The following is a 144,179-nucleotide window of genomic DNA, read 5'->3' as shown; positions in this document are numbered from 1 at the left end:
AAGTGGAAACAGATGCATTTACAACTCCCTGTGGACCCACAGTATGGGTGGGTGCCAGGAAGCCACCGGCGGTACATAAAAATATCCCATTGCATTGCCCATCACAGCTGATGTTACGTCAGCTGTAATGCAGGTGGGCAAAAAATTAATTGGATTACACTGTAGGCGAGGGCCCACAAAAATTGGTGTACCAACAGTACTAATGTACCTGAGAAAAATTGCCCATGCCCAACCAAGAGGGCAGGTGAAACCCATTAATCGCTTTGGTTTATGTGGCTTAATTGGTAACTAGGCCTGGAGGCAGCCCAGTTAAAATAAAAATTGGTTGAGGTGAAAGTTTCAACGCTTTAATGAGCATTGAAACGTATACAAATTGTTTAGAAAAATTATATGACTGAGCCTTGTGGGCCTAAGAAAAATTGCCCGTTCGGCGTGATTACGTCAGGTTTCAGGAGGAGGAGCAGGAGGAGGAGGATGAATATTATACACAGATTGATGAAGCAAAAAGGTCCCCGTTTTGGATGGTGATAGAGAACGATGCTTCCATCCGCGGGTGCAGCCTACGTATTGTTTATGTATCGCTGCTGTCTGCTGGTGGAGAAGAGAAGTCTGGAGAAATCCAGGCTTTGTTCATCTTGATGAGTGTAAGCCTGTCGGCACTGTTGGTTGACAGGTGGGTACGCTTATCCGTGATGATTCCCCCAGCCACACTAAACACACTCTCTGCCAAGACGCTAGCCGCAGGACAAGCAAGCACCTCCAGGGCATACAGCGCGAGTTCAGGCCACGTGTCCAGCTTCAACACCCAGTTGTTGTAGGGGGCAGAGGCGTCACCGAGGACGGTCGTGCGATCGGCTACGTACTCCCTCACCATCCTTTTACAGTGCTCCCGCCAACTCAGCTTTGACTGGGGACCGGTGACACAGTCTTGCTGGGGAGCCATAAAGCTGTCAAAGGCCTTAGAGAGTGTTCCCCTGCCTGCGCTGTACATGCTGCCTGTTCTCTGCGCCTCCCCTGCTACCTGGGCCGCGGAACTGTGCCTTCGGCCACTAGCGCTGTCGGATGGGAAGTTTACCATCAGTTTGTCCACCAGCGCCTTGTGGTATAGCATCATTCTCGAACCCCTTTCCTCTTCGGGAATGAGAGTGGAAAGGCTCTCCTTATACTGTGGGTCGAGCAGTGTGTACACCCAGTAATCCGTAGTGGCCAGAATGCGTGTAACGCGAGGGTCACGAGAAAGGCATCCTAACATGAAGTCAGCCATGTGTGCCAGGGTACCTGTACACAACACATGGCTGTCCTCACTAGGAAGATCACTTTCAGGCTTCTCCTCCTCCTCTGGCCATACACGCTGAAAGGATGACAGGCAAGCTGCATCTGTACCCTCAGCAGTGGGCCAAGCTGTCTCTTCCCCCTCCTCCTCATGCTCCTCCCCCTCCTCCTCCTCCTCCTCCTCTGGCCATACACGCTGAAAGGATGACAGGCAAGCAGCATCTGTCCCCTCAGCAGTGGGCCAAGCTGTCTCTTCCCCCTCCTCCTCAAGCTCCTCCCCCTCCTCCTCAACGCGCTGAGATATAGACATGAGGTTGCTCTGACTATCCAGCGACATACTGTCTTCCCCCGCCTCCGTTTCTGATTCCAAAGCGTCTGCCTTTATGCTTTGCAGGGAACTTCTCAAGAGGCATAGCAGAGGAATGGTGACGCTAATGATTGCAGCATCCCCGCTCACCATCTGAGTAGACTCCTCAAAGTTTCCAAGGACCTGGCAGATGGCTGCCAACCAGGCCCATTCTTCTGTAAATAATTGAGGAGGCTGACTCCCACTGCACCGCCCATGTTGGAGTTGGTATTCCACTATAGCTCTACGCTGCTCATAGAGTCTGGCCAACATGTGGAGCGTAGAGTTCCACTGTGTGGGCACGTCGCACAGCAGTCGGTGCACTGGCAGATTAAACCGATGTTGCAGTGTCCGCAGGGTGGCAGCATGCGTGTGGGATTTGCGGAAATGTGCGCAGAGCTGGCGCACCTTTCCGAGCAGGTATGACAAGTGGGGGTAGCTTTTCAGAAAGCGCTGAACCACCAAATTAAAGACATGGGCCAGGCATGGCACGTGCGTGAGGCTGCCGAGCTGCAGAGCCGCCACCAGGTTACGGCCGTTGTCACACACGACCATGCCCGGTTGGAGGCTCAGCGGCGCAAGCCAGCGGTCGGTCTGCTCTATCAGACCCTGCAGCAGTTCGTGGGCCGTGTGGCTCTTCTCTCCTAAGCTGAGTAGTTTCAGCACGGCCTGCTGACGCTTGCCCACCGCTGTGCTGCCACGCCGCGTGACACCGACTGCTGGCGACGTGCTGCTGCTGCTGACACATCTTGATTGCGAGACAGAGGTTGCGTAGGAGGAGGAGGAGGGTGGTTTAGTGGAGAAAGCATACACCCCCGCAGATACCACCACCGAGCTGGGGCCCGCAATTCTGGGGGTGGGTAGGACGTGAGCGGTCCCAGGCTCTGACTCTGTCCCAGCCTCCACTAAATTCACCCAATGTGCCGTCAGGGAGATATAGTGGCCCTGCCCGCCTGTGCTTGTCCACGTGTCTGTTGTTAAGTGGACCTTGGCAGTAACCGCGTTGGTGAGTGAGCGTACATTGTTGCGGGAGACGTGGTCATGCAGGCCTGGGACGGCACATCGGGAAAAGTAGTGCCGACTGGGAACCGAGGAGCGCGGGGCCGCCGCCGCCATCATGCTTTTGAAAGCCTCCGTTTCCACAAGCCTATACGGCAGCATCTCTAGGCTGATCAATTTTGCAATGTGCACGTTTAACGCTTGAGCGTGCGGGTGCGTGGCGTTGTACTTGCGCTTGCGCTCAAACAGTGGCGCTAGCGACGTCTGGACGCTACGCTGAGAGACATTGCTGGATGGGGCCGAGGACAGCGGAGGTGAGGGTGTGGGTGCAGGCCAGGATACGGTACTGCTTGTGTCCTCAGAGGGGGGTTGGATCTCAGTGGCAGGTTGGGGCACAGGGGGAGAGGCAGTGGTGCAAACCGGAGGCGGTGAACGGGCATCGTCCCACCTTGTGGGGTGCTTGACCATCATATGCCTGCGCATGCTGGTGGTGGTGCCTCCCCAGCTGATCTTGGCGCGACAAAGGTTGCACACTACTGTTCATCGGCCGTCAGGCGTCTCTGTGAAAAACTGCCACACCGTAGAGCACATTGACCTCTGCAGGGTGGTATGGCGCGAGGGGGCGCTTTGGGAACCAGTTGGTGGATTATTCGGTCTGGCCCTGCCTCTACCCCTGGACACCGCACTGGCTCGGCCTGTGCCCACACCCTAACTTGGGCCTCCGCGTCCTCGCCCGCATCCACGTCCTATAGGCCTACCCCTCAGCATGGTGTATTAGCAGTAGTGCAGAAACAGAATGCTGTAATTAAATGTGCCGCTTATTGGCCTGTGGTTGGAGGCTGACTTCGTTTACGGAACGCCAGGAAATAATTTGGCGCACGCCTGCTGTAACACTTAGCTGGCTGCGTATTTATTTGTAGAACTACTACACCCAGCACACACGGACCCAGAACACTGAGCACAGTGACAGGCAGGCCAAATAGATTTTTTGCCCAATATTTTTTTGAAAATGACCACTGCGTATATTCAGTCAATAATATATGTCTTCTGTCCCTGCCTAAGCGCTTCTGGCCCTGGAGTATTACTGCAGGGCGCAATGCTCTGCACGGCCGATATACCAAAAAAAAAAAAATGTGCAACACTGCAAAAAGCAGCCTCCACACTACTGCACACGGTTAGATGTGGCCCTAAGAAGGACCGTTGGGGTTCTTGAAGCCTACAATCACTCCTAACACTCTCCCTGCCTAACCACCACTTCTGTCCCTGTAGTATTACTGCAGGGCGCAATGCTCTGCACGGCCGATATACCAAAAAAAAAAAAAGTGCAACACTGCAAAAAGCAGCCTCCACAGTACTGCACATGGTTAGATGTGGCCCTAAGAAGGACCGTTGGGGTTCTTGAAGCCTACACTAACTCCTAACAGTCTCCCTATAGCAGCTCCGGCACCAACAGCACTGTCCCTGAGCTATGTCACAACGCATCTGAGGCGAGCCGCGGGAGGGGCCGATTTTTATACTCGGGTGACACCTGATCTCGCCAGCCACTCACTGCAGGGGGGTGGTATAGGGCTTGAACGTCGCAGGGGGAAGTTGTAATGCCTTCCCTGTCTTTCTATTGGCCAGAAAAGCGCGCTAACGTCTCAGAGATGAAAGTGAAAGTAACCCGAACATCGCGTGGTACTCGTCACGAGTAACGAGCATCTCGAACACGCTAATACTCGAACGAGTATCAAGCTCGGACGAGTACGTTTGCTCATCTCTAATCTAGAGGTTTTAACTCCTCCAAACACACCGAGACAGCTGCGCCTGCTGACCAGCACACAGTCAAGCCCCCTAAAGGCCATCTTGTGTACTGCACTTATACACCCTGTACAGACAGTACTGTGCAAAAATTTTAGGCAGGTGTGGAAAAAAATGCTGCAAAGCAAGATTTTTTTCGATAATAAAAGTTATCTGGTTGGCTCCAAATGTATTGTGCAGCAGGACAATAAATCCAATCCATATCATTAAGAACTATTTACAGTGTAAAGAAGAACAAAGAGTCCTGGAAGTGATGGTATGGTCCCCACAGAGCTCTGATCTCACATCATCCAGTCTTTCTGGGATTACATGAAGAGAGAGAAGGATTGGAGTGAGCTGACATCCAAACATCTGTTGTTAGTTCTCTGCTATGTCTGAAATAACCTCCCGCCGAGCTCCTTCAAAAACTGTGTGCAAGTTTACCAAGAAGAACTGAGGCTGCTGTTAAGCTGAGGGGCCTTCATCAAGTATTGATGTGGTTACATTTCTCTTTTGTTCAGTCACTTTGCATTTTACTTGACAAAAATAACCATGGTATTAATACTTCTATTTGTGAAAGCATTCTCAGGCCGGACTAAGATGGCCGCAATTTGCTGCCTGACGCACATGAGGTGGCATGTAGCAAGTACAAAATGATATTGTATACTTGTGGTGCGCCGCCAATTGCCATGCAATATCTTGGCGTGGCTGTGCGTATAATACGTGCCAAGATAGAACATGCGGCTATTGTTCTTGTGTACGTATATCCTGCAATTCATGTGAGTGGAAATATAGCAGCCTATGAGAGATTGGTACAGCGTATTATACATGCAAAACCCGCGCACATAATATGCTGTGACCACACACTTGTGTGAGCCCAGCCTCACTATGCAGTATTATTGCTACACCCGTCAAAGACCAGTCTTACATGACCGTATTTGAATTGCGGATCCCACGATCGCCAACCACACGAGTGATCCACAGTGATGCACAGGCATTGAAAGGCGTGTAGTTTAGAAGTTTCCTTCACATCTGCGGGTATGAATTGTGTATTCTGCAATTGATGTCTATGGATGTGTGCGACTCACAGCTCATATGCTGGTAAAAAAAAAAACAGGTAAAAAAACAGAATTCCGTCTGAAGAAGAAGAGAGAAAGAATTTTCCCGGGATGGCATAATGCTAATTTCTAATGTCGTTCACTGCTTGCGAGTTTTTACGTTATGGACGATTCGCTGTCCATGCGCATATATCTGCGTGGAAAACCACGCGCATGCACGACCATGCACAATTCCTTTCTGTGATCACTCACAGCTCTTCCGCTGCGGATACCCGCCAGTTGAATCCGACTGTACAAATGATGCCAACTTCCCTTTTGGACTTGCTGGACTATAAATAATACACAGTGTGATTTATAAACATGTCAGTAAATGGGCAAAACATCAAAAAGACAATTAAACCTGCAGAGTTTGCAGCAAGCTCTCAAGTGGCGAGAAAAAGACCAATCTATTCTCACTCAGTGCTGAGAGGTATCCTCGCCGAGCGCTGGAATTAGACCGGTGCTTAAATATACAGAATAAAATCTTACAAGAAGGAACGACTCCGATAACTTGCCTAAATTAATGGAGGCTTTAAATGTAATTACTAAGTTCCTGAACTTAATCCTTCTGTTGAAATGCAACCTGTTTATACATAGCCGGCAAGGTCTGGGGAGAAGCTGCTCAATACGTCGGCGTAACTCAGACGAACTCCGTGACAAAGTTAATTGAAACAACAAAACTTTATTAGAACGATTGGCGTATCTGAGAACCCATGAGAACTTCAGCTGTTATTCTCTGCTATCAGAATTAAGGTAATCATTATACAAATAAGACGTTACAGTTTAATCCAGTTTCTTAATGAGGAGCCAATAAGAACAAATACCTGTACTGTAATTCATATCAGCCAATGGACAGTAAGAAAATTAGGAAACATTTTGCAATATTTTTTTATTTTTAGTATGTAAATATATCAAGTTGTCTCTTACACGCATGTGTCATCACCAGGGAGGCATTGGCTGTTATGAGGACATACAATATAGTTAAGAGACGGCTGAAGAAATGCAGTGCCAGTAGGTTATGTTCTATGCACGGATGTAACAAAGTTTAGCTTGACTGCGATCACTTTTTGCAACAAGTTATCTTATGTCACTGAAATACTATTGTTATCTTAGCACAACAAAAGCCATTGGAAGGGTAAATAAACTGTAGGTCAGAAAGTTATCTTGACATTTTACAAGTCACGTTCAATTTTGCTACATGTGTATAAGAAAATCAGTACATTACCAGCATATTGTAGATATTGGTCTCTAGTAGAGATGAGCGAGCGTACTCGTTAAGGCAAATTACTCGAGCGAGTATCGCCATTTTCGAGTACATGCCTGCTCGTCCAAAAAGATTCGGGGGCCGTCGGGGGTGAGCGGTGAGTTGCGAGAGTGAGCAGGGAGGAGCGGGGGGAGAGAGAGATCTCCACCCCCATTCGCCCCCGCTCTCCCCCGCCCTCTCCTGCCACCCCCCGAATCTTTTTGGGCAAGCAGGCATGTACTCGAAAATGGCGATACTCGCTCGAGTAATTTGCCTTAACTAGTTCGCTCGCTCATCTCTAGTCACTAGTCATACAGATATTCCCTCTGGAAAAATAGATTTAATCTATTTAATAACACTCTACGTTACATTCTTTTTCATGATCTATACGAGTGCTGCAATAATGGCTCAGTTTTGGAGATTTGTCCTTTTGTATTGCATACAGAATATGCTGCATGAATAAGGGCAGGTTCCGATAGTGAGTTGTAGGTGTGACATTGAACTGCACTACAATCACTTCCGACAACCGTGGCAAAAAGTTATGTTAATATGTGTGTGCTTATAGAATCAAAGTGTTATTTCCAGCCCTCCCATTGACATTAACAGAGCAAGCATGCAAGCTGCCTCTCTATTCAATATCAGTCACACAGAAGTGTAATTAAAGGTTAAAAAATAGCACTCCTTAACCCTTTCCAATCCACTGTCTGACGTCTGAAGACATTCTGATTGAAGGTTGTACAGCTTCGATGTCGGAAGACATCCGGCAGGGTATTCTTACTATATATTACTGGCCGCTCTGTTGTCGCGCGCCTCTCCAGCATGTCACATACCGCAGTACTGGCTCTAGCCAGCAGACTCCGCCATTGTATAATGACAGAAAAAGAAAGCCCCCTAGTAAACCCTGAATCCAAAATTAGATTGCAAAGGGATTATTCAGTCGAGCATATATTGGCCACCATTTTCATGCTCTTCCGATATACACTACCATCTGATGCATTGGATTCCAATGCAATAGATCACACAGGCATATTCGTGCAGCGTAAAAACGCCCGGCCGGCCAATATAGCACTGGGTGCTTATACGCCGAGCAGCAAAGATAGTCCTGAAACTATCTTTCTGCCCGAAATACATCAGCCGTTGCATAGACTCCTATGGGAGCCAATGACTCCTAAGGGAGCTTAGCTCCGCCCCATCCTGCCCCCTCTCATTGCAAACAGATAGAGGAGAGGAGAGAGGAGGTGAGCCAGCAAGAGGGAGGGATGGGGGAAATGGCTTAGCAGAGCTAAACTGTCTACTCTCGCCCAACAGCATTGTGGCCTCGGCGTATATGCATTTGATTTGCGTGCCCATTCTCGCAATTTTACAGCGCCGGGAGGCGCACGTAAAAACGCCTACGGCTGTGTGAAAGAGCCCTAATACAGAGTAGATAAGCACTGCAAGGTAGCAGAGAAAAGAAAGAATAAGGGCTTATTCACACAGCGCATTTTTCATCAGTATTTTGTGAGAAAAAAACAGGAGCAGATCTAAAATATGGAAGAAATGCAAATCTTTCCATATTACTTTTTCTCTGTACGTCCCACTTCTAGTTTGGGCTCACAAAATACTGATGAAAAGTACGCCCGTGAAAAGGAGCCCTGAGGGTGTATTCACATGTAGTTGATTTTCCGCAGCAGAAAAATCTTCTGTCGTGCTTATTTTTCTGATGACATTCACTGTGTGGCATCAATAATCTGTTATTTTGAAAAACATTTATGATTGCGGCAATACCAAATATGTTTTGAACTTTTTTTTACTTTTGAGACGTTTTTACATTTTTTTATCATAAATACAGGAAAAGTGTTTTTTTTTTACTTTAAATATCATTTATTTTTTATAATAATAAAAAAATCACCTATCTTCACTTTTTTCAGTCTCCATAGGGGGCTTGAACTTGTGATTATTTGATCGCTTATACTATATACTGCAATACTTCAGTATTGCAGTATATGGTATTTCTCCAGGTATTCTAGTAAGACAGATCACAGGCATGTCTTAAAAGGAAGAAATGCATATTAGAGCTGGGAACCTTCAAAAGGACAGCACACCTCATTGAGGGGCAGCAAATGGGGCCCTTAAACGCTAATCATCTGTGATCGCCTTGAATGGTGATCATAGCTGTTTCAGTCAGGGGGTCAGCTGTAAAACACAGCTAACACTGGCTGTGTATGAAGTGGGTTCATCTCCCACTCCAAAAAACCCTGCGCATAAGCGCTAAAGGGTTAATTTTTTGGTAAGATGTCTCTATAAAACATGAAACTTCAACCGCCAAAGAAAGAACACATTCGTAGAAGTATAAGTAAAGAACAAAGTACAGAAAACTCGCAAGGTAAACAGTCTATTGTGCAAAGTACACTGCGGAATGAGTGAGGAGAAGATGAAATATTCTGCATGCTTCTGTTATTTTCTTTTCATTCTGTGGAAACATTGAGGTGATTAAATGGCTTCTCCTCTCGCTTCAAGACACAGACGACTCAGGGCACTTCAATATGCTTATTATAACTTTTGCAAATAAAACCTTAATCTCCTTTTCTTTCCAGAGAGGAGATTGTTTATTTGAAAGTGATCCACATATCCGGTATTTACAGATATATCTACGGACGAGGCTTCATGTTCTTACAGCAGGACAGCGACAAGGACAATACGAATGAGGATGACAGAAAAGAACAGTGTTCTACAGGGGTATAACCAAGGGCATAAAGGTTTCTGGGGAACCCATGAGAAAGGGAGTGCCAGCTGTAATTGCACCCCCTTTCCTTTTAACCGAGGGAACCTACATAAAGCCCCCCCCCCCCCCCCTTTAATTACAACAATGCCAGCAAAGAATTGGAGAGTGGAGGCATGTATGGTGGATGATGCTGCCTTTCCCTATGACCAGTGATTGGAAGGCAATGGGAAGAGATGATTTTAAGTACCGGCTGTGAACATATGGGATAACAGTGGCCCCAGCCTAATTTTCCTATGGGCCCTCTCTGCTCCATGGCCATCACTGGGTATTCTAAGTTAACATGGGGTAAATCTAGGAAGAGGGCAGCAATGATTTGGCCTTGGGTCCTTTCCATCTTCTGGACTGCCCAACATCTTGTGTTCCATAATTTTCAGCTCCTCTGCTCCTTGCACATTCTATTTATCACATCTTATCATTAGTGTCCTTCCTGATGCAGTGGTACTAGCTCCACGATTCTGGCCCTAGATCCCTTTCCTACTGTGCAAGATGCTTTTATATTGCTGTGGGAAAGTCACCCCTACAAAGCGACATAATAGTGCATCGCAGTGATGGTACTATGAAAACAAAGATCTGGTACCATGTTAGCCAGTAGAGCACAATGTGATTGTTCTCAGCAAGAGAAACCACGTAATCTTGTAGATATGATACCTTTTAATGGCTAACAAAAATACATGATGTAATAATAGCGAGCTTCCGAACCAACGCAGGGTTCTTCTTCAGGCTTATGGATTGGATCTGAAGAGGCATGGATATTTATACACACTTATAACATACATAGTTATGACAAGGTACAGATATGGATGTGATTGGTTCGCACTTAAAAGGAATTCTGCAACAGCAAACAAACTTTTTTTGTCTAGGCACTGATAGCGGAGTGAAAGTTTTATGGTCCCTAAATTACTGTTGGAGGGGGGGAGGTCAGCAGGCTTGAATTGCTACAAGAGGTACACAGACATTTTAGCTAAACTGGAGTAACCAATGCCAATCAGCTGCTGCAAAGGCAAATAAAGTTTTGGGATGTATTAAAAGAGGTATAGGGGCGAAGGATGAGAACATTATCCTTCCATTATATAAGGCACTTGTCAGGCCTCATATGGAATACTGTGTACAGTTCTGGTCACCGGTGCTCAGGAAAGATGTCACAGTACTGAAGGGGGTTCAAAGAAGAGCAACTAAACTAATACATGGAATGAGAGGACTGGAATACCCAGAGAGGCTATCCAAACTGGGATTATTTACTCTAGCAAAAAGACGGCTAAGGGGTGACCAAATAACAATGTATAAATACATGAGGGGACAATACAAGGATCTCTCCCATGATCTGTTTATACCCAGGACTGCGACGGTAACAAGAGGGCATCCGCTATGATTAGAGGAAAGCAGGTTTCACCACCAACATAGAAAGGGGCTCTTTACTGTTAGAACAGCTAGACTGTGGAACTCTCTGCCTGAGGACGTAGTGATGGCAAAATCCTTAGAGGAGTTTAAAGGGGACTTAATGTCTTTCTGGAGAGGAAGGATATTATAAGCTATAAATCTAAGATTATTTGTTAATCCGGGTATACAGGCAGGTAGGAACTATTAGGGGTTGATCCAGGGAACAGTCTGATTGCCATTAGGGAGTTGGGAAGGAATTTTTTCCCCAAAAGGGCTAATTGGCTTCTGCTCTTGGGGCTTTTTGCCTTGCTCTGGATCAACAAAACAGGAGGCCAGCAGGCTAGACTAGATGGACATTGTCTTCATTCAGCCTTACGAACTATGTTACTATGAAAAGATAGGTCTCATCCTATCTTTTGCCAGAATACGCCTGTCATTCCCATAGATTCCTAGGGGAGCCTATAAGAACCATTAGAACATGGAAGGAGGAGGGAGTTTAGCAGTGGTTTGCGTTGCTAAAGAACCTCCCCCTTCCCTTGCCGGCAGCTCCCATAAGCTGAGGAGGGTGGGGTGGGAGACTAGTTCTGGTTGCGTTTCCATACTATGGATGCCAATTAGATTATTTCTGTTTACTGTCAGAAAGCTGAGATGGCAAGAAGATGAAATCCATTGTTTTAAAAAGTTGTAGAACTTTCTAGTATATTATGAATAAAGGGATTTTCCAGGACTTTAAAATTGCTGGTTAGATTGTTTGGCATCCGACTCTCATCAGAACCATTAACCGGGCCAGACAAAGGGTGCCTACAGCATGGAGGAGTAGCGGCCTGAAAAAGGGCACTACATAACGCTATTTAGCTGTGGGGATCGGTAATGTAATAATCGTCCCTAAGGGTTTACTCTGAGTCATTTTGCACAAGGGATGCAGGTAACCTAGCAACCAGTTAGTCGTTTTTATTCAGCTGCACAGGATGGGAAAAAAAAATGCCCAGAGATTCTGATGATGCAGGTAGCCTAGCAACCAAATGCGTTGTGGTTGGCTACAGACAGACTGGTCAGGTGACAGAGGCGATGAATAGCCGGACACAAGGAGCGCAGAAGGGAGAAGCCAGTGAGTAGCCAGTGAGAAGCCAGAGAAAAGCCAGTGAGAAACAAGAGAGGGGAGAAACAAAAGAGAAGCAGGAGAGAAAGCAAAGAAACAATCGGAGAAACAGTGAGAAATAGAAGGAGAGTCCGCTGTGACAGTGAGTAGAGGAGAGATAAGAGAGAGAGCTGGGATCAGGAGAGGAAGATAAAGCAATAAAGAGATGTAAATATGAAGAAAGATCGAGAAAAAAAAAAAATCAGAGTACGCTCCCCGTATGTAAACATGTTAGACACAAGTATCATCATTGTTGCAAATTGTATATTATTTGTTACTCACTGTGTGTATTGAAGAGAATCATCTTATCTCCCTGTCCAATTTAATAATAACACAATGTTTACTAAGAGTAACTATCTGGCTTTGTGTGTTTTTCAGCATCTCACTAATCAATACTACAAATCATGCGCAAAGGCACTGTCATCACAAACTAAAAAAGGAAACAAATCATAATTACCCAGTCTAAGCCCACCATAGAGCAATCAATTATGATATTCCCCACCACCATCACCACCAAAATTACCCCAATTTCAGACATGCAAGGGAGAAAACCTCGTGGTGTGCAATGTGTAGCGACAATTGTTTTAGACTACATCCATTTAACACTAAGCTGCACTCCTTTTATTCTTAATAGTGCTTGTTAGTGACCCCTTCACAGTAAAAATATATTTCTTAATAATAGACAGATATCAGCTGCACAGTATTAGGGTAGCTTCACATGAGTGTGTGCGTACATAGGTGCGCACCCCTGTACGTGCAAAAACACACATGTAGGAAGGTCCATGCATTGCCTTTAATGGAGCCCCGGCTGCTGCCGATAGCTGCAATGAAGGCAATGGTCTGCTGGCACCCCTGAAGTAATCTTCCCTGAAAATAATCCCTTTTAGTGTAAAAAATATACATATATTTACCTGTCCGCCGCTGCTGTGTTCCCTGCGGGGTTGAAGAACACATCTGCTACATGAGGCATATGTTTTCTTCATCCCCACCGGAAATAAAGAATTCCCTAGCACAGCTGTCACAGGACAGCTGCCCTAGAGGATCCAGCTGCCGAAACCCCTTAATTGTTTTTCAGGAAAGGGCTTTAAATGTTCCCTGAAAAACAAGCCAAACTGGTGTAAAAAATAAAAATAAATCATACTCACCTTTCTTCAGCTGCCGGGGCTCAGCCGCGTCCTCTCTGCACTGTCCCCGGCTCTGCATTGAAGTTCTTTCAGCAGGGGGTGAATTAAAATCACTGCCTCCTGAAAGAGCTGCTTCTGATTGGCTGAGGTGCTCAGCCAATCACAGGCAGCTCTCGGCCATTCAATTCTCTGGGTATTAGAGTCTGCCCATTACATTTATTAATTTATTTACCCAACAGTGAACTCTCTAAAGCTCTAATATGTCCTTCTTGAGTTCCAGTGCCCAAAACTGACCACAATATTCCATGTGTAGTCTGACCAGTGACTTGTAAAGAGGAAGAACAATGTTCTTGTCATGTGCCCCCAGACCTCTTTTGATGCACCCCATGATCCTACTTGCCTTGGCAGCAGCTGCCTGACACTGGTTGCTCCAGTTAAGTTTACAGTTAACTAAAATCCCCAAGTCCTTTTTCCTGTCAGTGTTCCCCAGTGGATTCCCATTTAGTGTGTAATGGTGACATGTATTACCCTGCCCATGTGCAGAACCGCACATTTATCAGTGTTAAACCTCATATGCCATTTTTCTGCCCAAAACATTATCCAGATCCATCTGCAGATCTATATGGACCTGTGTACAAATCAATATGTAATTGTATATTGTCCTTTATTGTGTTAATTACTTGATATAATTTTCTATCATCTACAAATGTTGATATAAGTAAGATCCTTTTACCGCGTTATTAATAAAAAAAAACAAAAAAAAAAACAGGCCCAATACTGCCCCCTGTGGTACCGCACTAGTAACTTCTCCAATATTACCTCCAGTAGTGCCACACTAGAAATGGTGACCCCTCTAGTACTGCCCCCTATGGTACCCAATTAGTAACGGTGACCCAATCAGAATATATACCATTAATAACCCCCCTCTGTTTTCTATCACTGACCAGTTACTTACCCACATTCTCACCCAGACCAAGCATTTTCATGTTATATGCCAAGCTTTTTTGTGGCACAGTAGCAAACACTTTGGAAAAGTCCAGATATGCAAGATCCAATTACTCAGTGGTCCAGTCTAGATCTTTCCTCCTCATAGAAGCTGATCAAGTTGGTTTGACAGGAGCAACCCCTCATTAACCCGTGCTGATATGGAGGTATACAGCCATTTTTCTTGAGGTCCTCCAGAATAGCATCTCTTAGAAACCCTTCAAACATTTTGAATAAGACTTACCGGTCTGTAGTTTTTAGATTCACGTTTTGACCCCTTTCTGAATATTGGCACCATATTTGCTAAGCACCTATTTGGTGGAACAGACCCAGTCACTATAGAGTCTTTAAATATACGAAACAAGGGTCTGTCTATCACATTACTGAATTCCCTTAAGTCCTCTCTCACACGGGCTACAAAATCTTACTACAAAATCATTGCTGCCAAAACGCATGTATGTGAAGCTCATGGTTTCCAACGGGTTCTTTCAGGGTACAAAACTTCTCATGTGAAAGAATCCATTGTAACTAAGCCATGGGCTTCACATACATGCGATTTGTAGCGATGATTTTGTAGCGAGATTTTGTAGCTGTCAGGACTGGCGGCTTGCAGGTCCTCTGTTCCCTCACCGCCGGTGCTGTCACCCAGGCGGCTGCCATGCGACGCAGGGGAGCCCCGGTCCTAGTTACCTCCCCTGGTCGCCGGGTTGCTAAGCACGCGGCGTGTGCTGTCCCGCGCTGCGTCCTCGGCACCATGGCAACCTGCCACGCTTCTCCATCGCTGCCTCTTGCAGGGATGGGGGCAGGTTCCCCAGCATGGCTGGGTGTTCTCAGTTGCTGTCAGACTCGCTACCCCCAGCCCTAATATCTACTGTGCGCTTAAGGCCTCCTTCACACAGGCGACACAACATTGCTGCGAGAAAATCACAGCAATATTGTATCAGTGGTCCATGGGGGGCTTGAAGTATAAGTCCTACCCCGAAAATAAGCCCTAGCTGCAGAAAAAAAATGTCAAAAAATAATACATCACCTAGAAGCACTGTCCGGCTCTGCTGCATCTTCTTCCTAGTCCCCGGCACTGGTCTTCAGCATCTCTTCTGACCGGGAATTGAAAAATCCCCACCTCCAGGAAGCACTGCCTCTGATTGGCTGAGTGCTATGATGCTCAGCCAATCAGAGCCAGCGCTTGATGAACCAATCACAGCCTTAGCCTATCAGAAGCAGCGCTTCCTGGAGGTGGGGATTTACTAATTCCTGGCCAGAAGAGATGCTGAAGACAATTGTCAGGGACTAGGCAGAAGACTGGACAGTGCTTCTAGGTGATGTATGTGTTTTTAAAAAATTTTTCCTGCAGCTTGGGCTTAGTTTAGGGCTTTGACAGTAGGATTTCCTGAGTTTTCATGCGATGCGATGCAACAGAGAGGAAGGCTCCATAGGAAAACATGGGCTACAAAACCTCGCAAGTTGCGTGCATATCGCAAAATCTGCAAAGTTTTTGACTTGCAATGTAGCATGTTACAAAACATAGCAAATGTGAAGGAACCCATAGGAAAGTATGGGCTTTACATACATGCGATTTGTAGCATTGTTGCATCGCGAGAAGATCGCATCACTTGTTTGAACGAGGCCTAAGGCATGTTTCACACGGGCTACAAATGCTTTCCTATTGGTTCTCCCACACAAGCGATGTTTTGTAGCCTGCTACATTGCGAGGATACAAAATCGTGGCATACTCTATAGAGCCGCGATTTGCAAATTTTTTTTTTAGTAGTCCATGTTTCCCTATGGAGCCTCCTTGTTTATCGGATTGCATAGCATGAACTTGCGATTTTCTTGTGATGCAATTTTTTTAAACATTTGAAAGTCCTATTAACTTGTCCTATTAACAAAATCGCACTATTTTATCATGCAAGGAAATTGTGGGTATCAGCGACGCAATGCCACATTTTTCCCAAAAGAAAAGCATCATTGACAGTACAAAACTGTGTGTACGTATTAGCGATATTGCAGCGATTTTGTAGCAGCAATATTGCTGTTGCCCGTGTGAAAGTAGCCTTAAGGTCTCCTTCACAAGGGCGAGTTTGAAGCATTGCTACAGTGCTACAAATCACAATTCAGGATCAGTACAGGATAAGTAATGTATATACACAGTGACTCCAGCAGCAGAATAGTGAGTGCAGCTCTGGGGTATAATACAGGATGTAACACAGGATCAGTACAGGATAAGTAATGTATGTACACAGTGACTCCACCAGCAGAATAGTGAGTACAGCTCCGGAGTATAATACAGAATGTAACTCAGGATTAGTACAGGATAAGTAATGTATGTACACAGTGATTCCACCAGCAGAATAGTGAGTGCAGCTCTGGAGTATAATACAGGATGTAACTCGGGATCAGTATAGGATAAGTAATGTATATACACAGTGCCTCCACCAGCAGAATAGTGAGTGCAGCTCTGGAGTATATTACAGGATATAACTCAGGATCAGTGCAGGATAAGTAATGTATGTACACAGTGACTCCACCAGCAGACTAGTGAGTGCAGCTCTGGAATATAAAACAGAATGTAACTCAGGATTAGTACAGGATAAGTAATGTATGTACACAGTGACTCCACCAGCAGAATAGTGAGTGCAGCTCTGGAGTATAATACAGGATGTAACTCGGGATCAGTATAGGATAAGTAATGTATATACACAGTGTCTCCACCAGCAGAATAGTGAGTGCAGCTCTGGAGTATAATACAGGATGTAACACAGGATCAGTACAGGATAAGTAATGTATGTACACAGTGACTCCACCAGCAGAATAGTGAGTGCAGCTCTGGAGTATAATACAGGATGTAACTCGGGATCAGTATAGGATAAGTAATGTATATACACAGTGTCTCCACCAGCAGAATAGTGAGTGCAGCTCTGGAGTATAATACAGGATATAACTCAGGATCAGTGCAGGATAAGTAATGTATGTACAGAGTGACCCCACCAGCAGAATAGTGAGTGCAGCTCTGGGGTATAATACAGGATGTAACTCAGGATCAGTGCAGGATAAGTAATGTATGTACACAGTGACTCCACCAGCAGAATAGTGAGTGCATCTCTGGAGTAAGGTGTGGTTTGTTGGAGCTCCTCAGAGAACCAGGGTGTGGCTGCAGTCCCAGCTGGAAGCCTGTTTTGGATCCCAGGATCAGTGCACTCATCTGGGCTTCTTGTTCTATGGAGTCACGCAATTCCCCCCCCCGGCTTCGGTCGGAGGGGGGGAATGCTGAGAAGGCAGCGACAACACCATCAGCGGCGCTGGCGGCATACGTGGTTTCAGCAGCAACAACCAGGAAAGCCGGAGCAGCTAGTAAAGCTGCGAAGAGAGAGGGTCCGGGTCGCAGGCGCAGTGACATGGCCCAGCAGGTTGGTGCAGCTGCATCTGACAGTGCCGGAAGCGAAATGATGACCCGCAGTCAAACTCGCAGCCAAACGCTCAGCAAAGGAGGTAAGCCGCAGTGGAGTGATCGCAGGAAAGGGGAGTCGGTGGTAGAGCTGGCCTCCCGTCTGGCCACCAGCATGGCGGACTATGAGCGTGCGGGGAGAGAAATCCTCCTGCAGAAGGAGAAGCTGCGGTCGGCCAGGTCGCTAAAGGACCAGACCGCTGCTAAAGGCAAGAAAGATGTAATAAGCAAGACTATACAGGACTGTAAAGATTGCATACAGAGCTGCAAGGAAGAGAGGGACAGGATTCTAGAGCAAAGTGGTCCCTTTAGGGAAAAGTTACTTAACGGTGATAGATTTTCCAAAATGGCGTCAGGACACAGTGGTCACAAGAAGGCTGATCACTCCAGCGATGGAGACAGCGGTGGTGACTGTACTGACGAGGATGCCTTTGAGGATAGCCTGAGGGAGCAGCCTGTCTGCTCAGGAGAGCAGACCAAGAGTGGCACTACAACCACCAGCAGCCTCCGGCCGGAGCAGGTTGCGCTGCCTCTAACCTCCGGGGATTCAGATCCAGAGGAAGATAAAAGCGATGGGGGCGCTTTAATAATGCAGCAGATAAGGCTGTTGGAATCCCCCCCCCCAATATGAGCGGCCTTCAGTTTGGTGATGATTTACCAGAAGAGGATGTGAAAATCAAGACAAAAAAAGGGGAAAAAAAGAATTTGGTGCAGGAGAAATTTGTGTATGTGACGGGGGGCGCTGGTTTGGCTGCAAAGTCAGATCAGGGCACCCCCACCCTGAGAACCCCGGTTTCTGACTCTGCAGGGGGTTTTGAACATGGGAACAGGGATAAAGGAGTTAAACTGGCCAGGTCCTCTGTCCCTGTTTCAGTTAGTGCAGTGACAGAAACAGCCAGCAGGGCGGCCAGCACAGGACAAGGCAAGGTGGCAAAGGATTATGGCAGTGGTAGAACTGCCAGCGCCAGTAAGGCCAGTGATGCGGAGGGTGCTGCGGGGTCGGGATCAGGGATCCCCTGTGCGACAGGTCGGTCTGCAGGGGTCCCTCAGTCTAGGTCCCAGTCTAGGTCCCAGGCACCCAGTGATGTGGAGGCTGCTGGCAAAAGTAAAGAAAAAGGCAAAAATAAAAAAACTAAAAGCGCCGGAATGCAGAGTGCTGACCATGGGGGGGTCATTACGGTGGTTGCAGCTACGCAAGATGGGGCAGCAGTGCCACCCCCAAGGTCTACCAAGGCAAAAACAAACCCTGCTTCTAACCCCAAGTCTGGTCCAGAGGGTCTTGGTATGAAAGGTCTTGGTATGAAAGGGGTGGATGTGTCTGGTGCGGCCAGCGTGTCTGATGCTCCGACGCACTCGGAGGCACGGGCTGCAGCTAGTGTTCTCAGCACAGGGGCACCCACTGTAAATATAGGCACAGGTTCTGGGGATAGTCAGGGCACATCACAGGTTCCAGTCGCCCCTCCAGCGGCGACAACAGCTGGTAGGAGTTATGCCAGTGTCGCTGCTGGAGGGGAGGGGTCCTCCTTGTCTCCAGGCTCTAGAGAGGGCGTATTGCAACAGCGCCTCCTGGGGGCTCTACGGAAGGGGGAGAGTTCAATCACAGTTGGAGGAAGAGAGGTGAACCTGTCTCTTTGGACAGAGAGACACGGCTTAGGGGCCTTCCGAGAGCAAAGGGGGGAGACCGTATGGTCCCTACCAACACCCGGGCAGGACGCAGGTCGTAGGAATGTGGTCCGTCTTCGCTGGAGAGGCAATGATACATGCCCCCTGAGGGCGAGGGTAGTGGAGCTTCTACTGAAGATGGGCTTCAGGGCGGTTGACATCTTTGCCCTGATCCATCCCTTCGGCACGTCTGAGTTTGACATCAGTTTCGTTCGCCCAGAGGGTCTAGAACTCTTCTGGGGGAATTACGAGCTGATGAAAAACGAGCCCGGCTGGCGAGACTTTGCCATCCAGGTGGTGTCTCGCCAGAACGAAGTCAAGAAGGTGACCGTTTTGACTCGTAACGAGTCACTTTCTTGTTTTGATATTATGACGTGGCTCGGTCGATATGGAGAGGTGACGGACATGCCCAGAAAGAACAGGGATGAGCACGGCATCTGGTCCGGGGCCTGGACTGTTATGGTCAAGCTGAAGCGTTCAGGTAACTCAGTGGCACACATACCATCTGCAGCCTTCCTCGGCAGGGATCGTATCCTGGCCTTTTACCAGGGGCAGCCGAAGCTCTGCCACAGGTGCGGCGACCCCTCACACTTGAGCGCCGCTTGTAAGACCTTGAAGTGCGCTCTGTGTGGGGGTCTGGGTCATCTAGCCGCCTCCTGTGTGGAGATTAGGTGTAACCTGTGTGGTGATCTCGGTCACCCATTCAGTCGCTGTCCACGCTCCTTTGCCAATGCGGTCTCAGCCCCTACGGATGGGGGCCATGGTGCGGCCTCCGGGGGTGAGGGGACTAGCAGAGGTGGAGGAGCTAAGGAGCCAGGGAAGAACCAGCAAAAGACGCCTTCTGAGCAGAGGCGTCAGGACAAACGCAGACGGAGCAGGGAGCTGACAGGAGCACCCACAGCAGGTGGGTCAATGGTGGCCCCTGTTCCTGAAGCAAATTTTGCGGCTGAGGCCTTGAGGGACAGTGAAGTGGATGAAGAGGACAGGAGGATCCAGAGGGAGGACGGAAAGACCAACTCTTCAGATTCCTCCCACTATGAGAGTGTGGATGAGGAAGGAAAGAGGTGGCTAGAGAAACGGCGTAAGCTAGGTGCCACTAGGAGAAAGCGAAGGGGGGATTCAAGATCTTCTCCCACCCCGGGCCAAGTACTGGAAGGAGAAGCCTGCTCGCCTCCAGTTGGACTCTCCAATAGGTACCGGGCCCTTCAAGACATCTCTTCCTCCTCTGAGGGGGAAGCAAAGGGCAAGGTGCCTGGGGCAAAGAAAGGGTCAACGGGGGGCGCTGAGTCTCCTCCTCGTGGAGGCTTAGTTCCTTCCGGGGAGGGGGCTACTCTGGAGCCTGGAGACAAGGACGATGGGGTCGGGGGATCACCTGCTATGGACACATCTGTGTCCAAAAAAAGAAGCAAGGGGCTTTCCTCCGACCCCGAAGAAGCGGGTGTGAGGAAGAAAGCCATCTAATTTAATCACTCATGATGGCGGCACCCACTCCGCTGACTCTGGCATCAATTAACGTTGCCAGCATTAAGTCTGATACGGCTAGATTTGCGACCTTTGATTTTCTCGGCCGCGTTGAAGCCGACATTTTATTTTTGCAGGAGACCAGGCTGTCTGATTTGGCAGCCATACATAAGGCAAAAAGGGAGTGGAGGTCAGGCCCTTCCTACTGGTCTCTTGCGGCCGAGCCGTATAGCGGAGTGGCGGTCCTTTTTACCGCAGCGGTCGAATGCCGACGAGTTATTGAATTAGAAATGGGAAGGTGCCTGATCTTAGATGTCCTCATGAAGGGACAAGAATTGAGACTTGTAAACATCTATGGTCCCTAGTCAAAAAAGGACAGGAAGAGTCTCTTTATGAGGATCAAGCCCTACCTTTTTACCAGCCGCCAAGTTGTCTTTGGAGGTGACTTTGATACAGTCACAAGAGCCCGCGATAGGGGAGGCTCTGGAGACAGGCGGTTGAATTTTGATGGCGTCGCACTTAATAGTGTAGCTAGCGAGGCTCGCCTGGTGGATGTCCACATCCGGCACACCCCAGGCCACGAGGGGTTCACCTATTATAGAGGTCACAGCAGGTCTAGAATAGACAGGTTTTATTTGAAGGAGGAAGCCATCTCTTCACCAGTGTCCGTTGTTGAGGTGGAATTCTCCGACCACTGTCTGATTTTGTTTTCTCTGAATGTTGCAGAGACCCCCCGGATGGGTAGAGGTTTGTGGAGACTGAATTCATCACTCCTGGAGGAAGCAGAGATAAGACAGTCCTTTGAGGATTTCCTGCAGAGCCAGGTACCATTACTGGATCTCTGTAGCAGTAAGTCAGAGTGGTGGGAGATGTTCAAGAGGAGGGCGGCGAGGTTCTTCCGTGAGCTCTCCAACCTCAGATGCCTGGACAGGTACCGCCTGTACAATGGCCTGAGGAGGAAACTCGAACATCTCGTTTCGACTGGAGGTAGCCGCGAGGAGATCTCCAGAGTGAAATCTTTACTCAAGACGTGCCAGTATGACAGACACGCATCCTTGGTTTTTGAGAGGGATTTCGGGAAGTACCGCTCGCCCGACCCTTACAGAAACTGTAGGATGTCAGTGAATAGTAAAGTGGTCACTGGACTGACTGACAGTACGGGGTCCCTGAATCGATCCAGATCAGGGATTCTGGAGGTCGTCAGATCCTACTACTCGCAACTCTTGGGAAAGAGGGATCTAGATTCGGAAGTGATGTCGGCTTTCCTGGCTGAAGCTGTCCCTGGGCCAGGGGTAGACACCTCTCTTGGCGTTTTGACAGAAGAGATCAGAGAAGAGGAAGTTAGACTGGCGATTGATGGGCTCCGGCCCAAAAAGTCGCCAGGTCCGGATGGATTAACATCTGAGTATTATAAGACCTTCAAGGACCTCTTGAGTCCCCTCTTGACGGAGGTATTAAATGAGTGTCTTTCCTCGGGCACTCTGCCAAAGTCAATGAGGAGGTCGGCCTTGATCATTCTGTCAAAAGGTAAAGACTCGAGCCGTATTGAGAACTGGCGTCCCATAGCGCTTCTCAATACGGACAGGAAGGTTCTGGCAAAAGTGCTGTTTAATCGGCTGGTCAAGTTTGCACCCCGGCTCCTCTCGGGGGCGCAGCATTGCTCTGTTCCAGGCCGTAGCACCTTTAGCGCTGTTCTCGGTGTCCGGGAGGCAGTGGAGCAGGGTAGGGCTGGTCACTGGGAGGGGTACCTGCTGTCCTTGGATCAGGCCAAAGCGTTTGATTGGGTTAATCACGAGTACCTCTGGTCCGTCCTTCTGAGATACGGCCTGCCAGTGGGGTTTGTTGATTGGCTGCGAACATTGTATGCAGGGGCTGAGACTTTCCCGCTGGTGAACGGTTGGCCCGGCCGCCCTTTTGAGGTGGGGTCCGGCGTCCGTCAGGGCTGTCCTCTAAGTCCCCTGTTGTATGCGTTTGCGATAGATCCCTTCCTTAGGAGGGTTGATTGTGGACCTATAGCAGGGGTCGGGATGGACCGGGCGGTGCCGGAGGCTACCCTGAGGGCAGTGGCATACGCCGATGATGTCACGCTCTTCGTGTCCTCGAGAGAGGAGGCGGAGTTTGTGGTGTCGGAGGTGGACCGCTACTCGGAAGCTTCCGGGTCTATGGTCAACTGGGATAAGTGTGAAAGTCTCTGGTTAGGAAGGGGGGATCCTACGTTTGATCTCCCGGACACCCTTCCGGTGCCCCAAACTTCAGCAAAAGTACTTGCCATCAAATTCGGCCAGGGGGATTACCCCATGCAAAATTGGGTGGACAGGCTGGATGGTGCAACTCACAAGGTAAATCAGTGGAAGGGTTGGTCTTTGACCCTTCGGGAAAGAATTAGCCTGATCAAAACATACCTGCTCCCGTTATTCATCTACCTGGGCAGCGTATGCATTTTGCCAGAGCCTCTCTGGACCCGGGTCTACAACCTGTTCTTCCTAATGTTGTGGGGGAATAGGTTGAACCTGATCAGGAGAGATGTTACATACCGCACGAGGAGACTAGGGGGGTTGTCTATGGTCAACCCCGTGGTGTTTCTTGTAAACACTTTTTTTAAGATCAACATAGGCAACCTCTGGCAAGAGAGGGCTCCTCCGTGGGTCTACTCCTGCAGGGGATGGTTTCGGCCCTTCTTCCAGGAATGGGAGACAGGAGGGCGAGTGAAGGACCTTCGCACGCAGCACGGACATCTCCCGGCTTACGCTACCTTGGTTCTGAAGGTGATACGCCGGTGGGGTCTGGGGATGTGGGAGATCAGGACTCTGACGAGGAGGCTCCTCGACGAAAGAGTCCTGTTGACCCATTTCCAGAAGCCCCAGGCGCTCAAGGACTGCCCAAGTCGGGACCTGGAGGGAGGGTTACGTTTACTGAATTCAACCCGGGTCCCCTTGAAGTTTTGGGACTTGGCTTGGCGCTGCTTTCACGGGAGACTGTATGTAAGGGGTAACTTGAAGAGCAGGCCTCTGATTGACAGGGGTTGCCCCCGTCAGGAGTGCAGCGACGTGCTGGAAAGCATGGAGCATTTCCTGCTTCAGTGCCCCTTTAATACAGAGGTATACCAACAGGTAGGGGTCTCCATAGGCTGGCCTCAGCTGGCACACCTCTCCTATGCGGAGTGGGCTTATGGAGCGTTCAGAGGCCTTGGTGGCAGGGACCGCTGCACTTTATTTCTAGTTAGCCTAGTGGTCAAGTTCCACATCTGGAGTGCACGGTGTTTAATCTCGACGGAGCTGAAAGTCCTCCCCGTGGATACGGTATGTAGGAACATCCTGGGTGACCTGGTGAAGGTGCGTTCTTTGGAGTATGAGAGGCTGGGCACATCTAAAGCTTCTCTCCTATGGAGAGGGCTTGTATTTCGTTAGGGACAGTTTGTTTTTCTTAATTTTCTAGGGGCAGAGTAGGGAGAGAGGAGGGACAGGATAGGGAGAGAGGAGGGATAGGGCAGGGACAGTTTTCCATGAAGGGTCAGACTGAGGGGCAGACTAAGGATAGTCTAGGGCAAATTAGGGAAAGAATAGGGAGAAAATGCAAGGGACAGTACATTAAGATATCTGTGCCCGGCTTATCACCTCCAATCCCGCTGGCGGGCTGTGAGTGCACCATAAAGCTTTTGGTTTTGATTTGGGCAAAATGGAGTGAAGTAGGGCTGCAGGTGAGCCGACCTTAGGCTTTCGGGTTATGTTAATATATATCGTGTATGTCATGTATATTGGTTATTGTATGTTTTATATGTATATATTCACGTTCTGGGTGGTAGTTAGGTTGGGTGGGGAGTTGGGGGGGAGTGGTTTCACGCCTTGAGCCGTAGCCTGGCACGTCCCGAACATTGAACTCTGGGCACGGACTGGTGGAGCGGGCATGGCCCCCAGGCTGCGGCAGGCAGAGTGTTGTACAGTTTATATATATTAAAAAAAAACAAAAACCCTGGTGTGGCTTGGCACGTCCTGAACTTTAGAACTCTGGGCACGGACTGATGGAGCAGGCATGGCCCCTGAGCTGCACTGGGGACCCAAAAAAAAAAAAAAAAACATTTTTGAAAAACTATTTCTTTAGTTATTTTTGTATGCCGGTTGGCTTGGTCTTTATTTTCATATTTGGTAATTATTGGTATATATATATATGTTATGTTTACGTTATTGCCTAATTTTGTTTATGATGGGGTTTCAGTGCGGTACGGCTGGACCTGTAGTTTTAGTTTTAGTTTTATCTTCTGGATAGCTGGATGCTCTTCTTTTAGGTATATTGTGTTTTGTGTTGAGTGTGTGTGCGAGTGTGCGGCAGGGGGGAGGGGAGTCCAGACATGGGGTTTCTTTTGTTTGTGGACCATGGACTCTGGGTGAAGGGCCTTATCTCTGTATATGGTTGTATTATTATTATTTACTATTGTTACAGTTTGCTTTTATTGTTATGTTTCATACTTTTATAATAAAAGATCTACAGGATGTAACTCAGGATCAGTGCAGGATAAGTAATGTATGTACACAGTGACTCCACCAGCAGACTAGTGAGTGCAGCTCTGGAATATAAAACAGAATGTAACTCAGGATTAGTACAGGACAAGTAATGTATGTACACAGTGACTCCACCAGCAGAATAGTGAGTGCAGCTCTGGAGTATAATACAGGATGTAACTCAGGATCAGTACAGGATAAGTAATGTATGTACACAGTGACTCCACCAGCAGACTAGTGAGTTAAGCTCTGGAGTATAATACAGGATGTAACTCGGGATCAGTATAGGATAAGTAATAGAGATGAGCGAACGTACTCGTCCGAGCTTGATACTCATTCGAGTATTAGCGTGTTCGAGATGCTCGTTACTAGAGGCGAGCACCACGCGATGTTCAAGTTACTTTCACTTTCATCTCTGAGACGTTAGCGCGCTGTTCTGGCCAATAGAAAGACAGGGAAGGCATTACAACTTCCCCCTGCGACGTTCAAGCCCTATACCACCCCCCTGCAGTCAGTGGCTGGCGAGATCAGGTGTCACCCGAGTATATAAATCGGCCCCTCCCGCGGCTCGCCACAGATGCATTCTGACAGAGATCAGGGAAAGTGCTGCTGATGCCGGAGCTGCTATAGGGAGAGTGTTAGGATTGATTTTAGGCTTCAAGAACCCCAACGGTCCTTCTTAGGGCCACATCTGACCGTGTGCAGTACTGTTGAGGCTGCTTTTTGCAGTGTTGCACATTTTTTTTTTTTTGTATATCGGCCGTGCAGAGCATTGCATCCAGAGCATTGCATCCTGCAGTAATTTTACATAGTCCAGGGCCAGTAGTGGTGGTGAGGCAGGGACAGTGAAAGACATATACAGTCTATATAGGCAGTGGGCTTTTCCAAAAAAATCTGGGAAAAAAAATCTATTTGGGCTGCCTGTGACCGTCCTGACTGTACTGTGTCTCTGCTGGGGGTAGTTGCCCTAATTCATACGCAGCCAGCTAAGTGTTACAGCAGGCTTGCACAAAATTCTTTCCTGGCTCTGCGTTGCCTCTTACATCACCGCTGTCATCCTGTCCAGAGTGAAACAGTCTGCAGTAATTTTACATAGTCCAGGGCCAGTAGTGGTGGTGAGGCAGGGACAGTGAAAGTCATATACAGTCTATATAGGCAGTGGGCTTTTCCAAAAAAATTTTGGAAAAAAAATCTATTTGGGCTGCCTGTGACCGTCCTGACTGTACTGCGCCTCTGCTGGGGGTAGTTGTCCTAATTCATACGCAGCCAGCTAAGTGTTACAGCAGGCTTGCGCACAATTCTTTCCTGCCTCTGCTGTGCATTCCGTAAGCGAAGTCAGCCTCCAACCACAGGCCAATAAGCGGCACATTTAATTACAGCGTTCTGTTTCTGCACTACTGGTAATACAGCATGCTGAGGGGTAGGGGTAGGCATAGAGGACGTGGACGCGGGTGAGGACGCGGAGGCCCAAGTCAGGGTGTGGGCACAGGCCGAGCTCCTGATCCAGGTGTATCGCAACCGACTGCTGCGGGATTAGGAGAGAGGCACGTTTCTGGCGTCCCCACATTCATCTCACAATTAATGGGTCCACGCGGTAGACCTTTATTAGAAAATGAGCAGTGTGAGCAGGTCCTGTCGTGGATGGCAGAAAGTGCATCCAGCAATCTATCGACCACCCAGAGTTCTGCGCCGTCCACTGCTGCAACTCTGAATCCTCTGGCTGTTGCTCCTCCTTCCTCCCAGCCTCCTCACTCCATTACAATGACACATTCTGAGGAGCAGGCAGACTCCCAGGAACTGTTCTCGGGCCCCTGCCCAGAATGGGCAGCAAGGGTTCCGAATCCTCTCCCACTGGAGGAGTTTGTCGTGACCGATGCCCAACCTTTGGAAAGTTCCCGGGGTCCGGGGGATGAGGCTGGGGACTTCCGGCAACTGTCTCAAGAGCTTTCAGTGGGTGAGGAGGACGATGACAACGAGACACAGTTCTCTATCACTCAGGTAGTAGTAATTGGAGTAAGTCCGAGGGAGGAGCGCAAAGAGGATTCGGAGGAAGAGCAGCAGGACAATGAGGTGACTGACCCCACCTGGTTTGCTACGCCTACTGAGGACAGGTCTTCAGAGGGGGAGGCAAGTGCAGCAGCAGGGCAGGTTGGAAGAGGCAGTGCGGTGGCCAGGGGTAGAGGCAGGGCCAGACCGAATAATCCACCAACTGTTTCCCAAAGCGCCCCCTCGCGCCATGCCACCCTGCAGAGGATTGAGGTGCTCAAAGGTCTGGCAGTTTTTCACTGAGAGTGCAGACGACCGACGAACAGTGGTGTGCAACCTTTGTCGCGCCAAGATCAGCCGGGGAGCCACCACCACCAGCATGCGCAGACATATGATGGCCAAGCACCCCACAAGGTGGGACGAAGGCCGTTCACCGCCTCCGGTTTGCACCGCTGCCTCTCCCCCTGTGCCCCAACCTGCCACTGAGATCCAACCCCCTTCTCAGGACACAGGCACTACCGTCTCCTGGCCTGCACCCACACCCTCACCTCCGCTGTCCTCGGCCCCATCCACCAATGTCTCTCAGCGCACCTTCCAGCCGTCGCTAGCGCAAGTGTTGGAGCGCAAGCGCAAGTACGCCGCCACGCACCCGCACGCTCAAGCGTTAAACGTGCACATAGCCAAATTTATCAGCCTGGAGATGCTGCTGTATAGGGTTGTGGAAACGGAGGCTTTCAAAGGTATGATGGCGGCGGCGGCCCCGCGCTACTCAGTTCTCAGTTGCCACTACTTTTCCCGATGTGCCGTCCCAGCCCTGCACGACCACGTCTCCCGCAACATTGTACGCGCCCTCACCAACGCGGTTACTGCCAAGGTCCACTTAACAATGGACACGTGGACAAGCACAGGCGGGCAGGGCCACTATATCTCCCTGACGGCACATTGGGTGAATTTAGTGGAGGCTGGGACCAAGTCAGAGCCTGGGACCGCTCACGTCCTACCCACCCCCAGAATTGCGGGCCCCAGCTCGGTGGTGGTATCTGCGGTGGTGTATGCTTCCTCCACTAAACCACCCTCCTCCTCCTCCTCCTACGCAACCTCTGTCTCGCAATCAAGATGTGTCAGCAGCAGCACGTCGCCAGCAGTCGGTGTCGCGCGGCACGGCAGCACAGCTGAAACTACTCAGCTTAGGAGAGAAGAGGCACACGGCCCACGAACTGCTGCAGGCTCTGACAGAGCAGACCGACCGCTGGCTTGCGCCGCTGAACCTCCAACCGGGCATGGTCGTGTGTGACAACGGCCGTAACCTGGTGGCGGCTCTGCAGCTCGGCAGCCTCACGCACGTGCCATGCCTGGCCCATGTCTTTAATTTGGTGGTTCAGCGCTTTCTGAAAAGCTACCCACGCTTGTCAGACCTGCTCGGAAAGGTGCGCCGGCTCTGCGCACATTTCCGCAAGTCCCACACGGACGCTGCCACCCTGCGCACCCTGCAACATCGGTTCCATCTGCCAGTGCACCGACTGCTGTGCGATGTGCCCACACGGGGGAACTCTACGCTCCACATGTTGGACAGGCTCTATGAGCAGCGTAGAGCTATAGTGGAATACCAACTCCAACATGGGCGGCGCAGTGGGAGTCAGCCTCCTCAATTCTTTACAGAAGAGTGGGCCTGGTTGGCAGACATCTGCCAGGTCCTTGGAAACTTTGAGGAGTCTCCCCAGATGGTGAGCGGCGATGCTGCAATCATTAGCATCACCATTCCTCTGCTCTGCCTCTTGAGAAGTTCCCTGCAAAGCATTAAGGCAGACGCTTTGCGCTCGGAAACAGAGGCGGGGGAAGACAGTATGTCGCTGGATAGTCAGAGCACCCTCCTGTCTATATCTCAGCGCGTTGAGGAGGAGGTGGAGGAGCATAAGGAGGATGAGGAGGAGGGGGAAGAGACAGCTTGGCCAACTGCTGAGGGTACCCATGCTGCTTGCCTGTCATCCTTTCAGCGCGTATAGCCTGAGGAGGAGGAGGAGGAGGAGGATCCTGAAAGTGATCTTCTTAGTGAGGACAGCCATGTGTTGCGTACAGGTACCCTGGCACACATGGCTGACTTCATGTTAGGATGCCTTTCTCGTGACCCTCGCGTTACACGCATTCTGGCCACTACGGATTACTGGGTGTACACACTGCTTGACCCACGGTATAAGGAGAACCTTTCCACTCTCATACCCGAAGAGGAAAGGGTTTCGAGAGTGATGCTATACCACAGGACCCTGGCGGACAAACTGATGGTAAAATTCCCATCCGACAGAGCTAGTGGCAGAAGGCGCAGTTCCGAGGGCCAGGTTGCAGGGGAGGCGCGGAGATCAGGCAGCATGTACAGCACAGGCAGGGGAACACTCTCCAAGGCCTTTGCCAGCTTTATGGCTCCCCAGCAAGACTGTGTCACCACTCCCCAGTCAAGGCTGAGTCGGCGGGAGCACTGTAAAAGGATGGTGAGGGAGTACGTAGCCGACGTAGCCGATCGCACGACCGTCCTCCGTGACGCCTCTGCCCCCTACAACTACTGGGTGTTGAAGCTGGCCTGAACTCGCGCTGTATGCCCTGGAGGTGCTTGCTTGTCCTGCGGCTAGCGTCTTGTCAGAGAGGGTGTTTAGTGCGGCTGGGGGAATCATCACAGATAAGCGTACCCGCCTGTCAACCGACAGTGCTGACAGGCTTACACTCATCAAGATGAACAAAGCCTGGATTTCCCCAGACTTCTCTTCTCCACCAGCGGACAGCAGCGATACCTAAACAATACGTAGGCTGTACCCGCGGATGGAAGCATTGTTCTCTATCACCATCAAAAACGTGGACCTTTTAGCTTCATCAATCTGTGTATTATATTCATCCTCCTCCTCCTGCTCCTCCTCCTGAAACCTCACGTAATGACGCCGAACGGGCAATTTTTCTTAGGCCCACAAGTCTCAGTCATATAATTTTTGTAAACAATTTTTATATGTTTCAATGCTCATTAAAGCATTGAAACTTGCACCTGAACCAATTTTTATTTTAACTGGGCTGCCTCCAGGCCTAGTTACAAATTAAGCCACATTAACCAAAGCGATTAATGGGTTTCACCTGCCCTCTTGGTTTTGGCATGGGCAATTTTTCAGATGTACATTAGTACTGTTGGTACACCAATTTTTTGGGGCCCTCGCCTACAGTGTAATCCAATAAATTTTTTGCCCACCTGCATTAAAGCTGACGTTACATCAGCTGTGCTGGGCACTGCAATGGGATATATTTATGTACCGCCGGTGGCTTCCTGGCACCCACCCATGCTGTCGGTCCACACGGAGTTGTAACTGCATGTGTCCACTTCTAAAGAACCCCAGTCTGACTGGGGCATGCAGTGTGGGCCGAAGCCCACCTGCATTAAACATGACATTACCTCAGCTGTGCTGGGCACTGCAATGGGATATGTTTATGTACCGTCGGTGGGTTCCAGGGAGCCACCCATGCTGTCGGTCCACACGGAGTTGTAACTGCATGTGTCCACTTCTAAAGAACCCCAGTCTGACTGGGGCATGCAGTGTGGGCCGAAGCCCACCTGCATTAAACATGACATTACCTCAGCTGTGCTGGGCAATGCAATGGGATTTATTTATGTACTGCCGGTGGCTTCCTGGGACCCTCCCATGCTGTCGGTCCACACGGACTTCACAATAGGGAGTTGTACCTGCCTGTGTCTACTTATAAAGAACCCCAGTCTGACTGGGGCATGCAGTGTGGGCCGAAGCCCACCTGCATTTAATCTGACGTTAGCTCTGTTGTCCAGGGCACTGCAATGGGATACAGTTATGTACAGCCGGTGGGTTCCAGGGAGCCACCCATGCAGTGGGTGCACACGGAATTCCCATTGCGGAGTTGTACCTGCCTGTGACTATTTATAAAAAAACGCGGTCTGACTGGGGCATGCAGACACCTTGACAGAATGAATAGTGTGTGGCACATAGGTTCCCCATAGCTATGCCCACATGTGCAGCTCCTGATGGCGGTGGCACAGGATTATATTTCTCATTGCTTCTGTACAGCATTGTGGGCTATTGCCCCACCCCTTTTAAAGAGGGTCGCTTCCTAGCCATGCCAACCCTCTGCAGTGTGTGCCTGCGGTTCCTCCTCATGGCAGACGCACTTATAAATAGACATGAGGGTGGTGTGGCATGAGAGCAACTGAAGGCTGCGCAGGGACACTTTGGTGTGCACTGTGGACACTGGGTCGTGCGGGGGGGGGGTGTTGGGCAGCATGTAACCCAGGAGAAGTGGCAGCGGAGTGTCATGCAGGCAGTGATTGTGCTTTGTTGGAGGTAGTGTGGTGCTTAGCTAAGGTATGCATTGCTAATGAGGGCTTTTCAGAAGTAAAAATTGTTGGGAGGGGGGGCACTCTTGCCGCTATTGTGGCTTAATAGTGGGACCTGGGAACTTGAGATGCAGCCCAACATGTAGCCCCTCACCTGCCCTATCCGTTGCTGTGTCGTTCCCATCACTTTCTTGAATTGCCCAGATTTTCACACATGGAAACCTTAGCGAGCATCGGCGATATACAAAAATGCTCGGGTCGCCCATTGACTTCAATGGGGTTCGTTACTCGAAACGAACCCTCGAGCATCGCGAAAATTTTGTCCCGAGTAACGAGCACCCGAGCATTTTGGAGCTCGCTCATCTCTAATAAGTAATGTATGTACACAGTGTCTCCAGCAGCAGAATAGTGAGTGCAGCTCTGGAGTATAATACAGGATGTAACTCGGGATCAGTACAGGATAAGTAATGTGTGTACACAGTGACTCCATCAGCAGAATAGTGAGTGCAGCTCTGCAGTATAATACAGGATATAAATCAGGATCAGTGCAGGATAAGTAATGTATGTACAGAGTGACCCCACCAGCAGAATAGTGAGTGCAGCTCTGGGGTATAATACAGGATCAGTGCAGGATAAGTAATGTATGTACACAGTGCCTCCACCAGCAGAATACTGGAGGATAATACAGGATGAGTTATGATTAATATCATGTATTTAGAAACAGTTAAATAGTTACAGATAAACACAATAAAACAATCACAGATAAAACAAATAATTGTTCTGAAATATATTTTCTACCTAAACGCTTTTCAGATTCAGAAAACAGAAAAAAGAAAAACAGGATTTTTAATAAACACAGTTTTGGCTCTTTTGGTTTTCCAGTTCAAATATAAATCTAAGAAATAATTAAAGAAATAACAGAATGTAAGAAGACGTGACTTCTCCTCGGTAGGACTAATAGATGTAAACCACGAGCAAGGCTCTTCTGGGCATTTTAAGAGATTTGGAAACTTTTTTTCGCTTCAATCGCAAAGCTTTCATCTTGTATAAAGTTGGGAATTTCAAGTGACTTGTTGTCCTTCTCTACATTTACTTTTCATAACTGAAAATCCAGGGATAGTCTTGCCGTATATTACTGCAGCAGTCGTTTGCTTCAAAACAAGATTCCGCAGATTTTTTGTTTATGAACAGAGAATATTTAAGGTTTTTTTTCTGTTATCTTTCTTTTTATCCAATTCGTGTAATTTCTCTAGGTTGATAAAGTTCAGTTCTCTGTTCTGGGCATGCGACCTTGAGATGACCTTTAAAATAAGAGAAATCTAAATGTTGTGTTTCACACACACCATCAATTATTGCATGACAACTTTATTTAAACTCTGTTTATTTAAAGGGATTTTGTCATTTGAACACTATCAGTGCTCTTGGCATCAGTGCTCATAACCTGGGCGCAATGATGCTGGGTGTTTAGGGATGTAACGTTACGGCCTCTGTTTGGCCTCTGCATCTCAGGGCTCCCAGAAAGGTGAGTATATGCTCATTTTTTTTATTTTAGGCAGGGCCCAGCTGGAAACAGGATTTTGTTCTACTGAAAAAAACCCTTTAAGGTAGATCTGTGCAACGTCTACTTACAGGATTTCTTGCACAATATGTTAAACATGACAACAGGATGTAACTACCAGTAAGTATTCACGGCTGTGCAATGACTGCCTGGGATTAAGTCTGAACACCATGTCTATAATTAAAATTCTACAATGAGACCCAAATTAGAATACATTGTACAGTTTTAGGCATCACTGCACAAAAAATATAGTAGAGCTGATGATCTGTTTACTGTAGTCTATTGATTTCTTTCCATCCCTATGGCAAGGCTGCAAGGCGGCCTGAGACTTTGCGCCGCCTGACAACTGGCATGTAGCGACAATTGACCCGGCCACAGAGCAGTATGGCGAGGGGAGCTTTCAGCAGTACACAGCTACAGAGACGTGAGCTGCCAGCGGCATCAGCGGAGGCACTGACTGGCTGCACTACAGCACACAGCGGCGGCCACACTGACAGTGCAGGAACGCCAACGGGACAATGCACAGTGCCGGGGTGAGTGACAGCTGTCGGCCGGCCTTCACTATGGCACTACAGCACAGCAGCAGGCAGACTAACAGCGCAGGAGCACTGAGGTGAGCTGCCTCCAAACAGTGCTGTTCTGGACCCTGCTATGCTTGCTCATCTGCGCTGCTGCCACTGGTAATGCTGTCACTTTCCCCGTTCTTCCTGCGGCCACTGCACAAGGAGACTGCTGTCAGTTATGCAGCGGGGGCGGTCTCACTTCCAGCACCATGTGTGTGGGTCCCGGGAGGATCAGCCAAGAGGTTCAGCTCCAGAGAGCACGTCTGCACCAGTCAATCATTATTCTTGTGGAGACAAGATACAACAGTACCGACAGCATTATCTGTGCTGACATCATTTGCAGAGAGGCAGAGTCATGAAGGTAATGCTTTCTATGTCTACATCATTTACAGTGAGAGACAAGGAGACAGTACTATCTGTACCTACATCATTTACAGGGAGAGACAAGGAGGCAGTACTATCTGTACCTACATCATTTACAGAGAGAGACAAAGAGGCAGTACTACCTGTGCTCACATCATTTACAGGGAAATACAAGGAGGCAGTGCTATCTGTACCTACATCATTTACAGGGAGAGACAAGGAGGCAGTTCTATCTGTACCTAAATCAATTACAGGGAGAGATAGGGAGGCAGTACTATCTGTGCCTACGTCATTTACAGAGAAGGAGACAGGGTGGAAGTGCTAGATGTACCTACATTATTTGCAGTGAGCGACAAGGAGGCAGTACTACTTGTAGCCATATTATTTATAGAGAGATCCAGGGAGGCAGTACTATCTGTAACTACAACATATACAGGGAGAGACAAAGAGGCAGTACTATCTGAAGCTGTCATAGCTTGTCGTTTGCGACAGCGTTGTGTCATGGTGGTATCGACGCAGGCCAAGACCTGTTGCCCTGTCATGCAGGACAAGAGTTAATGCACTATGTGCAGACACTGCTGGGTGCTGTCTTTCTTTGCTGCATGGATGCATGCTGAATTTGTCATGCCTGTGAGAAGGTTGGAGGTGGGGTTCTCTAATTGCTCTGCCTGTCCTCAGGTGTGGAGTAACTTTATATTCTCACCCCTCCCTTTGCTCAATGCTGCGTATACAGCTCCATACAAGAGTAGTGGGGATTGGAGTTCCTCTGTGCTGGGTGTACTGCTACGTCCAGATAAGTTGCTGTGGTTTACTTTTCAGTCGTTTTTCTGTTTTCATTTGTTTTGCATTGCTGTTCTGTTCGTCTTCCCAGGGGCCTCTATAGGGATAATCAGGGCCCAGAAAGAAGACTGTGGGCCCGCCTCTATTCGAGGCAATTACTCCGCTTCTAGGCAGAGACCATTCATCCCCACTGCTACGTTAGGACCTGGCTTCCTTCTCCCTGAAATGGTGCTACTGTTCAGCATAGAGTGGTGTGCGCAGTTCTACAGTGCATGGTATTATCAACTGCAGTGGTTGTGAACGTCACCCTGTGTCCGCACGGATGTGATAGTACCTACATCATTTACAAGAGAGACCAGAAGGCATCATTATCTGCACCTACATAATTTACAAGGAGAGACAGAGGCAATGCTATATTCCCACATAATATAGAGACAGAATTATCTGCTGACATCATTTACAGAGGGAGAGACAGGGAGGTAATGCTCTCTGTACATCATTTACGGGTAGAGACAAGAAGGCAGTACTATCTGTAACTACATCATTTACAGAGAGAGACAGGGAAGACGTGCTAGCTGTACTTCATTATTTACAGCGAGAGAGGAGAAGGCAGTACTGCCTGTACCTATATCATTTATATGAAGACATAGGGAGACAGCACTATCTGTACCTACATCATTTACAGTGAGAGACATGGAGGCAGTACTATCTGCTCTTACATCATTAACAGTGAGAGACGGGGAGGGAATAGTAACTGTATCTAAAGCATTGACAGAGAGATCCAAAGCGGCAGTACTATCTATGCCTACATTATTTACAATTAGAGATGAGCGAGCACCAAAATGCTCGGGTGCTCGTTGCTTGAGTCGAACTTTTCGTAATGCTCGAGAGCTCGTTTCGAGTAAAGAACCCCATGGAAGTCAATGGGGGACTCGAGCATTTTTTTATGGGACCGATGCTCCGCATAGGTGATGACTTGTGAAACAGCAGAAACCTCATAAAGTCATGGAAACACCACAGAAACGGATAGGGAAGGGCAGGGGCAGCATGCATGGCTGCATCTGAGGCTACCAGGTCCCACTATTAAGCCAAAATGGGGGCGAGAGTCTGGCGGTCACCCCCCTAACAATTTACTTGTGACAAACCCTCATTAGCAAGGCACATGCCCTGGCACATCTTAGCCAAACACCACACTACCAGCAACCCAGGACAATCACTGCGGGTGACACTGCTGCGTCTTCTCCTCGGTTACATGCTGGCATTGCAGTCCACAGCGCACACAAAAGTTTCCCTGTGCAGCGTTCAGCTGCCCTCATGCCACAAGCTTGCTTCATAGCCACACCACCCTCATGTCTATTTATAAGTGCATACTGGATGAGGAGGCACACACTGCAGAGGGTTGGCAGGGCCAGGCAGACCCTCTTTGAAAGTGTGGGCGATAGCCCACAATGCTGTTAAGAATTAATGATAAATTGATGTACGATCATCATTCCAATCCCGTGCCACCTCCGTCACAAAATTGTCAGGAGCCGCAAACGTGGGCATAAAGGGGACTGAGGTGCCAGCACTTCTACACATCTCCACAATGCAGCAATACTCTGTGTGGGAGGCAGGTGAGTGGGCCCAGGGTCAGGCTTGGTCCCAGCCTCCACCTTGTGTGACCCAAGGTGCCGCAAGTTACATAGCAATGGGAAATCCATGTGTCCCCACACAATTCATTCTGTATAGGTGTCAGATAGCTCAACTCCGCAATGGGAAGTCTTTGAGTACTTTGGGCTCACCTATGCTGTCGGTGCACAAAGATGGTATTACACTAGAAGAAATCAGAGGGCCCAAACATGGCAGAGTTTCACCCCGCCAAGGACCTCGGCCCACATTTCTGTCCTAGTCAGTCAGTGTATTTGTGCCAGACAGGTAAAACACCGCAATAGGAAGTCTTTGTGCACCCACAGCATAGGCGAGCCCCTGGAACCCAAGGAAAGTATAACACATAAAGAAATCAGTGTGCTCAAATATGGCAGTTTCCCCCTGCCAAGGACCTTGGCCTTGGCTCAGACCCTCATTAATTATGGGCATAAAGTGGACTTGGATGCTAATGCAGCTGTGAATATCTCATTAATGCATTAACGCTCCTTTTGTTTGGCCTAAACCAGTGTCTCAGATAACTGTGGTAACACAAGGGAAAATACATGTTGCCCAGCGCTGATCCTCAGACCCCAAGCAGGAGGATGAGGTTGCATAATAAGGCCGAGAAACCATGACCGAGGTAGGACCCGCAATACTCTGTGTGGGAAGTACGTGAGCCGGCCCTGGGTCAGGCTCAGTCCCAGCCTCCACCTTGTGTGACCCAAGGTGCTGTGAGTTAAATAGCTATGGGAAATCCATGGGTCCCCACACACTTCATTCTGTGTAGGTGTCAGATGGCTCAACACCGCAATGGGAAGTCTTTGAGTTCATTGGGCTCGCCTATGCAGTGGGTGCACTAAGATAGTATTACACAGGAAGAAATCAAAGTGCCCAAACATGGCAGAGTTTCACCCGCCAAGGATATGAGCCATGGCCCACATTTCCACCCAAGTCAGGCAGTGTATTTTTGCCAGATAGGTAAAATATCGCAATGGGGAGTCTTTGTGTACCCACAGCATAGGCGAGCCTCTGGAACCCAAGAAAAGTATTACACATAAATAAATCAGAGCGCCCAAACATGTCAGAATTTCACGCCACCAAGAACCTCTGCCTACATTTCTACCCTAGTCAGTCAGTGTATTTGTGCCAGACAGGTAAAACACCACAATGGGAAGTCTTTGTGTACCCACAGCCTGTGATAACCCAAGGAACTCAAACATGGTATTACACATGAGAAAATCAGAGTGCCCAAACATGGCAGAGTTTCACCCCACCAAAGACCTCGGCCCACATTTTTTACCCTAGTCAGTCAGTGTATTTGTGCCAGACAGGTAAAACACCGTGATGGGAAGTCTTTGTGCACCCACAGCATAGGCGAGCACCTGGAACCCAAGGAAAGTATTAAACATAAAGAAATCAGAGCGCCCAAACATGGCAGTTTCACCCTGCCAAGGACCTTGGCCTCAGCTCACACCCTCATTAATCGTGGGCATAAAGCGGACTCAGATGCTAGTGCAGCTGTGAAAGTCTCATTAATGCAGTAACGCTCCTTTTGTTTGGCCCAAACCAGTGTCTCAGATAACTGTGGTAACATGAGAGAAAAGGAGGATGAGGTGGCATAATAAGGCCGAGAAACCATGACCGAGGTATGACCCGCAATAGTCTGTGTGGGAAGTACGTGAGCCGGCCCTGGGTCAGGCTCAGTCCCAGCCTCTGCCTTGCGTGACCCAAGGTGCTGTGCGTTAAATAGTTATGGGAAATCCATGGGTCCCCACACACTTCATTCTGTGTAGGTGTCAAATAGCTCAACACCGCAATGGGATGTCTTTGAGTTCCTTGGGCTCGCCTATGCTGTGGGTGCACAAAGATGGTATCACACAGGAAGAAATCAAAGTGCCCAAACATGGCAGAGTTTCACCCCGCCAAGGACTTCGGCCTTGGCCCACATTTCTGCTCAAGTCAGTCAGTGTATTTTTGCCAGATAGGTAAAACACCACAATGGGAAGTCTTTGTGCACCCAGAGCATAGGCAGACCCCAGTAACATTTCTGTAGCAAGAGTATAGGCGGACCCCAGTAACATTTCTATAGCAAGAGTATAGGCGGACCCCAGTAACATTTATGTAGCAGAAGTATAGGCGAACCCCTCAAACCATTCAGTAAAAACTGCAGAGGCGGACCCCTGTAACATGTCTGTAGCAAGAGTATAGGCGGACCCCAGTAACATTTCTATAGCAAGAGTATAGGCGGACCCCAGTAACATTTCTATAGCAAGAGTATAGGCAGACTCCAGTAACATTTTTGTAGCAAGAGTATAGGCGGACCCCAGTAACATTTCTGTAGCAAGAGTATAGGCGGATCCCATTAACATTTCTGTAGCAAAAGTATAAGCAGACCCCTGTAACATTTCTGTAGCAAGAGTATAGGTGGACCTCAGTAACATTTCTGTAGCAAGAGTATAGGGAAACCCCAGTAACATTTCTGTAGCAAAAGTATAGGGAAACCCCAGTAACATTTCTGTAGCAAGAGAATAGGCGGACCTCAGTAACATTTCTGTAGCAAAAGTATAGGCGAACCCCCTCAAACCATTTAGTAGAAACTGCATACGCAGACCCCAGTAACATTTCTGTAGCAAGAGTGTAGGCGAACCCCTGAAACATTGGTAAACCAAGAGTATAGGCAAACACCTGAAAAGATTTGGTTACCAAGAGTGTAGGCGAAGGCCGGAAAAATTAGTTAGATAACAGTATAGGCGAGGGCCAGAAAAATTGGTGAACCAAGAGTACAAGTGCACCCCTGAGAAATTGCTCAACCGCAAGGGCAGGTGAAACCCATAAACATTTTTTAAGGATACAGCTCGCTGTTGCATAATTTGTAACAGAGCCTCGCACTGCTCTGTTTGTAATAAAGGTCTACCACGCGGACCCGTAAATTGTGATATGAAGCTGGGGAGGCCAGAAACTTGCCTCTCTCCTAATCCCGCAGCAGCCGGCTGTGATTCACCACATCCAGGAACTTAGCCTGTGCCCACACCCTCACTTGGACGCCCGTGTCAGCGTCCTCAACCCTTACCCCTACTCTTCATCATGGCGGATTAAGAATAGAGCAGGGCCCAAATAAATTACCCCACTGTACAGCACTGACAACTGTGGCTTAATTCACCGCACACAGAGACTTGTAGATAACGAAGGCTCTATGCTGTGACTTGAAAAAATTAACCCGCTGTCTTGAGCTGATACCTAGGGGTAATTTACCGCTCACAGAGACTTGAAGATAAGAGAGGCTGTATGGAGTGGGAGAGGACTCTAAAGCCAGTGGATAGTGCTGGTAACTGCGGCTATCTCAACCCCACCCAGGGAAGGGTATTGTGAGACGCTCTGCACAGCGGCAGAGCTGAAATACTTTGCAGTGGCCCAGGAAATATTACAGTACTGTTTATCGGCGAGACCTCTGTCTAAAGCACTGCAGACACAGAACGGTATAACTGAAGTAGTTTGCAGTAGGCTAGGACATGTTAGAGTGCAGTTTCATGGTGAGAGCTGGTTGTACGGCACTGCAGGCTGAGAATGCAATTACTGAAAGGCAGGGAACAGGCCTAGATGCGTTATACAAAAATTGATGCACTACTGCTCCCAGCCAGCCACAACTATAATGCACACGGTCAGATGCAGCCCCAAGAAGGACCGTTGGGGTTCTTGTACGGAGGATCAGGACTGTATAACTTTCCCTATAGAAGCGTCTCTGTCCCTAAACTCTCCAGACTGAGAATGCTATAGTTGAAATAGCCTGCACAGCTCGAGATGCTTAAAAAAATGGTGCACTACTGCTCCCAGCAGACACAACAGTAATGCACACTATGCAGAGTAGCCCAAGAAGGACCATTGGCATTCTTGATGACAGGATCCTACTCTAACACTGTCCCTATATCAGCAGCAGCACTATCCCTAACCTCTGCCAGCATGCATCTGAGACGGGCGGGACCATTTTAAGTACTCGGGGTTCACCTGATCGGCCCAGCCACTCACTACTGTGGGGAGGGGGGGGGGGGGGCTGGCACATCACAGCAGGAAGTGGTAATGCCTTCCCCGCATGTCTATTGGCTAGAAAATGGCTCTAAACATGCGGGGAAGGAAATGCAATTGACTCGAGCACCGCGTGGTGTTCGACTCGAGTAACGAGCATCTCGAGTATCTAATACTTGAAAGAGCATCAAGCTCGGACAAGTGTGCTCGCTCATCTCTATTTACAATACCTGGAGAGACAGTGAACCAGTACTATCTTTGTCTACACCATTTTGTCTGTATCAATTTACACATTTTGTAGATAAACTAATACAGCAAGTAAGTTGACCACTACATGCCCCTAAGAGAAAAATCCAAAAGTTTCTGCTGTGTTCTCTATTATCTAAGAATGAAGACTCATAGTCTGAGATATAGTTTAGGATACGACAGATATCCCATAACTGAATATTATTCTGGTTTATTTTCACTAATCAGGAACACTGAAGAAATAAACACTTTCTTCTCCTTTCTTTAAAGGAGAATTTCCATGAGCAAAGTTTAAAGCATTTGTAAGAAGCATCAAAATCTATTCTCCAATGGATTCTGATACAAACACTGAGCAGCGGGGAGATGTAACCTCTCGGAGAAAGCACTTTGAAGGTCCATCTGGCATCCTGAGCTTCTGCGTCACCAACATCCAACGTTTTCTTCAATACTAAAGCGAAACATTGTTGTCATAGAATAATTTAATGTCAAATGCAGAGGACAGAATCACACACAGGATAACAGTAAATAGTCTGAAAAACTCAACATAAGCTTAGTTACAAGCATCTAATGACTGAAAAAGGAAAGAAAATTTCTCTTTGAAGTTAAAATAAATCCACAATAATCAAAAATCTATTAAATATAAAGTTTTATCATTTATTTTTTTATTATTATTATCTAGGAAAAGAGAATAACAACCAGCATGTCTGCCATTAGTGCTCCAGTAAAGGTCGTCCTTCAGTATGTCTTCATTTAATGGTAAATCTCATGTATCTAATTATAAAACAATGTATCCCCTACCCCAATTGATACATAAGTTGTGAAACAGTCTGCTCGGGAGTTTCAGCAGCTTGCTGTCGTCTGTGATGCATCTGTAGGCTGAGAGGTTATGGCAGCTTGGGCAGCAGTCATGCACTTTGCTACAAGGGTCTTTCGGCCAAGTGCAGGGTTCCTTTTTGCTGGCATGACTAGACTGAAAGGGTTTTCATTTATGAGAACTCAAATTCAGTTTAGGTACAGTGTGTTGGTGAGTAAAGAAAAATAGCTACAGTACATAATATCATCAAAAAGATTCAAAGAACCTGGAGAAATTCATACACAAGGCTGATGGTCAATATTTGATGCTCGAGACCTACGGGTCCTCAGTTTGCACTGCATTAAAAACAGGCATGATTCTGTAATGAAGAACAGATAACAGAAATTAATTTTACATATATAAAGATGACATCAACGGTTTTAAAAAATTAGCAAATAGTTTAACATAAAAACTTGATTTGTACAAGAGATTATTTTCTGATGGCATATTCCCTTTACCATGAGGCTGTCCGTGTCTATAATTTGACAAAAACCAATGGAAGTCAAAGAGTCATGATACTAAGGCACCCAACAGGGCACCACAACTTCTACAGTTTCATACGGTTCTGATCGCATCAGGTCACAGGTCACAACATGATCCCATTTACAAACATTATAAGTGGCTTTGCAATGGAACGCTAAATGTTGCTGCCAGTGTTCTTTAAATTACATCATCTGGATGTCACTAAGTAGCAAATGCATTAAATCACAGGTTAATCCCTGTAAGAGGGTTTTCCCATGAATGGGAATTAGCTCCTATTACGCACCTAAATTTGCCGCTGTAAATTTCGCCCCAAAATCTGCAAGTCTCATTGTGAATTTAGATGTGGAATTGTTGGCAGAAGTAAGTAATTTTCAATTTGCATCAACATATGCATGGAGCCATGTGGAGTTTGGCACAGAGTTTACTGAGGCTTGTAGTGCATCCTGTGGCTTAATTCCGACCAAGTTTAAGGCAACACATTCCAAATTGCAGACAGGTTGCAGGTAAATCACAGTCGCACATGACTTACCTTGAAGTAAGCCCTAGCCTTTTTACTGACCTCACTAATGGGCATTAAAACTGCATATACATCTTTTTAAGTTGGAGGCTTGGCTCACTACTGACAGCTAGTGTTAGTCGTCTTGATCAGCAGGGCAATAAAATTATCCCAATTTTTGCAAAATTGTATTAGGTAAGTACAAACTAATTTTTGGCAATAATCGCTGGAAAATAAAATTTCCCATAATAGCTGCTTTAGAGGTCAGTGTGCAGCCAATCAGCAGCCCAGGCGCTTATTTGATGTCACCAAATGTGTCCTCCATTTTGCATGTGGACAGCAGTTTCATTGGATGCCTGTATAACATGACCTAGCCATATATAACATAGGCACAGTGTAACCAGCGACTATTTTACAGCTGAGCACAGGACAGAGGCTGCAACAAGTTTTTATGCCTATATAACATGTGGTCTGTTATATAGGGACAGATATAGAGGATATATTACGGCTGGGTATAAAAGCTTGTATACCAGCAGAGAACATAAATGGGATTCAATTGGAGGGAGCAGAGAAAAAAGCTGCATCCCATTTATATGCCTATATGAAATGTGGTCTGTACATTGGGAGGAGGGATATTTCTACTGTTGTCAACATATAGCAGCAAAGTATGACAAACTATGCTTTGGCGTGGGGAATACTGCAGTTCTCTGTTTGTAGCCTCAGACGTCCTTCAAGGTCACCAGCACGGCCGCTACAATCTTTTTGAAGGCCTAAGGGTCCTTTTTGTAACAAGCAATTTACTGTATTAGTGACTAGGAATGACTGAACAATCGGTATTTTAACCAAACGATTACTGAACGAGCCAATGATGATTTTTATGCCTGCATAAAATGAATGATGAAAAAAAATTTTTTTTTAATTATCATTCGTCATTTGATTGTTCGCTGCGTTTAAACTGTATGATTATCATTCATTTTTGCTTATTTGAACAATTTTTTGAACGATTAGAGTTATGCATAAAAAGATCTTTATGCAGCTAGCAGTGATTTTATGCAAACTACAGTTAGCTGAAAAGTTACATAAGACTACATTAAAAAGTAAACAAAAAAGAATTAAGCAAAAATAAAATAAAAAAGAAACATAAAGAAAGCAAGCAGTGGAGGGCGTGTCGATGGTGGTGCCGCTGCTGTCCTACTCAGGTGTCGCTCAAGTGTCTTACAGTTGCTGCTTCTTCCAAAACAAAAAATTTCTAAAGCACAAGAAACTGCTCTAGCTTTTCCTTGGAGAAGGTCTGTGCTTGGCTGTTCTGTTTACCTGTCAGAACTTGTCCTTGTAAAATGTATGACCACTTATGAAAGCTGGTATCTTCCTTGGCACAATTTTGATCTAGGGCACCCTTTGTTGGCCTTCTTTTGTTTTCAGTGACAACAGTGTGCTACGATTCACACCTACACCATTTTACACTATTTTGACCAATTTTATGGAGGAACACAGTGTTCCCCCAGATGTGTGGATGTATTCCTATGCACTTTTTTAGTCTTTGGCTGCATTGGGGACCTTCTGGAGGGAAAATTAGTGAATTCGATTTTTACTCCCATTTACTTTAATGGGAATTGGAATCAGCCATCACAATTCACACCGATTTTTGTGTAAGAGGCCTGATGCAGAAATTTACCAATTGTTCCACTAAGCGTTCATCACTACTGATATCCAGGCACTTTCTCTAACTGTCAGGAGAAAAGAAATCTCTGATCCTGTCAGTTTAACCCCTTATATGCCCCAATCAATAGTCACTGCAGCATGTAAGCAGATTGGCATGTTTGTCTCATGGGACCTGGGGTTCTATTGGTTCTCTGGAGCTTTCCTGATCAGGTGTGGGGGATTGTCCTGGCTGTGTGTGTCTCCAGTCAGCCAATCACTCCAGGTCAGTACACATTAGAGCTGTCTTCTCAGGTGTTGCTGTCTTCAGCTTTTTCTGTTCTCATTCTCTCTCTCTGTCTGTGGTTTGAGCAGATTCTATGTGTGGTGGCTGCAAGAAAAGTTTGTGTTTTGTTTGGTTATGTCAATGGACTCCTGGTTAGTGTAGGGACTAGCGGTATTACCGGGAGCTGTGGCGTAACATAGTGACATAGTATACTAGACAATGTCCATCTAGTTCAGCCTGTTTATCCTACAATGTTGTTGATCCAGAGGAAGGCAAAAAAAAAAAAAAAAACAAGAGGCAGGAGCCAATTAGCCCATTTGGGGGGAAATTCCTTCCTGACTCCCTAATGGCAATCAGACTAATCCCTGGATCAACCCCTAATAGTTCCTACCTGTCTGCGTTAGGTATGAGATATTTTGTGAGGGGTTCATTTTATTCCCCTGCATCTTATGTGGCAATTCCTTTTCGTTCGTGAATACGCTTGAAAAGAAACTATTTAAAAGGTTTGCCTTTTCTCCATCATCTTCAATGATTTCTCCTGCGTTATTTGTTAAAGGGCCAGTGATCTCAGTGCAAATCCTTTTGCTGTTAATATAGTTAAAAAATAGTTTCGGGTTGTTTTTGCTCTCTTTGGCGATCAGTCTTTCAGCCTTCTCCTTAGCAGTTTTGATCTTATCTTTGCATATTTCGTTTTTTTCCCTGTACGATTTTAGCGCTTCTTTGCTACCTTCTTGCTTTAGTAGTTTGAATGCTTTCTTTCTTTCGTTTATTGCCCCCCTTGCAGTCTTGGCGAGCCACATTGGTTTCCTTTTACTTGATGTTCTTTTATTTTTAAAGGGAATAAACTGCTCACATGAGGGGATTAGGATCCTTTTGAACTTTTCCCATTTGTCGTTTGTACTGATATTTTTGAGGACGTTGTCCCAATTCATGTTACTGATAGTAGTTCTAAGCTGATCAAATTTTGCTTTACTAAAGTTTAGTTTATTTGTCGCTTCCTGAAAAGGATTTTTATTGAATGACAGCTGGAAGTTGATTATATTGTGGTCACTGTTCCCCAAGTGCCCCTCAACCTGTACCCCCGTTATTCGGTCAGTTTTGTTAGTTAGTACTAAGTCCAGAGTGGCCCTTCACAGATATAGATAAAACAATAAATTTTATTAGGTAAGTATTAAAATTCGTGGGCTCACATATAACACTCACAAACATAGGACTAACATAAAAGTATAAAAATAGAGAACCGACCCTGGTAGGTTGGTCGTGAGAAATAGCTGATCCCCTATTCACCTCAGGGAAGCTACATCGATAGAGTGTTTTCACTTTGAGATATTCTCAGAACGTTTTAATTATCCCCTTAGTGACCAAGCCTGTTTACGCCTTAATGACCAGGCCAAATTTTGCAAATCTGACACGTGTCAATTTAACATGGAAAAACACCAGAAAGGTTTTGCATATCCAAGCGATTCTGACATTGTTTTTTCGCCACATGTTGTGCTTCATTTAGGCGGAAAAAATAGACCGATAGAAATTGTGTTTATTTATTAAAAGCGCCAAAATTGGGAAAATTTTGAAAAAATCGTCATTTTTTCACATTTCCAACTGCAATATCTTAAATATGTGCAAACATAATATAGAAATTTTTGCTAAGATTTATATTTCCACCCGTTTACTTTATTTTGGGCGCACATTGGAAAAACTTTCGTTTTTTTTTAAACTATTTAGGATACGTACAAATTTAACATTACTTTTCAGCATTTTGAGGAACACTTTGTTTTCCTATACCAAGCCAAGATTGGAAAGGCTCATGAGTGTCAGAATAATAGATACCCCCCCAAATGACCTCATTTTAAAAACTACACCCCTTAATGTATTCACTGAGGGGTGTCATGAGTATTTTGACCCCACAGTTTTTTTTCAGGAATTAATTCAATTTAGAGGAGAAAAAGTAAAATTTCATATTTTTGCAAATCTGTCATTTTAAAGACATATTTTTTTCCTATAGTTTACATGAAAATCAGGATTTACACCCCAAAATGGATACCCCTATTTCTCCCGTGTTCAGAAATATACCCATTGTGGCCCTATTGTTATATCTGAGTCCACAACGGGGCCCAAAATGAAAGGAGTAGTCAGTGTCTTTCAAAACAGAAATTTTGCTTGAAGTCCTTTTAGGCCCCATAGCACACATGTAGAGTTCTTGAGCGCCCAAAACCATAGAAAACCCCCACAAATGACCCCGTTTTGAAAACTAGACCCCTTAAGGAATTTATCTAGGGGTGTACTGCATATTTTGACCCCACAGTTTTTGAATGAATTCAAACCAAGCAAAAGGAAAAAATTGTGATTTTCGTTTTTTCGGCAATTCTGTCATTTTAAAAACAGCTTTTTTTGTACAGCACACATATGAAGGAAGACTTGCACCCAAAAATGGATACCCCTGTTTGTCCCGTGTTCAGAGACATACCCATTGTGGCCCTAATCTTATGTCTGGATACACAACGGAGCCCAAAATGAAAGGAGCGACCGGTGGCTTTCGGAACACAAATTTTGCTTGAAGTCCTTTTAGGCCCCATTGCCCACTTGTAGAGTTCTTGAGCGCCAAAACCATAGAGAACCCCCACAAATGACCCCATTTTGAAAACTAGACTCCTTAACGAATTTATCTAGGGGTGTACTGCGCATTTTGACCCCACAGTTTTTGAATAAATTCAAGCAAAGCAAAAGGAAAAAATTTGGATTTTTGTTTTTTTGGCAATTCTGTCATTTTAAAAAAAGCTTTTTTTGTACAGCACACATATGAAGGAAGACTTACACCCCAAAATGGATACCCCTGTTTGTGCTGTTTTCAGAAATATACCCATTGTGGCCCTAATCTTATGTCCGCATGCACAACGGGGCCCAAAATAAAAGAAGTAATTGGTGGCTTTCAGAACATAGATTTTGCTTGAAGTCCTTTTAGGCCCCATTGCCCACTTGTAGAGTTCTTGAGCGCCCAAAGCCATATAGAACCCCCACAAATGACCCCATTTTGAAAACTAGACCCCTTAACGAATTTATCTAGGGATGTACTGCATATTTTGACCCCACAGTTTTTGAATAAATTTAAGCAAAGCAAAAGGAAAAAAATAGGATTTTCATTTTTTGGGCTATTGTGTCAATTTAAAAACAGTTTTTTTTGTACAGCACACATATAAATGAAGGCTTTCACCCCAAAATGGATACCCCTGTTTGTCCCGTGTTCAGAAACATACCCATTGTGGCCCTAATAGACTTACAGGACCCATGGCTAGGCCTACAATGAAAGGAATACCCGTTGGATTTCAGGGTACCACTGAATAAATTTCAGGCCCCATTGCCCACTTATAGAGCCATTGAGCGGCCAAAACTATAAAGAACCCCCTCAAATGACCCCATTTTGAAAACTAGACCCCTTAACAAATTCATCTAGGGGTGTACGGCATATTTTGACCCCACAGTATTTGAATGAATCTAAGCAAAGCAGAAGGAAAAAGTTACGATTTTCAATTTTTTTGGCAATTTTTTCAATTTAAAAACAGTTTTTTTGTACAGTGCACATAGGAATGAAGACGTTCACCCCAAAATGGATACCCCCGTTTGTCCCGAGTTCAGAAACATACCCATTGTGGCCCTAATCTACTTACAGGACGCATGGCAAGGCCTATAAAGGACGGAACACCTGTTGGATTTTAGGGCACAACTGAATAAATTCCAGGCCCCATTGCTTATTTGTACAGAATAAAGATTGACTCCTTAAAAATTCCCCCCCTTCCCCTCCGCGCCCTTTTTGGCGTTCGCAAATCTTAGATAAAAGTAAAAATGTGAACTGTGTAGTATTTCCGAAGACAGGGGTAATTACGGAGGCTGGTTGGAATGGGCCCATGGGGCAATAAAACCGGGTATCCCCCCCCCCTCCTCTCATGCTTTTTGGGGGTATTTCATGACCTCAGTGGCGGGTATGGGGTGTAAAAAGTGGCGTTCCGTGAGTCTCCGTAAGCTTGATGAGGTGCGGCGGTCTCACACAGAAGGCGCTCAACAAGGTGCTCCTGGAACTGCAGGAAAGCGAGCGTTCCCGGGGCTTCTTGTAAAATACGTATCACAGGTAGCGGTCTGAATAACGCCGGGCTCACGCGGGTGCAGGCGGAATCCGCTTGCGGAGGCCCACAGCGGATCCCATCTGTGAGCCCGGCTGTGACCCTGCGTACGGCTGCGTAATGTACTGCGCATAACTGCGTACTCACACAGGCGGTCATGCACAGTACACCTTTGTTTGTATTTCCCGCACCATCGCTTAGCGATGACGCGGGTACCCGCAGCCCGTATACAATGTAGTTGCGTATGGACTGCGGGTATATCCGCGACCACGGAGCACAATGGGCTCTATGTTGCCGATATCCGCAGTAAAATAGAACCTGCTGCGTTCTCTTTTCTGCGAGTGGATTACGCAATTCTGACCCGCTAATGTGAGCGGAATTGTGTAATCCAATGCGATTGATCTGCGTATTACCACGGATCAGACGCATGCGGAATCCGTCATTCCTATCCGGTCATGTGAGACCGGCCTAAGGTAGATCGCTACCTTTTTATCACGTGACCGGGGACCGCTCAACGAGGCCACCCGTCACTGCTCCAGGCTCTCTGTGACCGTTGGTCGCTGGGAGCAAGGAGATTTTAAATTTCCTGGGCTCCCTGACTCCTGCGCATGTGTCCGGCTTTTTGCCGGCAATCGCATGTGCAGAATCCTGGAAGGTCCACGGAGGAAGATCGCGTCGGGATTCAAATATGTAGGCCTCCGGTAAAAAGATTCATCTCCTCTCACCGATCGCATCAGTGAGGGGAGATGAAACTTCAAATTTTTTTTTTTACTTTTACGTGATCGCCATTATTGGATAATGGCGAACACGTGACCAGGAACCGCTCACCGCGGACCCCCATTAAATCTCCATGCTCTTGGCTACGTTTTGTAGCCAGGAGCAGGGAGAATTTAAATTATCCTGGCAATCCACAGCTTTTGCGCATGCGCCCGCCATTTTGGCGACGGGCGCGTGTGCAGAAGCTGTGGTAAGGTCCGCGGATAAATCTGGGGGCCTTAGGTACGTACTTTCATCCTCCCTCACGGATATGATCCATGAGGGGAGATGAAACGTACGCTTTTTAAACTTTTAAAAACTTTTTTTTACTTTTTTTTTTTTTTAACTTTTTTACACTTTTTTCTCACTTTACATGATCACTGTCATCCATTGGATGACAGTGATCATGTCCCCGGTATAATCTCTCTGCTCCTAGCTACACATGGCAGCCAGAAGCAGAGGGATTTTAAATTTCCCGGGGCTCGAGCCCGTCTGTTCACGCGCCCGATGTCAATCATCGGGCGCGCATGCGCAGACGGGGATTCGGGTCCCGGGACATCGGGACACCGCTGAGGACTGGGGGTGAGTATTTTCACCTCCCCTCATGGATCCGATCCATGAGGGGAGGTGAAACTGACTTTTTTAAAACTTTTTTTTAACTTTTTCGCGATCGCCGCTAACCATTGATAACGGCGATCGCGGGTACCGGGGACCGCTCACCGCAGTCCCCGCTGACATCTCCTGCCTCCCGGCTACCTACAGGAGCCGGGAGCCAGGAGATTTTAAATCTCCCGCGCCGCCGGGCCTTCTGCGCATGCGGCTGACGTAATGCCGCCTGGCGCGCATGCGCAGAAGACCGGCTTCGGGCCCCGGAGCGGCAGGAGAGCGGGGAGCAGCGTGCCAGACCTCGGTGAGTAATTTCAGCTGCTCCGATGGATCCGATCCATCAGAGCAGCTGAATCTTTAACTTTTATGTCCTTTTATTTACTTTTTTTGCGATCGGCGCTATCCATTGCATAGCGCCGATCGCAATGCCGGGGGGGGGCTCCGAACAGCCCGGGATGACAGCTCCATGCTGTCAGCTACCTGCGGACACCGACAGCATGGAGCTGTCACGTCCACAGCCCGAGGGGCACTATTCTCTGCAGGAAGCATGTTTTTACGTCCTCAGAGAATAGAGCCCACTTCGGGAGGACGTAAAAACACTATGGGCTGGTCGTTAAGGGGTTAATAAAGTACGAAACTTTGAGGTACCACTGTTGAAATAGAAGATGAAAAATCTTGAATGGTTATTGAACCCTGATCTGGTCCAATCTTATCAAAATATTCACCCGATCCTTATTCTGGGATAGTGGGTGCTGATATTTAAGTGTTAGTGTGGTACAGTGGATTGTGTAAAAGTGCTCAACGCGTTTCTCTGTCCTGGTCGGGGACAGTTCTTCAGGAGCGGAGGTGATAGTCACCACAAACAGGTGTATTGTAGTCGTACTTATAGTCACCAGTCACCAGGGTTCGTGACTAGAAGAGTAGTCGATAGTCCCTAATTATTTTACGGTGGGGCCCAAATGACGGGTAGTGCCACCTTCAATTCAGCTCCTCCTAATCTCTGACTACCACTTAGATAGTGGGTTTGTTTCACCAAGTGGTGTCATAGCCGCTATTATTTAGCTCCTATTCATGCACATCCTTCCGGCGTACTTGGTTAGCAATTGAGCAGTAAGGTACTGGACTTCAAAAATTATATGGGTCGACGCGGTTGTTCCCCAAGTAGAGGGTAGGGGGGACCGACCCCCAGTAGTCAGCTATAGTATTGGGGTACTGCACTGTTACAGATCTCCCCGTGAAATAAAAATTGGTTCAGGTGAAAGTTTCAACGCTTTAATGAGCATTGAAACGTATAAAAATTGTTTAGAAAAATTATATGACTGAGCCTTGTGGGCCTAAGAAAAATTGCCTGTTCGGCGTGATTATGTGAGGTTTCAGGAGGAGGAGCAGGAGGAGGAGGAATATTCTACACAGATTGATGAAGCAAAAAGGTCCCCGTTTTTGATGGGGATAGAGAACGATGCTTCCATCCACGGGTGCAGCCTACGTATTGCTTAGGTATCGCTGCTGTCCGCTGGTGGAGAAGAGAAGTCTGGGGAAATCCAGGCTTTGTTCATCTTGATGAGTGTAAGCCTGTCGGCACTGTCGGTTGACAGGCGGGTACGCTTATCTGTGATGATTCCCCCAGCCGCACTAAACACCCTCTCTGACAAGACGCTAGCCGCAGGACAAGCAAGCACCTCCAGGGCATACAGCGCGAGTTCAGGCCACGTGTCCAGCTTCGACACCCAGTAGTTGTAGGGGACAGAGGCGTCACGGAGGACGGTCGTGCGATCGGCTACGTACTCCCTCACCATCCTTTTACAGTGCTCCCGCCGACTCAGCCTTGACTGGGGAGCGGTGACACAGTCTTGCTGGGGAGCCATAAAGCTGTCAAAGGCCTTAGAGAGTGTTGCCCTGCCTGTGCTGTACATGCTGCCTGATCTCCGCGCCTCCCCTGCTACCTGGCCCTCGGAACTGCGCCTTCGACCAATAGCGCTGTCGGATGGGAATTTTACCATCAGTTTGTCCACCAGGGTCCTGTGGTATAGCATCACTCTCGAACCCCTTTCCTCTTTGGGTATGAGAGTGGAAAGGTTCTCCTTACACCGTGGGTCAAGCAGTGTGTACACCCAGTAATCCGTAGTGGCCAGAATGCGTGTAACGCGAGGGTCACGAGAAAGGCATCCTAACATGAAGTCAGCCATGTGTGCCAGGGTACCTGTACGCAACACATGGCTGTCCTCACTAGGAAGACCACTTTCAGAATCCTCCTCCTCCTCCTCCTCCTCCTCAGGCCATACACGCTGAAAGGATGACAGGCAAGCAGCATGTGTTCCCTCAGCAGTCGGCCAAGCTGTCTCTTCCCCCTCCTCCTCATCTTCTTCCTCCTCCTCCTCCTCACCACGCTGAGATATAGACAGGAGGGTGCTCTGACTATCCAGCGACATACTGTCTTCCCCCGGCTCTGTTTCCGAGCGCAAAGCGTCTGCCTTTATGCTTTGCAGGGAACTTCTCAAGAGGCATAGCAGAGGAATGGTGACGCTAATGATTGCAGCATCGCCGCTCACCACCTGGGTAGACTCCTCAAACTTTCCAAGGACCTGGCAGATGTCTGCCAACCAGGCCCACTCTTCTGTAAAGAATTGAGGAGGCTGACTCCTACTGCGCCGCCCATGTTGGAGTTGGTATTCCACTATAGCTCTACGCTGCTCATAGAGCCTGGCCAACATGTGGAGCGTAGAGTTCCACCGTGTGGGCACGTCGCACAGCAGTCGGTGCACTGGAAGATTAAATCGATGTTGTAGGGTGCGCAGGGTGGCAGCGTCCGTGTGGGACTTGCGGAAATGTGCGCTGAGCCGGCGCACCTTTCCGAGCAGGTCTGACAAGCGTGGGTAGCTTTTCAGAAATCGCTGAACCATCAAATTAAAGACGTGGGCCAGGCATGGCACGTGCGTGAGGCTGCCGAGCTGCTGAGCCGCCACCAGGTTACGGCTGTTGTCACACACGACCATGCCCGGTGGGAGGCTCAGCGGCGCAAGCCAGCGGTCGGTCTGCTCTGTCAGACCCTGCAGCAATACGTGGGCCGTGTGCCTCTTATCTCCTAAGCTGAGTAGTTTCAACACGGCCTGCTGACGCTTGCCCACCGCTGTGCTGCCACGCCGCGCGACACCGACTGCTGGCGACGTGCTGCTGCTGACACATCTTGATTGCGAGACAGAGGTTGCGTTGGAGGAGGAGGAGGAGGAGGAGGGTGCTTTAGTAGAGGAAGCATACACCGCCGCAGATATCAGCACCGAGCTGGGGCCCGCAACTCTGGGGGTGGGTAGGACGTGAGCGGTCCCAGGCTCTGACTCGGTCCCAGCCTCCACTAAATCCACCCAATGTGCCGTCGGGGAGATATAGTGGCCCTGCCCGCCTGTGCTTGTCCACGTGTCCATTGTTAAGTGGACCTTGGCAGTAACCGCGTTGGTGAGGGCGCGTACAATGTTGCGGGAGACGTGGTCGTGCAGGGCTGGGACGGCACATCGGGAAAAGTAGTGGCGACTGGGAACTGAGTAGCGCGGGGCCGCCGCCGCCATCATACTTTTGAAGGACTCCGTTTCCACAACCCTATACGGCAGCATCTCCAGGCTGATAAATTTGGCTATGTGCACGTTTAACGCTTGAGCGTGCGGGTGCGTGGCGGCGTACTTGCGCTTGCGCTCAAACGCTTGCGCTAGCGACGGCTGGACGGTGCGCTGATAGACATTGCTGGATGGGGCCGAGGACAGCGGAGGTGAGGGTGTGGGTGCAGGCCAGGAGACGGTAGTGCCTGTGTCCTGAGAAGGGGGTTGGATCTCAGTGGCAGGTTGGGGCACAGGGGGAGAGGCAGCGGTGCAAACCGGAGGTGGTGAACGGCCTTCGTCCCACCTTGTGGGGTGCTTGGCCATCATATGTCTGCGCATGCTGGTGGTGGTGGCTCCCCGGCTGATCTTGGCGCGACAAAGGTTGCACACCACTGTTCGTCGGTCGTCTGCACTCTCAGTGAAACACTGCCAGACCTTTGAGCACCTCGGCCTCTGCAGGGTGGCATGGCGCGAGCGGGCGCTTTGGGAAACAGTTGGTGGATTATTCAGTCTGGCCCTGCCTCTACCCCTGGATACCGCACTGCCTCTTGCAACCTGCCCTGCTGCTGCCCTTGCCTCCCCCTCTGAAGACCTGTCCTCAGTAGGCGTAGCAAACCAGGTGCGGTCAGTCACCTCATTGTCCTGCTGCTCTTCCTCCGAATCCTCTGTGCGCTCCTCCCTCGGACTTACTGCCCTTACTACTACCTCACTGATAGACAACTGTGTCTCAACGTCATCGTCCTCCTCACCCACTGAAAGGTCTTGAGACAGTTGCCGGAAGTCCCCAGCCTCATCCCCCGGGAACTTTCCAATGGTTGGGCATCAGTCACGATAAACTCCTCTGGTGGGAGAGGAACCACTGCTGCCCAATCTGAGCAGGGGCCCGAGAACAGTTCCTGGGAGTCTGCCTGCTCCTCAGAATGTCTCATTGTAATGGAGTGAGGAGGCTGGGAGGAAGGAGGAGCAGCAGCCAGAGGATTCAGAGTTGCAGCAGTGGAAGGCGCAGAACTGTGGGTGGACGATAGATTGCTGGAAGCACTTTCTGCCATCCACGACAGGACCTGCTCACACTGCTCATTTTCTCATAAAGGTCTACCGCGTGGACCCATTAATTGTGCGATGAATGTGGGGACGCCAGAAACGTGCCTCTCTCCTAATCCCGCAGCAGTCGGCTGTGATACACCTGGATCAGGAGCTCGGCCTGTGCCCACACCCTGACTTGGGCCTCCGCGTCCTCGGCCGCGTCCACGTCCTCTAGGCCTACCCCTACCCCTCAGCATGCTGTATTACCAGTAATGCAGAAACAGAACGCTGTAATTAAATGTGCCGCTTATTGGCCTGTGGTTGGAGGCTGACTTCGCTTACGGAACGCCAGGAAATAATTTTGCGCATAACATATTCAATCAATAATCAATATGTCTTCTGTCCCTGCCTAAGCACTTCTGGCCCTGGAGTATGTCACAGAACTGCAGAGTGTTGCACTGTGCACTGCAATACAGCGGTGATTTCACAGCCCAGACAGAGCCAGGAAATATTTTTGCGCAAGCCTGCTGTAACACTTAGCTGGCTGCGTATGAATTTGGAGAACTACTACACCCAGCACAGACCCAGAACACTGAGGACAGTCACAGGCAGCCCAAATAGATTTTTTTTCCCCAAATTTTTTTGCAAAGGCCCACTGCCTATATTCAATCAATAATCAATATGTCTTCTGTCCCTGCCTAAAGCACTTCTGGCCCTGGAGTATGTCACAGAACTGCAGAGTGTTGCACTGTGCACTGCCATACACCGGTGATTTCACAGCCCAGACAGAGCCAGGAAATAATTTTGCGCAAGCCTGCTGTAACACTTAGCTGGCTGCGTATGAATTTGGAGAACTACTACACCCAGCACAGACCCAGAACACTGAGGACACTCACAGGCAGCCCAAATAGATTTTTTTCGCAAAATTTTTTTGCAAAGGCCCACTGCCTATATTCAATCAATATGTCTTCTGTCCCTGCCTAAGCGCTTCTGGCCCTGGAGTATTACTGCAGGGTGCAATGCTCTGCACGGCCGATATACCAAAAAAAAAAAAAAAAGTGCAACACTGCAAAAAGCAGCCTCCACAGTACTGCATACGGTTAGATGTGGCCCTAAGAAGGACCGTTGGGGTTCTTGAAGCCTAAAATACTCCTAACACTCTCCCTATAGCAGTTCCAACAAGATAGCACTTTCCCTCCTCTATGTCAGAATGCATCTGTGGCGAGCCGCGGGAGGGGCCGATTTTTATACTCGGGTGACACCTGATCTCGCCAGCCACTCACTGCAGGGGGGTGGTATATAGCTGGAACGTCGCAGGGGGAAGTTGTAATGCCTTCCCTGTCTTTCAATTGGCCAGAAAAGCGCGCTAAGGTCTCAGAGATGAAAGTGAAAGTAACCCGAACATCGCGTGGTACTCGTTACGAGTAACGAGCATCTCGAACACGCTAATACTCGAACGAGTATCAAGCTCGGAGGAGTACGTTCGCTCATCTCTAGTAATTATCTTTAATTGTTCTCAAGAATTTATCACCCCTATGAGAATTGCAGGTCTCATTTTCCCATGTTATATCCAGATAATTAAAGTCTCCCATGATAATTACTTTGTTGCGCTTTGACACCTCCTCTATCTGCCTTAATAGTAAGGTTTCAGTTTCTTCTTTTGCTTTTGGTGGCCTATAGAAAACCCCTCTCAGGATTTTGTTGTTTTTTTTCTCCCTGTATTTCTACCCACAGAAATTTCACATGTTCATCTCCTGCACCTATATCTTCCTGTAGCCTCGGCAATAAGTACGATTTAACATACATACATATCCCTCCCCCTTTCTGGTTTCCACGGTCTCTTCTGAAGAAGTTGTAACCCTATAAATTCACCGCCCAATCGCACTTATCATCAAGCCATGTTTCCGTTATTCCGACTATATCATAGTTTTCATCGGTCATTCTCGCTTCAAGTTCACCCACTTTACCGATCAGACTTCTTGCATTCGTGGTCATACACTTTATACAGTTTTTTTTGTTCTTTAAAGTCATTTTGTTACTAATGGTACTATTGGCTGATCTGACAGTTCTAACTGTACTAACCCCTCCTCCAGCTCGACCCCCATTCCCATTGCTTAGACCCAGGTCGCTAGCTACGCTGACTATCCTTTTATTTCTCTTTTTGCCCTCCCCCCAGTCCCTAGTTTAAACACTCCTCCAGCCTTCTAGCCATCTTCTCACCCAGCACAGCTGCACCCTCCCCATTGAGATGCAGCCACCCCTATTGTAGAGCCTGAAGCCAACAGCAAAGTCGGCCCAGTTCTCCAGGAACCCAAATCCCTTCTTCTTACACCAACTCCGGAGCCACTTGTTTACCTCCCTAAGATCTTGCTGCCTTTCTAGTGTGACTTGTGGTGCAGGTAGTATTTCCGAGAAAACTACCCTGGAGGTCCTTGCCCTAAGCTTGGACTCTAAGTCCCAGAAATCATTTTTGAGGGCCCTTTATTGACCTCTAATTTGTTCATTGGTGCCAACGTACACCATGACCGCTGGATCCTCACCAGCCCCTCCCAGTAATCTGTCAATCCGATCCGCAATGTGTCGAACTCGCTCCAGGAAGACAACACACCGTTCAACAATCCCGGTCTTTATGGCAGATTGCCCTATCTGTCCCACTTATAATTGAGTCCCCCACCACTATGACCTGTGTAGCCTGCCCTGCGCTCCCCGTCCCCATCTCACTGGAGCAGTCATCTCCCTGGTGTTCAGAGGGAGTGTCGTGCTGCAGTGGTGCTGGCTCGGTAATTGCATCCCAATCATCTGCCAACTTTGCAAACTTGCTGGGTTCTGCCAGTGCAGGACTAGCCCCCCTGGTTCTCTTCCCTCTACCCCTCCTTCTATCTGTCACCCAGCTTACTGCCTGCTCCCCTGCTATTCCGTACTAGCATCCGCCCCCACCTCTACCCCAGCGAGTGCCTGCTCAGTGAGCATCAAACTCCTCTCCATGATGTCAATGGCTCTCAGTGTTGCCAGTTGCCCATTTAGATCCAGGATTTGGGCTTCTAAATGTGCGACATGCACGCATCTTGTGCAACAGTATGCACCCTCGATCGGCTGATCAAGGACCGCATACATTGCACAAGTAGCACACTGGATGACATTGCCAGGCATGGAGCTCATACTAATGGGGATCTATAATTAAATTACAGAAGTAGTGAACATAGACTTGCTCACACTCCGCTCACACTCTGCCGCCTATGCGCAACCGCTCACATGCTGCCACCTATGCACAACCGCTCACATGCTGCCGCCTATGCACAACCGCTCACACGCTGCCGCCTATGCGCAACTGCTCACACCCTTTTTTTTTTTAAACTAACGCTCGCACTCTCACTCAATCCCCTAATCCTGCAGCATTTACACCTTGCACACAGACACTTATACACTCACACTCTAATACCCCCTCCCTTATCAGCTGTGTTGGCAGCTCCTCCACAGCTCCTGTAGTCTCACCGGCAGGACCTCTCTCCTGACGGTCGCGCTCTCTGTCCTACTGCCGCTCCGGGACCGGCTCCTCTGCTTCTGCCCACTAATCAGCTGCTTCCTTGGACTCCTGGCGGCGCCGGCTCCTGCGCCGCTTCGGTGTCCCTTGCTCCCAGCTTGCTCACCCACTCCTGCTTCTGGCGCCCGTTATCTGGCATCTGACGTCACTTCCGGATGCTGCAAACCTCCTCAAATGAGAATATGCTGGAGGTGGCCCGCTAGCCTCCATATTTTGGCCAAAAAGTAAACAAATACCTAGCATTTATAGCATTAACATCTGCTACTAGTGTTTGTATATTGGCTGCTGTATGGTGTGATTTTGGCTTTGTGTGTTTTTTTATCCTGTCCAGTTGCCCCTGTCAGTGGTGGCATGTGTATACGTCCTGGGTGCATGTGTTCCTAGGGGCAGCAAGGGCCCAGATCTGAAGACCGCTGGGCTGCCCCCCTATTGGAGCAATGTTCCCACTAAGGTAGGTCATTGGTCATCTTCTTTTGTAGAAGATAGGGAGAGGTTTAATTGTTGGTTGTCTCACCTAGTGTTACCTATCATGGTAATGTTTGTGTGGGCCTGGTGTTTACTAGCCCACATTAACATAACATACTTCCCCTCTTTAAAAACTATTGGGTATTATGTTAGTGATACGTCTGTGTTACGGGTGGTCTGGCGTGTCTGTTTGTCCCACGACTGTTGCATTTTTTTCTGGTGTTTGTTCAGAATGTGGTGTCTTTGCATGTATTTGTTGGAGTGTATTCCCCTATCTTCCCTGAAGAGGGTTTGGACACCTGCTGTCCCTCCCCTCCTTGCATTCTGGGGTGCATGCATTGAGTAGTGTGTGGTATGGTGACCGCACAGGTGTATTCACCCGCAGGTTTCCCCTTATCCCTTTGCAGGTGCAGCTTCCAAACATCGGATGTTCTTGTGCGTGGTGCAAGCTGGTGATGCTGGCCATGGTGTTTCTTGAATACAAGGTGGGTGCTGGCTGGCGCTCCTTCCCTTTGTTATGTGAGTGTCGTGGCTCCATACTGCTTTGGTTGTATTGGTGGCAGGCATGACTTTTGAGTGGTATTCATATGTTATGTTATGCACTATGTTGTCTTTTTGTTGTGCTGACTTTCTCCTGAGTATGACACTATCTGTATTAGTATTCTCTTCTCCTGCTGACTGCCTAGCATCCACACTAGGCCCATGTGGATGAGTCCTATGCAACATTTGTGTCAGTTGAAGTGGTTCCATCTCCTTTTTCCTCTGGACTCATGCACTCTTTTTGCAGACTTCTGTGACTGAGACGGGTTGTGTAAGGTGCAGTGGTTCTCTTTAGAGGTGCAAAATTTGCTACTTCTTCCTATTTGTCATCTTTGCCTTGGTGTCAGGGCCTTTCTAGATAAATCCTGTACATGTGCGTGGTTTTGAGAAGTTGCTAAATTTTTTTAATGCCCTTAAGGGTCCAGAGGCCTCTTTTTGAAGGGGGGTGTAGTGTCACGTCTGTCTCATGAGATCTGTTGTACTACAGGTTCTCTGGAGCTTTCCTGCTCAGGTGTGGGGGATTGTGCTGCCTGTGTGTGTGTGTGTCCCCTGTCAGGGAATCACCCTAGGTCAGTACACATAAAAGCTGTCTTCCCAAGTGTGGGTGTGGCCAGCTGTCTTCCCAGGTGTGGTCAGCTGTTTTTCCAGGTGTGGGTGTGTTCAGCTTTTTTCCCAGGTGCGGGTGTGTTCAGCTTTTTTCCCAGTTGTGGGTGTGCTCAGCTTTTTTCCCAGGTGTGGGTGTGCTCAGCTTTCTCTGTTCTAGTTCTCTCTCTGTGTGTTGTGAGCAGGTTTTATGTGTGGTGGCTGCAAAAAAGGTTTAAAGTTTAATGAAAAAAAATCAATTTTGAAAAAATTATGCATTTTCCCACACAAAACTCCCTTTTAAATGGATAAAATGCCAAAATAAGATATTTTTTTTACAAAAAGCAACACATAATAGATATTATCACATCTGTAATGATTTTAAAAAGTAATGCCAGAATTGCCTTTTTGCTTTTGTTCACCTCCAAAAAAACCCCAAAAAGCAATCCAAAAGCCATGTATACCACAAGAGTACCAATAAAAACTAAAAAATTCTTCTTTACAAACGAATAGTAATGAGCGAGCGTACTCGTCCGAGCTTGATACTCGTTCGAGTATTAGCGTGTTCGAGATGCTCGTTACTCGTGACGAGTACCACGCGGTGTTCGAGTTACTTTCACTTTCATCTCTGAGACATTAGCACGCTTTTCTGGCAAATAGAAAGACATGGAAGGCATTACAACTTCCTCCTGTGACGTTCCAGCCCTATACCACCCCCCTGCAGTGAGTGGCTGGGGAGATCAGGTGTCACCAGAGTATTAAAATCTGCCCCGCCCGCGGCTCGCCACAAATGCATTCTGACAGAGATCAGGGAAAGTGCTGGTGATGCTGCTGCTGCTATAGGGAGAGCGTTAGGTGTTATTTTAGTCTTCAAGAACCCCAACGGTCCTTCTTAGGGCCACATCTGACCGTGTGCAGTACTGTTGAGGCTGCTTTTAGCTGTGTTGCACAATTTTATTTTTTTTTGTATATCGGCCGTGCAGACCATTGCGTCCTCAGTCTGCAGTCATTGTACAGAGTATAGGGGCAGTACTGGTGAGGCAGGGAAAGAGGGAAAGGTAAAAGAGATATACTGTGTATATAGGCAGTGGGCTTTTTCAAAAAAAATTGGGGAAAAATACTATCTTTGGGCTGCCTGTGACCGTCTTCAGTGTACTGCGTGTCTGCTGGGGGTAGAAGTCCTAATTAATACGCAGCTAAGCGTTACAGCAGGCGTGCGCAAAATTGTTTCCTGGCTCTGCTGTGCCCGTTACATCACCGCCGTCATAGCGCCAGAGGTAAAGAGTATACAATATATACGCTGCATACAGTATCTGTCTGGTGTTTCAGCTCACCATTTAAACAAATTGAAGCAAAATACTTAAGGCGTACCACTGCCCTTTGGCGACTTGACTGCTTCTGCGCTGTGAATTCCACTAGCTCAGTCCTACGCACCTACGTCTCACTACAGGTGTGCACAAAATTGTTTCCTGGCTCTGCTGTGCCCGTTACATCACCGCCGTCATAGCGCCAGAGGGAAAGAGTATGCAATATATACACTGCATACAGTATCTGTCTGGTGTTTCAGCTCACCATTTAAACAAATTGAAGCAAAATACTTAAGGCGTACCACTGCCCTTTGGCGACTTGACTGCTTCTGCGCTGTGAATTCCACTAGCTCAGTCCTACGCACCTACGTCTCACTACAGGCGTGCGCAGTCTCGGTTCCCAGTCGCCACTACTTTTCCCGATGTGCCGTCCCAGCCCTGCACGACCACGTCTCCCGCAACATTGTACGCGCCCTCACCAACACAGTTACTGCCAAGGTCCACTTAACAACGGACACGTGGACAAGCACAAGCGGGCAGGGCCACTATATCTCCCTGACTGCACATTGGGTGAATTTAGTGGAGGCTGGGACCGAGTCAGAGCCTGGGACCGCTCACGTCCTACCCAGCCCCAGAATTGCGGGCCCCAGCTCGGTGCTGGTATCTGCGGCAGTGTATGCTTCCTCTACTAAAACCACCCTCCTCCTCCTCCTCCTACGCAACCTCTGTCTCGCAATCAAGATGTGTCAGCAGCAGCACGTCGCCACCAGTCGGTGTCGCGCGGGGTGGCAGCACAGCGGTGGGCAAGCGCCAGCAGGCTGTGCTGAAACTACTCAACATAGGAGAGAAGAGGCACACGGCCCACAAACTGCTGCAGGCTCTGACAGAGCAGACCGACCGCTGGCTTTCGCCGCTCAGCCTCCAACCGGGCATGGTCATGTGTGACAACGGCCGTAACCTGGTGGCGGCTCTGCAGCTCGGCAGCCTCACGCACGTGCCATGCCTGGCCCACGTCTTTAATTTGGTGGTTCAGCGCTTTCTGAAAAGCTACCCACGCTTGTCAGACCTGCTCGGAAAGGTGCGCCGGCATTTCCGCAAGTCCCACACGGACGCTGCCACCCTGCGCACCCTGCAACATCGGTTCCATCTGCCAGTGCACCGACTGCTGTGCGACGTGCCCACACGGTGGAACTCTACGCTCCACATGTTGGCCAGGCTCTATGAGCAGCGTAGAGCTATAGTGGAATACCAACTCCAACATGGGTGGCGTAGTGGGAGTCAGCCTCCTCAATTCTTTACAGAAGAGTGGGCCTGGTTGGCAGACATCTGCCAGGTCCTTGGAAACTTTGAGGAGTCTACCCAGATGGTGAGCAGGGATGCTGCAATCATTAGCGTCACCATTCCTCTGCTATGCCTCTTGAGAAGCTCCCTGCAAAGCATAAAGGCAGACGCTTTGCGCTCGGAAACGGAGGCGGGGGAAGACAGTATGTCGCTGGATAGTCAGAGCACCCTTATGTCTATATCTCAGCGCGTTGAGGAGGAGGGGGAGGAGCATGAGGAGGAGGGGAAGAGACAGCTTGGCCCACTGCTGAGGGTACCCATGCTGCTTGCCTGTCATCCTTTCAGCGTGTATGGCCTGAGGAGGAGGAGGATCCTGAAAGTGATCTTAGTGAGGACAGCCATGTGTTGCGTACAGGTACCCTGGCACACATGGCGGACTTCATGTTAGGATGCCTTTCTCGTAACCCTCGCATTACACGCATTCTGGCCACTACGGATTACTGTGTGTACACACTGCTCAACCCACGGTATAAGGAGAACCTTTCCACTCTCATACCCAAAGAGGAAAGGGGTTCGAGAGTGATGCTATACCACAGGACCCTGGCGGACAAACTGATGGTAAAATTCCCATCCGACAGCGATAGTGGCCGAAGGCGCAGTTCCGAGGGCCAGGTAGCAGGGGAGGCGCAGAGATCAAGCAGCATGTACAGCACAGGCAGGGGAACACTCTCCAAGGCCTTTGCCAGCTTTATGGCTCCCCAGCAAGACTGTGTCACCACTCCCCAGTCAAGGCTGAGTCGGCGGGAGCACTGTAAAAGGATGGTTAGGGAGTACGTAGCCGATCGCACGACCGTCCTCCGTGACGCCTCTGCCCCCTACAACTACTGGGTGTCGAAGCTGAACACGTGGCCTGAACTCACGCTGTATGCCCTGGAGGTGCTTGCTTGTCCTGCGGCTAGCGTCTTGTCAGAGAGGGTGTTTAGTGCGGCTGGGGGAATCATCACGGATAAGCGTACCCGCCTGTCAACTGACAGTGCCGACAGGCTTACACTCATAAAGATGAACAAAGCCTGGATTTCCCCAGACTTCTCTTCTCCACCAGAGGACAGCAGCGGTACCTAAACAATACGTAGGCTGCACCCGCGGATGGAAGTATCGTTCTCTATCACCATTAAAAACAGGGACCTTTTAGCTTCATCAATCTGTGTATTATATTCATCCTCCTCCTCCTGCTCCTCCTCCTGAAACCTCACGTAATCACGCCGAACGGGCAATTTTTCTTAGGCCCACAAGGCTCAGTCATATTACTTTAGTAAACAATGTTTATACGTTTCAATTCTCATTAAAGCGTTGAAACTTGCACCTGAACCAATTTTTATTTTAACTGGGCTGCCTACAGGCCTAGTTACAAATTAAGCCACATTAACCAAAGCGATTATTGGGTTTCACCTGCCCTCTTGGTTGGGCATGGGCAATTTTTCTGAGGTACATTAGTACTGTTGGTACACCAATTTTTTGGGCCCTCGCCTACAGTTTAATCCTAGTAATTTTTATGGGCTTCGCCTGCACTCATGGTACAGCAAGGTGTGTGGGGTTGGCCTACACTTTTGCTACATAAACATAAATGTAACTGGGGCCTTGTCTATACTGCAACTACTGAAATATGAAAGAGACTGTTATCTCCCTAAACTGCTGCAACGGGAATGTTACTGTGGCCTGTCTTGAATACTACTACTACTGAAATGGAACTAATACTATGCTCCCCCTATACTGCTGCTTCGGAATTGTTACTGGGGCCTGTCTGGACTGCTACTACTACTGAAATGGAACTAATACTGTGCTCCCCCTATAATGCTGCTAGTGATATGTTACTGGGGCCTGTCCCTAATGCTAACGCTGAAATGTTACTAATTCTGGGCTCTAAGGTACACATTAGCAGCCTGACTGGGGCATGCACTGTGGGCCGAAGCCCACCTGTATTGTATCTGACGTTAGCTCTGCTGAGCAGGGCACTGCAATGGGATACATTTACGTACCGCCGATGGGTTCCAGGGAGCCACCCATGCTGTGGGTCCACAGGGACTTCACATTAGGGAGTTGTACCTGCCAGTATCTATGTATTAAAAACCCCGGTCAGACTGGGGCATGCAGTGTGGGCCGAAGACCACCTGCATTTAATCGGACGTTACCTCAGCTGTGATGGGCAATGCAATGGGATATATTTATGTACCGCCAGTGGCTTCCTGGGACCCACCCATGCTGTCGGTCCACACGGAGTTGTAACTGCATGTGTCCACTTCTAAAGAACCCCAGTCTGACTCGGGCATGCAGTGTGGGCCGAAGCCCACCTGCATTAAACCTGACGTTACCTCAGCTGTGATGGGCAATGCAATGGGATACATTTATGTACCGCCGGTGAGTTCCAGGGAGCCACCCATGCTGTGGGTCCACAGGGACTTCACATTAGGGAGCTGTACCTGCCAGTGTCTATGTATTAAAAACCCCGGTCAGACTGGGGCATGCAGTGTGGGCCGAAGACCACCTGCATTTAATCGGACGTTACCTCAGCTGTGATGGGCAATGCAAGGGGATATATTTATGTACCGCCGGTGGGTTCCAGGGAGCCACCCATGCTGTGGGTGCACACGGAATTCCCATTGCGGAGTTGTACCTGCCTGTGACTATTTTTAAAAAACCCCGGTCTGACTGGGGCATGCAGACACCTTGACAGAATGAATAGTGTGTGGCACATGGGTTCCCCATTGCTATGCCCACGTGTGCAGCTCCTGATGGAGGTGGCACAGGATTGGATTTCTCATTGCTTCTGTACAGCATTGTGGGCTATCGCCCTGCCCCTTTTAAAGAGGGTCGATGCCTGGCCGTGCCAACCCTCTGCAGTGTGTGCCTGCGGTTCCTCCTCATGGCAGACGCACTTATAAATAGACATGAGGGTGGTGTGGCTATGAGGCCAGCGTGTGGCATGAGTGCAGCTGAAGGCTGCGCAGGGACACTTTGGTGTGCGCTGTGGACACTGGGTCATGCGGGGGGGTTGGGCAGCATGTTACCCAGAAGAAGTGGCAGCGGAGTGTCATGCAGGCAGTGATTGTGCTTTGTTGGAGGTAGTGTGGTGCTTAGCTAAGGTATGCCTTGCTAATGAGGGTTTTTCAGAAGTAAAAATTGTTGGGAGGGGGGGGCACTCTTGCCGCTATTGTGGCTTAATAGTGGGAGCTGGGAACTTGAGATGCAGCCCAACATGTAGCCCCTCGCCTGCCCTATCCGTTTCTGTGTCGTTCCCATCACTTTCTTGAAGTGCCCAGATTTTCACAAATGAAAACCTTAGCGAGCATCGGCGATATACAAAAATGCTCGGGTCGCCCATTGACTTCAATGGGGTTCGTTACTTGAAACGAACCCTCGAGCATCGCGAAAAGTTCGTCTCGAGTAACGAGCACCCGAGCATTTTGGTGCTCGCTCATCTCTACAAACGAACAAATCTCACACAGCTCCGTTGTCTAAAAAATAAAAACGTTATGAGCCTTAGGCCTCAGTCACACGGGCGCATCGGCACCCATACACCGGCACCGATGCGCACGTGTGACTGCAAGAAGGAGACGGCCTTACCTGCAGACGGCCATTTCTCTGCAGCGCTGGAGGAAAGAACATGTGATCAGCTTCATTGCCGGTCATGTGTTCTTTCCTCTGGCGCTGCAGAGAGACGGCTGTCTGCAGGTACGTCCGTCTGCTGGTGTCAGTCATACGGGCAGATCGGCACCGGTGTACGGTTGCCTATGCACCCGTGTGACTGAGGCTTTAGGATGCGGCGATGCAGGTCAATTGTTTTTCTTTAAAAATGTTTTTATTGTCCAAATGTAGTAAAAAATAAAAAGAATAATTATAAGCTTGGTATCTCAGTAACCATGCTGATCAGATGAGAAAGTGATCATATTACAGTATGTTTGCCGAATGGTGAACGCCATAAAAACAACCCTCGGAAATTGTGGAATATCTGGTGAGATTCTCCCCCCCCGCCCCCCCCCCAAAAAAAAAGAAAACCTGATGAGAGTTATACAGTATATTACATGTACCTCAGAGTGGTGCCATTACAAAATACAGCTCATCACACTTAAAAACAGTCCCTCATATGGCTATATCAATGAGTTATGGATCTGAAATGGGATGATAAACGCTGCTGGAGACTCACAAAACTTGCGTGAATATGAATCCCATTCTTTTGAATGGAGTTATATACATGAGCAATGTTTTCCCATACCAAATCACTGTACAGAAAAAAATCCTGGCATGTTCTATATTTTTGTGTTCTTCAGAATACATTGCCCATTGTTTACTATTGGATAGTACAACAGATCGCCGCTGTGGGATGTGCCCACGAGTGCGATGCAAGGTTTCCCATTGAAAACAATGAAAACACTTGCCGATTCTACAACGTGCCTGAAAGCTGTGCCGGAGGATCTCTACTTAACAGAAGTGATTGGAAACATTTTTGCCAGAAAAACGCCTCGCATCAACGTGAAAACACATGTTGGTAAGTACGATGTCGGACCGTGTTTCACAGCCTGAGGCCTCGGGCACATGGGCGTTTTTTCCCGCGATTTGCGGATCGCATGACGGATGCGCATCCGCAAGTCGCGTGACCGGGGCCGAAAAATCTGCTCCTAGCCGTGTTTCATTAGAAACGGGCCGGAGCAGTGCAGCGCTATCCAGCACATTGAATTCAATGGAGCCGGCAATACAGCTGAATGACAGCTGAGAGCTGCCCCTGATTGGTCCCTGCGCTGAGCCATTCAGAGGCAGCACTCACTCACCCATTCATGAATGGGTGAGTGAGAGCTGCCTCTGATTGGTGAGGCTGTGACCAATCAGAGGCAGCTCATTCAGCAGGTGGGGATTTTAAATCCCCGGCTGCTGATTACTACTCACAGCAGTTCAGGAGAACTGCCGGCCGGCCGCGGCTGAACTCCGTCTGCCGGGACAAGGTGATTATATTTTTTTTTTTTACTTTTTACACATTTCTGGATGAATTTCAGGGAAGGGCTTATATTTTTAAGCCCTTCACGAAAATTCATTGTGCGATCGCCGGCAGCCCATTGCTTTCAATGGAGTCGGCTGTATTGCCGGCTCCATTGAATTCAATGGGCAAACATCATTCTTCTCTGCCACAGCTGTTACAGCTGTGGCAGAGGAGAATGATTTGTCTAGTAAATGTTCTCAATGGGGTCGGCGCTGCTGCCGCCGGCCCCATTGAGCGCATATAGAGAAGAGAACAGGAATCGCAGATCGCAGATAGGTGCGATCTGCGATTTCTGTTCTATAATGTATCGGACGAGCGCATAAAAGCGCTCATGTGTCCACTACCATTGCAAAGCAATGGTTTTATAAAATCGCACATCGCATGACCATGCGCAGATGGCACAGAAAATCGCCCATGTGACCGAGGCCTGATACCGCGCTCGCCCCTGTATAGTTAGCCTAAAGTAATTTTCCACATTATTTCTTTCATATAGTTTGGAGCCCCACATGGCTAAAACTGAATACAAGAAATATACTCACCATGACATTCTGGTGCCGCAGCATGTTACAGATGTCACAGTCACTCGGATAAAACGCCTGGTGAAGTCCCATATACCTATCACTACGGCTTTTAACCCCTTAAGGACCAAGCATGGTAAATCTTTGGTGCTTAATCCAGGCCTTTAATCTCGCCCGATAGCAGAATTACGATGCGGGATTAAGGCCTCTGCTCCTGCAATCAAGTAGCAGTAGGTCGGGTTTTCGCCTGTCACACAGCCACTCGGCTATCTTCAGCAATCCCTTTGAGAATGAATGGAGTGACAGCGCACTTGCAGGACCTGCGCTCTCTTCAATATCCTCCTCCATGCAGCTGAGAACCCGGAGGAGAAAGGAGAAGTTGTTTTAAATTTTGTCTGCCTTCTCATTTTCTGCCTACATAGTGCTTACATAACGCTCAATGAGCACTATGTAGTAAAAAGTGAAAGCAGAAGTGTTAGTTCTGCTACGTGACTCGGTGATCATGTGACCGCCGATACCCCCTGTCATAGTAGAGCTGCAGGGTCCTTGCAGACCCATATCAGCTCTGTTAGTGACTATTCTTACTACAGTGGGATGCTCCTATGGATGCCCCGGCTGCAGTGGAAAAGTTTGAAATGTAAAAAAAAAGACAATGTGAATGACCCTCAGATGTCATATGGGTCATAGATAGTAAAAAAAAAAATTATAAAATAAAAATATGTAAATAATTTGCTACAAGGCTAAAGCTATTGTCTATCTACAATCTAAAATGACTGATTACTCATCATTTAGTGACGTTTTGTGTTCTGGACATAACAGGCAGGGTCATCTATCCATAATTCCATGTGTAGAACCAAATCCCTGTCTGTTGTGCAGTAATGCTACTGATGTGTCTGCAACACATATAATGAAATTTTTGGACACATATGTTGCAGCCTTACGTTTCCCCAGGTGGAGTGGGTGATAATTGGGGTAGGAGCAAGGGGGTACCTCAGTGCTATGATAAATAATCAGATGTGTGCTTCCATCAAGGATTGCTACAATGTAACAACTTGCATTTAGTGCTCTACTGCTATCTCTGTAGTAAAGCTATAAATATACAGAGTCTCTCTCTGTAGAGGGCAGCCTTGTCTCAAGTACTACACCGTCACCTCGTTTTCTCGCTTTTCCTTTTTTTCCATAAGATGATCTTCTGTCATGCTGAAAACTATCTGGAGCATATTAAAATCAGAGATTGCATGTGTGGAACAGTGTGAAAGAAACAAGTTAGCTTTTCCTTCTGCAAATAATATTTATGCTGTCCGCCTATAACAACCAATTATGTGCGTCTACTTCTGGACAATCTACATCTCTCTTTTATGAAGAAGTCATACCCTCCAGTGCAGGGGTACCCCAAGCCTCTACACTGCCTGAGGCGAAGTGTGAAATGGTGGCCTCCCCCCCCCCCCCCCCCCCCTTCATTAAAAAAACAACTCTTTTTTTTCAGGCATTGAAACATTAAAAGCACCAATACACAAAATATTCAACACATTTAAATCATTGTGACTTGTCTGAAGTGACAGGGCAATCGTTCCCCTTAGTGGCTCCAATAGTAAGTGTCCTCCTTAGTGGTGCTAAGAGTAAAAGAGACCCCCTTAATGGCCCAAGTAGTAATAGTGACACAGTTACTGTTCCTAGTAGTAACAGTGTCCTCTAAAGTGGCCCTAGTAGTAATAAGGACCCACGTTAGTAGTCTCAGTGCAAATAGTGTCTTCTATAGTGGCCCCAGTGTTGATACTGCCTCCTCTTAGTGGCCCCAGTAGTAATAGTGATCCGCGTTGGTAGTCTCAGTAGAAATAGTGTCCCCTATAGTGGCTCCAGTTGTAATAGTGGACGAGGAGAAAAGAGAGGGGTGGAGCAAAACCTGTATAGTCGTGTTTATTGTGAAAAATGATATTGCATACGTGGTGAAGAGAGTGGAGTGGTAACTTTAACCCCTTAAGGACATGGCCTATTTTGGGCTTAAGGACCCAACGATTTTTGGTGGATTTTCTTATCCATTTTGACTTCTCCAAGTCATAACTTTTTTATTTTTCCATCAATGCGCCCGTATAAGGGCTTGTTTTTTGCGTGGTGAACTTTAGTTTTTATTGGCGCCATTTTTGGGTACATGGACTATATTGTAAAACTTTTATTATTTTTTTGTGATAGCAGGGAGAGAAAAGACATCAATTCTGCCATAGATTTTACTGGGTTTTTTTTTACAGAGTTAATCATGCAGCATAAATGACACAATCCATTTTTCCTGCTAGTCAATACGGTTACAACAATACCAAAACTCGTACTTTTTTTTTGGGGGGGGGGGGGGGGGGGGGCTTAACTTTTCTGCAATAAAAACTCTTTTTTTTTTTAATCTTTTTTTTTTCTAAATCGCTGCATTCAAAGTCCTGTAACGTTTTTATTTGTCTATGTATGGAGCTCTATGGGGGCTTATTTTTTGCGCAACGGGCTGTAGTTTTTATTGGTACCATTTTGGGGTACATACGGCTTTTTAACTACTTTTATTGCTTTTTTAGGGAGGCAAAATGCTAAAAATTAACATTTTGCCTCAGTTTTTTAGTGTATTTTTAACGCTTTTTTCCCTGCACAGTCAAAAGCATGTGCAGCTTATTGTACGCATCGTTACGGATGTGACGATACCAAATATGGGGGGTTTTAATTTTTTTTTACCTTTTTTATGCTAATATGAGAGAGAGCATAAAAAACGTTTTTTTACTTTTTAAAATTTTTCTTTTTTATTCATTTTTATTTTTTACACAAATTGTGCCCCTCTGGGGCAATTACAGTGTAGCATTGATGATCGCTGTGATAAGGCATAGCAGGGCTACTGCCCTGCCATGCCTTATCGCTTATACAGCTATCACAGGCTATGGCAATACAGGACGCCAGTGTCTGGCATCCTGTTGCCATAGCAACCAGCCGGGCTCTCTGCGATTATATCGCGGGAGTCCGGTGACATCACAGAAGGAGCGCGCTCCCTCTGTGAACTCCTCTCATGCCGCGATCTACATAGATCGTGGCAGGGAAGGGGTTAACAGCAGGGGGCACATCTCTGATGCACCCCCGCTGTTGCAGCGGGAGGCCGGCTATGACTGACAGCTGGCTCCCGCTGCGAAATAACGCGAGATCATAAGTGATCTTGCGCTATCCCCAGGACGTGAGTTTATGCCCTGTTGCGGGAATGGGTTAATAGTGGAGGTGCTGCCTGACCAAATGACGCACCACCTGGGTGGGCATAATAGAGCAAGAGAATAAGACTAAAAACTGGCACTGGAGAAGGCGCAACACTCCAGGTAAAACAAGTAGGAAGTGACCGAAGATGGGGACAACTTCTCCTTTTATTTAATAAAATATGTGAACAGCTTCTGAAAACGTGTGTCAGGGATAACCCCTTCATCAGTTCAGCTGGTGTTTGAAATATACAAGCAATTGGTGTGTCCCAAAAAGGGTTAATAAGCTTCTCCTGCTCCTGCCCTGGCTGACCCTCACCACACAGGCAAACAGGATTATTAACCCTTTTTGGCACCCACCAATTGCTTGTATATTTTAAACACCAGCTGAACTGATGAAGGGGTTATCCCCAAAAAGCGTTTTCGTAAGATGATCACATACTTTATTAAATAAAAGGAGAAGTTTTCCTCACCTTTGGTTACTTCCTACTTGTTTTACCTGGAGTGTTGCCCTTTCCCCACTGCCAGTTTTTAGTCTTATTCTCTTCCAGTTGTAATAGTGACACTGTTAATAGTGACTTTGTTAATGACCCTTGTAATAATAGTGCCCCCTTAGTAGCTCCAATAGTAAATGTCCTCCTTAGTGGCACCAATAGTAATAGAGACTGCCTAAATTGCTCGAGTAGTAATAGTGACACAGTTACTGGCCATATTAGTAACAGTGTCCCCCAAACTTCCCTAGTAGTAATAAGGACTCCTGTTAGTAATCCCAGCAGAAATAGTGTCCCCAATAGTGGCCCCAGTGTTGATACTGCCCACCCATAGTGGCACCCGTAGTAACAGTTACCCCCGTAGTGGCCCCAGTAGTAATAGTGATCCCAGTTAGTAGTCTCAGTTGAAATTGTGTCCCACATAGGGCCCCCAGTAGTAACAGTGACCCTGTTAATGATCCTAGTAATAATAGTGACCCTGTTAGTGTCTCCAGTAGTAATAGTGTTCCCAAAAGTGGTCCCAGAATTAAAAGTGACCCCTGTTAGTAGTTCCAGTAGAAATAGCAGCCCCTATAGTGGCCCCAGTATTCCCTGTTGTGGTGCCAGTTGTAATAGTGGCCCCCATAGTGACTCCAGTAGAAATAGTGTCTCCTATAGTAGACCCAATAGTAATAGTGACACTGTTAGTGGCCCCAGTAGTAATAGTGACCCCATTAGTGGCTCCAGTAGTAATAGTGTCCCCAATAGTGGCCCCAGTAGTAAAAGTGACCCCCATTAGTAGTCCCTGTAGAACTGCTATTCCCTATTGTGGCTCCAGTATTAATAGTGTCCCCCATTGTGGTGTCCATTTTAATAGTGTCCCCCATAGTGACTCCAGTAGTAGTAATAATGACCTCTGCTTGCAACAGCAGTAGTAATAGTGACCTCCAACTAGGCAGCAACCTGACAGTCATTTAACTCACTTGCTCTGTAGGTCTGGTCCAGCAGCGGCTATGGCCTGGCCATTGCTGCTGTGATCAAAATGCGACCCATGATCTGTCTGCCTACTGTTTGCTCTGCATACAGGCTGGTGTTTGCGTGCAGGAACGCAGACATCAGGAGAGAGGTCAGGGGTCAAATTCTGATCACAGCAGCGGTGGCCCGTGCCAGCAGATCAGAACTACAGAACAAGTGAGTTAAATGCTTGTCGGGTTGCTGCCTGGCCAGCTCATAGTTGACAATTATTTTACCGGTCATTAATATGGCAGACAAAAAATACATGATGGCTAGGCAGCTACCTGCTGTCCGTCCGAGGTACTGAAGACTGCCTTCTCATGCAGCTGTCTCGGACCACGCCATAGTAGGGGTGCCTCTGTATGGGTGCTCTAGTAAAATGCATCAGGAATGGACTCACTCATCCACGAATGGAAACAGCTGTTAATCAAATGAAATGAGGGAAAAAAAGACAAAGATGCATTAGAAAAATGGTGCAAGCCTTGTGGCTTCATTCATTACAGATTTGCGCATATTTAAATCTTGTTTTGTTGCAACCAAAACGATATGCTTCTCCACTAAACTATACGTAATTCGTTATTGACTTGTGTTTTTTTTATCTTTGCTCACCTGGAATTTAGGAATTGGTGAAAGTGTCCTTAAATGGTACATAAAGTATAATATGACACAACTATCTAGGCTAGTTGAGACAATTTTTAATTCCTTAAGTAGCCTAATGGCTGCACACATGTAATAATATTTCAGGTTGAAAATGTTATCCTTTATTCATCTGGCACATTTTATGACCCATAGTCATGACCCTTTTCCTAAAAATCTTTCAAAATTGTATAGAAGGCCAGAGTGGAGCTACGGATAGAGTGATTGAAATGCTTGTCAAGTTGCTGCCTAGTTGAAGGTCCACTACGGGGCACTGTTACTACTGGGGACACTATAGGGAACATTTATACTACTGGGGCTACTATGGGGAACACTATTACTATTGAGACCAATAATGGTGTGACCTTAACTATTGGAGCCATTATTGGGGTCACTATTACAACTAGGACCATTAAGTGGGTCAATATTACTACTGGGGCTGCTAAATAAGTCATCATTAGTACTGGGACAACTAACGGGGTCATTATAACTACTGGGGCCCTTAAGGTGATCACTAATATTATTGAGGCCACTGCTGGGAGCATTTAAATGTGTTGGGTATATTGTGTATTGAAACATTCAATGCCTGTAAAATTAGTGGTGGGGGTTGCAGAAGAGGGGGCGCCACTTCACACTTTACACCAGACAGCATAAAGGCTTTGGGTGCCCCTACATTTAGTTATTGCTACACATATAAATATAGGCTCTGGTTCACTGAGTGGAGAATACATGTGAGTGGTGGGAACTCGTCCAAGTAATATAACTCGATGATGGATGAGACGGGGCTGTTTCCATAGACAAAGCAGAGAAGGTGATGTTGTATGTGTTGTGCATTTGTGAAATACAAGAAACCAAAAACACAACATGTAGCATCAATCTAATTACTTTGCATGCACTTAACCACTAAAGCAAGACTTGGTAATATACGGCAGAAGGCGTCCATCATTTACCATACTCCCATCACGCAGGAAAACTGCAGATTCCTAATTCTGTTTCTTCTTTCTACCTTGTTAAATTTCATCTTACTTGTATCACGCCATCTCTGAAATGATGTGCAAGGCGTTCTCCGCTGTCAAATAGTCCAGGGATTTAGAAGATGTTTTGAGTTAATACAAGTTGTACCTAATTATAATTTGGGAATTAATTCATAAGCATGAAATTAATTCTTGGTGTTGTCGGTAATATCCAATGTACACTGGCATGCTAAACGGGGTTATGAGTACTGCTCTTCTTCAAATATACTTATTAAAACCTATTTTAAAGTCACATTCACAGGGGGATTTAGATCAGAATTGTAGAATTATGGAAGACACATCACACAATGGAAAAATCTGTTGTCTTAATTGCTCAGGTGGAAATATGGAAGGGAAAGAATTAAAGCCTATCTCCACCACAGTCATGATTACAGGGGTTCTACCAAAATTGCAAGTCATTCCCTATCCACAGGATATCCACAGGGGGGAAAATTGGTTGATCAGTGGGAGTCTCACAGCTGAGGCCCCCACTAACCTCAAGAACAGGGATTCTGTATCTCCCATCCTCCTCACTGCAGGGTTACTTCACTCCCTGCAGTGAGGAGGAGACTGAATAGAGTGTTGGTGACGCAAGCACACTACCACTCCATTCACTGTCAATGAGACTGCTGAGATGCCTAAGAGGCCCCCTCTCAGGTATTTCCATCAGCCCCATTGAAATGAATGGAGCGCTGACCACAAATGCTTTGCCAGCACTCTATTCACAGTGACGTCACTGCACAGGGAAAAGTGACCCCCCCCCCCCCCCAAAGACAGCCAGAGAGGAACATGGGACTCCTGTTCCACAGATTGATAGAGGTCTCAGCGGTGAAACCCCCACCGATCAGAAAGTTATGGCTATCATGTGGAAAAGGGATAACTTGCAATTTTGGTACAACCCTCTAATATCTACCTTTGTAGAATCGAGTTACTTCTCTTCATGCAGGATGGGATACTTCAAAAATGTTTCCTTTCCTGGACTACACTCTCTTTCTATGCAAGATTTTTGGCTTGCAAGCTCAACTGTTTCTGCCCCAGACAGTTCTTCTAATTTTTAGGATCATTGGATGTGAATCCACTGTGCCACACACTGGTTTGACTTTGGATCAAATTCTGAGGAACATCAGTCTTCACCCTTTAACCCCAGCAGTTGGGATCTGGGATTCACTGTGGGATCCCCAGGCCATTACTCCAGCAGTCCCAGTAATATGGCAACTGATGCTATTTTAGACCAAGGCATGATACCTGAGGGTATAAACAGAGGCGTATGCAGACAATCCGGGTCAGGCAGGCTGCATAGCTTCAACATAAGAAACAAGCTAGAGGTTGGGTGCCAGAAAATAGGTTCAGCACAGTAAAGCGGATCAGAGGTCGGGGCAGGCAGAAGACAGAAGCATAGCCAGTATAACAAGCCGAGCTGAGGACTGGCGATGAGTACATAGTCAGAAATAGCCAAAGTCATGAACCAGAGAATCAGGATAACTGGGTAGTACCTTGAGTGATACCAAAATGATGACAATACTCATGCAGTAAAGGGGATGATGCCTGATATAAGCAGAGATCACAGATGATTGGGGGAGGGGCACTTTGTTTGAGGTGTACTGGACCTATAAGAAGGCTGGCACGGGTGCCCATGTTTACTCTGGGTTGATTTTAGTGTGAGAGCAGATGCCAGTGGTAGCTGTCTGCAGTGGAGGGGACCTTAATATGAGCTGTCAGTAATGGTAAGTCAGCAGCCGCGGAGAAAAACTGCAACACTGGCTTCCGTTTTATAAACAGGAGGTAGCTGTCTGATGTATCCCTTTGACAGCCATGTTAGATCTAATGGGAATAATTCCACAGTCACCTAAAGATCTGCTCCCATTTTTCTTAGGTCTCCCTTCCAGCCAGGCCTCAAGAGTCCCCTCTCGTCCCTTTTCCTATACTGATTGGGTCTCTGCTTGTAGAGTGTGGAAACAGAATTGGTGGCATAAACTTATTTGCTCAGTAATACTTAAGTTTTCACCCTCATGTAGCGCTGTTCACCCTGTTCCCCATCATGCAATGTAGAAGTCTGCAAATCTATCTATCTATCTATCTATCTATCTATCTATCTATCTATCTATCTATCTATCTATCTATCTATCTATCTATCTTTCGTGGGAATGCAGTACATAGCATGGCCTGTATAGGGCTAAAAAAGAGAGACAACACATGATGGGTTTTTCACGAAGTAAGTGAGGAAGAAGGCTGGCTGCTAGCCAGAATGAGAGGCGGTCAATGAGCCACGCTAGAAACTCAAAGCCTGAGGTCTGGTGCGGACCAGCTTGGGTCGTCACTGAGTCTGAAAGAGGAGGACACCCTCTAGCCACCCCGGGCGAGGCAGGTAATGGAGACCCTATGGGTTGTGAGCCCCAGCCATTTGTGATATGCTGTACAAAGTTGTGTGCTGTGGAATAAAACTAGCAGGCACCAGATTTAAAAGAACTCTTGTCTCTGGAGCATCTGCATTCACATGTGGTGTCCATTCCAGTCCAAGAGGTTGGTGATCCGCAGGGGAGTAATCCCATTTGTCACACAATTCTATCTATCTATCTATCTATCTATCTATCTATCTATCTATCTATCTATCTATCTATCTATCTATCTATCTATCTATCTATCTCATGTAAAAATATATATACAATATACATAACAAGGTGAAACCCATAACATAAATACAGTAGCAGAACCAAGGAACGGGATTCATGTAACTCCCCAAGACGCTGCCTTCTGAAGGAAAAAGATCATCTGGCCAATTGTACCTAAGGGAGGCAATCATTCCAAGCGTACAAAGTGATGGCTGGTGACTGCATGTGTCACACATAGCTAAGGTCAGCCATGTTTACCTTATACTTAGACCCCTAACAGTTTTTGTTCAAGTCTCCACAAATATTGTTTCAATAACCAACCCCCCTGTCCCCCTACCATTATCTGTATAAGGATATTGCTCACAGAGAAGCATATGGTGGCAAGACTTCCTGACATATACCTCAGCCAACCTTCTTTACCTATAGACTAGATGCTCCTAGCCCTGTATACGGGACATCATTAAGAATGATCCATTTGGGACGGCCATTACATATAGTGATCACACATATACACAAACAACGGAGGTCAACTGTGAGGAAGGAGCAGCGGCGAGGGTACAGCGGCCTATTAGAAGGTGACCATAGTATTTTTTTTATTTCTCAGCCTTCCCCGATATTTCTTATAGAGTATATGGGGGGAGGCTGAGAAATAAAAAAAACCTTTAGGAGAATATAAACCCCTCGACAATTCCTTTTTTGTATAGAAAAGTGCAGACTATGCTTCTTATACAGATGAAAAAAATGGCTAACAATGTTTGCCAGCCTGACAGATGCCAATATGACACTCTTCTGGCATGCATTGGCTGAATGGGGCCCTATGGATACGTTTGGCCTGAGTGTCAGGAGCTTTACCAATGAATATGCCAAATGTAGGAGAGAAACTTAACGTGAGCATTGCCTTCCATGTGCGGCCAACAGACACTGCAGGGGAAATATATGGCTGAGTGTAGCTTTCTACTAAAGCCAATCATTTCCGAAATGGGGCACTCCATGATCAGCTGATCACTAAGCCAGGTTGTCGAGATGAGACTGTTAATGAGGAGATCAGTGGAGAGCTAAAAAGCAGATAGATGGAGATGTGTGTTTATACCAGGGTGGGAATTATTATGTGACACGTTCCAAATTCTACATGCAAATAGCAAGCAGTATTCTAAGGGATTATCAAGAGGAAACAGTCACATGTCTTCTACGGTGACCGCATGCTATATATAGGCAGTTTTTTTAATTTTATTCTTTGGCAGGTTTACTAATTCTAATTAAAGCTTTTTTATTCCAATATCCACTTTAATTTTTAAAACCCGGGGATTCACGTTACCTCCTCAATCATCGTTTTTGACCATCGTTGAGTATCAAATACGGGATTAACGGGGTATCTCTCCATGCCCTATTTTTAACTATATCAATAAAATTTAGTTTTAATACTGTCTATACTGTGAAGGGTTATTCAATACTAAGAGACATTTTTTTCTGCCGCAGTAAAATTATATTTTTTTAAATAGAGTTTAATATATTAATAATCGAAATTCGCTCTGCAGATATAATTGTGTTTTGAGTTTAAGGACAGAAAATTTGAGAAGATCATCTTTTTTTAGAAGCATCAAAGTAATAAGTGAGACCAAATCTATAAAGCCCCCACTATCAATGCTGCAGGAGGAAGGAGAAGCAACCGAATTGATTGCAACAAACATTTCCGGCATTTGCTGCAAACTCAGAGAATTTGTTGACTCCTATGCAATTGACATCATGTATTGTAACTAGAGATGAGCGAGCACCAAAATGCTCGGGTGCTCGTTGCTCGAGTCGAACTTTCCGCGATGCTCGAGGGTTCGTTTCGAGTAATGAACCCCATTGAAGTCAATGGGCGTCTCGAGCATTTTTGTATATCGCCGATGCTCGCTAAGGTTTTCATTTGTGAAAATCTGGGAAATTCAAGAAAGTGATGGGCACGACACAGAAACGGATAGGGCAGGCGAGGGGCTACATGTTGGGCTGCATCTCAAGTCCTCAGGTCCCACTATTAAGCCCCAATAGCGGCAAGAGTGGCCCCCCGCAACAATTTTTACTTCTGAAAAACCCTCATTAGCAAGGCATACCTTAGTTAAGCACCACACTACCTCCAACAAAGCACAATCACTGCCTGCATGACACTCCGCTGCCACTTCTCCTGGGTTACATGCTACCCAACCCGCCCCCCCCCCCGCATGACCCAGTGTCCACAGCTCACACCAAAGTGTCCCTGCGCAGCCTTCAGCTGCCCTCATGCCACACGCTGGCCTCATATTTTTATAAATAGTCACAGGCAGGTACAACTCCGCAATGGGAATTCCGTGTGCACCCACAGCATGGGTAGCTCCCTGGAACCCACCGGCGGTACATAAACAAATCCCATTGCAGTGCCCAGCACAGCTGAGGTAACGTCACATTAAATGCAGGTGGGCTTCGGCCCACACTGCATGCCCCAGTCAGACTGGGGTTCTTTATGAGTAGACACATGCAGATACAACTCCGTGTGGACCGACAGCATAGGTGGGTCCCAGGAAGCCACCGGCGGTACATAAATAATTCCCATTGCATTGCCCAGCACAGCTGAGGTAACGTCAGATGAAATGCAGGTGGGCTTCGGCCCACACTGCATGCCACAGTCTGACCGGGGTTTTCAATACATAGACACTGGCAGGTACAAATCACTAATGTGAAGTCCCTGTGGACCCACAGCATGGGTGGCTCCCTGGAACCCATCGGCGGTACATAAATGTATCCCATTGCAGTGCCCTGCTCAGCAGAGCTAACGTCACATACAATACAGGTGGGCTTCTGCCTACAGTGCATGCCCCAGTCAGACTGGTAATATGTACCTTAACAGTAACCACGTTGGTGGGAAATGGCCTCGCCACCATCATGTCTTTGGGAAGCCTCCGTTTCCATACCACAGTGACATAGCATTAGCAGCGGTATAGTCAGAGCCCAGAATTAGTAACATTTCAGTGGTAGCATTAGAGACAGGCCCCAGTAACATATCACTAGCAGCAGTATTGGGGGAGCACAGTCTTAGTTCCATTTCAGTAGTAGTAGCAGTCAAGACAGGCCACAGTAACATTCCTGTTGCAGCAGTTTAGAGAGATAACAGTCTCTTTCACATTTCAGTAGTTGCAGTATAGACAAGGCCCCAGTTACATTTATGTAGCAAAAGTGTAGGCCAACCCCACACACCTTGCTGTAGCATGAGTGCAGGCGAAGCCCATAAAAATTACTAGGATTACACTGTAGGCGAGGGCCCAAAAAAATTGGTGTACCAACAGTACTAATGTACCTCAGAAAAATTGCCCATGCCCAACCAAGAGGGCAGGTGGAACCCATTAATCGCTTTGGTTAATGTGGCTTAATTTGTAACTAGGCCTGGAGGCAGCCCAGTTAAAATAAAAATTGGTTCAGGTGCAAGTTTCAACGCTTTAATGAGAATTGAAACGTATTAACATTGTTTACAAAAGTCATATGACTGAGCCTTGTGGGCCTAAGAAAAATTGCCCACTCTGCGTGATTACGTGAGGTTTCAGGAGGAGGAGCAGGAGGAGGAGGATGAATATAATACACAGATTGATGAAGCTAAAAGGTCCCCCTTTTTTATGGTGATAGAGAACGATGCTTCCATCCGCGGGAGCAGCCTACGTATTGTTTAGGTATCGCTGCTGTCCGCTGGTGGAGAAGAGAAGTCTGGGGAAATCCAGGCTTTGTTCATCTTTATGAGTGTAAGCCTGTCGGCACTGTCAGTTGACAGGCACCTACGCTTATCCGTGATGATTCCCCCAGCCGCACTAAACACCCTCTCTGACAAGACACTAGCCGCAGGGCAAGCAAGCACCTCCAGGGCATACAGCGCGAGTTCAGGCCACGTGTCCAGCTTCGACACCCAGTAGTTGTAGGGAGCAGAGTCGTCACGGAGGACGGTCGTGCGATCGGCTACGTACTCCCTCACCATCCTTTTACAGTGCTCCCGCAGACTCAGCCTTGACTGGGGAGCGGTGACACAGTCTTGCTGGGGAGCCATAAAGCTGGCAAAGGCCTTGAAGATTGTTCCCCTGCCTGCGCTGTACATGCTGCCTGATCTCCGCGCCTCCCCTGCTACCTGGCCCTCGGAAATGCGTCTTCTGCCACTAGCGCTGTTGGATGGGAATTTTACCATTAGTTTGTCCACAAGGGTCCTGTGGTATAGCATCACTCTCGAACCCCTTTCCTCTTCGGGTATGAGAGTGGAAAGTTTCTCCTTATACCATGGGTCGAGCAGTGTGTACACCCAGTAATCCGTAGTGGCCAGAATGCGTGTAACGCGAGGGTCACGAGAAAGGCATCCTAACATGAAGTCCGCCATGTGTGCCAGGGTACCTGTACGCAACACATGGCTGTCCTCACTAAGATCACTTTCAGGATCCTCCTCCTCCTCCTCAGTCCATACACGCTGAAAGGATGACAGGCAAGCAGCATGGGTACCCTCACCAGTGGGCCAAGCTGTCTCTTCCCCCTCCTCCTCATGCTCCTCCCCCTCCTCCTCTTCAACGAGCTGAGATATAGACATGAGGGTGCTCTGACTATCCAGCGACATACTGTCTTCCCCCGCCTCTGTTTCCGAGCGCAAAGCGTCTGCCTTTATGCTTTGCAGGGAACTTCTCAAGAGGCATAGCAGAGGAATGGTGACGCTAATGATTGCAGCATCGCCGCTCACCATCTGGGTAGACTCCTCAAAGTTTCCAAGGACCTGGCAGATGTCTGCCAACCAGGCCCACTCTTCTGTAAAGAATTGAGGAGGCTGGCTCCCACTACGCCGCCCATGTTGGAGTTGGTATTCCACTATAGCTCTATGCTGCTCATAGAGCCTGGCCAACATGTGGAGCGTAGAGTTCCACCGTGTGGGCACGTCGCACAGCAGTCGGTGCACTGGCAGATTAAACCAATGTTGCAGGGTCCGCAGGGTGGCAGTGTCCATGTTGGACTTGCGGAAATGTGCGCTGAGCCAGCGCACCTTTCCGAGCAGGTCTGACAAGCGTGGGTAGCTTTTCAGAAAGCGCTGAACCACCAAATTAAAGACGTGGGCCAGGCATGGCACGTGCGTGAGGCTGCCGAGCTGCAGAGCCGCCACCAGGTTACGGCCGTTGTCACACACGACCATGCCCGATTGGAGGCTCAGCGGTGCAAGCCAGCTGTCGGTCTGCTCTGTCAGACCCTGCAGCAGTTAATGGGCCGTGTGCCTCTTCTCTCCTAAGCTGAGTAGTTTCAGCACGGCCTGCTGACGCTTGCCCACCACTGCGCTGCCACGCCGCGCAACACCAACTTCTGGCGACGTGCTGCTGCTCACACATCTTGATTGCGAGACAGAGGTTGCGTTGGAGGAGGAGGAGGGTGCTTTAGTGGAGGAAGCATACACCACCGCAGATACCAGCACCGAGCTGGGGCCCGCAATTCTGGGGGGGGGGGTAGGACTTGAGCGGTCCCAGGCTCTGACTCGGTCCCAGCCTCCACTAAATTCACCCAATGTGCCGTCAGGGAGATATAGTAGCCCTGCCCGCCTGTGCTTGTCCACGTGTCCATTGTTAAGTGGACCTTGGCAGTAACCGCGTTGGTGAGGGCGCGTACAATGTTGCGGGAGACGTATTCGTGCAGGGCTGGGACGGCACATCGGGAAAAGTAGTGGCGACTAGGAACCGAGTAGCGCGGGGCCGCCGCCGCCATCATGTTTTTGAAAGCCTCCATTTCCACAAGCCTATATGGCAGCATCTCCAGGCTGATCAAATTGGCTATATGCACGTTTAAAGCTTGAGCGTGCGGGTGCGTTGCGGCATACTTGCGCTTGCGCTCAAACAGTTGCGCTAGCGACGGCTGGACGCTGCGCTGAGAGACATTGCTGGATGGGGCCGAGGACAGCGGAGGTGAGCGTGTGGGTGCAGGCCAGGAGACGGTTGTGCCTGTGTCCTGAGAGTGGGGTTGGATCTCAGTGGCAGGTTGGGGCACAGGGGGAGAGGCAGGGGTGCAAACCGGAGGCAGTGAACGGCCTTCGTCCCACTTTGTGGGGTGCTTGGCCATCATATGCCTGCGCATGCTGGTGGTGGTGGCTCCCCAGCTGATCTTGGCGCGACAAACCTTGCACACCACAGTTCGTCGGTCGTCTGCATTCTCAGTGAAAAACTGCCACACCTTTGAGCACCTCGGCCTCTGCAGGGTGGCATGGCGCAAGGGGGTGCTTTGGGAAACAGTTGGTGGATTATTCGGTCTGGCCCTGCCTCTACCCCTGGCCACCCCACTGCCTCTTCCAACCTGTCCTGCGGCTGCAATTGCCTCCCCCTCTGAAGAACGCTCCTGAGTTGGCTTATCACACCTGGTGGGGTCAGTCACCACATCGTCCAGTGGCTCTTTCTCCGAATCCTCTGTGCGCTCCTCCCTCGGACTTACTGCCCTTACTACTACCTCACTGATAGACAACTGTGTCTCATCGTCATCATCTTCCTCACCCACTGAAAGCTCTTGAGACAGTTGCCGGAAGTCCCCAGCCTCATCCCCCGGACCCCGGGAACGTTCCAAAGGTTGGGCATCGGTCACGACAAACTCCTCCGGTGGGAGAGGAACCATTGCTGCCCAATCTGGGCAGGGGCCCGAGAACAGTTCCTGGGAGTCTGTCTGCTCTTCAAAATGTGTCATTTTCATGGAGTGAGGAGGCTGGGAGGAAGGAGGAGCAGCAGCCAGAGGATGCAGAGTTGCAGCTGTGGACGGCGTAGAAGACTGGGTGGTCGATAGATTGCTGGATGCACTTTCTACCATCCACGACAGGACCTGCTCACACTGCTCAGTTTCTAATAAAGGTCTACCGCGTGGACCCATTAATTGTGAGATGAATCTGGGGACCCCAGAAACTTGCCTCTCTCCTAATCCCGCAGCAGTCGGCTGCGATACACCTGGACCAGGAGCTCGGCCTGTGCCCACACCCTCACTTGGGCCTCCGCGTCCTTGCCCGCGTCCACGTCCACGTCCTCTAGGCCTACCCCTACCCCTCAGCATGGTGTATTACGAGTAGAGCAGAAACAGAACGCTGTAATTAAATGTGCCGCTCATTGGCCTGTGGTTGGAGGCTGACTTCGCTTACGGAACGCACAGCAGAGCCAGGAAACAATTATGCGCAAGCCTGTAGTGAGACCTAGGTGCATATGACTGAGCTGCTGCAATTCACAGCGCAGAACCAGTGAAGTGGACAAAGCCCAGTGGTAGGCCTTAAGTATTTTGCCTCAATTTTTAAAAATGGTGAGGTGAAAAACCAGAGACACCGCATGCAGCGGATATAATGTGTACTGTTTCCCTGTGGCGGGATGACGGTGGTCATGTAACGGGCACAGCAGAGCCAGGAAACAATTATGCGCAAGCCTGCTGTAACGCTTAGCTGGGTATTAATTAGCGACTACTACCCCCAGCAGACACGCAGTAAACTGAAGACGGTCACAGGCAGCCTAAATATAGTATGTTTTTGAAAAAGCCCACTGCCTATATAGCCAGTATACCTCTTTCCCTGCCTCACCATTACTGCCCCTATACTGAGTAAAATGACTGCAGACTGAGGACGCTATGGTCTGCACGCCCGATATACAAAAAAAAAAAAAAAGTGCAACACTGCTAAAAGCAGCCTCAACAGTACTGCACACGGTCAGATGTGGCTCTAAGAAGGACCGTTGGGGTTCTTGAAGACTAAAACAACACCTAACACTCTCCCTATAGCAGCAGCAGCATCAGCAGTACTTTCCCTGATCTCTGTCAGCCTGCATCTGTGGCGAGCCGCGGGCGGGGCAGATTTAAATACTCGGGTGTCATCTGATCTCCCAAGCCACTCACTGCAGGGGGGTGGGATAGGGCTGGAACGTCACAGGAGGAAGATGTAATGCCTTCCCTGTGCTTCTATTGGCCAGAAAAGTGCGCAAATTTCTCAGGGAAGGAAATGTAATGGAGTCGAGCACCGCGTGGTGCTCGTCTCGAGTAACGAGCATCTTGAACACCCTAATACTCGAAGGAGCATCAAGCTCGGACGAGTACGCTCGCTCATCTCTAATTGTAACCATCAGGGTGTGCAAAGTTCAGTCTGGGTAACTTTTAAGAATTTTTGACCAAAAGCATTGAAGCCAAGTTCCACTTCACAAACCCACATAATAATTCACTTGCTCTCGCTACAAGAAGATCTTCCCCTGATACGTCCATTAGCAAATATATGGATAAACGAAGATTAATATCTTTTTTTGGTTGATAAACTTTTGTTTCTGTTTCTGCTCCTATGCGCAAGAAAATAACTATGATAATACTGCCCCCTGTGTCCAAAATATAATTACTGTAATCAAAGGTGTACCTTGAAGCTTCTGGGCCCCAAAATCAAAATCTGTAACAGGGCCCCAACTGTAATGCTTTATTCATGCTACTAGACATACTATGTGGAAACGATTGGCCTTATAGGCCTCATAAGGATCCTGGGCCCAGGAACAACCGCATCCCCTGCATCCTCTATAGTTATGCCCTGACTATAATATTACTCGTATGTACAAGAGGCAGGGCCAGACCGAATAATCCACCAACTGTTTCCCAAAGCGCCCCCTCGCGCCATGCCACCCTGCACAGGTCAAGGTGCTCTACGGTGTGGCAGTTTTTCACAGAGACGCCTGACGACCGACGAAATGTGGTGTGCAACCTTTGTCGCGCCAAGATCAGCTGGGGAGGCACCACCAACAGCATGCGCAGGCATATGATGGCCAAGCACCCCACAAGGTGGGACGATGCCCGTTCACCGCCTCCGGTTTGCACCACTGCCTCTCCCCCTGTGCCCCAACCTGCCACTGAGATCCAACCCCCCTCTGAGGACACAGGCACTACCGTCTCCTGGCCTGCACCCACACCCTCACCTCCGCTGTCCTCGGCCCCATCCAGCAATGTCTCTCAGCGTAGCGTCCAGACGTCGCTAGCGCCACAGTTTGAGCGCAAGCGCAAGCACGCCGCCACGCACCCGCACGCTCAAGCGTTAAACGTGCACATTGCAAAATTGATCAGCCTAGAGATGCTGCCGTATAGGCTTGTGGAAACGGAGGCTTTCAAAAGCATGATGGCGGCGGCTGCCCCGCGCTACTCGGTTCCCAGTCGCCACTACTTTTCCCGATGTGCCGTCCCAGGCCTGCACGACCACGTCTCCCGCAACTTGTACGCACCCTCACCAACGCGGTTACTGCCAAGGTCCACTTAACAACAGACACGTGGAGAAGCACAGGCGGGCAGGGCCACTATATCTCCCTGACGGCACATTGGGTGAATTTAGTGGAGGCTGGGACAGAGTCACAGCCTGGGACCGCTCACGTCCTACCCACCCCCAGAATTGCGGGCCCCAGCTCGGTGCTGGTATCTGCGGCGGTGTATGCTTCCTCCACTAAAGCACCTTCCTCCTCCTCCTCCTCCAACGCAACCTCTGTCTCGCAATCAAGATGTGTCAGCAGCACGACGCCAGCAGTCGGTGTCACGCGGCGTGGCAGCACAGCGGTGGGCAAGCGTCAGCAGGCCGTGCTGAAACTACTCAGCTTAGGAGAGAAGAGGCACACGGCCCACGAACTGCTGCAGGGTCTGACAGAGCAGACCGACCGCTGGCTTGCGCCGCTGAGCCTCCAACCGGGCATGGTCGTGTGTGACAACGGCCGTAACCTGGTGGCGGCTCTGCAGCTCGGCAGCCTCACGCACGTGCCATGCCTGGCCCATGTCTTTAATTTGGTGGTTCAGCGCTTTCTGAAAAGCTACCCCCACTTGTCATACCTGCTCGGAAAGGTGCGCCAGCTCTGCGCACATTTCCACAAATCCCACACGCAGGCTGCCACCCTGCGGACACTGCAACATCGGTTTAATCTGCCAGTGCACCGACTGCTGTGCGACGTGCCCACACAGTGGAACTCTACGCTCCACATGTTGGCCAGACTCTATGAGCAGCGTAGAGCTATAGTGGAATACCAACTCCAACTTGCGCGGCGCAGTCTTAGTCAGCCTCCTCAATTATTTACAGAAGAGTGGCCCTGGTTGGCAGCCATCTGCCAGGTCCTTGGAAAATTTGAGGAGTCTACCCAGGTGGTGAGCGGCGATGCTGCAATCATTAGCGTCACCATTCCTCTGCTATGCATCTTGAGAAGTTACCTGCAAAGCATAAAGGCAGACGCTTTGCGCTCGGAAACAGAGGCAGGGGAAGACAGTATGTCGCTGGATAGTCAGAGCACCCTCCTGTCTATATCTCAGCGCGTTCAGGAGGAGGAGGAGGAGCATGAGGAGGATGAGGAGGAGGGGGAAGAGACAGCTTGGCCCACTGCTGAGGGAACACATGCTGCTTGCCTGTCATCCTTTCAGCGTGTATGGCCTGAGGAGGAGGAAGAGGAGGAGGAGGAGGATCCTGAAAGTGATCTTCCTAGTGAAGACAGCCACGTGTTGCGCACAGGTACCCTGGCACACATGGCTGACTTCATGTTAGGATGCCTTTCTCGTGACCCTCGCGTTACACGCATTCTGGCCACTACGGATTACTGGGTGTACACACTGCTCGACCCACGGTATAAGGAGAGCCTTTGCACTCTCATTCCCGAAGAGGAAAGGGGTTCGAGAGTGATGCTATACCACAGGGCGCTGGTGAACAAACTGATGGTAAACTTCCCATCCGACAGCGCTAGTGGCAGAAGGCGCAGTTCCGAGGGCCAGGTAGCAGGGGAGGCGCAGAGATAATGCAGCATGTACAGCACAGGCAGGGGAACATTCTCCAAGGCCTTTGCCAGCTTTATGGCTCCCCAGCAAGACTGTGTCACCGCTCCCCAGTCAAGGCTGAGTCTGCGGGAGCACTGTAAAAGGATGGTGAGGGAGTACGTAGCCGATCGCACAACCGTCCTCCGTGACGCCTCTGCCACCTACAACTACTGGGTGTCGAAGCTGGACACGTGGCCTGAACTCGCGCTGTATGCCCTGGAGGTGCTTGCTTGTCCTGCGGCTAGTGTCTTGTCAGAGAGTGTGTTTAGTGTGGCTGGGGGAATCATCACGGATAAGCGTACCCGCCTGTCAACCGACAGTGCCGACAGGCTTACACTCATCAAGATGAACAAAGCCTGGATTTCCCCAGACTTCTCTTCTGCACCAGCGGACAGCAGCGATACCTAAGCAATACGTATTATGCACCCGCGGATGGAAGCTACGTTCTCTCTCACCATCCAAAACGGGGACATTTCTGCTTCATCAATCTGTGTCTAGTATTCCTCCTCCTCCTCCTGCTCCTCCTCCTGAAACCTCACGTAATCACGCTGAACGGGCAATTTTTCTTAGGGCCACCAGGCTCACTCATCTAATTTTTCTAAACAATTTTTATATGTTTCAATGCTCTTAAAAGCGTTGAAACTTTAACTTGAACCAATTTTTAGTTAAACTGGGCTGCCTCCAGGCCTAGTTACCACTTAAGCCACATTAACCAAAGCGATTAATGGGTTTCACCTGCCATCTTGGTTGGGCATGGCCAATTTTTACTGAGGTACATTAGTACTGTTGGTACACCAATGTTTTGGGGCCCTCACCTACAGTGTAATCATAGCAATTTGTATGTTCTTCGCCTGCGCTCATGGTACACAAGTGTGTGTGGGGTTGGCCTACACTTTAGCTACATAAATGTAACTTGGGCCTTGGCTATACTGCAGCTACTGAAATGGAACTAAGACTGCGCTCCCACTATACTGCTGCTTCGGAATTGTTCCTGGGGCCTGTGTAGACTGCTACAATGACTTAAATGGAACTAAGACTATGCTCCTCCTATACTGCTGCTTCGGAATTGTTCCTGGGGCCTGTGTAGGCTGCTACTATTACTGAAATGGAACTAAGACTGTGCTCCCCCTATAATGCTGCTAGTGATATGTTAGTGGGGCCTGTCGCTAATGCTACGGCTGAAATGTTACTAATTCTGGGCTCTGCCTATACCGCTGCTAATGGTATGTCTCTGGGGTGTGGAAACAGAGGCTTCCCAAAGACATGATGGCGGCGAGGCCATTTCCCACCAACGCTGTTACTGTTAAGGTGCATATAACCACGGACACGTGGGGAGGACACGTAGTGCCTCCAAAACATCCCCCGCCACGGCCCACTTAATCCTGGCCACATTCCGAAAACCAACAAAATAAAACCGTGCTACTAGGTCCGCAGTCACCACCACATTACCACCAACGCGGTTACTGTTAAGGTACATATTACCAGTCTGACTGGGGCATGCAGTGTTGGCCGGAGCCCACCTGCATTAAGCATGACATTACTACCTCAGCTGTGTTGGGCAATGCAATGGGATATTTCTATGTACTGCCGGTGGCTTCCTGGCACCCACCCATGCTGTGGGTGCACAGGGAATTATAAATGCATCTGTTTCCACTTGTAAAGAACCCCAGTCTGACTGGGGCATGCAGTGTGGGCCGAAGCCCACCTGCATTAAGCACGACATTACTACCTCAGCTGTGTTGGGCAATGCAATGGGATATATTTATGTACCGCCGGTGGGTTCCAGGGAGCCACCCATGCTGTGGTTGCACAGGGAGTTGTAACTACATGTGTCCACTTCTAAAGAACCTCAGTCTGACTGGGGCATGCAGTGTGGGCCGAAGCCCACCTGCATTAAGCACGACATTACTACCTCAGCTGTGTTGGGCAATGCAATGGGATATTTTTGTGTATCGCCGGTGGGTTCCAGGGAGCCACCCATGCTGTCGGTCGACAGGGACTTCACAATAGGGAGTTGTACCTGCCTGTGTCTATGAATTAAAAAGCCCGGTCTGACTGGGGCATGCAGAGACACCTTGACAGAATGAATAGTGTGTGGCACATAGGTTCCCCATTGCTATGCCCACGTGTGCAGCTCCTGATGGCGGTGGCACAGGATTCTATTTCTCATTGCTTCTGTACAGCATTGTGGGCTATCGCCCCGCCCCTTTTAAAGAGGGTCGCTGCCTAGCCGTGCCAACCCTCTGCAGTGTGTGCCTGCGGTTCCTCCTCATGGCAGACGCACTTCTAAATAGACATGAGGGTGGTGTGGCATGAGGGCAGCTGAAGGCTGCGCAGGGACACTTTGGTTTGCGCTGTGGGGGGGAGGGGGGGCGGTTGGGCAGCATGTAACCCAGGAGAAGTGGCAGTGGAGTGTCATGCAGGCAGTGATTGTGCTTTGTTGGAGGTAGTGTGGTGCTTAGCAAAGGTATGCCATGCTAATGAGGGCTTTTCAGAAGTATAAGTTTTTGGGGGGGGGGGGCCCACTCTTGCCGCTATTGTGGCTTAATAGTGGGACCTGTGAACTTAAGATGCAGCCCAACATGTATCCCCTCGCCTGCCCTATCCGTTGCTGTGTTGTTCCCATGACTTTCTTGAATTGCCCAGATTTCCACACAAGAAAACCTTAGCGAGCATCGGCGAAATACAAAAATGCTCGGGTCGCCCATTGACTTCAATGGGGTTCGTTACTCGAAACGAACCCTCGAGCATCGCGAAAAGTTCGTCCCGAGTAATGAGCACCCGAGCATTTTGGTGCTCGCTCATCTCTAATAACTACTATAATACTGCCCCCTATGTGCAAGAATATAACTATTATAATATTGCTCCCTATGTACAATAATATAACTACTATAATACTGCCCCTACGTACAAAAATATAACTACTATAATACTGCTCCTATGTGACTCCTAGAATACTGCCCCCCTATGTACAAGAATATAATTACAGTAATACATGTGTAGTCACCATCAAATCTCAAATGGGCCATCCTGGGCTTTTTCTATTGATGGTGTTACTTATGAAATGTAAATTTTGTGTAATATTTGTTATGTTCTTCTTTCCTGGAGGTAAAGGACATAAATATCCAGAAATATCCCTGTATTTCTTTCCATCCATTTCCGAAGAAGAAAAAAAAAAAAGGTCTCCACTCTCAGAAGATAATTAAGATAATTCAACAACATTGGGGCCCAGTGAGGAAGAAGAGACCTAAGAAAAAGAAAATAAGAAGGGGAAGAACAAAAGGATCCAGGTAAAATGGAGAAGAACATCATTTATAACGAAGTACAGCGTTGGACGCAAACATATTTAAAGAATATTAACCAAAAATTGTAAGATCCTAATGGACGACCCATGCCTAAAATAAGAAATTGCCGATAACCCGACCCTAATTTTCAGAAAAAATAAAACACTGCAAAACATTTTAGCACTATCACACCCAACGAAAAAGAAAAAAGATACAGGTTATATATATACCCACTGGGTGCCTACAGGTGTGGGAAACCTAGATGTAAATGTTGCAGTCACGTGGAACATAAAAGAAAAGATATAATATATATTAGATTCTAATCAAAAACAGGAAATAGTAAAAATAAAGCATCAGGTGAATTGTGGCACCAAATATATCTATTGGAATGCCTGTGTGGGAAAAATATGTAGACAGAACAATGAATGCCCTCCGTACACAAATATCGAAACATAGGTTTAACATTAAAAATAATTTCTTAAACCATAGTGTCTCTCGACATTTTTCAATTTCTCACAACAGTGACCCCTCCGGCTAGCGAGTAACCCCACTGGAGCTTGTGGAGGCACAATCCTTCTCTGAATTAAAAAGAAGAGAGATGTTCTGGATTTTCAGACTAAATACTCTCATGCCTAATGGCTTGAATGAGGTCTTGGAGAAAATATAAAACAAGAAAGTACCAGTCAGTGCCTCCCTGTGTGAAGATAATTATTCCCAGGCAAATATGCATAATTTTTATATATTTTAAGCTTTATGTATTTTTATGACTTTTATATAAGTTATGAAATGTATATGTACGTATTTATTTATATCTATAATTTGTGTATCTCCCGTTCCAGAATATAGTGAGTTCAGAGAAGGAGGTCTTCTGAACACACCCCCCCACGTTGTATCAGCTATTGAGTACACATGTATCCGAGGGTCATTAATGTGATTAGGCATTATACCTCTTTTCATTTAAGAGATTAACCACATTTCATGAGTAAACTATATCAGTGTATTATTTTCAGTTTTCTGTAGAATACTTAGTCTTTAGAGATATCTATTTTTCAATAGGAATTGTTTTTATTACTATGAAGATTGTGATGTTTTTAATTGTAGATACCGCCTCTCTATTATCCGCACAATATTCCCATTTACATTGTGATTGTAATGTAACAGATCCATTCTCTGCAGAGAATGTCGGTGTCTCTGTCGTGATATCACCACGTACTACTGAAACGCATGTTGCATTCCATGAGTTTCATACTGCGGCCTTTGAGATGCACTTAGCATTCCATTCAGAACGCTCCACGTCAACGCTAGGGGACTCCCCCCGTATACACCCAGCCTGTAGATGATGTCACGGCAGCAGACAGCGGGTGGGATGAACAACTGACGAGTAAGTCTGTTTGATGCTTATGTATTTCTGTATATGTATGATACGACATTATGTACCATTTATGCTTGAGAAAGGCACATCATAGCGCTGTAACACGTTGCACATTATACCATAACTTTACTCAGAATAAATCACGAAATGTTGAATACGTTGGTTTGAATGGCTGAACTGCGTCCCGATCTACTGAGCGCAGGGAACGTTTGGTTTATTTTCGCTTTTTGGGAATTCGCGTACCGATGTCCCCTAATCATTAGAGGGCAGATTTTCCCCGGATGACTCTCCATATCATTTGGATCCAGATAGGACTAGAGACACGGCTGCTCTCTATATACAAGGCTAACCAGGACTAAGAGGTGCCCGCAGGTAGGGAACCCCCGCCGGGCGCCAGGTGAGTCCCTTTCATTTTATATGATTTAATGATCAGATGTTGCTTAAGTTCTGGGCACTGTTCATTTATTTATGTTTACATTTCTGAAGAAGGGGCTGCGTCTCCGAAGCGCATTATTTTTGCTGGCTATAATTTAATTAATAAAGAAGAATTCGGGTTATTCCTTTTGCTTTTATGTGCTTTTAGAGATGACCGAGCTCACTCGTCCGAGCTTGATGCTCATTTTAGTATTAGGGTACTCGAGATGCTCGTTACTCGAGATGAACACCATGCCTTCCCCACATGTTTAGCGCCATTTTCTAGCCAATAAACATGTGGGGAAGGCATTACCACTTCCTGCTGTGGCGTGCCAGCCACCCACCCATCCCCACAGTAGTAAGTGGCTGGCGAGATTAGGTGACCGCTGAGTACTTAAACTGGTCCCGCCCGCAGCTCGCCTCAGACGCATGCTGGCAGAGGTTAGGGAAAGTGCTGCTGCTTATACAGGGACAGTGTTAGCGTAGGATCCTGTCTTCAAGAACCCCAACGGTTCTTAGGGTTACTCCTCATCGTGTGCATTATAGTTGTGGCTGGCTTGGAGCAGTAGGGCACCATTTTTTTTTTTTTAAGCATCTCAGATTGTGAAGGTTATTTCAGCTGTAGCGTTCTCAGTCTGCAGTGCATTACACAGCGTTTAGGGACCGAGCTGCCTATATAGGGAAAGTTTTACAGGACTCCTGATCCTCTGTGCAAGAACCCCAACAGTTATTTTTAGGGCTACATCTCACCGTGTGCATTATAGTTGTGGCTGGCTGGGAGCAGCAGTGCACCAACTTTTGTATTACGCATCTAGGCCTGTTCCCAGCCTTGCAGTGCCTTACAACAAGCTCTCATTGTGAGGCCTTAGTCACACGGGCGTTTTTTCACGCGATATGCGGATCGCATGACGGATGCGCATCCGCAAATCGCGGGACCGGTGCGCGCAAGTCGCCCGCAAATCGCCCGAAAATCTGCTCCTAGCCGCGTTTCATTAGAAACGGGCCGGAGCTGTCCAGCGCATTGCATTCAATGGAGACGGCAATAGAGCCGGCTCCATTGAAAGCAATGCGCTGCGGGCGAGCCCGGGATGAATTGTCGGGAAGGGCTTAAATATATAAGCCCTTCCCTGCAATTCATCCTAAAATGTGTAAAAATAAAAAAATATATATATACTAACCTTCTCCCGGCAGCCGGAGCTCCGCGCGGCCGTCCTGCAGTGGGTGTGAAGGGGGTGTGAGTCAGACCTGCCCCCTGATTGGCTCAGCGCTGAGCCAATCAGAGGCATGTCTCACTCACACCCATTCATGAATTCATGAATGGATGTGAGTCAGACCTGCCCCTGATTGGCTCAGCGCTGAGAGGCAGCAGTCACTCACCCATTCATGAATTCATGAATGGGTGTGTGAGTGAAACCTGCCTCTGATTGGTCAGGGCTGTGACCAATCAGAGGCAGATCATTCAGCACCCGGGGATTTTAAAGCCCCGCCGGCTGAATAGTGCCGAGAAGCAGTTCAGGAGAACTGACAACGGCCACGGCTGGACTCCGGCTGCAGCGGAAAGGTGAGTATACAATTTTTTTTTATTTTAACACATTTTAGGATGAATTGCAGGGAAGGGCTGCTGCTGCCGCCGGCCCCATTGAGCGCATATAGAGAAGAGAACAGGAATCGCAGATAGGTGCGATCTGCGATTTCTGTTCTATAATTTATCGGACGAGCGCATAAAAAGTGCTCATGTGTCCGATACCATTGCAAAGCAATGGTTTTATAAAATTGCCGGACGCATGCGCATGCGCAAATCGCGGCTAAAAACGCCCGTCTGACTAAGGCCTGAAACAGTACTCTAATATTTTCTAGGCCACTGCAAAGTATTTCAGCTCTGCCACTGTGCAGAGCATCTCACAATACCCTTTCCTTGAGGGGGGTTGAGATAGCCACAGTTACCAGCACTATCCACTGACTTTGGAGTCTTCTCCCACTCCATACAGCCTCTCTTATCTACAAGTCTCTGTGAGCGGTAAATCACCCCTAGCTATCAACGCAAGACAGCGGGTTAATTTTTTCAAGTCACAGCATAGAGCCTCCACTATCTAGAAGTCTCTGTGTGCGGTGAATTAGCCACAATTGTCAGTGCTGTACAGTGGGGTAATTAATTTGGGCCCTGCTCTATTCTTAATCCGCCATGATGAGGAGTAGGGGTAAGGGTCGAGGACGTGGACATAGACACGGACGCGGGCGTCCAAGTGACGGTATGGGCACAGGCCGAGTTCCTGGGCGTGGTGAATCAAGGCCGGCTGCTGAGGGATTAGGAGGGAGGCAAGTTTCTGGCCTCCCCAGCTTCATATCACAATTTGCGGGTCCGCGTGGTAGACCTTTATTACAAACAGAGCAGTGTGAGCAGGTCCTGTCGTGGATGGCAGAAAACGCGTTCAGCAATGTATCGACCACCCGATCTTCTACGCAGTCCACTACTCCCGCCCTAGGGACTTCAACTCTGAATCCTCTGGCTGCTCCTCCTTCCTCCCAGCCTCCTCACTCTATGAAAATGACATATTCTGAGCAGGCAGACTCCCAGGAACTGTTCTCAGGTCCCTGCCATGAGTGGGAAAAAACGGTTCCTCTTTCACCTGAGGAGTTTGTCGTGACCGATGCCCAACCTTTGGAAACTTCCAGGAGTCCAGGTGATGAGGCTGAGGACTTCCGGCAACTGTCTCAAGAGCTTTTTGTGGATGAGGATGATGAGACACAGTTGTTTGTCAGTGAGGTAGTAGTAAGGGCAGTAAGTCCGAGGGAGGAGCGCACAGAGGATTCGGAGGAAGAGCTGCTGGACGATGAGGTGACTAACCCCACCTGGCTTGCTAAGCCTTCTGAGAACAGGGCTTCAGAGTGGGAGGCAAGTGCAGCAGCAGGACAGGTTGGAAGAGGCAGTGGAGTGGCCAGGGGTAGCGGCAGGGCCAGAACAAAGAATTCCCCAACTGTTTTCCAAAGTACCCCCTCGCGCAAGCCTCCGTGCAGAGGGCTAAGTGTTCAAAGGTGTGGATATTTTTTAGTGAGAGCGCGGATGACCGTCGAACAGTGGTGTGCAACCTGTGTCGCACCAAGATCAGCCGGGGACCCACCACTACCAGCCTGATCATCACCAGCATGTGCAGGCATATGATGGCCAAGCACCCCACAAGGTGGGACAAAGGGCATTCACCGCCTCCGGGTCACACCACTCCCTCTTCCCCTGTGCCACAACCTACCACACAGATCCAATCCCCCTCCCAGGATGCAAGCACGAGCACCACCCGGCCTGCACCCACACCCTCACCTTCACGGTCCTCCACTCCATCCAGCAATGTCTCTCAGTGCAGCGTTCAGCTGACGCTAACACAAGCGTTGGGTCAAAAGTGGAAATACGCCGCCACCCACCCGCATGCATAAGCTTTAAACGTGCACATTGCCAAATTAACCAGCCTGGAGATGCTGCCATACAGGCTTGTGGAAATGGAGACTTTCAAAAACATGATGGCGGTAGTGGTCCTGCGCTACTCGGTCCCCAGTTGCCACTATTTTTCCCAGTGTGCCGTCCCCGCCCTACACCAGCACATCTCCCACAACATTAATTGTGCCCTCACCAACCCAGTAACTGGGAAGGTCCACTTAAACACGGACACGTGGACAAGTACTGGCGGGCTGGGCCACTATATCTCCTTGATGGCATTAGGTGAACTTGTTGGAGGCTGGGACTGAGTCAGAGCCTGGGACCGCTCACGTCCTACCCACACCCAGAATAGCGGGTCCTACCTCGGTGCTAGTATCTGCGGCGTTTTATGCCACCTCCTCCAAACCCACCCCCTCCTCCTCCGCCCCCTCTACCTCTCAATTAAGAAGTATGAGCACATCGCCATCAGTCGGAAGCGTGCGGTGCGGCAGAACAGCGGTGGGCAAGCATCAGCAAGCCGTACTGAAACTAATCAGCTTAGGTGACAAGAGGCGCATGGCCCTCAAGCTTTTGCACGGTCTGACAGAGCAGACCGACCTCTAGCTTTCGCCGTTGAGCCTCCAACCGGGCATGGTCGTGTGTGACAACGGCCGTAACCTGCTGGCGGCTCTGCAGCTCGGCAGCCTCACACACATGCCATGCCTGGCCCACGTCTTCAATCTGGTGGTTCAGTGGTTTCTGAAAAACTACCCCCACTTGTCTGACCTGCTTGGCAAGGTGTGCCGTGTCTGCGCACATTTCCGCAATTCCACCACTTACGCTGCCACCCTGAGGACCCTGCAATATCGGTTTCAGCTGCCAGAGGCAGATGCTTAGCAGGCGTGGTGAAACAGGGAGGATTCTCAGGGTATTCGGATAATCCACAGTCCAAGTTATCTGTGTGATCTGGCTCCTGGCGACTGTCTCTCTCTCTTTCTCTCTCTCTACCGGTGAACACTCACTCTAGTTGTCCTCTCCTTCGTATGCAGTGCACTGTAGTAAGGAAACTGCATGTGACTGGGGACATGTATAGGAAGGGTTAAAAGCGACCGTAGCAGGGGGAGGAGCTAGGACAGGAAACAAAGAGGGAGGGGAGCGGAAGAAGACCAGAGACGAGAGACACGAGGAGAAGAAGGAGGATAGGAGCAGAGAAGGTGCCCGCCCACCCGCCCAGAAGGTTGGGCTATTGAGGAGAAAGGACTGCTGTAGGTGGTATGTTCGGAAGTTGTCACAGCTAGTGCTTAGGCCCGGAATTAGTCCATGCTGGATAGAGATAGTAGAGGAAGGTTTGCAAGCCGAAGGACCGGGGCTGACGAACGTCCTCGGGGACGGTTTATGGACTCATAAAGTTAACCTTCTTACAGCATGGATAGGTTTTGATTACAGAAAGTTATTATTAATGTTTTTATCATATGTTAATTAATAAAGCTGTGGCCTACCCCACGTTTTGTACAGCAAGAAGTTGCAGACATGTTTTTGTTCTTGGGTAAGTGAGCAGTATAGTTAAGTTTGTGTCCCCAGTCCACTGTAAAGTGGCTTGTTCTACTCCCGGTGCTCAGTAGCAGCACCAAGGTCTCCTGTGTAGAATGGGCCCAGGCTAAGCATAAGGAATAGAGATGAGCGAACACCAAAATGTTCGGGTGTTCGTTATTCGGAACGAACTTCCCGCGATGCTCGAGGGTTCGTTTCGAACAACGAACCCCATTGAAGTCAATGGGCGACCAGAGCATTTTTGCATTTCGCCGATGCTCGCTAAAGTTTTCATGTGTGAAAATCTGGGCAATTCAAGAAAGTGATGGGAATGACACAGAAACGGATAGGGCAGGCGAGGGGCTACATGTTGGGCTGCATCTCAAGTTCACAGGTCCCACTATTAAGCCACAATACCGGCAAGAGTGGCCCCCCCCCCCCTCCCAACAACTTTTACTTCTGAAAAGCCCTCATTAGCATGGCATACCTTTGCTAAGCACCACACTAGCTACAACAAAGCACAATCACTGCCTGGATGACACTCCGCTGCCACTTCTCCTGGGTTACATGCTGACCAACCGCCCCCCCCTCCCCCCCACAGCGCACACCAAAGTGTCCCTGCGCAGCCTTCAGCTGCCCTCATGCCACGCCACACTCATGTCTATTTAGAAGTGCGTCTGCCATGAGGAGGAACCGCAGGCACACACTGCAGAGGGTTGGCACGGCTAGGCAGCGACCCTCTTTAAAAGGGGCGGGGCGATAGCCCACAATGCTGTACAGAAGCAATGAGAAATAGAATCCTGTGCCACCGCCATCAGGAGCTGCACACGTAGGCATAGCAATGGGGAACCTATGTGCCACACACTATTCATTCTGTCAAGGTGTCTGCATGCCCCAGTTAGACCGGGCTTTTTAATTCATAGACACAGGCAGGTACAACTCCCTATTGTGAAGTCCCTGTGGACCGACAGCATGGGTGGGTGCCAGGAAGCCACCGACGGTACATAGAAATATCCCATTGCATTGCCCAAACACAGCTGAGGTAGTAATGTCGTGCGTAATACAGGTGGGCTTCGGCCCACACTGCATGCCCCAGTCTGACCGGGGTTCTTTACAAGTGGACACATGTAGGTTACACTCCCTGTGGACCCACTGCCTGGGTGGGTGCCAGAAAGCCACCGGCGGTACATAGAAATATCCCATTGCATTGCCCAACACAGCTGAGGTAGTAATGTCGTGCGTAATGCAGGTGGGCTTCGGCCCACACTGCATGCCCCAGTCAGACTGGGGTTCTTTAGAAGTGTACAGATGTATTAAAAACTCCGTGTGCACCTACAGCATGGGTGGCTCCCTGGAACCCACCGGCGGTACACAAAAATATCACATTGCATTGCCCAACACAGCTGAGGTAGTAATGTCGTGCGTAATGCAGGTGGGCTTCGGCCCACACTGCATGCCCCAGTCAGACTGGGGTTCTTTAGAAGTGTACAGATGTATTAAAAACTCCGTGTGCACCTACAGCATGGGTGGCTCCCTGGAACCCACCGGCGGTACACAAAAATATCACATTGCATTGCCCAACACAGCTGAGGTAGTAATGTCGTGCGTAATGCAGGTGGGCTTCGGCCCACACTGCATGCCCCAGTCAGACTGGGGTTCTTTAGAAGTGGACACATGTAGGTTAAACTCCCTGTGGACCCACTGCCTGGGTGGGTGCCAGGAAGCCACCGGAGGTACATAGAAATATCCCATTGCATTGCCCAACACAGCTGAGGTAGTAATGTCGTGCGTAATGCAGGTGGGCTTCGGCGCACACTGCATGCCCCAGTCAGACTGGGGTTCTTTAGAAGTGGACACATGTAGGTTAAACTCCCTGTGGACCCACTGCCTGGGTGGGTGCCAGGAAGCCACCGGCGGTACATAGAAATATCCCATTGCATTGCCCAACACAGCTGAGGTAGTAATGTCGTGCGTAATGCAGGTGGGCTTCGGCCCACACTGCATGCCCCAGTCAGACTGGGGTTCTTTAGAAGTGTACAGATGTATTAAAAACTCTGTGTGCACCTACAGCATGGGTGGCTCCCTGGAACCCACCGGCGGTACACAAAAATATCCCATTGCATTGCCCAACACAGCTGAGGTAGTAATGTCGTGCGTAATGCAGGTGGGCTTCGGCCCACACTGTATGCCCCAGTCAGACTGGGGTTCTTTAGAAGTGGACACATGTAGGTTAAACTCCCTGTGGACCCACTACCTGGGTGGGTGCCAGGAAGCCACCGGCGGTACATAGAAATATCCCATTGCATTGCCCAACACAGCTGAGGTAGTAATGTCGTGCGTAATGCAGGTGGGCTTCGGCCCACACTGCATGCCCCAGTCAGACTGGGGTTCTTTAGAAGTGGACACATGTAGGTTAAACTCCCTGTGGACCCACTGCCTGGGTGGGTGCCAGGAAGCCACCGGCGGTATATAGAAATATCCCATTGCATTGCCCAACACAGCTGAGGTAGTAATGTCGTGCGTAATGCAGGTGGGCCTCGGCCCACACTGCATGCCCCAGTCAGACTGGGGTTCTTTAGAAGTGTACAGATGTATTAAAAACTCTGTGTGCACCTACAGCATGGGTGGCTCCCTGGAACCCACCGGCGGTACACAAAAATATCCCATTGCATTGCCCAAAACAGCTGAGGTCACGTCAGCTGGAATGCAGGTGGGCTAAAAATTAATTTGATTACACTGTAGGCGAGGGCCTACAAAAATTGCTGTATCAACAGTACTAATGTACATCCCAAAAATTGGCCATGGCCAGCCAAGAGGGCAGGTGAAACCCATTAATCGCTTTGGTTAATGTGGCTTAAGTGGTAACTAGGCCTGGAGGCAGCCCAGTGTAACGAAAAATTGGTTCAAGTTAAAGTTCCAACGCTTTTAAGCGCATTGAAACTTATAAAAATTGTTCAGAAAAATTATTTGAGTGAGCCTTGTTGCCCTAAGAAAAATTGCCCGTTCAGCGTGATTACGTGAGGTTTCAGGAGGAGGAGCAGGAGGAGGAGGAGGAATATTAGACACAGATTGATGAAGCAGAAATGTCCCCGTTTTGGATGGTGAGAGAGAACGTAGCTTCCATCCGCGGGTGCAGCCTACGTATTGCTTACGTATTGCTGCTGTCCGCTGGTGGAGAACAGAAGTCTGGGGAAATCCAGCCTTTGTTCATCTTGATGAGTGTTAGCCTGTCGGCACTGTCGGTTGACAAGCGGCTACGCTTATCTGTGATGATTCCCCCAGCCGCACTAAACACCCTCTCCGACAAGACGCTAGCCGCAGGACAAGCAAGCACCTCCAGGGCATACAGCGCTAGTTCAGGCCACGTGTCCAGCTTCGACACCCAGTAGTTGTAGGGGGCAGAGGCGTCACCAAGGATGGTCGTGCGATCCGCTACGTACTCCCTCACCATCCTTTTACAGTGCTCCCGCCGACTCAGCCGTGACTGGGGAGCGGTGACACAGTCTTGGTGGGGAGCCATAAAGCTGGCCAGGCCCTTAAAGACTGTTGCACTGCCTGGGATGTACATGCTGCTCGATCTACGCACATCCCCTGCTACCTTGCCCTCGGTACTGCGCCTTCTGCCACTAGCGCTGTCGGCTGGGAATTTTACCATCAGCTTGTCTGCAAGGGTCCTGTGGTATAGCAACACTCTCGAACCCCTTTCCTCTTCGGGAATCAGAGTGGGCAGGTTCTCCTTATACCGTGGATCGAGCAGTGTGTACACCCAGTAATCCGTAGTGGCCAGAATGCGTGCAACGCGAGGGTCACGAGAAAGGCATCCTAACATGAAGTCAGCCATGTGTGCCAGGGTACCTGTACGCAACACATGGCTGTCTTCACTAGGAAGATCACTTTCAGGATCCTCCTCCTCCTCCTCCTCCTCCTCCTCAGGCCATACACGCTGAAAGGATGACAGGCAATCAGCCGGTGTACCATCAGCAGCGGCCCAAGCTGTCTCTTCCCCCTCCTCCTCATCCTCCTCATGCTCCTCCTCCTCCTCCTGTACGCGCTGAGAAATAGACAGGAGGGTGCCCTGACTATCCAGCGGCATACTGTCTTCCCCCGCCCCCGTTTCCGAGCGCAAAGCAGCTGCCTTTATGGTTTGCAGGGAATTTCTCAAGATGCATAGCAGAGGAATGGTGACGCTAATGATTGTAGCATCGCCGCTCACCACCTGGGTAGACTCCTCAAAATTACCAAGGACATGGCAGATGTCTGCCAACCAGGCCCACTCTTCTGAAAGGAATTGAGGAGGCTGACTCCCACTGCGCCGCCCATGTTGGAGTTGGTATTCGACTATAGCTCTACGTTGTTCATAGAGCCTGGCCAACATGTGGAGCGTAGAGTTCCACCGTGTGGGCACGTCGCACAGCAGTCGGTGCACTGGCAGCTTAAAGTGATGTTGCAGGGTGCGCAGGGTGGCAGCGTCCGTGTGGGACTTGCGAAAATGTGCGCAGAGCCGGCGCGCCTTTACGAGCAGGTCTGACAAGCGTGGGTAGCTTTTCAGAAAGCGCTGAACCACCAAATTAAAGACGTGGGCCAGGCATGGCACGTGCGTGAGGCTGTCGAGCTGCAGAGCCGCCACCAGGTTACGGCCGTTGTCACACACGACCATGCCCGGTTGGAGGCTCAGCGGCGCAAGCCAGCGGTCGGTCTGCTGTGTCAGACCCTGCAGCAGTTCGTGGGCCGTGTGCCTCTTATCGCCTAAGCTGAGTAGTTTCAGCACGGCCTGCTGACGCTTGCCCACCGCTGTGCTGCCACACCGCGCGACACCGACTGCTGGCGACATGCTGCTGCTAACACATCTTGATTGCGAGACAGAGGAGGAGGAGGAGGAGGAGGAGGAGGGTGCTTTAGTGGAGGAAGCATACACCTCCGCAGATACCACCACAGAGCTGGGGCCCGCAATTCTGGGGGTGGGTAGGACGTGAGCGGTCCCGGGCTCTGACTCTGTCCCAGCCTCCACTAAATTCACCCAATGTGCCGTCAGGGAGATGTAGTGGCCCTGCCCACCTGTGCTTGTCCACGTGTCCGTAGTTAAGTGGACCGTGGCAGTAACCGCGTTGGTGAGGGCGCGTACAATGTTGCGGGAGACGTGGTCGTGCAGGGCTGGGACGGCACATCGGGAAAAGTAGTGGCGACTGGGAACTGAGTAGCGCGGGGCCGCCGCCTCCATGATACTTTTGAAGGACTCCGTTTCCACAACCCTATACGGCAGCATCTCAAGGCTGATGAATTTTGCTATGCGGACGGTTAACGTTTGAGCGTGCGGGTGCGTGGCGGCGTACTTGCGCTTGCGCTCCAGCAGTTGCGCAAGCGACGGCTGGACGGTGCGCTGAGCTACACTTCTGGATGGGGCCGAAGACAGCGGAGGTGAGGGTGTGGGTGCAGGCCAGGAGACGGTAGTGCCTGTGTCCTGAGAGGGGGGTTGCATCTCAGTGGCAGGTTGGGGCACAGGGGGAGAGGCAGGGGTGCAAACCGGAGGCGCTGAACGGCCTTCGTCCCACCTTGCGGGGTGCTTGGCCATCATATGTCTGCGCATGGTGGTGGTGGTGAGGCTGTTGGTGTTGGCTCCCCGGCTGAGCTTTGCGCGACAAAGGTTGCACACCACTGTTCGTCGGTCGTCAGGCGTCTCTGTGAAAAACTGCCAGACCTTAGAGCATCTCGGCCTCTGCAGGGTGGCATGGCGCGAGGGGGCCCTTTGGGAAACACTTGGTGGATTATTCGGTCTGGCCCTGCCTCTACCCCTGGCCACCGCACTGCCTCTTGCAACCTGCCCTGCTGATGCCCTTGACTCCCCCTCTGAAGACCTGTCCTCCTGAGTAAGCGTTGCACACCAGGTGGGGTCAGTCACCTCATCGTCCTGCTGCTCTTCCTCCGAATCCTCTGTGCGCTGCTCCCTCGGACTTACTGCCCTTACTACTACCTCACTGCAAGACAACTGTGTCTGATCGTCATCGTCCTCCTCACCCACAGAAAGTTGTTGAGACAGTTGGCGGAAGTCCCCAGCCTCTTCCCCCGGACCCCGGGAACTTTCGAATGGTTGGGCATCAGTGACGATAAACTCCTCTGGTGGGAGAGGAACCGCTGCTGCCCAATCTAAGCAGGGGCCCGAGAACAGTTCCTGGGAGTGTTCCCGCTCCTGAGCAGGTGCTATTGTAGTGGAGTGAGGAGGCTGGGAGGAAGGAGGAGCAGCAGACAGAGGATTCGGATTGGCAGCAGTGGACGGTGCAGAACTGCGGGTAGACGATAGGTTGCTCGAAGCACTTTCTGCCATCCAGGACAGGACCTGCTCACACTGCTCATTTTCTAATAACCGTCTCCCGCGTGGACCCATTAATTGGGCGATGAATGTGGGGACGCCAGAAACGTGCCTCTCTCCTAATCGCGCAGCAGTCGGCTGCGACACACCTGGATCAGGAGCTTGGCCTGTGCCCACACCCTGACTTGGCCCTCCGCGTCCTCGGCCGCGTCCACGTCCTCTAGGCCTACCCCTACCCCTCAGCATGCTGTATTACCAGTGATTTGATTTCACAGGCAGGAAATAAATTGGCGCAAGACTGCAGGCCAAATATAATTTTTTCCCTTTTTTGAAAACGAAAGGCCCCACTGCCTCTAGTGAATGAATAATCTAAGTTTAATAACTGTGCTGTTTTCCTGCTAATTTGTCACAGAACGTGAGGGTAGCAGAGTTATTAACTGTGGCAGAGCAGGTATTTTTTTTCCCAATTAAGGAAAGCAAATGGCGAAGCCAGGAGTAAAACGTAGCTGGGTGCGTATGATTTTTACAGGTTGCATACGCAGCCGACACGTGTCCACCGCCCTTAGGACGGACAGAGGCCGGACAAATAGAATTATTTTCCGTTTTTTGGCACCAAAAGGCAGCACTGCGTATATTCTATGAACATGAGAAGTTTAATAACTGTGCTGTGTCCCTGCTAATGTGTCACAGAACGTGAGGGTAGCAGAGTTATTAACTGTGGCAGAGCAGGGTTTTTTTTTCCCAATTAAGGAAAGCAAATGGCGAAGCCAGGAGTAAAACGTAGCTGGGTGCGTATGATTTTTACAGGTTGCAGACGCAGCCGACACGTGTCCACCGCCCGTAAGGACGGACAGAGGCCGGACAAATAGAATTATTTTCCGTTTTTTGGCACCAAAAGGCAGCACTGCGTATATTCTATGAACATGAGAAGTTTAATAACTGTGCTGTGTGCCTGCTAATGTGTCACAGAACGTGAGGGTAGCAGAGTTATTAACTGTGGCAGAGCAGGTATTTTTTTTCCCAATTAAGGAAAGCAAATGGCGAAGCCAGGAGTAAAACGTAGCTGGGTGCGTATGATTTTTACAGGTTGCAGACGCAGCCGACACGTGTCCACCGCCCTTAGGACGGACAGAGGCCGGACAAATAGAATTATTTTCCGTTTTTTGGCACCAAAAGGCAGCACTGCGTATATTCTATGAACATGAGAAGTTTAATAACTGTGCTGTGTCCCTGCTAATGTGTCACAGAACGTGAGGGTAGCAGAGTTATTAACTGTGGCAGAGCAGGGTTTTTTTTTCCCAATTAAGGAAAGCAAATGGCGAAGCCAGGAGTAAAACGTAGCTGGGTGCGTATGATTTTTACAGGTTGCAGACGCAGCCGACACGTGTCCACCGCCCTTAGGACGGACAGAGGCCGGACAAATAGAATTATTTTCCGTTTTTTGGCACCAAAAGGCAGCACTGCGTATATTCTATGAACATGAGAAGTTTAATAACTGTGCTGTGTCCCTGCTAATGTGTCACAGAACGTGAGGGTAGCAGAGTTATTAACTGTGGCAGAGCAGGTATTTTTTTTCCCAATTAAGGAAAGCAAATGGCGAAGCCAGGAGTAAAACGTAGCTGGGTGCGTATGATTTTTACAGGTTGCAGACGCAGCCGACACGTGTCCACCGCCCTTAGGACGGACAGAGGCCGGACAAATAGAATTATTTTCCGTTTTTTGGCACCAAAAGGCAGCACTGCGTATATTCTATGAACGTGAGAAGTTTAATAACTGTGCTGTGTCCCTGCTAATGTGTCACAGAACGTGAGGGTAGCAGAGTTATTAACTGTGGCAGAGCAGGTATTTTTTTTCCCAATTAAGGAAAGCAAATGGCGAAGCCAGGAGTAAAACGTAGCTGGGTGCGTATGATTTTTACAGGTTGCAGACGCAGCCGACACGTGTCCACCGCCCTTAGGACGGACAGAGGCCGGACAAATAGAATTATTTTCCGTTTTTTGGCACCAAAAGGCAGCACTGCGTATATTCTATGAACGTGAGAAGTTTAATAACTGTGCTGTGTCCCTGCTAATGTGTCACAGAACGTGAGGGTAGCAGAGTTATTAACTGTGGCAGAGCAGGTATTTTTTTTCCCAATTAAGGAAAGCAAATGGCGAAGCCAGGAGTAAAACGTAGCTGGGTGCGTATGATTTTTAAAGGTGTCACACGCAGCCGACACGTGTCCACCGCCCTTAGGACGGACAGAGGCCGGACAAATAGAATTATTTTCACTTGTTTTACAAGCAAAAGGCAGCACTGCGTATATTCAATGAATAATAACTGTGTTGTTGCCCTGCCTATACAATTCTTTCCCTGCAGTATCAATGGAGGGTGCAATGCTCTGCAGAAGCGATTTTGAGAAGCAAAAAAAAATGCAGCACAGCTAACAGCAGCCAGCACAGTACTGCACACGGATAAATATGGCCCTAGAAAGGACCGTTGAGGTTCTTGAAGGCTACACTCACTCCTAACACTCTCCCTGCCTATGCAGCACTTCTGTCCCTAATGCCAGGTGCAACGCTCTGCAGAGCCGATTTTGAGAAAAAAAAAATTGCCACTGCTAACAGCAGCCAACACACAGCTATCAGTGGCCCTAATAAGGACCTTTGGGGGGTCTTGAAGCCTACACTAACTACCAATTCTTTCCCTACAGCAGCTCCGGTACAAACAGCACTGTCCCTCATCTAACTCACACGGCATCTGAGGCGAACCGCGGGAGGGGCCGACTTTTATGTTCGGGTGACACCTGATCTTCCCAGCCACTCACAGCAGGGGGGTGGTATAGGGCTTGAACGTCACAGGGGGAAGTTGTAATGCCTTCCCTGTCTTTCAATTGGCCAGAAAAGCGCGCTAACGTCTCAGGGAAAGAAGTGAAAATAACCAGAACACTGCATGGTGTTCGTTACGAATAACGAACATCCCGAACACCCTAATATTCGCACGAATATCAAGCTCGGAAGAACACGTTCGCTCATCTCTAATAAGGAAGTCTCCCAGCTTCCTCCATTGTCTCCACACACAGACCAATGTCCATTGTCTGTGTGGCTCACTCACTGACTCACTGTTAGACCTCACTCTTCTCCCCTGACTGACAAACTTCTCCTTTCCTTGCATTTTTGCAAACACATATACACAGCTCGATCACATGACTCACAAAACGATACATTATCCAGACAGGACTAGCCATACCAGACATTAACCCATTCAGCTCTTCAAATGTGCAATACACATAAATCTGATGCATGCCACAAATAAGACGCTGACAAGACATTGTCATCAGACAGACATATAACATTTATAGGGGGGCTCCATTAACTCTGGGCCACTACAGTGGTACTGGGGCCATGGACGAAGAAATGTTTGGAAACATCACAGCAACTGCATTTTTTCCACTTTGACATTTGGAGGGGTCTACCATGCAGAAATAGCAGTTGGTGGAATGATCAGTTGACTCCCGCCAAATTCTTGGTATTGCAAACTTCATAGCTCTGTTTTCTCCTCTTATCCAACTTTCAAGAGTTTTTTTGCAATTACCGCAGCTGAAGTGAGGTGGCATGACTTATCTTGATTACCCACAGCCATCCCAAAATATGCTTTGTAGGCTGAATTTATTTCTGCTGTTGTTGCCAAAGAGTGCTTCTTTGGCCGTGTTTTGATGAACTCTCCGCATACATAACAGAAAGCATCCGCAGGATGTTTACAACCTCTTGGTCCCATACTTCATTCAAATAATCACCAATTTATCTACAGATGTAAAAAAAAGCAACAAATAACAGCATTATATTAGCATTGAAAATAGTTACTGTACATGTGTAATCATAAACCTGCACTGTACATATAATCATAGTCAGTAATGTGACAATCAAAGTTTTGGCTCAATAACTTTTAATAACGATTTGTTTGTTATCCAAATAAGGTGAAAATACCACTGATTTCCAGGACACACACACAAAAAAATGTTGCCTAGTAAATTATTCTTTACAAACAATGAAGACACTGGGGCAAATGTATTATTTGTGATGGAAAACTGTCTTCCATGCTTTGTCCCACCTTCACTAGATATTTATATGCAACTTGGAAGATGGCATGATGCATCTACAGCGCCACCTATTGGAAGGCAGCATTCCTGCAAATCAATGTCAGAGCTTTTAACAAGCCTTGTAACAATGACTGGGAATATGAGCTGAAGCCAAGAGGAAAAATAACCATACACAAACTGTTTTGGGGTGAATGCCTCTCATCAGTGTGCAGTAGGATGCTGGCTCGGCTGGTAGCAGGTCTGCACAATCACCCTGAAACAGTTTGGCCAGGGTTATCTCTTCATACTGGAGAAGATACTAGCTTTGGCTCATATTCCCAGTCATTGTTACAAGGCTTGCTAAAGGTCTGACATGGATTTGCAGGATGGATTTGCCTTCCCGTAGGTGGTGCTGTACAAGCACTGTCCATCTTCCCATTTGCATATTTCCCAGAGCAGCATGCATGACTTAATAAGTCTCCTCACACCTTCTAGGTGCTTTTCCTTAGGAGACACAAGACTGTTCCTCACATATTTAGATTTAGACACTTTTGGACACTTTTTCCTACTCATCAGAAAATTAAGTGTGGTTAAAATTGCACCAAGAATTGCACCAAATTGAGGTAAATTGCACCAAAACGTTGGCCCAATTAAGCCAGCTAATAGATAGTATAAACTCAGACTAGTCAGTCTTAAAATTCATTCACTAGCGGGCACCTATTTTACCATGAAGCTTGTGTATTCCCTGGTAGAGGTGGCATCTCACTGCTATCAGTGATGTTCCACAGATATGATGGGTATAATTGTATGATTGTGCCCTCTGGGCGCAGAGATTCCAGTCAATAATCTAACTTTTTCTCATTCTTTACAACCAAAGTTCTGCGCTCACATGACAGCTGCTTCTGTCTCCTTCTAATAACACTGCCTTGACGTGAAATATCATTAAGGCCTATACTCCTCAGATGATCTCATTACTGATAAACATCCCGCTATTTGTCTGCCATTCCTATATATTTAGTACATCGCCATCTATTTTCTAATTATGCTGCGGTAAGCGAGCTTCTCCCCTATTCTGCACACAGCAACTTCCAGCATAAGACTTTGAAATATCAATAAAATTATGCATATTTAAGCAGTTGACAGCTTTAATGATCTGAGGAAAATGTGCAGAAATATACTAGAAATTATTTTAGCGAGAACCTTAATTTTCAGCCAGAAATGGGTAAAACGTGTTAACAGCTCGAAATGTTCAATGAGTGAAATTATTAAGTGTATTCACACATCAACTCAATAATGTATTACAAAGTTTGAGAAGTTTTACTTTTCAGTCTTAGAGGTTCTTCATGTCACGTTGTAGCTATCCATCAAACTTGTATGTTTTAACCCCTTCTCGCTGTAGACGCTTTTGTTTTTTTCATTATTTTTTCCATTCCTGTTTTCAAAAAAAAAATCACAACTCTTTTTTTTCCCACTTACACAGAACATGAGTAATTGTTTTTTGCAGGACAAGTTGTAATGTTTGAAACCCCTGAATGCCAATCCAGGTCTATAAATGCTGGATCCTTAGCCAAGAACGGTTAAATACTGCTACAAAATGTTATTCAACCCTTTAAGGACCAAGCATGTTAAATTTACAGTGCTTCGCCCTGGGCTTTGATCCCGGCCAATAGAAGAAGTATGGCGCCGGATTAAGACTACTGCAATCAAGGAGGAGCAGGTCAGGTCCGTGGAGGACCTGGAGGAGAAGTTGAGAAGTGTTTTTTAACCGCCTCTACCTAATCCTTTCCAGGCTGCATAGAGCTCAGTGAGTGAAAGTGAAAGTGTTACTTCCTCTATGCAACCCAATGATCACATGACCATTGGGTGCCCCCTGTCACAACATAATTGTAGGATCCTAGCAGATCCTAATCAACTCTCTTAGTGGTTCTAATCACTAAAAAGGGATGTTTTCCCCTGGGGCTACAGCTACAGTGGGAAAGTGGGAAATAAAAAGAAAACAATGTAAATGACCCCCAGAGGTCTCATATGATGTCATGGAGGCTATAGATGCTAAGAAAAATAGTTACAAAAATAAGTTTAAAAAAAATTACAGAATAAAATAAAAATATATACATAAAAAAGAATGACCCACCACGGACACCAACCAAAACCGTCGCCATATGCACCCTGAAATCTCAGGCTACACAAATTATATATCAAAATGTCCGAAACAAAATGAAGAACCCATTCCCGTACATCATTTTAACATAAATATGCTAATGTTAAAAATAAACAACTTTTTATAGATTTAAAAATAAATTCTTTTTTTTTTTTTGCTTTCTACCTTCAGTGAAAAAAAGCTATTAAAAAATAGCCCCATATGTCATGGAAAAAATACACAGCAAAGCTGAAGATACAAAATACGGCAGTAAAACCACTAAATGGGTAACATCATTAAAAAGTGTCTGGTCCTCTAAGACCAAAACACCCTTGACCTTAAGGGGTTAAAAGAATTTCCAGGAAAAAACATACATTTTTTAGGCCTCCTTCCCACGAACGGATTTCCGCCTCGTAATTTGCGCAAAAATCCACCGCGGAATTCTGCACCGTGAAATCTCCCGTCCTCACCCGCGGCATGCTCTATTTGCCGCGGGTGTACGCGCTGACAGCTTCCATTGCAGTCAATGGAAGCCGTCCGTTCACGCTATCTCCCGCTGTAACACAGCGGAAGATAGCGTGCAAACGCTTTCCCGCCTACCGCCGCCACGTCATATGACGCGGCCGGCGCGTCACATGACACGGCCGGCCGCGTCATGTGACGTGGTGGGCATGTCATGTGATGCGGCAGCGGTGGGTGGGGAAGCGTCATGCGGGAGCGAAGACTCCGGATCCGCTGGTAAGTATGGGGTCTCTGGGGGGCGCCGTGACGGGCTTCGCTGCGGAATATTCCGCGGCGGAGCCCATCACGCTCGTGTGCAACCGGCCTTAATGTATATTGGACAAATGGACAGGAAAATGGACAAAAACATATAGAACCTTTTGTTTACATGCTCAACGTATATGTTAAAAAATGTACAGATATCTTTAAAATTGCATAAGTTATATACATTTTTCGTTTATGTTTTACAAATACACTAAACATACATTTAGGCCTTAGTCAGATGGGCGTTTTTAGCCGCGATTTGCGCATGCGCATGCGTCCAGCGATTTTATAAAACCATTGCTTTGCAATTGTATCGGACACATGAGCGCTTTTTAAGCGCTCGTCCGATAAATTATAGAACAAAAAATCGCAGATCGCACCTATCTGCGATCTGCGATTCCTGTTCTCTTCTGTATATGTGCTCAATGGGGCCGGCGACAGCAGCGCCGACCTCATGGAGAACATATAGAAGACAAATCATTCTTCTCTGCCACAGCTGTAACAGCTGTGACAGAGAAGAACGATGTTTGCCCATTGAATTCAATGGAGCCGGCAATACAGTCGCTCCATTGAAAGCAATGGGCTGCCGGCGAGCGCGGGGTGAATTGTCGGGAAGGGCTTAAATATATAAGCCCTTCCCTGCAATTCATCCTAAAATGTGTTAAAATAAAAAAAAATTGTATACTCACCTTTCCGCTGCAGCCGGAGTCCAGCCGCGGCCGCTGTCAGTTCTCCTGAACTGCTTCTCGGCACTATTCAGCCGGCGGGGCTTTAAAATCCCCGCCTGCTGAATGATCTGCCTCTGATTGGTCACAGCCCTGACCAATCAGAGGCAGGTTTCACTCACACACCCATTCATGAATTCATGAATGGGTGAGTGACTGCTGCCTCTCAGCGCTGAGCCAATCAGGGGCAGGTCTGACTCACATCCATTCATGAATTCATGAATGGGTGTGAGTGAGACATGCCTCTGATTGGCTCAGCGCTGAGCCAATCAGGGGGCAGGTCTGACTCACACCCCCTTCACACCCACTGCAGGACGGCCGCACGGAGCTCCGGCTGCCGGGAGAAGGTGAGTATACATTTTTTTTTTATTTTAACACATTTTAGGATGAATTGCAGGGAAGGGCTTATATATTTAAGCCCTTACCGACAATTCATCCAGGGCTCGCCCGCAGCGCATTGCTTTAAATGGAGGCGGCTCTATTGCCGTCTCCATTGAATGCAATGCGCTGGACTGCTCCGGCCCGTTTCTAATGAAACGTGGCTAGGAGCAGATTTTCGGGCGATTTGCAGGCGACTTGCGCGCACCGGTCACGCGATTTGCGGATGCGCATCCGTCATGCGATCCGCAAATCGCGCGAAAAAACGCCCGTCTGACTAAGGCCTAAAAGTGCAATGTGGCAGAGTTCCCCAGAAAATAAATTCTTTGTTTCATAATCACAACTCTGAAAGCTTCTGGAACTTTGGGTTTTATCAGAAAATGGGAAGCTGAACTTGGGACAAAATTTTCTGAACCCGAAGTTGCCTGTATTCTTGTTAGATCTCATGACTTTTTGAGATGTGTCCATATCCAGGAGGGTATAAGAAGATAAACGAGAGAGCGCCATCTGGATCTTCATATAATCATACAAATTTTGTATATAAAAATGCTGACTTACGTGGCGCTGAGCAGGAACCCCTAGTTTGGGGGAATAACCCGCTCAGCACCTGTAGTCCAAGTGTGCCCGTAGATATCAGTAGTCCCTGGTCCTCTGTAGGCCAAAGGTTCAGGTGGCAGCAAGGAGAACTCTAACACTGTGGGGTAGAGGGGTGACAGTCCAAAACTAAGCAAAGTAGGGACCTAAGCCATAGTAAGCAGAATTTGTGATGCAGCACTGAGGAGATGTTGGTGAAGTGAACGCTTATGGTGGGAAACTTTAAAAAAACACTGCAGCTCTCATTTGTGCCCCAATTTGGTTGGATAAAGCTTTGCATCAAAGTCCTATGCACAGCCAACTTATCATGAACCTGCCTCTAGTATATTACTGTAACGTTGAGCACAGAACCAAGCCATGAGATGCCCATTGCTAACCTAAGCTAAAAGCCCTTAACTATAGCAGAGGCTGTTACTTGATATTGTCACTGCAATACCAAGTTTGTTCAGTAAACTCCAAGAGCATCACAGCATGTGGTTGTCTACTGATTTTTCAAAAGAACTGCAACACCTCAGTCTACTGTGTACTGCCGTCTGACAGCCATACTGCAGGGTAACTACTTCCCACCCTATGGACTTGGGGTACAGACAGTTCCTCCTCATGGATCCAGTAACCCCTCTACAGCGTGAGGTGATGTTAGTTATAGCTATTCTATTTTTAGTAGACGAGGCTATGCGCCCGACCCTTATCAATAGGTGTTGGGATTCAAAAAGTTGAGGTTAATGAAATTGGTTACTTCAGAGAAAATGCTTAAAATAAGTAATCTTATGACATTCTCCCCCCCCCCTCCCTTTCTTATTTTTCCTCCTCTAACAAATGAATAAATAGCCAACTGCCTATGATTTAGTGTGATAGAGCTGCCATTTAAGGTTCATTTACACGCAACGATTATCACTCAAAATTTGTTAAAAGGATGGCAAATCGTTTACGCTTAGGCTGAATGATGATTTTAAGGTGAGCTTAAAATCCATTGTTTAGCCGAAGAGTAGATATCAGGGACCGCAAGCTGTGTTCTCCACTGGAGCGGCTGATTACATTGTATTCGTGCAGACAGCCCATGTCAGAACAAAGGAGCTAATTGTAGAGCTCAGACCACCTGCTGAGTTCTCCAAGCAGCTCTGGGAGGCTCAATCGCATGCAAATAAAACTGATAAAGTACTAATGGGCATTAGTGCCCATTAGTACTTTATGCAAATGATTACTAAAACTCCCAATCTTTCAATCATTTGAAAGATTGTCTTTGCATGTAAATGAGCCTTTAGGCTTTATCTGCCCTTTCCCTCTTTCAGTTATCATCACAAATGTATAGTGCCTTTCCCTTCCCTACCCCACACAATCCTAGGTCATTTCAAGTTGAAATATTCCCCTTTGCTTAGTTATTTAACCCAACACATACACACAATGTCTCACATCTGATTGTTATGCTCTTGTAGGAACCTCCAGGATGATCAGATCCAACCCCCTGCTCAATACAAGATTCACTAAATCATCCCAAACATAGATGGTTGCCCAGCCTCTGTTTGAAGATTTCAATTGAAAGAGAAATAGAATCATAGACACAAATCATGCTCAGGTCAACCTGCTGAAACCAAGGATTGAGCGGGGAACCTTTAGATTTTCACTCTAAAGCTTCCACAACTATTATTTGGCTCATTTGTGGAGTTATTGGAGTTATTTTGGCTCATTTGTGCTAAGCAATGTGCAATGTTACTAATGTTTATGTTATTTTTCAATAAAAAGAATATTGACATAAAAAATGTGATGTGAACTGCTCCTTAGAATATGAGGTTCTAAAAGTCAACCTCCAAGAATGTGCAATAATGCATTACACTGAAATAAAATATAATCAAACAAATATGATTAATTAAGTAATTAATTTATTCAATAATCCTTTGAAAATATGACTATTGTTTAAAAGTAGTAATTTTATAACTACATTTAAAGCTTTATTTGTTTGTTCTCTTTTTTTAATAAGAACACACAGATAAATATTGGGATGTGTATTATGAAGTTGCTTGGCCCAAATTCAACATTTGTAAAAGGACCTCCAAACTAAATCATCCTATCAAAAGTACTTGGTCCTCCCTATCAGTAGATTGGATTGTGTCTTATTATTATGTCACGTGTCCTAAACCGCGCTACATAAGATGCAGATGCATGGAGGTGTAGGCCATAGTTTGTGACAGGAACTGCATGCTATTGGATATACGGATTATGAAGTCTATCATGAACAGCCATGCATTGGCCTGTCCACAATGATGAGCTGGATGTGCCTGTGTGTGGCAGACATCTGGGGAACACCTTTTGCCTGAGTGTGTTGTGCTAACAGTTAAGTACGACAAAGGTTCCGTAATGGTCTGGGGATGTTTTACATGGCATGTTTTCCATCTGTTGGTTGAAGTGACAAAAACCATGAACTTGGAGTTGTAACCTGAAATTCTAGACACTAATTTGCTGTCGACAATGTGGTAATACTCTGGGAATGGTCAGCCATGCTTCCAACAAAACAGCGTGCCTTGTCACAAATCCAATACGGCTTTACGTTAGTTTAAGGATATGAATGTTCCATGATTGGACTGGCCTGCACAGAGTTCCGACCTGAACCCTACTTAATGTCTTTGGAATGCACTAGAACGTTCGGTCAAGAAATATGAACAGTGTCCATTTTCTTTGAGAGAACTCTCCAGATGTTTCCAGGATGAATGGAGAAAAATATCAGCTGAAGTCTATTAGACATTAGTAGAAAGTATGCCACTAAAAGTAGCTGATGTTGTTAGGGCCAAAACAGGCCTCACTAAGCATTAACATATCGAAATAATGACTACTTTTGGTTCTTGCTCAGGTGTCCAATTACATTTGGTAGGATATTGTACTATTCCTCATTCATAGTATGGGGCTTCTTACATGGAGAAGAGACATTCTATGGGATCGTAATACACCAGAGCCCAGGTAAGACTGGATCCACTTCACCCATGCAGGTTATTTCACTCAAAGCACAACTCGGGTCCGCGTTATTCGAGTCGAGCTTTTCGTAAAATTCAAAAGCTAATGAACCCCATTGACTACAATAGGAGACTCGAGCATTTTTGTATGTGGGACGCCGGATCCCGAGTTTTTTTTTTAAATTATTTATTGAGTTTGTGTGTTCTCTCTCTCTCTCTCTTTCTCTCTGTCTCTGTCTCTCTCTCTCTCTCTATCTCTCCTCTTTCTCCTCTCTCTCCTCTCTCACCTTTCTCTCCTCTCTCCCCTCTCTCTCCTCTCTCTCCTCTTTCTCCTCTCTCTCCTCTCTCTCCTCTCTCTCCTCTCTCTCCTCTCTCTCCTCTCTCTCCTCTCTCAAAAAATTTGCCATTGACGCTCGCTTCGTCGCGTCGGGGCCAAAACAGGCACATCACAGCAGGGAGGAGCCAAAATCTGGGGCGGAGTTGAACTCGGCTTGATGCTCGTTCGAGTAACGAGCACCATTGAGTACGCTGATACTCGAACGAGCATCAAGCTCGACAGAGTATGTTCACTCAACTCTAATCATGTTCTTTACTTGTCTACTTCTAGAAGTCTTTTCCAGTATAAATGCAAGATAACTTACTAATTAGAGATGAGCGAACGTACTCGGATAGGCACTACTCGTCCGAGTAATGTGCCTTATCCGAGTACCGCTGTGCTCGTGCTCAAAGATTCGGGACGCGCTGCGGAGCGGGGAGCTGCAGGGGAGAGCGGGGAGGAACGGAGGGGAGATCTTTCTCTCCTTCTCTCCCGGCCGCTCTGCCCCGCCCCCCGCTCCGACTCACCTGTCAGCAGCGGAGCGCCCCGAATCTTTGAGCACGAGTACAGCGGTACTCGGATAAGGCACATTACTCGGACGAGTAGTGCCTATCCGAGTACGTTCGCTCATCTCTATTACTAATCAGTAAGGGTCCACCAATCTTAAGAATAGGACTACTGTGTCCCGCTCTGACTTTCACTGCAATGTCATTTTGAATAGAGCTTTGGCTGAGAATGCGCGGTCAGCGCTCTATTCATTTCAATAGGGCTGATCGAAATACCCAAGTGGGTGCCATTCGGGTATCTCCACAGTCCTATTGAAAGTGGATGGAGAGCTAGTGCCCATGTACAACCAAAGCTCCATTCAGTTTCTTCTTCACTGCAAGGGGTGCAGTAATCCCACATTGAGCAGGACTGAGGAAACGGGGCGCCTGTTCTCGGGATAGTCAGGGGTCTCAGTGGTGAGCTCCCACAATCAACAACTTATTCACTTTCCTGTGGGCAGGTGATAACTTGCAATTGTGGTACAACCCCTTAAAAGTTAAAAGAATAGTAGCAACAAACAATGTTTGCATCCGGATATTAAGATTTTTTTTCCTCCCTGACAGTTGGAGGAAAATAAGTAATGCTGATTGCTAAAGGCAGAGAATGTCTCGGAGGGGGCATGTAATTCAGCATTTCTACTAGTTCTGTGGATGATTTTTTAGGATACAAGACTGGAGGCTGAAAGGTTTTGGCAGTTCAAACAACAATGATGCGAGTTTGTAACCCGAATGACGTCTGAAGCATTCCCAGCCTCTAGAACACTCTATAAAGAGGGGGAAATTTGCTGAATGTAAAACCGAAAATGTGCTGCCAAACAAAATTAAACCATAAAGAATGTGAATATTATCATGGAACCACAGAAGGAATGAAATGCTTCTCGATGAATCAGTTTACGAGGAACTTTCAAAAAAAATTTCAAAAAAATAAAACATAAAAATAATGCTAAAAAACCCCATAAAGTTAAATATGCCGTTAATGAGCGCCGGATAAAAGCCGAAATTATACTTAATGATTAAAGTAAGCTTTATATGTCCAAAGGAACCAAACAATAAAATGCTTCAGACTTAAAATGGAAAATAATGCTGACGGCCGTATGAAAATTCAGATTGTGTCATCACTTGTGCGCAGAAGATATTTTTATTAATATTATCAAAACTACTTAAACATTAAAAGCCTTATTGAACCGTTATGCTGGTTGCTAATTAAGAAGCTCGGAAAAAAAAGCCCTGAGTTCCCAAAAGTAGCGTTTTGTAATTTCGAGGGTATTTTCTTATCCCAGCAACTTGGATTAAATCTGAGTAAGCAAAAGTCTGGTAGCAATTTTGCTCTGCAGTGTCTGCTAAATCCTTCAATAATTAAGGTTACACTAGAGTCTATGGTGTTTGTGGTTTTGTCGACGTGTCAGGGGGATGTCACTGCAAATATATTGTTGGAACAAATAATTAGATAATTAAAGAAAGTGACACATTTTATAATAACAAATCCAGGTTATTAGTTGTTTGGTAAAATTTATAGTCTTCAGCAAAGGAAGAGCAATTGCAAGCAGATAGAAATTGTTACACAGATCCATATTGTTCTACCTATAGCATCTTGAGTGAAACTATTATTGGACAGAGAATAGGGGTTAGATTATACTAGTTATATTCTTGTACATATGGGGCAGTATTATAGTAGTTATATGTCTGTACATAGGAGCAGTATTATAGTAGTTATATGTCTGTACATAGGAGCAGTATTATAGTAGTTGTATTCTTGTACATAGGAACAGTATTATACTAGTTATATTCTTGTACATAGGGGGCAGTATTATAGTAGTTATATTCTTGTACATAGGGAGCAGTATTATAGCAGTTATATTCTTATACATAGGGGCAGTATTATAGTAGTGTATTCTTATACATAGGGGCAGTATTATAGTAGTTATATTCTCCTGAATAGGGGCATTATTATAGTAGTTATATTCTTGTACATAAGGGGCAGCATTATAGTAGTTATATTCTTGTACATAGGGGCAGTATTATAGTAGTTATATTCTTGTACATAGGGGGTAGTATTATGGTAGTTGAATTCTTGTACATAGGGGACCATATTATAGTAGTTATATTCTTGCACATAGGGGGCAGTATTACAGTAGTTTTATTCTTGTATATAGGGACAGTATTATAGTAGTTTTATTCTTGTACATAGAAGGCAGTATTATAATAGTTATATTCTTGAACATAAGGAGCAGTATTATAGTAGATATATTCTTGTACATAGGGAGCAGTATTATAGTAGTTATATTCTTATACATAGAGGGCAGTATCATAATAGTTATATTCTTGTACATGGGGGCAGTGTTATAGTAGTTATATTCTTGCACACAGGGAGCAGTATTATAGCAGTTATATTCTTGTACTTAAGCAGCAGTAGTACAATAATTCTTGTACATATGGAGAAGTACTATAGTAGTAATATTCTTGTATATAGGGGGCTGTATTATAGTAGTTATATTCTTGTACATAGGAGCAGTATTGTAGTAGTTATATTTTTGTACATAGGAGCATCATGAAAGTAGTTGTATCCTTGTATATAGGGGGCAGAAATATAGTAGTCATTTTCTTGTAGCTAGGAGCAGTATTATAGTAGTTATATTCTTGTACATAGGGGGCAGTATTATAGTAGTTATATTCGTGTACATAGGGACAGTATTATAGTAGTTATATTCTTGTACATAGGGAGCAGTATTATAGTTATATTCTTGTATATAGAAAGCAGTATTATAGTAGTTATATTCTTGTACATAGGGAGCAGTAATATAGTAGTTATATTCTTGTACATAGGGAGCAGTATTATAGCAGTTATATTCTTATACATTGAGGGCAGTATCATAATAGTTATATTCTTGTACATGGGGGGCAGTATTATAGTAGTTATATTCTTGCACACAGGGAGCAGTATTATAGTAGTTCCTGTATTATTTTTGTATATTCTTGTACTTAAGCAGCAGTAGTACAATAATTCGTGTACATATGGAGAAGTGCTATAGTAGTAATATTCTTGTATATAGGGGGCTGTATTATAGTAGTTATATTCTTGTACATAGGAGCAGTATTATAGTAGTTATATTCTTGTACAGAAGGGACAGTTTTAATGTAGTAACATTTTTGTACATAGGAGCAGCATAAAAGTAGTTGTATCCTTGTATATAGGGTATATAGGTTTATATTCTTATAGCAGTCATATTCTTGTAGCTAGGAGCAGTATTATAGTAGTTATATTCTTGTACATAGGGGGTAGTAGGTATATTGCTGTACATAGGGGGAGCATTATAGTAGTTATAAACTTGTACATGAGGACAGTATTATAATAGTTATATTCTAGTACATAGGGGCAGTATTATAGTAGTTATATTCTTGTACATAAGGGGCAGTATTATAGTAGTTATATTCCTGTACATGGGGGCGGTATTATAGTAGTTATATTACCGTGCATAGGGAACAGTATTATAGTAGTTACATTCTTGTACATAGGAGCAGTATTATAGTAATTATATTCTTAGACATAGGGGGCAGTATTATATTAGTTATTTTCTGGCACAGAAGGGGCAGTATTATAGTAGTTATATTTTTGTACATAGAAGCAGCATGAAAGTAGTTGTATCCTTCTATATAGGGGTATAATTATAGTAGTCATATTCTTGTAGCTAGGAGCTGTATTATGGTAGATGTATTCTTGTACATAGGGGGCAATAATATAGTAGTTATATGCTTGTACATAGGGGGAGTATTATAGTAGTTATATTCTTGTACATGTGGACATTATTACAGTAGTTATATTCTTGTATATGAGGGGCAATATTATACTAGTTATATTCTTGTACATAAGGGACAGTATTATAGTAGTTATATTCTTATATGTAGGGGGCAATATTATAGTAGTTTAATTCTTGTATATGGGAACAGTAATCTAGTAGTTATATTATTGTACATAGGAGCAGCATTATAGTAGTTATATTCTTGTACATAAGGGGCAGTATTATACTAATATACTATCTATATTCTTGTAGATAGGGGCAGTATTATAGTAGTTTTATTCTTGTACATAGCGCGCCATTTTATAGTTGTTATATTCTTGTTTATAGGAGGCAGTATTATAGTAGAGATATTCTAGTACATACAAGGCAGTATTATAGTAGTTATAGTCTTGTACAAATGGGGCAGTATTATTCTAGTTATATTCTTGTACATAGGAGAAGCATTAAAGTAGTTCTATTCTTGCACATAGGGGTCAGTATTATAGCAGTTATATTCTTGTACAAATGGAGCAGTATTATACTAATTATATTCTTGTATATAGGGGCAGCATTAAAGTAGTTCTATTCTTGTATATAGGGGTCAGAATTATAGTAGTTATATTCTTGTAACTAGGAGTAGTATTATAGTATTTATATTCTTGTACATAGGGGGCAATATTATAGAAGTTATATTCTTGTACATTGGGGGCACTATTATATTAGTTATTTTCTTGCACAGAAGGGGCAGTATTATAATAGTTATATTTTTGTATATAGGGACAGTATTATAGTAGTTATATTCTTGTACATAGGGGCAGTATTATAGTAGTTATATTATTGCACATAGGAACAGTATTATAGTAGTTATAGTCTTGTACATAGCGGGCAGTTTTATAGTAGTTATACTCTTGTACATAGGGGGAAGTATTATAGTTGTTATATTCTTGTTTGTAGGAGGCAGTATAATAGTAGTGATATTCTAATACATACAGGGCAGTATTATAGTAGTTATGTTCTTGTACAAATGGGGCAGTATAATGCTAGTTATATTCTTGTACATAGGGGTCAGAATTATAGTAGTTATATTCTTGTAACTAGGAGCGGTATTATAGTGGTTCTATTCTTTTACATAGGGGCAATATTATAGTAGTTGTATTCCTGTGCATAGGGACAGTATTATAGTAGTAATATTCTTGTACATAGGAGCAGTATTATAGTAGTTATATTCTTGCACATAGGAGTAGTATAATAGTAGTTATATTCTTGTACATAGAGGGCAGTATTATAGTAGTTAGATTCTTGTACATAGTGGGTAGTATTATACTAGTTATATTCTTGTACATAGGAGCAGTATTATAGTAATTAAATTATTTTACATGGGCGCAGTGTTATAGCAGTTATTGTCTTGTATATATGGAGCAGTTTTATGCTAGTTATATTCTTGTACATAAGAGTAGTATTATAGTACTTATATTCTTGTACATTTGGGCAGTATTATAATAGGTATATTGTTGCACATAGGAGGCAGTATTATAGTAGTTATATTTTGTACATAAGAAGTAGTATTATAGTAGATCATATTCTTGTACATAGGAGGCCGTAATATAGTAGGCATTTTTTGCACGTAGGGAGCAGTATTATACTAGTTATATACTTGTACACAGGGAAGTGTGCAGGCTCGAATCTAAGACCTCCAGTGCTCTAGTCAGTAACTGTCACTGCTCAGACATCCAGCCTTTAGGACAGCTCACCTAGATGACTTTTGCCTAGTTCCCAGATTCTGCACACCCACCCCCTGTTCTAGCTCTAGTCGTTTCCTGATTAGGCTCACTATAAACACCTGACCCTGCCACTTCCTCAGTGCTTGATTTTTGTGCCCCACAGCCATAGTCAAGCTCCACTACAAACAACTGAGTCCTTCCATTAGGGACATTTAGCTTCCCTCCTGACAAAAGTACCAATCTCTTACCTATTACAGCAAACGGAGACCTTCAGTTGTTGACTCCTGGCTCTCTCCTCATTATTCTCTAGATCTGCATGGGTACCATACTTGTGGCTCCAACCCATTGCCTGAAACACTACAGGAGCAGTATTATAGTGGGCGTATACTTGTACATTGAGTAGAGTATTCTTGTAGTAACATTTTTGTACATTGGGATAATATTATGCCAGTGTAAAACAGGCTTAAACGCATTTATGATCATATTTGCGGCAAGTATTTGAGCAATGGGTGTTGCGTTTTTAGAGGCATGCATGCAGGGCTTTCTGTACATTTGCACATGCAAAAAGACACATAACTGTGCTCTAATTAATTGAAATGGGCAAATAAGTTAATTACTAAAATACTAGCTATTTTTTGTATTTTTCAAATGCGTAGTAAAATAAAGCATGCTGCATATTTTTTTGTGCAGACAAATATGCATGCAAAATACATGCATGTGAATGAACTCTGAAATCAAATTATTTCCAAACGCATACAGCAAAAAAGTCTTCCTGCCACCATTTATGAGATATAAAGAATAATCCTGGAAATCCACATGGAGAAGATTACAGGCCTTCCTTATACTTTCTTGCACAACACCTTTTTGTGATTATTACAGGATGTAACACAGGATCTGTACAGGATAAGTAATGTATATACACAATGACTCCACCAGCAGAATAGTGAGTGCAGCTGTGGAGTATAATACAGGATGTAACTCAGGAACAGTACAGGATGCAGTCCAAAAGCAGGCGTGATCTGTGTTTATTTTTATAACAGCAACATAAAAGTCCAACCTTAGCTTCAGGCAAACAAATAATAGTCGAAAATCCAGCTATCAGGCCGTCCCGGCCTGATCGGGTCGCACTTAGCAGGTGCAGCGCACAGCAGGGCTTCTATCTCCAGCCGGTTACACAGGCTGCCAGGGTCCAGCAGCCATCTTAGCTCCCCTGTGTCCGTGCACCAGCTATTTATGTGCACACTGGCTCAGCCTCCACACCTGGGCTGATTGAGCTCGCCCATACCCTGGAGTGGAGGAGGTGGAATGGATGGCCCCACTACCAACCTGCCATCCATTCCAAAAAAAACAGGCCCAGATATTTTTAAAGAGCAGATCTCTAGCAACTGCTTGTTGGAGACCACATTACGCTCCTGGTTTCTTACGTCTCCGAGAGCGGGACATGACCTTCCTCCAGTCCCCTTATGCATAGTACCGGAACCTAGGGGCGACGTAGCGACTGTCCACCACTACGCCCCTCAGTACCTCACAATACTCTTATATAGATGTAACACCAATAGAGATAAGAGAGCATGCTCGGATAAGGCAGTTACTCGAGCGAGCATTGCTCTTCTCGAGTAACTGCATTCTCCTCCAAGCAGGGGAGGGGGGAGGAGGGGTGAGAGGGGGGAAGCAGGGGAGGTGGGGAGAGAGAGATCTCTCTCACTCTCCCGCTCATCGCCCCCCCCCCCCACCCCCCCGAGCCTTCTCGGGCGAGAATGCAGTTAGTCGAGAAGAATGATGCTCCCTCGAGTATTTGCCTTATCCGTGCGTGCTTGCTCATCTCTAAACGCCAAGCTTCATTGCTGGTGGTATTGTATGTGTGTTAATAGCGCAAGTATGCCATGAACACTACAGTATTTGCATGCACAGGCTTTGTCTTTCACTATGAATGTGTGGAACACTGCAGAAATATCATAGGTGCGCTACTAAAGTGCAGCAGCGTAATTGCAGTGCGGCTTGCTTTATATGTTTGCTTTGAGCTATCAAGCGTTAATGACAATGTCTGTATCTGTTATTTTATCATGCTATAGCTTTTGAGTTGTTTTTTTCCCATTCCAGGCATTGCTTCTGCAGTGGTACATGACTGGGTCGAGGGCATCACCATAGCACTTTCTCGTCAACTACTTGCAGTCATCTTCCTGCAGATACTCTGTGACCAATTTCTGTAACATTGAGCATCAGTGCCTCGCTGCGTACAATATGTGCGGTGGAATCTTTCACAACACAACTCTCAGCTTTGGTCTCCGCGCCGGTGGAATTCATATCAAAAGTTTAAACAAGTGTCTGCATGCCGCTGATTCCAAAGCTGGTGACTCGATTTTATATTTGCTCTGAAAAAGTGTGATAAATCTGACATCTTCATTCTTGTGTGTTATGTGATTCCTGCGGATTGTTTATTGACAGCGATTTATTTTCCCTGACATACATTATACATTGTTTTGGCATCTTTGCTATTTTGTAGGAAGGTTTTCTAGACAAAAGAGAACAAGACAAAACAATAGCCCTCCTATTAATCTTTTTTTTTTTTTAAAGTAAAGCTCAATTATGTTTAGTCTGTTGTTTAATAATTAAGAACAGGAGGTACCCCTACTCACTGCTCCAAGACCCCAGTGATTGTCTGTACCCTGTCCCTGACACCACGTTGTATAGCTAAAACTGAAATGTAGCCAACACAGACCTATAGGAAGAAGAAAACCGCTGCATAACAAAAGAGGAGGATCTGTCTGGATTGTGGTGAGGTGACCCAGGGACTGGAGGAGCCAGGGGAAGATTGGTGAATAGAAGATACGGTAAGAAGACTGCCTTGGCAATAATAGACAAGTATTGATATCATGATATCATGGCTATTTATCACCCTCACAATCTATGTGGAAATCTCTGGATGTGAGGCATTTTCCCATGGATCCCTACAGGGGTTCCCTTCATCCCCACCACAGCTGTCACAGCCATGGTAGGAGATCACAATGCTCTCCCATTGTTCCCAAATGGGGCTCGCGTTGCTCCCCCCCCCCCCCCCCTTTGAAAACACTGGGTGATATTGCAAAAAAAAGGACATGTTGGTCTGCTTGCCGACTGAGCTGGATGCACCTCTGTGAGCTCCGCTCAAAAAACTCCTTCCATAGTGACAATATAGCTTTCCAGGGGAAAAAAAACAGAGGCCCAGATGACCATTATTCCTCAAGACAGCCATCACAACAAAACGGAAGACTTCTAAAGCCCCTAAGCGTATTCAACTTCTTTGTGTAATTGTTCCTGGTAAGAGAAACTAAGTAATCTTGTAGATATGACACAATATTGGATGTGGAACATGTGAATGTCCCCGGGATCTTATAGTCCTGCTTTGTGTTGGGGATCCATATCCTGTCTGCAGTCAGTATAGGTGAGCAGGTCTTACAGCTCCTTACCTTACAGGGATAAGTTCCTTTTTGTGCATTGAGGGCAATGCACTCCTGATTATAAAGTTCCTCAAATTAGTAAGTTGCCTGTAACAAAGGATGACCATCTGAAAACTATATTCCCGGACCCTGTCCTCCTATGTTACAGGCAACCTCCTAATTTGAGGAACTTTATAATCAGGAGTGCATTGCGCTCTGACACACAAAAAGGAACTTATCCCTTTAATGTGAGGAACTGCAAGACTTGCTCACATGTAAGGAACCGTGAACAGGATACGGATCCCCAACATACAGCAAGACTATAAGATCCTTGTGACATTCCTATGTTCCACGCCCGATGTTGTGTACCTAATCCAGTGCAGTAAGTGTTGGGGGGCTTTATGTCAGGGAAACAGAACAAAAACTGAGAGCCAGGATGAGATCTCATTGCCACTGAATTAGAGAGGAAAAGACGGAATTACCTGTGGCGAAACATTTTTGTTGTCACTGACATAGCATAGAGCAGATGAGAATTATCCCCCTGAAGGGCAATTTCAAGTCACAGAAGAATTTGGGAGTATAATTTTATGACCATGTTTGCCACCCTCAAAAATGGAATGAACCTCAGCCCGCGATTCTTGCATAAGTGGAAAATATGAAAGATCTGAAGGAGGTCAAGATGGGTGTCCTCTTCGCAATCAATTTTTGTTTTACTCATAAAAATTCAGATATTGATTGTAAGAATGTTTCGCGCAAATAGGTGGTGCTGCTGGGATAGGATTTCCATCTTCGTCTATGTGCCTTAGAGATAAGAAACATCATAAAACTGTCACATTCCTCAGCTCAGTGGACTGATTTAGTATTTAACTCTCTGCTCAGAATGTCTTGTGTTTTTTTAAGTCTCAAATTTCTGTGTGTGGACAATTATTTAGATGAAGAGGGGTGTCCCCCCTTCCCTCTGCATCTGTATGTTATAATTATGTTAGGGAAATTCAATTGTTCCGTCAATATGTTGTGAGGCTTCAAATCAGAGGTGGTTATGGCGGCCGCCGTGAGAAAGCAGTGGCACAGACAGGTCTTTGTGCAAAGCAATCTACCTGTTATGTGTGCTGCTGGGATCTGTAGTTCTAGGCTTCCTAGCAGCACAGCTACAGGTGGTTGAGGGTTAATTGAGCTGGCTGGGTGTGGTACTTCCTGCTAGCCAATCTCCTGGGTCTGTGCTCACATATAAACCCAGCTCCTGGTCAGTCTGTCTCTGGTGTTCACAGTGAGCAGTCATGAATCCTTCCTGATACAAGCTTGCTGTGTGATCGGTGTCTTGCTGGTTCATTTCCGTTTGTACGTTTATATTCTGTCAGTTTTGTGTTAGCTTGCTGTGTGACCTGCTATCTGTGTCCTGTCCTGTTGCAGCGTGCTGTGTGAACTGTGTCCAGTTCTGCTGGACTCCTGGTTAGTGTAGGGACTAGCAGTATAACCAGGAGCTGTGAAGTGGCCTGCTAGCTTCCATGTCTTGTACAAAACGTCAACTAATACCTGGTATTTATATTCAGCTTATCATCTGTCACTAGTGGTTGTATTTTGGCTGCTGTATGCTGTGTATTCTGGCTCTGTGTGTCCTGTTGTACAGTCCCTGTCATGTGGCATGTGTATGTATTCTGTTCTAGTGCATGGCTCCTAGGATCAGCTAGGGCCCAGATCCGAAGACCACTGGGCTGCCCTTATTGGGGCAATGTCCCTGCTTAGGTAGGGCCAGTTCATCCTCCCTGTAGGACAGAGTCAGTTTGCCAGAAACCCGTGTGCGTACTTAGTCCACTTTGGTCACGATTAATTGGTCTTGTCCAAGGGGCGGAGACTCCTGAATATAGTCTGGCAGCTGCTGATAGCAGTTGCCAGTTATTGGTTCCATTCCCTGTGTGTCTGACTTCGGTCCTGCTCCAGTGGAAGTTACCTTTTCTCGATACAGCTCTGCCTGTGTGCTGTGGTTTTCTTGTCGTCTTGATTTATTCTATCCACCTAGCCTGTTGGTACTAGTAAGTTGTCATCTGCATAGGTACAGCGGTTCCTTCCTGTCCTGCCACTAGGCAGCATAGGGTCGGTATTGGTGGCCTGGACCTGTTCACCTTTGGGGCAACATCTAGGAAGGGATATTGGCGTGGGTGAGGGTCAGGGAGTACCGTGCCATACGTACCTGTGCACACTACTAGTACTGTAACAAATACAACTTATGCCCATTTCCACCCATATACTTATATTCACCACTTAAGTTAGCAACTATTATCACTGTTAAACCGTTTTCTATATTTTTACTTGTCTTTTTCCAACTGTTCAACATTGCATGTAGTCCATTATCTTTTACCCATCCAGCATGACTTTCTGCAAATCTATCCCAATGCTGGGGGTGTGGTGCTCCTGTTCCTACATATCCTAAGTGCTTTTAACAATTTATCACATCCTCTACCCGCTGAAGCTCTGCCTTCTCTTTTTTTTTGTACAATTTCTTTAGCCGTCTTCCACACCTTATCCTCTTTAGCACCAATATTGCCCATGGCTGGCGGCTTATGTACACCAAGAGGCTTATTATTTTTATTTGTTCACACACATAAAATAATCCCCTGGCCATTGAAATATACAAACAGAAGCGCAGGGGGCCCTGTCCAGAATCGTGGCCTTGTTAGGGACTCCTTACAGCGTCACTGATCGGGTTCCTTTTAACACGGGGCACAGAGATTTATATTTGCACCCTGGAGGTCAGGTGCCGTAGATCAGGTCAGCTCATCTCAATTGCTCCCTCATGCATAAACAGGCACACATTAAGACAAAAACATTTGCATGTCAGTTCTTTCTTTTAAGTGTCAGTACTTCTTCACCCTGTCTGTAAGTGTCGGAACTTCCTCACCCTGCTTATTTTCCCCCGTCTCTACTACTTCTCTTATACCTATAAAAAGGTTTCCCATCAATGATTCTATTCCCTGAATACTTTAGGCTTCCCTGGTACAACTTATACCATGGCTTTCAGAGATCCGCAAAAGGATTTCATATTCTGTAAACTGACCACGCAAAGTAACAAACAAAGACAATAACAGTTAAAGAACACCTGCAAGCATATTCAGCCCACCGTATGGTTTCTTTTAAAAAATTGAAGATTTATAAGAGGTATGCACTTCTTACCCCTCAGACAGGAAAGGAGCAGCCAAGAAGCAAGAATAGATTGTGGAAAGATAAAGCCTTACCTTACTGCGCAGTTGTATCAATCCATAGTTCCGAGTGGCTCCTTATCCAATGTGGTTCCGGCTGGGTTCGAGGTGTAGGTGGTCATCTTGTTCCTTCAAGCCCCTCAAGTTGAGCGCCAGTTTGTTAGGGAAATTCAATCATTCCGTCAATTTGCTATGATGCTCCAAATCAGAGGTGGTTATGGCGACCGCCGTGAGAAAGCAGTGACACAGACAGGTCTATGTGCAAAGCAATCTAGCTTTATTACATATGTCACAACTTTTATAGTAATATGACGCAGGGCAAGCTTTATGCCTGATAAACTTGTTTTCACATAAACATACATTGTTGCTTAGAGATGTTATCTTAGATTGAACAGGAACTTGAGTTTTCATATTCCAATGTTACATTACCTTGATGGTTCCAGCTAAACAGGATATGCGATTAGTAAATTTTGCTGAGTTGTACTGCTAGCAGTATGCCCAGAAAATCCTGTTTAGCTGTGTCAAGAAGTGGTAGACAAGACAAAATCATATTTAGGCCTCAGACCTTCACAATTATGTGCCATCCAAACTAGTTTCATTCATTAGCCTGATGAAGGAGGAGATCTCCCGAAAGCTTGCTGTAACATAATGTATTTTATTAGCCATAAAAGGTATTATATGTACAAGATTACTTGGTTTCTCTTACTGAGTACAATCACACTTTACTGGCTAAAACGATACCAAAGCAACTTCTTTGTGGCGCACAGAACTGTGTGGCCCACGGCCAGGGTTGGACTGCAGCTGCCAGCGGACTGTCCTCAGTTTTGGGGGTCCTCAGCTGATGAAGAAATAATGGCTGCTTCCTCTCTCAATGGCACTGCTGCTACTGCTACTACCTACAGAGCCAAGTACCAGAGGATAAGCTTCAGAGGAGGGTGAGTGAAGCTGATATAGCAGCACACACCAATCATAGTGTGGCAGGCAAAATGGCGCCTATTAATAAAGCCGAAAAGAGCACAAACCCTTCTCTCTCTGCAAGCCCTGAGAAACAGAGGCCCAGGATGTCCTCCACTCTTCCCTTGCAACCCAACTTTAGTATAGCAGAAGACCCTATTGCAAACCTCCCTTCCACAAACCAGCCCGCTTCAGAGGACTTAATCAAAAATATGGTACTGGCTCTAAGAGGATCAATCCAAAGTGATTTTAACAGTTTGTCCTCAATGATTAACTCCTCCATACAAGAGCTAGGTGTTACATCTGTCTCCTGAGACCTGTAATGCTACAGGTGCTCTAGAGTTTTCTTGGTCAGGTGTGGGGTATTGTGCTGGCTGGGCGTGTGTGTGTGTCAGCCAGCCAATCCCTCTACGTGAGTACACATATCAGCTTTATTCTCAAGTGTGGGTGTGGACAGCTGTCTTCCCAGGTGTGGGTGTAGTCAGTATTCTCTGTTCTTATTCTGTCTCTGTGTGGTGTGAGCAGGTTCTATGTGTGGTGGCTGCAAGAAAGGTTTGTGTTTGTTTGGTTATGTCGCAGGACTCCTGGTTAACGTAGGGATTAGTAATATTGCCGGGAGCCGTGATGTGGCCCACTAGCTTTTATATTTTGATCAAAATGTCAACTAATACCTGGCGTTTATAGCTTTAACGTCTGCTACTAGTGTATGCATTCTGGCTCTGTGTGTCTTCTTATCCTGCCCAGTTGTCCCTGTCGGTGGTGGCATATGTATGTGTCCTATCTAAGGTGAATGGGTTCCTAAGAACAGCAAGGGCCCAAATCCAAAGACCGCTGGGCCGCCTTTTATTGGGGGCAATGTCCCCATTCAGGTAGGTCATTGTCACTTATATAGAAGAAGATAGGGAGAGGTGCTAATTTGCGGTAGTTCATCTGGTGTTCTCTATCCTTTTGGGTCATGTTTGTGTGGCCCCGTTGCTCATTTGCCCACATGAATGTAACATAATGGCCCCCAGTTTCAAAAGAGAATCATTATGTTAGTAACACGTCTATGTTGCACTATGTTGTATGGTATGTTCCTTTGTATTGCATGATGTTGTGTTGCACTATTTTGCATGATGTTATGTTGTGTTGGATACACGTCAGTGTTGCGGATGGCCAGGGGCGTCTGTCAGTCTCACTACTGTTGCATTTGTTTCTGGTGTTTGCTTAGAATGTGGTGTCTTTGCATGTGGCTGTGGAGAATGTTCCCCCATTTTCCCTGAAGATGGTTTGGACACCTGCTGTCCCTCGGCTCCTTGTGTTTTGGGGTGTATGCATTGAGTAGTGTGTGGTACGGTGACCACTCAGGTGCATGCACCCACAGATTTTTCCCTTTCCTTTGGCAGGTGTGGCCTCCAAGCATTGGATGTTTTTGTGCATGGTGCAGGCTGGTGATGCCGGCCACGGTGTTCCTTGTGTGCCAGGTGGGTGATGTCTGGTGTCCTTCCCCTTCTACAGTGGGTGTGGTGGCTCCATACAGCTTTTGGTGATATCGGTGACATGCATGACTTCTGAGTGATATTCATATGTTTTGTTATGCACTACGTTGTCTTTTTGTTGTGCTGACTTTCTCTTGGGCATGTCAATATTTGTATTAGTTTCCCCTTCTCCTGCTGACTGTCTGGCATCCTCACTAGGCCCGTATGGATAAGTCCTGTGCACGTTATGTCAGCAGGTGGTATTTCTATCTTATTCCCTCTAGCAATGTTCACTCTAAGTGTTATGTATGCTCCTTCCTAGTCAGGATATGTTGTGCGTTCACATCAGGCCCGTAGGATAAGTCCTGTATTGTGTAGTGTCCTTGGGGGAGTGCCTTAAGTCCAGAGGCCCCATTTTTTAAAGGAGAGGGGTAGTGTCACATCTGTCTCCTGAGACCTGTGGTTCTACAGGTGCTTTGGAGTTCTACTGCTCAGGTGTTGGGGATTGTGCTGGCTGTGTGTGTGTGTGCCAGCCAGCCAATCCCTCTGGATCAGTACACATAAAGCTGTCTTCCCAGGTGTGGGTGTGGTCAGCTATCTTCCCAGATGTGGGGGTGATCAGCTCTCTTCCCAGGTGTGGGTGGGTCAGCTGTCTTCCCTGGTGTGGGTGTGGTCAGCTGTCTTCCCAGGTGTGGGTGTGATCAGCTGTCTTCCCAGGTATGGGCGTGGTCAGCTATCTTCCCAGATGTGGGGGTGATCAGCTCTCTTCCCAGGTGTGGGTGGGTCAGCTGTCTTCCCTGGTGTGGGTGTGGTCAGCTGTCTTCCCAGGTGTGGGTGTCCTCAGCTGTCTTCCCAGGTGTGGGTGTGGTCAGCTTTCTCTGTTCTCATTCTCTCTATGTGTGAGGTGTGAGTAGGTTCTATGTGTGATGGCTGCAAGAAAGGTTTGTGTTTGTTTGGTTATGTCTCTGGACTTCTAGTTAGTGTAGGGACTAGCGGTATAGTCAGGAGCTGTAACGTAGCCCACTAGCTTGCATATTTTGAGCAAAATGTCAACTAATACCTGGCATTTATAGCTTTAACATCTGCTACTAGAGGTTGCATTTTGGCTGCTGTATGGTGTGATTATAGCTCTGTGTGTCTTCTTATCCTGTCCAGTTGTCCCTGTCAATGGTGGCATGTTTATGAGTCCTATGCAGGGTGTATGGGTTGCTAGGAGCAGCAAATACCCAGATCCAAAGACCACTGGGCTGCCCTTTATTGGCCTCGCTCAGGTAGATCAGTGTCACTTAAATAGAAGATGGGGAGTGGTGCTAATTCACCTGGTGTTCCCTATCAATCTTGGTCACGTTTGTGTGGGCCTGGTGCTCATTTGCCCACATGAACGTAACACTAGGAGACAGCATGGATCACATAGAACACAATATGAAGGAATTGACTGTATCCTATAATAGCCTAATAGATGCGCATTACGCCCTGGAAGAAGAAGTCACCTCTATTAGAAATAAATTAGCTGACCTTGAGGACAGGAATAGGAGCAATAATATAATGTTTCGTGGAATACCTGAACATATTGGCCAATCTAATTTGAAGGACTTCCTTTCAAACTTATGAGTGCAATTCTCCCAAACACCCCAGAGCAAGAGCAGATCATAGATAGGGCTCATAGATTGTCCAAACCCAACTTTCTAACAAAAAAAAGCCTATATGGATGCTATAGTGAGGATCCATTTATTTACATAAAAGAAGCTTTGATGTTTACAGCCTAGTAGACTGGAACCTTGCCTAGTCCATATTCTGATATGCAAATGTTTGAGGATTTATCCCAAGCTGCTATCCAACCTAGAAGAACTTTTTCGTCTGTCACAATGGCAATGCGTGCTGCAAAAAATCCAATATAAACGGGTATTTTCCCCCAAATTACTTATCAATAAAGACCGCTCTCTCCATATAATCTCATTCCCTGAAGAAGTTGGGAAACTCCTGCCACGCTGAGATATACCAATGCTAGAAAAACCGCAACCCACACTTTCAACAAAATGCAAGAGTTTCTAAGTCCTGGTCCCAAGCTGCACCATCATGAAAGCATTCTTCTAGGCTTTCTTTTTCCAGCCGCAGCCTATTGCTTCTCATTTTCCTGGAACGGTTCTCGAGGATTTCATTAAAGGGGTTGTCCCTCGAAAGCAAGTGGGGTTATACACTTCTGTATGGCTATATTAATGCACTTTGTAATGTACATCGTGCATTAATTATGAGCCATACAGAAGTTATTCACTTACCTGTTCCGTTGCTAGCGTCCCCGTCGCCATGGTGCCGTCTAATTTCAGCGTCTAATCGCCCGATTAGACGCGCTTGCGCAGTCCGGTCTTCTCCCTGGTGAATGGGACCGCTTGTGCCGGAGAGCTGGTCCTCGTAGCTCCGCCCCGTCACGTGTGCCGATTCCAGCCAATCCGGAGGCTGGAATCGGCAATGGACCGCACAGAGCCCACGGTGCACCATGGGAGAAGACCCGCGGTGCATCGTGGGTGAAGATCCCGGCGGCCATCTTGCTAAGGTAAGAAAGAAGTCGCCGCAGAGCGGGGATTCGGGTGAGTACTAAACTGTTTTTTTTTTTTAACCCACCACTTGTGTTTGTCTCGCGCCGAACGGGGGGCCTATTGAATAAAAAAAAAACCCGTTTCGGCGCGGGACAACCCCTTTAAGGAAGGTTGATTAACGTCAGGCAAATTTTTAAATGTTTTCCCCCCAAATTCTGCAGTCAATCATGTAACTATAATGTGACAAATGCAACGTACATTTTCGTTTTTTCCCACGGCTTTATGTACATGTTTTGAGCAGCTTGAGAAATATTTGATATTTGACTCTAAACCTTTGCATGAAACGGTAATGTTCTGGAAAATCTTGAAAAAAAACTAATAAAAATCATTTTGAAAAAAAAAGATATGCTGCGATTTTTTTTCCCTGCATATCATTGCAACAAAGTACTATGCAGGGAAACATCGCAAATGTGAATGAACCCATTTTATGTTTGCGCAGTGAGCATGGCATCAATCATGGATAAGACATCTGGCACCAAAGTTGATGGGTAAATAGAAGGCCACAACTTTATTATTTAACCATAAAGAGTAATAAATGCAGAGAAACAGATAACTTAGAACATGTTCAGAGAGAGACAATAACCACCATATAACTGACCAAAGAAAAACTGAAATACTAACCCACTTGTGAAACAGCATCATGTAGGCTATGAAGCACCCTCAGGGTCAACCCCACCCCCTCCCCTATGATATCTGCAAAATAAGAAAACAACAGCTAGCAATGAAACTTAAAGAAATAACATGCACATAACTCAGTCACTAAATTTACCCCTGAAACCACATGCACCAAGGCGAGTTGAGAGCAAGATGCCCCTGGGGAAAGATGGAGACGTCATTTTTGCGCTCTATTTTAAGGGGCCCCTCATTGTCGTGGCCCAGAGTTGGGGCCCTACAGCATGTATCTAGCTGCCTTGTTTGGTGTATATGCATATATATATGTGTACTGTCAATTGGGTTAACATGTGTATTGGCCTAGACAGGTCCCAAAAAGGTCAATGCACAAGCACAATTCACTCTGTCCCGTGTCAATCACCCTTAACAAGCCCTGGGATTGGGTATTGAGAATGTCCTTTATCTCAGGATTGGTTAATTGGGAGAGCTAGTGCTGCTTAGGAGCAGTCTGGGGAAGAGAAGGAAGGAGAGTAGAAGAAGTCGGTGTGCAATTCAGGCCGAGTCTAATGTAGGCTGAACCAAGTCATGCAGTGCCTGGGAAATTCCAGTTGTAGAGCTGGCTGCAAGAGGGTCTTTTTGCACCCTAACAGAAGGCATCTGAGTCAGGGCAGACCCCACACAGCTGGAAGGAAATCAGGCCTAGTAACCATGAGTTTACCGCATTCCTGTTGAGTCAGAAGTCAGGGTGCCCATGAGAGAGAGTCTGCACTCATCCCTCCATTCCTCCACAAATAACCGCCAAGCGCTGCAACCATCTAGTCACCACACCAATGCCTCCACCTTGTGCCACTCACTACACTATGTTTACCTTCTGCAATTTTTGGGCCAAGGGCATAAAGTTTCTAGAATTACCCCTGCAGCAATATTTCATCTGGAAAGGGGCAGAAACCACATGGATCCCATATTAGGTTGGGTCAGTTTCCTGCAGTGATTCCAGTATCCTTCTCCCATGACTGAAAAGGAAAATAGAATCCCAAGCAAAAAATGTGAACCCGTATAGAAGATCAAGAAAACTGAGAAACTGCTGGATGGAGTTGTATTCTTTACAGCCACTCAGATACCTTATAATTCCAGGGGGATTATTATAATGACATTAAAGGGGTTGTCCCGCGGCAGCAAGTGGGTCTATACACTTCTGTATGGCCATATTAATGCACTTTGTAATGTACATTGTGCATTAATTATGAGCCATACAGAAGTTATAAAAAGTTTTTCACTTACCTGCTCCGTTGCTAGCGTCCTCGTTTCCATGGAGCCGACTAATTTCCGCCGTCTAATGGCCAAATTAGCCGCGCTTGCGCAGTACCGGTCTTCTTTTTTCAATGGGGCTGCTCGTGCTGGATGCCGGCTCCGTGTAGCTCCGCCCCGTCACGTGCCGATTCCAGCCAATCAGGAGGCTGGAATCGGCAATGGACCGCACAGAAGCCCTGCGGTCCACCGAGTGAGAAGATCCCCGCGGCCATCTTCATCAGGTAAGTAAGAAGTCACCCGGAGCGCGGGGATTCAGGTAAGCGCTCTCCGGTGTTCTTTTTTAACCCCTGCATCGGGGTTGTCTCGCGGCGAACAAGGGGGGGGGGGGGGGGGGGGGTTTGAAAAAAAAAACCCGTTTCGGCGCGGGACAACCCCTTTAAGGTAACACTGCTCATCCTGCTCCCCTGGTTCATATATAAAATATCAGAACTATACGGACACCCAGGCAGGCAAATGCTCAAACATTTTTTATGTTTTACAAGAACTGCAGAAATGAGCAATCACATAAAGGCTGATAACACAGACGACTATGAGAAAGAAGTGAATTGGCAAATTTTGCAAGAAGCCTCTAACTCTATGAAAACAGCTGAGCTAAGCGCGGGCTATAGAAACCTTTCTGCAGAGCATTATAGGCAGGAGGTGAGAAGCAAAGGAAAAAAATACATGAAACGCACTGCCAGGACAAGTACAGTAGCAACTTCACGTCTCAGGCTGTTACACTTCAGATTATTGAAGTGAGATAACTTTGAGGAAAGCATAAATAACATACATTGTCCGTCGCCTGCAACTCTAGTGAATCCATTGTTTCATTATATAAGTAGACTTTTATTTCACATCATCTTGAAAAAAATAAAGATAGGGAGTAGTGAAGGGAAGAAGGAAGGAGCAAAGGGAAGAAGAAGGAGCAAAGGGAAGAAGGAAGGGACGAAGGGAAGAATGAAGGAGTGAAGGAAAGAAGGAAGGAGAAAAGGGAAGAAGGAAGGAGCAAAGGGAAGAAGGAAGGAGCAGAGGGAAGAAGAAGGATGGAGTGAAGGAAAGAAGAAAGGAGAAAAGGGAAGAAGAAAGGAGAAAAGGGAAGAAGGGGGAGCAAAGGGAAGAAGAAGGAAAGAGTGAAGGGAAGAAGGGAGAAGCGAAGGGAAGAAGGGAGGGGCAAAGGGAAGAAGGGAGGAGCAAAGGGAAGAAGGCAGGAGTGAAGGGAAGAAGGAAGGAGCAAAGGGAAGAAGGAAAGAGCAAAGAATGGACAGGAGAAGGAAGAACAGAAGGGAAGGTGAGAAAAAAGGAGGGCAGGAGCAAAAGAAGGAGGGTAAGGGTGAAGAAAGGAAGTAGAGAAGAACAGAAGGAAAGGTGAAGGAGGATGGAAAGAAAGGATGAGGGAAGAAAGGAAGGAGGGTAGGAAGGACAGAGGGGAAGGTGAAACAAGGAAAAGGGGAAGGGAAAAAGAAAGGAAAAAAAGGAAGTGAGGGAGATGTTGACACATATCTGAAGCACGTAAAAGTGTAATTAATAGACATCGGGGTTTATTTACTGATACTGTGTAATAGTTAGACAGTGCCAATTAGACTAGACAGTCTTAAAATGCACCAGTTCATCACAGTAGCTCTGCTGAATGCTAAATTTGTTACATTTTAAGATGGTCTAGTTTAAATTTAGAGCACCTTTTAGTTGGATTAGTTTAGGCCAAAAATTGTGCCAAGATTTTGGCGCAATGTGCCCCAATTTGGCACAACTTAGCCCACACCCACTTTTTTTTTTATATAAAAGAACGTCCCTTTGTCAGACACAGCAAAAAGTGTGCAAAAGTGTCTAGGACATGGAATAAATGTGGCACAATGCATTCTTGCAAGTGTTCTGGCACAATTTTCACCAGAAGGGAAGGCAGAGAAAGAGAGAGTATTAGTACACATCTGAGACACCTTGTCAACAAAAACACCTAATAAAGTCCAGAATAATTACAAAATGAACAGTACTCTGCTCAAAGCAGATCCTGCCGAGCGACCCCTTTTTTACAAACTAAGACTCACAATTCATTGTGTCTGGGACATAAGTTTGATGACTCTATTCAGACTTCTATGCTGTACATTTAGCCCCTGCCTGTTGTCCACTGTTCTTACATGGCCTGAAGTCTTAAACCTTGCAGCTGGTGGCTATTTCTTTGTGCCATGAATGACAGGAGGAAATAGAATTGCAGAAGGTCTGGTAGGAAGTCATAGCCTTGGTATATAGTAGCAAGTTGTAAGCTATCATGTTGTAGCTATCCATTACATCCAGGCCAATTACTTTGTAGTTCTTGTGGGTAAGGGCCTGTGGGCTACCAGGAATAAGGGTCCAGTCATTCTTTCAGATGCTTTCACCCCTCTAGCTATGCCACCTCAATCAGGGGTCTCTAGACTCACAGTCTTACAGCTGCAAAAGGAAAGCATCAGTTTCTGCACTCCCTCTGCCATTTCAGTATCTATTACCATTAAGAACGTCTTTCAGACTTTCGCTCCTTAATTGCTGAAAATTTCCACAGAACTTTTACATCTCACTTGGTTTCATCTCGATCACACAAAAACGTGTTTTAGGCTGGTGGTTTTTTGAGGTCCTCTTGGGATTGCCTTTATGATTCCTTATATAATATGAGATAATTAGGATTTAACCTCGCGTCTATTAGGGGATGTTGGCTGTTTTATTGTTGTAATGAGAGAAGAATTTAACAACCTCTGGAGAGCCACGGGATTCCAGAGAAGAGAAGTTATCAGTTGGAACGTTTATTCCATCTAACACCATTTAAGGGGAAATTTGCACAGAGCAGAAGTTCTGCGGACCTACTGGTGCATTTGCAGCAGAAATACACAACAATACAAGTTATGAGATTTTAACAAACCTCATCAACGGTTACTGAAGTGTAATTATAAGCATTTCATAAGTTTTAAAACTTTTGAAAAATGCATGAACTTTAGGCAAAGACTCAATATTTACAGTGTTGACCAATTATTTTTCAAGACTTCTGCAGGCTGAATATCATCTTCTGGACCAAATCCTGACTGATGACAATCCATTCTTCTCCATAAGTGCTTGGAGTCACACAATTTCTGTGTTTTTCCTTTTCCACCCACTTTTTTAGGATTGACCGCAAGTTCTCAATGGGATTGAGTTCTGGGGAGTTTCCCGGCCATGGACCCAAAATCTAAAACTTTTGTTTGCCTTCAGCTTCTGGGACAAATATATCAGATACAATACTGTACAGGGGTTAGTTTGCATAAAACAGGGGTCAAGTTATTTTCTCTGATGAAGACCACCTTAAACTGTTTAGAACATCTGGAAAAATGATTGTCTGGAGAAGAAAAGGTGAGTGCTACCATGATCTCTGTGTCATGCCAGCAGTAAAGAATACTGAGACCATTCATTTGTGGGGTTCCTTTTCATCCAAGGCAGTGGGTTCACCCACAGCCTAAGAACACTGCTCTAAATAAATAATGTGATCTAAAAATCCTCCAGGAGCAACTTCTCCCAACCATCCGAAAGCAACTTCTCTCAACCATTCGGGAGTAATGTCTTCCAACCATCTGGGAGCAGCCTTTCCCAACCATACAGGAGCAGCTTCTCCCAACCATCCAGCAGCAGCTTCTCCCAACCATCCAGGAGCAGCTTCTCCCAACCATCTGGGAGCAGCTTCTCCCCGCCATCCGAGCGCAGCTTCTCTCAACCATCCAGGAGCAGCTTCTCCCAACTATTTGGATGCAGATTTTTCGAACCATCCGGGAGCAGCTTCTCCCAACCATCCGAGTGCAGCTTCTCCCAACGATCCGGGAGCAACTTCTCCTAACCATCCAGGAGCAGCTTCTTCCAACCATCCTGGATCAACTTCTTCCAACCATTCCAGAGCCACATTTCCCAACCATCAGGGGCAGCTTCTCCCAACCATCTGGGAGCAATTTCTCCCAACCATTGCAGGGCAATTTGGTGATGAACATTGCTTTTTTCCAGCATGATGGAGCACCATTTTAGAAGGCCAAAGTAATAACTAAGTGGCTCAGTGAACAAAACATTGAGATTTTGCGTCCATGGCCAGGAATCCCCAAAAAGCAGGTGGATAAAGAAACATGCCGAAATTTTGATAAACTCCAAGCACTGATTAGTTAGAATGGGTTGTCATCACTCAGGATTTGGCCCAGAAGATGATATCTAGCATGACAGGGCAAAGCGCAGAAGTCTTGAAAATTAACACAGTAAATATTGACTCTTTGCCTAACCTGATGTATTTGCAAAGAAAGGTTAAAAATGTATGAAATGTGTATAATTGTTCTTCAGTCACCATAGAAACATCTCACTAAAAGACCTAAAAACACTGAAGCAGAGATCTGTGAAAGCCAAAATTAGTTTCAGTATCAAAACTTTTCTCCCCAACTGTAAGTTTGAGGAAAAAAAACAGAACAATTACAATCAAAATTAAGATCTCCAATACCAAAAAAATGTATAAGTGACATACGCTGTATGGCACACATCAGGTGTCATTGTATATAGCGGACTCGGGAGGTGAGCATGCTGAATTCACAGCAAGTCTTTGACAGACAAAACCAGCTCACAATAGCCATGATCGAAGAAAACTTAATTTGCGGCTGTTGCGTCTATAAATGCTGCTGGCAGTTCACTTAAGTGTCAGGGTCGAGATGCTACAAGTGGCCCCCCACAAGTGTGATAGTAGTCTGACACTTTCTGAAAAACCCCATGGCTGCCAAGAACATTTGCCTATTGAGACTTTGCCTGTAGCATGTCTTATTAGAATGCTACAAAATTATTGCAATTCCAAATCCCTATAGGGATTGTTTAGCAAAATTAAGTAAAATAAAGTATGGGAATGGGTTTCTCTATATGTTTCGGACGTTTTGATATATAATATGTATGGTTTTGGTTTACAGGGAGCATACGGCGACAGTTTTTGTTGGTGTCTGCTTTGTGTTATTTTCTTTCTTATGTACGTATTGTTTTTTTATTCTGTAATTTTATTTTACTTATTTATGCAATTGTGTTTTTTTACTATCTGTGTCCCCCATGATGTCATGTAAGACCTCTGGGGGACATTCAATTTTTTTTTCCTTTATTTGACACTTTCCCACTGCAGCAGGGGCGTCCATAGGAGCCCCAGTTACAGGGTAAAGCAGCCCCTCTAGTGACATTATTCACTTGCAGAGCTGCCTGGGTCTAGTTTGACCCTCCAGCTCTGCAGTATCAGGGAATCCCGGGAGGTCACATGACCCCCCGGGGCTCCCATAGTGAAAGTACATGTTACTTTTACTTTCCCCACACAGTGCTCATTGAGCACTGTATATTGGGGAAGCAGAAGGCAGAAAGGGTTAAAAACCCCTCCTGCCTTCTGCTTCGGGTTATCAGCTGTCACTAACAGCTGATAACCCGTTCCTGCCTCTGATTGATTGCAGAGCAGAAGACTTAAAGCACCGCCATAATTTTACTATCGGCGGTGCTCTAAGCCCAGGACCAACTGCTGTAAATTTACTGTGGCTGGTCCTATATGGGTTAAAAAAATAAATAAATACAAATTGGTATGAGTGTGTCCATAAAAGTTAAATTTAATTACATTCATTTAAAATATCAAATTATTAATCCCATTCAGTGACTACGATCAGAAAAAAATGTGGTGCCGGAATTTTTTGGGTTAACCTGTTTGAATAAAAAGTCATCAAAAATTTGTAAGTATCCCAAAATGGTATCAATAAAAGTGCAGCTCAAAAATGAGCCCTCGCGCAGCTGCATTAGTGAAAAAATAAGACGGCGACAAAAAGCTAATTGTGTTCTATGCGTTACTTTTTTTTAAGTAGTACAACATAAAAAAAACTATATAAAATCACTGTAATCACTTTGACCCATAAAATAAAGATAATATAATTTTTACTGCATCCTAAACGCTATAAAACCAAGAGTAAAACTGAGACCCAACACCTTTCCTTTTTCTATTTTGCACCACAGAAGTTTTTAAAAGTTCCCCACTACATTATATGAGACGCTGTATGCTGCCCTTGAAAAATACAACACGTCCTGCAAAAACACAATCCCTCACGTAGCAAAGGGCCAGGTTAAAGGCAACCTGTCACCGGGTTTCACCTTCCTAAACTGTTTGTAGCAGGAAATCAATCATGGAAATAGCATTCTAACTTTGTATCTATTACAGCACATTGGGGGAGATTTATCATATACGACTTTTATGTGCCACTTTTGGTCTAAGTACCGATCTATTGAGACAAATTCATCAAAAAGTCGCACACTGTATGTTAAATTAGGAGCAAAATACCTTCTTTCTCTGTGGTGTGAAAGTTGCTGCTTCCATAAATCTAACACTTGTCACTTACACTGAAAAAAGTTCCATTATATACCAAAATCTAGGTACATGAGCTTTCATAAATATCTCCCATTATGTATTCATACCTGCAGAAAAGTTGGTTTAGAAATGCAGAGCCATATGCAAATTAGGTTCCAATGGTACACCATTGTCCTGGAAGTCAGACTGCAGGCAGCGCATGTGCAGAGAAACGTGACCTGTATCGTGGACACTTTCACGGGCTCCTCTTCGCATGTGCTGTTCAGCTCTGACTTCTAGGACAATAGCGTCTTTACTAGCCTATGGATGATACAGGGGATGTCATCCACTTCACTAACAGAGGGAGGGGCTGGATTATACATGCAGTGGCCCAGAGTTGGGCCCCTCCAGCACTGAATCTGTTTATCTTTATGTTTGTCTCATGTCACTGTTGAGAGTTGTATATGGCGCAGTGCTATCAACTAACGCAAACACGGTATGAAAGAGTTAATGTCTGGGAATTGTATCTGTCTAGTCTAGTTATGTGTATTGTCTGCCCTATCTTCTGTGTGCATGTGCTGTGGAGTGTGTCAGGTGTTAGGGGGAAGAGTTAGAGAAAGAGAAGAGAGGAGTCGGGAGCAAGATGAGAGGGAGAGGTCAAGAGAATGGAGATGGAGGAGAGATGAGCTGTTCCTGCCGGGGCTCAGCCTGGACAATGTCTCTTCTTGTAGGAGGTTTATCCCCTCCGGGGATTGGAGTGTGAGTAATGCAGGGAAGGAGTTGGTGCGAAAGTGCAAGTACCGCCCGCTCCCCCGCTGAACTGCAACTTAAAGAAACCAGTAAGAAACTAATTGCCGTTAGCAACAGTTGTGAATGTGTTTAAAAGGCCATGAAGCTTAAGAGTGTTTGTTCCAAGAGAAGCGTCTATCGGATAACAACGACTAACGATTTGTATACTATGGGAGAGGAACTGTTCGTTATTTGGATGAGTCAAGAGATGTAAATCTAAAAGTTATTCTGAACCATTGAATGCCGTATTTTGCAAAATGCAAATAATTGTCTGTAACTGAAAAATAACCGAGATTATAATCTCGATCTGATAATCGAGAGTAAAAGGAAACCGCATGTCCCCAGTTTTGAAAAGCATTTTGTTTGTGGACTGATCTTTATTCAGGGCAGGTAATTTATCAATTGTCTAGGGACACTGGCGTCACGATGACACTCAGGAACTACTCTGTGGTAACCAAGTTACGCACCCTTATCTCCCCTGTTGGTAGCCGGTGTCAGGTTGTGCTGCTAGGATCTGTTATACTACAGGGTTCCAGAAGCACACCTTCACAGTTGTGGAATGATTGAGCTGGTTGGGTGTGGAGTTCCTCCTGCCAGCCTATCCCCACAGGTCTGCTGCATATATAAATTCACAATCCCCTCTGTAAGAGGTAGCTGGTATCCCTTCTCTCCAGGATTTGTAGTCCTATATGCCTGTATATCTGTTGGGTGTGTGAACAGTGTCTTGTCCAATGTCTGTGCAGGTGACCAGACATCAGGTGTGGACAGTCCTGTTCACTACTCATTCTGTCTTTGTTTGTGGTGTGAACAGGTTGTATGTGTGGTGGCTGCAAGAAAGGTTGGTGTCGCTGGACTCCTGGTTAGTGTAGGGACTAGCGGTATAGCCTGGAGCTGTGATGTGGCCCCCTAGCTTCCATATTTTGATCAAAATGTCAACTAATATCTGGCATTTATAGCTTAACACATGCTAGTAGTATTAGAGTTTTGGCTGCGGTATGGTGTGATTTTGGCTCTGTGTGTCAGCTTACTCTGTCCAGTTGTCCCTGTCAGTTGTTGCATGTTTGTGTCCTATCCTGGGTGCATGGTTCCTAGGGGCAGCAAGAGCCCAGATTCGAAGACCGCTGGGCTGCCATTTATAGGGGCAATGGCCCCGCTCAGGTAGGTCTGTGTCACTAAACCTAGTAGTAGATAGGCAGAGGTGCTAATCTGTGGTAGTTCACCTGGTGTTCCCTATCCATCATACACATGTTTGTGTGGGCCCTGTGCTTATTGCCCACACGAAGAGTAACCAGTCGGGCTAGGTTACTCTTCAGCCATTTGGGAAAGGAGACAGTTAAGCCACCGTGAACTATTGCCATATTGTACACCACCATTCCCTTGGCTGAAGACCTGGTTCCTGGCCGCTGCATACAGAATACTCTGGGCTGGAATGGTTTGGGTGCAAATCCTATTTGCATACAGCGGGGGACTGATGATTAATATTCTGCTATAAACGGTGTAGAAAGGTGAAACCTGGTGACTGCTTCCTTTAAATAATGAAATGTCTCATTCTCTGACAGCAAGCAGAGTTATTTAAAATGGTGAAGAAACAAAACAGAAAAGGGGAAATTCATTAAAGGAGCTGTACCACAATTGCAGGTTGTCCTCTATCCACAGGTTATCCACAGGATAAGAGATAATTTGCTAATCTGTGAGGGTCTCACCACTGAGACCCCATTGATCTAGAGAATGAGACTCCTGTGCCCTGCTCTGACTGTCACTATAGGGTCATTTCTCCCCCGCAGTGACATCACTGTGAATGG

At 46.9% G+C, this 144,179-nt stretch overlaps 1 long non-coding RNA gene across 1 annotated transcript; it reads right to left on the bottom strand.

Moving 5' to 3' along the window:
* Nucleotides 1-41,291: 41,291 nt before the first annotated feature.
* On the bottom strand, nt 41,292-128,646 carry LOC136579775 (uncharacterized). The gene is made up of 2 exons (XR_010786915.1): nt 128,402-128,646; nt 41,292-41,834 (listed from the first exon to the last, which is right to left on the bottom strand). It is a non-coding gene; the product is annotated as an uncharacterized lncRNA (long non-coding RNA).
* Between the last annotated feature and the right edge of the window lie 15,533 nt (nt 128,647-144,179).

This window comes from Eleutherodactylus coqui, chromosome 10 (assembly GCF_035609145.1).
Source record: "Eleutherodactylus coqui strain aEleCoq1 chromosome 10, aEleCoq1.hap1, whole genome shotgun sequence".
Classification (NCBI taxonomy): domain Eukaryota; kingdom Metazoa; phylum Chordata; class Amphibia; order Anura; family Eleutherodactylidae; genus Eleutherodactylus; species Eleutherodactylus coqui.
The sequence above is the reverse complement of the archived record's forward strand: the minus strand, read 5'-3'. Positions and strand labels throughout refer to the sequence as shown.